Source organism: Sinohyriopsis cumingii, chromosome 8 (assembly GCF_028554795.1).
Source record: "Sinohyriopsis cumingii isolate HCF-2022 chromosome 8, ASM2855479v2, whole genome shotgun sequence".
In the NCBI taxonomy this organism is placed as follows: Eukaryota; Metazoa; Mollusca; class Bivalvia; order Unionida; family Unionidae; genus Sinohyriopsis; species Sinohyriopsis cumingii.
The window spans coordinates 113,132,514-113,237,633 of NC_142968.1; the positions used below are offsets into that span (position 1 = coordinate 113,132,514).

At 36.0% G+C, this 105,120-nt stretch overlaps 2 protein-coding genes across 2 annotated transcripts; one reads left to right on the top strand and one right to left on the bottom strand.

Annotated features, from left to right (window-relative positions):
- Positions 1-23,493: 23,493 nt before the first annotated feature.
- On the top strand, positions 23,494-53,307 carry LOC149794398 (platelet-activating factor acetylhydrolase IB subunit alpha2-like). Its single transcript, XM_089968583.1, has 5 exons — positions 23,494-23,650; positions 28,062-28,151; positions 31,938-32,054; positions 33,739-33,861; positions 46,137-53,307. The coding sequence occupies exons 1-5, from the start codon at positions 23,564-23,566 to the stop codon at positions 46,455-46,457; spliced, it is 738 nt and encodes a 245-aa protein (XP_089824709.1). The 5' UTR covers positions 23,494-23,563; the 3' UTR covers positions 46,458-53,307.
- A 3,772-nt stretch (positions 53,308-57,079) lies between these two features.
- LOC149794399 (large ribosomal subunit protein mL39-like) lies at positions 57,080-86,063 on the bottom strand. Its single transcript, XM_089968582.1, has 9 exons — positions 85,913-86,063; positions 78,151-78,354; positions 74,034-74,173; positions 71,711-71,810; positions 69,919-69,980; positions 65,788-66,048; positions 61,728-61,802; positions 58,837-58,884; positions 57,080-57,297 (listed from the first exon to the last, which is right to left on the bottom strand). Exons 1-9 carry the CDS (start codon positions 85,995-85,997, stop codon positions 57,214-57,216), a joined length of 1,059 nt encoding a protein of 352 aa, XP_089824708.1. The 5' UTR covers positions 85,998-86,063; the 3' UTR covers positions 57,080-57,213.
- Between the last annotated feature and the right edge of the window lie 19,057 nt (positions 86,064-105,120).

Sequence of the window (105,120 nt, forward strand, 5' to 3'; positions counted from 1 at the left end):
AAGCACAACCCGAATTACCAGTCATTTACGACAACGAGACTTTTGCCCAGTATTTTCGTACCCCGGAACTGAATCAAGGACTGAATTTGATCTTTGTGTATTCCAATGTGGTGGAGTACAACGTGGTGGGACACACCTCCGTACCGTTACTGCGTGTCATTCCTTTCAAAGTGGATTCTGCCACGAACGCTGACGAGGAAGGTGGAAACACTTACCACGTCCACCGCGAATTTGTCCATCCTCACTATTTGCCGGTCAGCAAGTCGTATTTGGACACGGTCAACATTACTATAAAAGGAGATTTGGGACAAAATATTCCATTCACCAAAGGAAAAGTTACGGTGAAACTCCATTTTCGAAAACGGTTCTCTCACGACTCGTAAGTCATGTATCCAGTGTACCGAGGGGTTGCACGACAGCGAGGACACGGTTTAGGAGACATGTTAAAATCGGCCTTTCGTACGGTGGCCCCAGTGTTGAAACCGATGGTGACACGCGGATTGCACGCCTTGAAAGATGCGGCACTGACGCAAGGCAAAGAATTTCTCCAAAATGTCATCATTAAGAAACAAAACCCTAAAGAAGCCTTCATGAGGGCTGGCAAAAATGTCTTGCTGAAAACGGGCAAAGACATTTTAGGCCGACGAGACACACCTATAAATGCCCTGCACGCTACCGAGTCAGGCATTCAGCAAGGACAAGGTAGAAAGAGACGACGACGAAGAAAACACCCTTTCACCAGACTTCAAGCGAGAAAGGCCAAGAAAAGAAGAACCGTTCGAGACTTAGACGTTTTCGATTATTGAGACACAGCAACAAAAATGATGCACCGAGAGTCATGTGCTTGTTCCAAGACGGAACTGGATCTGTTTGCCATGCCCCCCACCATGATGACGATGCAAGAATCTCAGTGGGTGGAATTTCATCCCGTCTCCTCATTGACCGATTCCGCTCCCATCGAGTTTGAAATCAAAGGACAGCCCGAAGATTACATCGATCTGAATAGCAGTTACTTGTACTTGAAAGTCAAAGTTCTAGATAAGGATGATGGTCCAGTAGAAGACACTGAGAATATAGCTCCCGTCAACAATTTCATGCATTCCTTGTTCAGCTCAGTGGATTTGTACTTGAATAACAAACTAGTCAGCAGCAGCATGGATACTTACCCTTACCGTGCCTACCTGGAAAATCTCTTGACGTACGGAATAGATGCCAAGGATACTCATCTCAATGCCTGTGTGCTGTGGGAACCTGACGAAGCGGGCAAGTTCGACCTTGTAGATGGAACCAATAGCGGCTTTGAGCAAAGAGAAATCAAAATCTTAGATAAGAAGAGTTTAGAACTGATGGATCGTTTGCATTTGGACATGTGGTTGCAAGAGAAATATTTGCTGAACGGAGTCAATGTCCGCTTGAGACTGAATCGTAGCAGTACCGCTTTCCATTTGTTGGCTGATCCTGCTAAGGCTCCTAAAAGCAAAATCGAAGAGGCCAAACTCTACGTACGACGCGGGGAAGTGTTACCCAAAGTAGGTAACGACATCAGTCAAACGTTGAGCAGAACGACCGCCAAGTATCCCATACGACGCGTGGAAGTGAAAATGTTCACCATTCCCGCTAGCCATCATTCCATGATCGAAGATCATCTGTTTCAAGGACAGTTACCCAAACGTTTAATCCTTGGTATGGTCCTGAATTCAGCCTTCAACGGAGCCTTCGGTGAAAATCCTTTCAACTTTCAACACTTCGACGTAAAGAAAATCGAAGTCAGTCGCGATGGCAAGACCTTGTGTACCCGACCTTTCGAACCTGACTTTGATCCCAAAAACATGAATTACTTGAGATCGTACTTGTCCCTGTACGAAGCCACCGGCCAGTTAGGAACCAACACCAGTCACGGCATTATGTACGACGATTACGCAGGAGGCTATGCTTTGTGGGCTTTCGATTTCACTCCAGATCAAGGCAGCGACGATGGACATTTCCACCCTATAAAATCAGGCCAGATTCGTGTGGAACTTCAGTTTGCAAAGCCACTGGACAAGACAGTGAACGTCATCCTGTATGCAGAATTCGATAATACCATAGAAATCAACAGTTTGAGAGAAGTCATCCTAGATTACTAGAAACCATGGAAGACTGTTATCCCTCTTTACCTAGTGGAGAAACTTTGGACATGAAATGTGAGGAGACCGTGGAAAAAGAAGAAGTGATTATGATGAAATCGAGATGGCCAGAACAAGAAGCCCATTTAGTCTCCTGTTTTGCCAAACACATGGTCGAAAAAATGACGGAATTGATCAAGAAAAATTGTTATGGATGTCAAAACGATCATCCCAGTCAAATTCAACACGATAAATGCCTGATGTTGAGTCAAGAAGAAAAATTGGACGAGTATCTGGACGAAGCTTGGAGTCTCATCTCGAACAAAGACGTGTTGCACCAGTGGTATGAAGACTTGCGTGAACATTCTTGTCCACCATTAACCACTCAAGAGATCCATCGTATCGAAGCTCTCCTGAATCAGAGTGAGGAAACAGAACGAATAACCGTTTATTCGTCAGACATTTTCAAGCAAAAAGTCAGGATCGAATTGACGACTTATTATTACCTGTGAAGAAGAAGAAAAAAAAAACACAAAACAATGGATACCTGGGAACTTTATTACCTTTTGAACCACAGTTCGTATACGGCTTCTTGGAATCCTGTCGTCTGTGCTAAAGATGAACTCCCTCATCGCAAACCTAAAGACCATCAAGCTTACGTGATCAACACGGACGACAGTTATCTCCCAGGAACCCACTGGGTAGCCGTCTACTTTCCTCAAGAAGGATGTGTGGAATATTTCGATTCGTACGGATTGCCTCCTTTGGAAGACGATATCATCGACTTTATGAGAAGAAATGCTCAAACCACCCGATTCAATAATGTGAAATTACAAGGCACAGATTCCTTGGTGTGTGGACAGTACTGTGTGTATTTTCTGCATCATCGCAGCCTGGACTATTCCTAAGAACATTTAGTGACTCATTTTGATCCTCGTTCTTCTGCTAGAAACGATGTGAAAGTAGATCGATGGTTTTGTGACCATTATGCTTATCTTTTGTCTCAAGCTAGGAAACGTAGTGTCCATCAATGGCCTAATGATTTCCAACAGTGGAAATCACAATTTCATTCACAACGTTGTCAGCCCTGTTTAAAGTAGATTGTCAATTGAGAAAAAATGTTTGTGATTTAAAAAAAATTGTTTGATGTTATAGTGTTGGATTATTGTTAAAAATGTTAGAGCTGTTGTTCAGTGTTAAGTGATTTTTGAATAAAAAATATTGTGTTTTGAAAAAAATGCCTTTGTCTTTTGTTTAGCCATAAGATTGTTGGATTGATGCTCTTTCATTTCTTACTATCCCTCTCATGACACTCACTGAACGTTGCGGCTCGAAAACCGTGTGAGGGGATGTTTTCCTTCACGTCCGCGCTTTGACTTTAAGAACCGGGGTTGTTTCCAGTCTAACCATCCATTGTCGACTCATCCTCCTAAGAAGATGTGCTCCAAACTAGCTAAGCTCAACGAAGCCTACGTGAATTTGCATAGGGTCAGACACAGTCTGATACCGAAGCCAGAAGAAATAGAGAATGTGAGAATGTTAAAAATCACTGAAGACCTGATAGAAGAGCTCTTCAGAGAAGAAATGAACAGAGAAGTACAGACTTCAGAGACAGCAGCAACAGCAGCAACAGCAACAACAACAACAGCAGCAACAACCTGAAGCTGACAGAGGCTTTGTCGATTGTCGTATCGACACCAAAGAGTTCTTCTTCTCTTTCCGAAGAAGCAGACCTATCGCCAGAAAGTCTATCCTCAGAGGACATCGCATTCTTAGAAACTAAAAAAAGAATGCCATAGCAAACAAAAAGAAACCAGCCCTTTTCAGGGCTACCCAATACTCTAGAAAAGAAATAACGATCCATTTGCCAATGTGTGTAGGTAGAGTAGTGTGAAACTAAACACTAACTCTTTTTAAAAAAATGTGAGGGTATGTGTTTGTGTGTTTGTGTGTTTGTGTTCGTAAGTGTTTAAGTAAGTTGGTGTGGATAGTAGATTAAAATAATGTTTTTTGGTGTTTGACGTGTATATTTGGGGGTTAGATTGGATTGCTTTGCGCATGTGGATAGTCTATTGAAGTGATTTATAAAAAATTTTAAAATAGTGATGGGTAGCATAAAAAGTGAGTGAGTGTTTCTTTTAGGTCCGCGCGTTGTTGTTTCTTTGGTCATGATCTAGGTAAGATCAATTTTATGTTTTTAGGGGGATGTTTTCCATCACGTCCGCGCTTTCAGTATAAATTGAAACTCACTCGGCAGTCTAGCTACCCTTGTTGATTGATCAACACCACCAGAAGAATGAACACCAGAATTGTGAAACTGTTAGAACTCCAGATGCACCTGGAATATGCCAGGCGCATACTAAATGAACTGGCCGCGGAGGCCATTGTCGAAGAAGCAAGAATGAAAGAGGAGGAGGAGGAAAGAAGAAGAAAAGAAGAGGAGGAGAGAAGAAACAAAGAAGAGGAGGAGGAGGAAAAGGAGAGAAGAAGAAATTTCAGAATCCCAGAAACCGAAAATTGGGATTCTGAAGCCACATATCCTGCCTCTGCACTCCCAAGAAGAAAGGTGAAAGAAGACTGGGGAAGAAGATGCGTGTGTGGCGCCAGGCCAGGAAGGTGCAACCATTAGATAGGTGCATCTGGAGTTCAAAAAACAGCCCTTTTCAGGGCTACCCAATACTCTAGAAAAGAAATAACTATTAATTTGCCAATGTGTGTAGGTAGAGTAGTGTGAATATAAACACTAACTCTTTTTTCATTGTGTGAGGGTATGTGTTGGTGTGTTAGTGTTTATAAGAGCTAAGGTATGTTTGTGTGAATAGTAGATTATGGGTTTATTTATTGTTTCTTAGCGTATGTGGAGAGTATAGTTTGGGTTTTATTATATGAAATGAGAAAGTAAGGGATGTTTTCCTTCATGTCCGCGCGTTGTTGGGTCATGATCTAGGTAAGATCAATTTTATGTTTTAGGGGGGATGTTTTCCTTCACGTACGCGCTTTAAGTATAAGAACCCACAGTATTCGTCGTTCAAACCATTCTACAGAGAAGATGGCTTCGAACCACCTCGATAAATTTCAAACATTGCAAGACGTCCTTGACAATTTGGGAATGATAGAACAAATGCTAGTACGACTCAATGAAGACCATTATTCTTATAGTCCGCATAGAGTAAAAATGGAAATTAACAATTTAAGAAAAGCAAAGGATATGATAAGTGGTGTGATGAAGGAAATAAAGGAGGAGAAGGAGGATGAAGAGGAAAGGATAAGAATAAGAAAATGGAATGAAAAAATTGAAAAAGAAGAAGAAAATGAGAAGAGGAAGAAAGAAGAGGAGGAGGAAGAGAAGGAAGAAGAGGAGGAAGAGAAGAAAGAAGAGGAGGAGAAAAAAAAGAAGAAAAAGAGTGTAGGAGAGAAAATAAGAAGTTGGTTGAGAAAAAGAAGAAATTAGAAGCAGAAGAAGAAGAAGAAGAAAAACCAAAGGCCCTTTTCAAGGCCAGCCATATTTCTCGAAAAGAGATAGCCTTTCAATTGCCTACCCCTTTTTTATTTTATATTTTTTTTATAAAAAAAAAATATAAAAAAGAATCCCATGTTCAATTTCCCTTGACGCTATAAAGTCCCACCCTGTTTAATTTCCTTTGACGCTAAACCGTCCCACAATTTTTCTCCATGTTAATTTCCCTTGACGCTAATCTGACCCACGATTTTTCTCCATGTTAATTTTCCCTTGACGCTAATCTGACCCAGGGGTCTCTGTAATGCTAATTCCCATTGACGCTAATGTGCCCCACTTCACTACTCTCGTAGAAGAGGGTTGATATTTCCGTCTTAATCTTTGTAACACCTCTCATACATCGCCTCATATCAATGTCGACATAAAATCAACGAATCAGTTGCGGAGTGCATCTTTGAGATAACGCAGTGGGAAATGTGCAATATGAACAAAGTATCTTTGTGTCCACTAGCAGCAAAGAGGGTGAACAGACCATAGAATTCCGACAAAACAAATAAAACAAACAAATAAAATCATCTCGTAGAAGGTCAAGATTTTACAAATGAACTTTTCCTTGAGATGTTTTATTTCTGTAATGACCGATTATACTAATAAAACCTCAGTTCGAAATAGTATCTGAAAAAATAAAGTACTCTACGTGTTTATTTATTTTTGTTTATTTTTTTGACGACCAACGTTGGTAGGTACCCTCTCTGCTGCTATTAATTTACCACCATACCAAGTTTGATGAATATTTTTCAACGCGTTCTCGCTGTCGTTTTTCCTCATCTGTTTCATCTTCATCTGTTTCATCTTTATTTGTTCTATGTTTCAAGTAATATTCAAGTTCTGATGGTGGTTTTTCTATTTTTGAATTTATGTTCTTTCTTTTTCTGTAATAGTTCATCAAACTTCGATATCGATCTCCACCGCAATTTTTGCAAATCTGATATAATCCTCTAACGCCGTTGTTACATCCAACACAACTTCGTGGACCAGCATGAAGGTTTTTCTTTATAAGATAATTATGTTTCTTGCAATATTCTCCACGGCATTTTTTATTACATTTATCTGTTCTTCCTTGACGCAGCCACGCACAGTTGTTCATTATATTAATGATATCTTTTTAATTAAATTTAATTTTGTCATCACCCCTGCTACCCAAATATTTTATCAATACCCACACGATATCTTGTTCTTGGATCATGTAAATTTATTGTTATAAATCCATGCGGAGTAGCTTGCGCTCGTGAGAAGAAATTTTTGAATTTAATTATATCCATGTCACCACCACACCAAGTTTGATGAATATTTCGCAACGTGTGTGTGTCTACGCCATTAAACACAACTAAAATGTTGCAGTTGTCTCTGATCACCTTCGGAATTTGTGTATATCGTTGAGTAACATAGATCACGTCTGTATTTTTGTGTCTACCTCGGGAAAATATTCTGGCTGGATTTGATTGTTTATCTAGCATCACATCGTCGTATACAACTAAATTATTAATAAATCCGTCTATGGAATCTACGGATGGTGCTTCATCAATATCGGTTATAAACTCTATAACATCATTATCCTCATCCAGTAATCGTGCGTTTTCATTGAAATCTTTAAGTACATCATAACATCGTTGATCATCAACGGATGGTGCTACTAAATATAATTTATCCCATTTCAACCATCTCATTATCAGATTAAGTAATAATTGCGTCTTACCCGATCCAGATGGTCCTATGATAATCATTCTGATGGAGTTCGGTAGCGCAGGATGATGCTTAACTGGCTCTCGTTGCCGAGTTGCTGAGAAATCAATTATATCCATATATATTATAACATGAATTTATATTGTTTACGCTGTAAAGTTAAAACTCCAACCACTGATTTAGCTACGGTTATAACAAAAAATAAAAAAATAGCGTACGGTGGAAAATGTTCTATATGCGGTAGAAAGAAATTTTCGTTTTTACCTAATAAACGCGGTGGTGATATTGCTAATTTGATGTCAAAGTTTCCAGGTGCTCCATGGGCTAAATACAGTGGGGAAAAACATCTACCAGGATATAATTATTGCGGTCCTGGTACTCGACTCGATATCAGGCTCGATAATCAAGATCAACCAAAACCAGGCGAGGAACCAATAAACGCTATTGATCGAGCTTGTCATGTTCATGATGTAGCTTATAAGAGTAAAAATCTACAAGATAGGCATATTGCAGATGTAAAATTAATTCATTCATTAAATTCTATAAAAAATAAAAATATTAGAGAATCATTAGCTAATTGGTTAGTAAGATCCTCGATGAAAGGTAAATTAGAGCTTGGAGCTGGTAATCAATAATGGAATTAATTTATTATTCACCAGTTGGATACTGGAGAGGCAAAGCAGCAATTGGTAAACTCGCTGATGCAGCAGCGGTTAAACATTCTACTGCTAAAGCGTGGTTATCCAAACAAGCAATATGGCAAATTTATCTACCACGTCCTAAACAAATTCAGTACGCGTATTTCGATGTCAGTGTTCCTAATGAAGTTCATCAAGCTGATATTCTGTTTTTACCGCATGATACTGTGCGTGGAAAAACGTGCAAATACGCGTTAACCGTAGTTGATGTTGCAAGTAGATATAAAGAAGCAGAGCCGCTATCAGCGAAAACATCATCTGAAGTAGTCGATGCGTTTGAACGAATTTATCAACGAGGTGGTCTGCGATGGCCACAGCTACTACAGGTTGATCCTGGTAAGGAATTTCTTGGTCCAGTATCATCGTTGATGAAACAACATAATACCAAAATACGACGAGGTCATACTGCAATTCATCGTGATCAAGCAATTGTTGAACGATTTAATCGAACACTTGCTGAGCGGTTATTTGGATATCAATACGCGAGGGAATTTATTCAGGATAAAAGATCTCGCGAATGGGTTGCAAGATTACCAGGAAGGATAGCTGCATTAATTAATGAGATCACACGAACAACCAACATGAAACCCATTAGCGCGGTCACAAAAAAAATATACCAACACAACGAAAAGATGTTGGAAAACAAAAAATATTAGGTGATGTTACAGTCAGATATTTATATGAGCCTGGTGAACTTGAAGGTGGTAAAGCGAGAGCAACTGATCCTATTTGGAGTGTTACCACACACAAAATATCTACCGTGACAAGATCCACTGGGAGAAACGTAGGCGTTTCCAGACCTGCAATCTACAGATTAGATTCAGCTGCTCCTCAGCGTGGATTTACACGTGAACAACTACAAATAATTCCCGCGGATACACAACTACCACCGCGATCACTTCTGTGATTTCGATCACTTAACTAGTACTAGCGCTAAGGGTGCCAGCGCCTCTACGTCGATTACACTCAAGACAGGTTAACATGGTATTTTCTCGTGTATGACCGCGACTATTATCTTTTCTATCTACGGTAAATTGTCTTGAATCATTACTCGAATACCGCCATAACATTATACAATTACAACTGGCGCAATGATTATTCTGCTGCTGTTTTAACTCAATAATAAATTCAACATCAAGATCAAAGTCACGTTTATTTTTTTATCAGATTGTTTGTATCCGATTAATTTTTTTCTTATTATATCATCATCGATGATGTTAAATTTATCAACGATTTCAGGAATTATAATTCTACGTAATTGAGATATATTTCTGACCCTCGATACCGCTAAATAAACTAAATTTGACTACTCGATGCGATCGTCTACAATCCAGACTCGTGTATCAGAAATAGTTAATCCCTGCGACGAGTGGATTGTCATAGCGTATCCCAACACCCATGGAGATTTGTCAGCGTTTATTGCATCTTCGACCACACTGATATCAACAGCGACAATATCATTTAATACGAGATTTTGCTTCTCAGTCTGTCCTGGAATATCAACATTAATATTCTGTTTTCGTGTATCTGATGGTCTATAACACAACGGTACGGGCAATTCTGAGTATTTTTCTTTATGCAGCTGAAATAACTGTTGTTGTAAAGCGTCTCTGATTATTTTTCTACTTGCTACGATCAAATCGGTGGGTCTCCATAAATTCAAAAAATCACTCATTGATGTCTCTGAGATCACTCCACGTATTATTTCACACTGAATTTTGTTTGATTGTAATCTGATTAATTTTTTAAATTCCTTCAAATTTGCATCAAGAGCTCTATGATCATCATCTATTTCTTCGTAATAATCAACGAAATTTTTTAACCAATCATGTGGAGATGGTCCAACAAAAGGCGGCGGTTGACCATGATCGCCACACATTATTATGGCGGTATTTTTTCTCAACAACCAATCAAGAAACATTTTTAATGTATCCAATGACACCGTGCATATCTCATCCCAAATAATTATTTTAGGTATATATTTTTCTCCCATCCGTTCAGGAGTCCATGTATCTCCGCGCCACCGAAAGAAACTATGATACGTACACGATTGTACTTGCCGCTGTTTCATCTCACGTGCAAGTCTATGTGTGGGTGTCAGCACGATTACATCTGAATTTCTAAAAACATTAATCGTTCGAGTTGTTTTGCCGCATCCACCAGGTCCATTGAGATATACTGTCTTATATCTAGTTATTGGATCACTCAACGATGGTGCTTTCGACATTTCTGATATTTTATTACCCTTACGATAAAAATCTCTCATTGGAACATCTGCTGATTCTGCATAATTGTATAATAGTTCCTCTTTTATTCTCCACGAACCCCATCGTTCATCATTACTTGTAAATTTCATAACAAGTTCTAAATATTTACTCGAAATATAAAACGAATCTGTTGCGACTCTGACTGCGGTCTCAGGAAATCTATTAATCATCGATAATAAATTTATAGAAACATAAGCCAACATGGAAGATCTTAGATGAGTATATTGCGGGGATACGTCATTTATGTAACTAACGATCGTACCGAATTTTGTTCCGTCGGATAAATAAACACTTTCTCGATTTACAAATATATTTTTTGCCGTTCTATCAGCGATTATAAAATCGTACTCGGCATCATCTAAAATTAATCGTGCGTGATGTCTTTTATAATCATATGCACCACCTTGAGTAAATTTACCTATAATTTTTCTACCGAGATCTTTTGTGGTTTTGAGTTTATTAGGAATATCATCTTCGGAAACATCCTTGAACTCGCTGATAACTTCAGAATCTGACATGGGCAACCAAACTTTGGTCTGTGCATGATATGATATAATTGCCTCACTGACCACCAACGATGTCAGTATCATACAATCTAGCATATATCGCAACAAAACTATAGGTGCCCAACGTTTTTCACAAAAATGTCTGCCAAACCAAACATAACAAATCTTGTGAAGATTTTCGTTAAACTCGAATGACTCAATACAGGCGAATCCAGTCAGATCAAAATCAGGTAATGGTCCATTAATTGCCACTCGCGTCATCTCGTTTGTTGGGTGACCAAATCTTTCAAAGTACGTAGAACAATCTCCGTATCCCAGAAAACTTCCTGGATAACATGCAACCATATCAACCGAAATAACATCATTGTAATTGTATTTGGTATTCCATAATCCGCCATGTCCATATTCGACGCAACTTGCGCGTACGTCCTCGAGTAAATCAAATCGTGTTGGTTTCCATGAATTTCGTTCTCTGGCGAAATGAGCCGCAACAGATGGAACGGTAAAACAATTAGTTAGTAATTTGTCAGTATTTTCCGCGTGCTTGCACTGTAAAAACGTCGCAAGATTTTTCATCTCGTCATGGAGGGATTCTGTTCGATATATTTCACCGTTTGGTTTGACAAACTGATCAAATTCACCTTCTTCATTACTTTTAAATAACCATACCGATACAGGATCGGTTTTACTTATTTCGTTGATAAAATCAAACATATCTGCCCCAGAATTATCTGGGGAGTAAAATCTAACAGTTCGATCACGTGGAAATATTGTTACCGCGTTAGTCCATGCGTGCGCGTTATGATCGATAATATTTATTGGAGCTCCTTTCGATTTATATTTCGATTGGTACAGTACTTCTCCCGTTATTGTCGCTACGGTTATTGGAAATTTTAATATTTTTCCTAACTCAGCAACATCTTTTATTGTAGCACCGGTATCCTTAACTGAATCAGCCCACGAGTTTATTTTTTCACGCCTTAAATCAGTTAATCCATTTCCACGCATCGCGTTTGTAAAGTGTTCTATTACTCGTTCAGCTACACAATTTAACCTTGAAAATTTCATCGGCGCTAGTTTATCAACGTTGGGTTTTTTAATTATCTCATAGATTCCATAAATAACCGCTGTTACAGGATACGCTCGTTCATAATACGGTTTGTCAATACCCGTCAGTAGACCCGGTCTGGAATTTTTACTTAATATGATAGTTTTATTATTACCAAGGACATGATCATATTTGTCACGGATAATCCAACTACCTGTTTCTGTTAATACAATAAATTTTACTCTGAAGAAATATTTTTGATTGCCCTCGTATTCAGCGATGTAGTTAATGATAGTTGCCGCTCGCTTGTCGTTCATTGTGGCGTCCGTGACTTTGTCAGCTTTCTTGACTCCGTCAACGCGTATGATCTTGAACGTTGACCATGTATGAGATGCACCATCCGTGTAAAACTCTTTCTTGGCGTCGTGAATTTTCGAGATCAGACTTTTATTTTTCGGATCAACCAAATCTCGTACTGGCAAGTCAGAAGATAATCTGTCAAGGTTGAATTTATATTTAACAGGCCTAGTTTGGGATAATCTCTCAAACTCGTTCATATAATTAAAACAAATATTTAAATAAAGAAAATTATATATATATATACAATGTCTCAATGCAGATGGTTGATGATCGGCTCGGTAAATCGATGCAACAAATCCTGCAGAAAGGAATTTTGTTGGATGCACTCACAAAACATACGACGAGGAAGTCTAGGACCAATACCATGTCTGCGGTGTGGTATTGGAGTGCGAGGAAAAACAAAATTATGTGGAAAGTGCGGCGGAAAACGGTTCAGAGAACTTAAAAGATATTATGACAAAAAAATAATAGCGGTGAAAACGCTATAAAATCCGTGGGGGATTATATATCAAGATTTCAGACAAACAATGATTTAAACGAATAATATTATTATAATGGAGCAAAATATATTTGTCCCACATCCTGTCATAACAAACTATGAATCAAATATTAATGGCATCATCAGACACTGCAAGTTGAAGAGACAAGTTGGTGTTGTTTCTAATACTGGCTATCTTAGATTTACAGTTGGAAAGAAAAGATATCATTGTCATCGTTTCATCTACGAATGTTTCTTCGGAGTGATCAAAGACGGTCTTGTTATTGATCATATTGACGGGGACACTCAAAATAACTCTCTACACAACCTTCGAGTTGTCACTCGAAGCGTGAACTCTGCATGTGGTAATACAGGAAGATGTAAGACAGTTTCTAGAAGGGTAGTAAAGTCCACAAACATAGAAACCGGTGAAGAAATTATATTTCAGTCTATGAACGCGGCTGCTAAATATTTTGAAATTGACCCGCGTGTGGTAAAATACGTCGCAGAAAATATAACCAGATCTACTTTCTCGAAAAAATATAAACAGAAAATTGCCTTTCAGTATCAATAACTATCATCACCACATTATTAACTATCATCACCACATTGAATTAATTTTTTTAATTTATGTCACAGTAGGTCCTCCATACACTACTGAATTTTGATTATAAAAAAGGGAGATTACTTTGTAATATATAGTTTTCTTCGTAGATTTTTGATTTTTTATGATCGTAATTAATTACTCGTAGAAGTATTATTTATGTTTTTTAAATATTTCCCATCATACAACATTACGAGAGATCATGATAATGTTATTGATCCGCAGGAAGCTGTGTAGGTACAGAACAGAAACCGTTGTCATGGTAATCGATCTGCAGGTGTGTTCATGCCACCGTTATTATTGATTCGCAGTCTGCTTAGGAAAAATGTTGTTTTATATTCAGAAACTGTTATTATTCAGAAACTGTTGTTATTCAGAAACTGTTGTTACTCAGAAACTGTTGTTTTATATTCAGAAACTGTTATTATTCAGAAACTGTTATTATTCAGAAACTGTTGTTTTAGTGTAAATATTGGTTCCTTAGCTATATAGTTTAACTATATATTAACTTCCGAAACATATGTTCGTAACAAGGTTTGATAGCTCAATCAGTATGGTATTGGACTGTGACGCTCGCGGTCCAGGATCGAATCCCCATGGCTGACAATTTGTCGGTGGTGCGCATAATTGCGATTTTTATAATAGTGGGGGAACCGCAAAACCCCCGCTCAGCAAAATTCAACCACAATATTGACTTGTGGTTGATACATATTTTCGTATCACCCACTGGATTAATTATTGTGGGTGGGATTTTGCTGAGCGTACATGTTTGTACTGTCCTTAGTTAGTTATATGTTTGTGCCGTCCAATGCATAATCTGAGCTCGCTAATACACTCGATAGGGGCTCTTCATTCATTGTATATAACCATTTCATTGTATATATGTTATGTGTATATCCTCTAAACTTGGTAGATTGCGGTGGCAAGCTACGAGTTTAATGAGGATTGTGCCGTCCTTAGTTAGTTATATGTTATGTGTATATCCTCTAAACTTGGTAGATTGCGGTGGCAAGCTACGAGTTTAATGAGGATTGTGCCGTCCTTAGTTAGTTATATGTTATGTGTATATCCTCTAAACTTGGTAGATTGCGGTGGCAAGCTACGAGTTTAATGAGGATTGTGCTGTCCTTGTGCCGTCCTTAGTTAGTTATATGTTATGTGTATATCCTCTAAACTTGGTAGATTGCGGTGGCAAGCTACGAGTTTAATGAGGATTGTGCCGTCCTCCCTCTTGGGCCTCTAGACCGTTGTTTGGCGGGTTAGGGGCTCTCGTAGAGGGAACATTTGCCTAATGAACTTGGTAGATTGCGGTGGCAAGCTATGAGTTCTTGGTTGTGCTGTCCTTGAAACATCCCGACGAACTCGCTAAACACTCGATAGGGGTTCTAGGGATATTTTTTTTTATTTTAAAGATTTATATATTATATAATGAACCATGAAAATATCAATGATGTAATTGTTGCTATTAAAAAATTGAAAAAAGATGGAATTAATATATCTGATGAACTAAATCCTGAAAAAATAGTTTCTGACTTTGAGATTTTACAAGAACGTAAAACCCAGGGGACACATACACTATCATCTGAATACAGGCTCATGAAACGGATTCAGGCGGCAATGTTTCAGTCGCTAGCTACCGTAGAAGATGATCATGTGAAGGAGTTCGTTCCTCTCTCTGCCGCCGTAGAAAGAATTAAGTCGTTATTATCCCACGAGTATGAGGCAAAGAAAACGATTAGTACCCGTATAAGACTATTAAGAAAAATTATGTTAGATCGTGAAACGATCCAGAGTAACCCCGTCCAAAGTAGTAATTTTGAAGATGACTGAGATCTTTGATCAGAAATATTATTTCTGAATTTGATGGGTTAGTTGGTACTTAGATTCATGCAATTTGCAATTTTGATGGGCTACTTGGTACTTAGAATCAAAGATTCTTATTTATTATTTATTTCTGAATTAATTTATTTATTTACTGAATTAATTTGTTTTTCTTTTACTGAAATTTAACAAAATTGTACAAATTTCTTAATTTTGACTACCATTTACCCCATCAAAAACATAAAATTGTACAAATTTCTTAATTTGAGTACCATTTACCCCATCAAAAACATAAAATTGTACAAATTTCTTAATTTTGACTACCATTTACCCCATCAAAAGCATAAAATTGTACAAATTTCTTAATTTTACAAATTATTTATTTCTGAATTATTATTTTATTTCTGAATTAATTTATTTATTTACTGAATTAATTTGGTTTTTTTACTGAAATTTAACAAAATTGTACAAATTTCTTAATTTTGACTACCATTTACCCCATCAAAGGCATAAAATTGTACAAATTTCTTAATTTGACTACCATTTACCCCATCAAATTTACAAAATTGTACAAATTTCTTAATTTGAGTACCATTTACCCCATCAAAAACATAAAATTGTACAAATTTCTTAATTTTACAAATTATTTATTTCTGAATTATTATTTTATTTCTGAATTATTATTTATTCATTTATAACTCTGATGGGTGAGTTGGTAAACCCTCCATTACATAAAGAGCTACGATAAAGTCTTACGACTTTACATACAGATTTATTACAAGTTCTTCTCCACGTATGTCAATTAAGCGATTAAGGTGGTCTGTGAGTTTAAAATTGATTCGCGTTAACATATTATTGTGACACCGCAAATACACAGGATTAGTTGGTTCTTGCACGATTAAACTTCCAGGGGGAACTTGTGGTGTGAACGTGTACAGGATGTATCCTTGTTGAGCCTGATTTGATCTTCCGAGATCTATTTGATAGCTGCCATCGATTACGTCACAAACCAGATTGACCGCGACCGTCGGTGTTATATTAACGATCCCCGGAGATACGTGTCTTCCGCCGCCATGTGGATCATTATCATATCTGAGAACGGTTGAAGGTGGTGGCAGTTTTCTCCATGCATGGAGTATTTTAGGAACGTTTTCGTTGATAAGATCATTGAGAGATTTTTTTAACTCAGTTGTGTCAAATTCTGGTAATGTAAATTGTAATGCTTCCTCGGAAGTTTTTTTGTAATGATTGGTAAATAAATCATCAAAAGAATCATCTAACATTGAACCTGTTTTTTTACCATTAAATACAATTGTTATGACCGATCTACTAATAATTGTTGTATTAACATCATGAAAATCTGATATAACTTTATTTAAATGTTGTATTGACTCAATGATTTGTTGTTTTACATCATCGCTGTAAAATTGTGTAATACTAGAAAATAAATTCTGTAAAATTTTAAATCGAGCCTGATATTCATCCTTAAATTTTTTTTCTTATTGATTCAATTACTTCTTTGGTAATTATTTTTCTACTAAATAAATAATCAAAAATAATTGTATCAGCGTAATCATGAGCGTTGATTCCATCAAGATAATTTAATCCGCTTGCATAATTACTCACGTTCGTAAGAAATTCATCTAACTTCGGTTCTGGTAGTCCTTCATACACCCGGGGAATTTCAGGCCATCCTAGCACGGATCTTATCGTGGATTGATAAATATCAACTACGTAATCAGACGAGTTTATTTCAATCGTCGAGGACAGGGTGGGTTCATGAACATTAATTGATATTTTTGATTCTTTTCCTGTTATTGATTTTATTCTACGTTGAAATTCCTCACTGATTTGTTCGACCTCATAACTGCCAGTTGGTATTCCAACAACAACCCAGTCAGGTGTTCCATCGGGTTTGTTGTTGTTAGCAAATACGAGCGAATTATTTGCTGGTGTACCATTAAATGATTTTGATCTGATATTTGGCCAGCTGTAATATACTCGTAATTGTGCTAGTGCTATTTCTTTTACTGGAATTGCAGTGGGAAAATTAACACTAAATTCAGGATTAATTGAACTTACCGAGATCATCGTTATCTTTGGCGGAGTTGTGTTGGTCACGATCTGCTGGAGTAATTCTGTCATTATTGATACTTGTATCTTTAATACCGATACCTTCGTCGTATATTTTGGTTATCATTGAAAATTCGAAATCAGATATAATTCCATCACTGAGACTTGCTGATAACAACGAGGATAATTTCGAGTATGCTACCGTCGTTGTATGTAATTTTTTTTTGTAATCGGATAACTTTTCGTTCGTGCAAGTACATATTTTTTTGTGATGATATTAAGCACACCTGCAATAGTTGTTGCTGCTGAAATACAAATAGTTACAGCTACTGGTGCCATCGTTGTCAACGCTGATAATATGACACCGGTTCCAGCAACAACAGCGGATACTGAATAAACAATCACATCAACGATAACCAATCGTCGTCGATATTTTTTTACTTTTACTGTATATTGATCGACTTGATCTTTTAGCGCAGCCTGCCATTCACGCGCTTGATTGTATCTGTATTGTGCACCGTCCATATATATTTTTATGCAGTAACCAATTGATGTGCTTCAGCTACAAATTCCAAACACCACCAGTAAGATGTTGCGGTTAATGTCTTATCAGCTGCTTCCAGAATAAATATTTCCTCGGTTCCGATATTTAATATAACAGATACAACCCCGGAAAACCTGTCGGTGGAATGACGCCATGGAAACGTTGTAAATATTTCAAATTTTGCAGCACTAAACACAGACAGCCTGTACACGCCAGTGACTGTTGCGGTATATTTGATGGTATTATTTTGTTTTGATCATGTTGCAAATCCCGATGATACCGTGCATACGATGTTTGTGATATGCCCGGGAGTTATTTCAGCTGGAATTTTAATCAGACTGGTTTTATTGATAATCTCAGGAATTCCCGCTACGATGTCTAGCTGTGTTCGTTTGATCGTGTCTAGGTTACTTTTGATATCAACGAGTTTCATGTCAATGACGGGAGGAGTTCCAAAGAACTTATTTATGGCATCATCGATTTTCTGAAAATTTCTTCGAAGCCTTGTAAAACCGGTTACGTGAACATCATATTCGGCCCGCAGCGTGGATCGTTTTCCATCCACGTCGTCGACGTATAGTTTGTTTGCGACGTCGTTGTCAGATTTTGGAGCTGTTACAGCTACTATTTTGTTCCCGTTCATGCTAAGTTCACCTGTCATTGTGTCACCGGTGTTTCTCACGCGATTAGCAACACTTTTTGCAATTTCATCTCTGATGGTTTTAAGTGACATACTTGAATCTCTGATTCTACCACCGTCAGTAAACACGGGAATATTATCCGTAACTGCACCGAGTACTCGCCGGACTATATCATTCCATTTGATATTACTGGTTTTTAGTTTACCATATCGATCTTGAAAAATAACAACTTCATCTGGGTCAACTCCAGCAAGGTTCATAATATCAGCAAGGTCATCTTTAGTCGCATACTTTGACAGATCAACGTCGGATTTTATTTTCTTACTAGTAGAAGATCTTCCGTAAATATCAACCATTATAATAAGACCCGTTGTTTAAAACGCCTTACGCGCAACAAATCGGTTGCTTGTATAATCGTGCACGACTTTATGTGGCGGCCTGGATGATTTTGATATAGCGTCGAGTACATTAATTACTTCACGGCCGCATATTGGCGGATCTGTCATTGTTTGTGTGGGTAGCGTTGAATACCAAACTTTGGAACCAGAGGTTCCTGCGTGGAGTGGTGCGACATACTTGATAAATTCAACAGGTGGAGCTAACCCGTATGAATCAAAATAAACAATTCCACGTGGATCAACCGCGTATGATACCCAATGAGTACCGGGTCCGGAACGTTTGTCAAGATTAATAATACCTGTTTCAAGTTTGTTTGGTTGTTTCGGTAATTGATCTCGCATAAAAACACCTCTAAAGGCGGATATTTTTAATTTTTTAGCAGCATCAAGTAAAAAAAATTTGATGCTGGAACGTCTAACGAAGTGACCCTGGAAGCCTTAGGCCTCTCCCCCAACGAGATCCTGGCAATCTTAAGCGGCGTCCCTTTTTTTTGTTATATCGTCCACCAGTAATTTTTTCGAAAACTTTTTTACCCGCCGCTCCAGCAGCCCTAACGCAACTGATTTGCTACGGCTGGAGCAGCTGCAGCTATTAATGCCGGAATGGCCGCGAGAAATGGGAATATACCACCTGTTTTAACCATGTCTTTGATGGCGCTCGGGGAGAGATGGAATTGAACTCCAGTTTTTGATTCTAGGGCTTTATTGAAATGTTTAATCTGATTATTTGTCAACGATAATTTGTTTGGACCACCACTAATCTGATCTCGTTTTAGTGATATTTTAGTTCCGCATTTGTTGGCGGTTTTTGATTGAAGCTTTTTTACCTGACCGGGAGTCAGAGTAACATTAACATGACCATACGACATTTTTTATATAAATAATATTTTTCTAAATAACACGATTAAATATTTTCCACCGGTGCATCAACGACCCTCATTCGACCACTACCACCTTCAAGTAACATGGCTTTGTCGCTAAGTATGACCGCGATCGCTCTGTAAAAGGCACCAGCACCTGGTGGGTTAGTAACATGAGCTCGAAAGTGTATATCAACAACAGATTGTTTGGATAAATCAAGATGTTCTAGTGAAAAATAATAAATCGGATATAGACCTGTAAAATCTAATCGTGATATTTGCAAACCGGTATCTATATTTTGATCACGTCCCATGAATGACATTAAACGATGATATGCGCGCGCTACATGATTTTGATCAAAATTTAACAATATATCCTCAGCCGGTTCTTGATGTCCATTTATCCGTAAGGAAACTTCACTAACTCCAAGGTTATCAAATATCATATGTGAACGTTCTTGATCATTTATCCGGTCAATATTTTGCAGTGCAATAAAAATATGTCGTGGTGCAGAAACACCCTGTTGTGATGCTATATGCCATGTAAATAAACCATTAATATTGCTTTGAGCAGCATCTGTGGTTACTGTTAACCATGATAGCAATGATTTACCGCCTTGATCCATAAAAGATAGTAATTTTTGTTCCTCAGTAATAGATGGAGTCATTACTGGCATCCATAGTGAAAGTTTTGATATATTTACTTTACCTTCACCAACACCAGCACCTCGCCAGATTGCATCATTATCATCACCTTTTCTTACGAGCACAATTGTGTGTTTAGCTCCAAAGATGACTTTTCTAACATTTCTGCAAAATCCAAAGATGTGAGATAATGGAATTGCACACGAAAAATTTCTATTATCTCCCGACAGCGCCGCTCGGCGTGTTGCAAATCCCAGGTTGTAAGTCGCATTAACGCCTCCAATAATATCAAAAGCAGCACCTGGTCTGTCTGCGTGTTCAAAATCAATTGGTTGTGGATTAACTGCAGAATCTACTGGTGTCCTTATTTTGGTATACTGAACATGATCAGCGTGGTTAGTAATATCCTTAGCAAACATCATTGTTGGACCGGCTGATCTTGTAAAGTCGTCAGAATATCTCGCCAGACCAATTATTGTTGTGGCAACATCAACATCCTTCTGAATTGATTCAATATTTTTTCCATCAATCATGTATGTGGCGCTATCAAACAACGCCATAATCCCGTTGTTGACAAAACCAACACGTAAATTAGCAGCATATGGCGTATTAGCTACAACATTCGTTACAAGTCTACCTTCTACTTCAATAAATGCCTCAGCGGGCAAGAAATATCTACTTGTATCATGAACCTGTAATTCGATTCTCCCCCGCTGATTTGGTAGTCTTGCGTCATAAGAATAAAATTGATAATCACGTATAGATTCATACTTAAGGACAGGTGCCTCCATATCAAATGCTGGGTCCGATTCGCGCCTGAACATTTTTATTATAGTTACCATTTTTCAAATGATGATCATCGTCGACGAAGACCGCTTCCTGCTATTAAATTTGCTGTTATATTTTTTTCTGCTTCTTCAGATATCGCCGCTAGTTTTTGATTTGCAGCCTGATTTATTATTTTACTAACATCTGCAGGCATCACCTCAGTACTTGCCAGTTTCACCGGTGGTTGTTGTTTTCGTCGCAATAATCGTGCTAGTCTTTCCTTGATCGCCGAGAACGCCTTACCAGCAACATTGACAATTGCACCAGGAGCTTTATCACGAACAATATCAATAGCCTTCATCGATAATTGTTTTGCAACAGGTGCTACTTTTGGAGCTATCCTTGTAAATAATCCCTGAATGACATCACCAAGTCCATTTCCGTAAATAACACTATAGATTGGTAATCGTGAGTTTACCGCTCTAACCTGTGTGGGTTTACGATGATTATCATGCACAGTCATCTTATTTTATTTACCATTTATCTAATCGCGGTGACTAATCATCAACGAGCTCATCAATAAGTTCTCGGTAAACGCCAATATCCATGATACCACCTTGAAATAGTCGCCGACAAATATCAGCTGCTTCATTAATTATTTCTGGTGAATTATTTCCAGCTCGTTTTCCTCCTATGAGAACTTCTAACCGTGACACGTCATTGATGATATTATCAGGACATAAACCAGATCCTGTTTTAGGTTCATCTTGAGGTGTTTTAAATACTGGTGGTTGCATTACCGGAGTAAGTACTTCAGTGGTGGCCGGGGGTGAGTCACCTTCTCGAAATCCATGTGGTGAATCTATCGGTGCAAATGTTATATCCGGTGCAGAAATTTTACGTAAAGGTGAAGGAATTTTCTTCGAGGAGGGTGATTTAAGTGACTCTTTAGTCCTTTTAATTTCCGACTTCAACCTTTGCTGCGGCGAAGAAGATTGCTGTTGTTCTATTTGTTGCAGAGGTGGAGGAAGCTGATACTGGGAGGACTCTCCTTGTCCTAGTTGTTCCCGTCTCCCTCTAAGTCTATTTACTTCTTCATTAAATCTTTTAAATTCTTGACCTCTAGCTTGTTTTTTATTGTAATATACGCGATATATCCATTTAATGAAATCATCATCACCTGTTTTTCCATAAAAGGGTTTTAAAAAATTAGATTTATCAGATATATTATCTAATATCATCTTAGGTAATTTCTCTCTTTCAGTTTTTCTAATTTCCTCAACAACTCCTTCGTTAAATCTTGCAATTAATTTTAAGCTTTCTCCTGCTGATTTGGATTTAGATGCAAGTTTTTTTCTCACATCGGCGACTTCAGTACGAAGTTCTCCAATACCTTCAAGTATTTCCTCACCAACAGGTGGAGGTTGAGCTGCAGCTATGTCAGTTGGAAGGTCTCGTAAAATCTTCTTTGCCTGTTTAGTTCTTCTTGCTATTTTTTCTGATACCGGAAGAAGATCTTCTTTGATGACAGTTGTAACTTTCTCAGTAGCTGCAGTGACGGGCTTAAACAGTTTTTTAGTGTCCTCTTCGTACTCAACTTTTGCTTCTTGCTGCGCTTGTAGATTTTTTCTAAATGAGTCTCTGACAGGAAGAAATTTTTTAATTGTTTCTAATCGTTCTCGAGCTGTTCTTGCAGTATGAGATTCTGGATGTATCATTTTATTATAACATAATAATTTAATTAATATCAGCAGAAGAGGAGCAGCAGAGAGGGTACCTACCAACGTTGGTCGTCAAAAAAATAAACAAAAATAAATAAACACGTAGAGTACTTTATTTTTTCAGATACTATTTCGAACTGAGGTTTTATTAGTATAATCGGTCATTACAGAAATAAAACATCTCAAGGAAAAGTTCATTTGTAAAATCTTGACCTTCTACGAGATGATTTTATTTGTTTGTTTTATTTGTTTTGTCGGAATTCTATGGTCTGTTCACCCTCTCTGCTGCTCCACTTCTTTCTTTTATCTTCTACTAGTAAAAGGTTTTGTAAAAAATAATTATATGACCGAATTGCTGATTGAGCTTGAACAAAGATAATGACTGTTATAGAACAAACCGAGTAAAGTTTGTATAGTGTCATTAGCAAAAAGAACATTAAAAGAATACATTTTCCACGGTTTGATTACCGAGCTTTACCCTTATACTCCATTTCTTTTATCACCAATTTTTGTCCATCAAGTGCCACGCTATATGACTGATACGCATTACGACTGATTTTCTGAATGGTGTCTCTGTCAATCTCATTAGAAACTGACTTTTTTGAGCGAAAAAATGTTATATGTATCTCGTTGATTCAATACAGAGATTAGCACCGTTTATTCACACACGGTCGGTGAGAATCCGGCGATGTGTTTTTGTTCATACGTATGTTGCTGACTTTTGGCAAAACCGGACACTCGCGCAGTCCCGCCACCTGTCGCTTCCGGTTTGCAAATGAGATGAAAATTGAAGCTGACAGAAGCTAAAATTTGAATCTGTCTGTGCATGAGAATAAATACTGCCCCTATGAACCCCGCCGCAGTGCCCCAGCCAGTAGAAGATGTTCAGGGAGACGATCGATGGATGAGTCAGGTATCCTTTAGCTTTTTTGAAGGAAAATGCTGTAGCTAATAGGGGTTCGACATTATTAAATAGTAGCCAATACACACACACACACACACACACACACACACACACACACAAAAGAAGAATAAAATAAAAATGATTGATTATGCACACTCTTACATAGTTCATAACTACCATTTCATCCTCAGACTGAAGTGGCTTTCTGCCTCCAAAGTAGCAGTACCATCTTCTGGAAAAAAACATCAATGGTCAAAATAAATTTTGATTGCAAGACATTCATCAAATGAATGTCTTGTTTTTGGTTTCCTACATATCTGTATGCATATCGATTTGAGGTGCATGTCGCATTGAGGTTTACAGATTGGACTGAGTTAAATTTACAAAAGTGTGGACTGCTACCTGGATGCCAAAACCAGTTGGAAAATATGGTAATTTTGACTGTGAGTCAGAACTTTGGTATGGCCCCATATGTTATGCCTCTCCTTCAGTCAGTCTGTTACCAATTAGATTACCACTCCATTGGCCTAGTGGTTATAGTGTCCACCTCGGATGCAGGAGGTCTCGGGTTCGAACCCCAACTGAGTCATACCAAAGATTTATACAAATGGCTAACAGCTGCCTCGCTAGGTGCTCAGCATTAAGAAGGTAGAGTTAAGACTGGTCTGCCTGGTGACTGGGTGGGACATCATGCTACATGTCAATGGCATAATGCCACAGTGCTAGACATCACTATAAACTGACTCAGGTTTCCACTGTCAGCAATTACCAACCTTTGTGGATGGGTTATACTTTGGATAGGGACGAACCTTATAAATTTGAGTCTAAGATCAAGTAACTGAACCAAAAAAGAAAAAATATTTCTGCAAATTAACCCTATCAATTTTATCTAAGATCAAGTAACTGAATCAAAGAAGAATGATTTCTGCAAATTAACCTTATCAATTTGAGTCTAAGATCATGTTACTGAATCAAAGATCAAGTTATTGAATCAGAAAGGAAAAATTATTTCCACAAATTAACTCAGCTTGCCCACCATGTACAGTTAAAAAAAACATTGTAGATGGTATGTACTTTTGGCAAGGAAGAACCATCAGTTTTGAAGTCCAGAGGTCAAGGTCACTGTGACTGAAAGAGGGAAAATGGATTTCCACATAATAATTCTAATTCACATCATCAGTTACCAAACTTGAACTTGGTGTAAAGAGAAATCTGTTTGTTTGGGGTCTAAATTAATGTGAGACAGTGTGACTAAAGAAGAACACAAATGGATTCTGCACCATAACATTAATTTTACATTACATTCATGGACCAGACTCTCTGGATGATTTGCATCTGGGTTATGGAAGAAAACTTTGATTTTACGGTCAGAAGGTCATTGGTTAATGTCTTTGTTGCTGCAAAAAATTGGTTTTGTAGAATAACTTTGGTGCTATATTAAATTATTTGTGTAAATGTTGAGGATGGCTTGCTTTTACAGTTTAAAGAAAAAGTCTTTAAGATTCTGAGATTGAAAGGTTAGGGATGTGATGTGGTCATGATATGTCTGTATGGAGTGCATAACATGCAGACCACTCCCCAGCAGACTGATTGTTTTTATATGCCAATGCTCAACATTTCTTGCCAGCATAGGTGGGAGTCAGACAGACCGATCCTCCTTAAGTATAGAATTGGTGCCAGATCTCATGTATATACTTCATTATACTCTAGATACATTTATAGCCTCAGATTGAAGTAGGCAAGCAGGCCACCATATTTACTGTATATATTGGGACACCATAAATTAATTTTTAAAGTAATTTTTTTGTGTACTGGATGTTCTGGGACACATCATTATTTTGAGTTTTAAGTTATGGACACCTTTTAAATCATTTGAAAATTACATGTCAGAAAATGAATTCAGGCTTAAAATTGATTTTTAACAATTCTGAAAGTGTTTACTTGAGATAAAACACTTTAATCCACTGCAGCATGTTCTAATCAACACAACCCTTCTTCTGCACATGTATGATCCATACTTTCAGTGCATGAATATATTTTTGCTTCCTCGTGCCGTGAAAAATAATCATTGGAGACAAAACACATCACCTGAAGCAGAAACTGCAAGGACTAAAGTAAGTTTTTTGTATGTGCTCCGGTCATGCAGATTCTCACACTTTTAAGGTCCCTTCTTATTGACAGTTCATCAAGGAATGAGATCAGAGTACACCAGAGTTTCATCCATGTTAATGATCATATTGTCAGCAAAACCATCTTATCTTCTGCCCTTCACAAATTCATTGAATGATTTTATTTTTATTTTCTCCCCCAAATCTTCTGGGAAATGCTGGGTCATCGATATCCATGCGTGAAGCCTTATATTGTGTTGCTTTAAAAACTATTCCATTGCTTCAATTTATTTTCAAAATTTCCGTTAATACTGGTAAGAGGAAGCAAAGTTGGTTTTCCTATCTCTGCCAGCTTGGTATTTAAAAAAAAAAAATAATTGACACACTTTAAAGAATCCAAACTTGTTTTCCAAGGTCGGCTTGCTTTGTAATAAAATAACATTCTATTTCATATCCTGTTGGTAAGTTGAAACAGTGAGTTTATTCACCACCCTGGCTTCTATTTGCTTGCCATCTGTAGGTCATAGTTGATACAAACAGGCATTGATATTTGTAGGGTAAATAGTGTACACAGCAGTAACTTACTTTAATAATACTATTTGTAACACATGTTAGCAAAAAGATTGTAATTTGTGCTCACAGTGAATATTTTCAAATAATATTTTTTATTTGCGAGTTACTGTCATATAGTTAACCTGGATATAATGCAATCTTGGTTATTTTGCATTTACGTTTTGCCGTGTGTGAATGGTATGTGCCTTAAGTAGTCAGTTGATATTTCTCCAGCCCTCTCTCTTTCTATCTCTTTCTCTGTCTCATTTCCAATTTTCCTGGATCCAGTTTTCAATTTGATAACATATTCAGACCTTGGAGTACGACCAAACACAATTCATTTCTCCATATTTATGTCAATTAACAATGTTTGTTGTTGTTCTTGTATGGTTTAATGCCATTTTTCAGCACTAGATAGTCTATACATGGTGGCCAATATTAATGGTGGAGGAAGAACCCAGAAAGAACCACCAACCCACGAAAAACTACTGGCAAGCTTTCTCACATACCCACATTGGCTGAGCCAGTGACTTGAACCGATGCAGACAGGTGAGATGGCAGTGATCTGTAACAGTGACTGCTTTAGACCACTCAGCCACTTGGGGCCCCCCCAGCGTTGTTTGTTATCTGACATAATACACAATGCAGTATGGATGCATACTCGACATATACAGAGTTTTTGGATATATTTTTTTCTTTATAAATTGTTCATGATGAACAAAGAGAAATATATGATAACAGTATAAAGTTAGTGTCTTTCGTTTTATTATCAAATAAGTGCTTTGTTTATCAATGTTAGTGCCAGGCGTGTGTGTGCAAATTGAACACAAATTTATTTCTTTTCTCAAGTCTTGGGACTTGTGACCTAGGTGAAAAGAAGTTTCACCATAAGTTCTGGGACAGGAAATATTAATTATTTTATCATATCCCAATCTATGCAGTAAATACGGTACCAAAATAGGGAAATCTACCTCAGGCCCAGACACAGACTTCTATTATCAAATGTGGACAAGAATTAAACAGAGAAGGTCATTTTTGGCTCATTTTCTTTCCTTGCCCTATCCTACTTCCATAAAGAAATGACACCATTGACATGCCACCATTGTCAAGTATCCAGGTGGGTGATGGTGGACTCAGTCACTTTGCTGTTGAATGGGAAGAACTTTGCTCCAGTGACATATCGGATGCTGCAAGTCATTTCAGATCATATTCAGTGTCCCTCCCCCACATTATTAGGGGTTTCTTCAAGTAACTGACCCAAAGGATCCATTTAGATCCAGTGTTCTACAGCAAGAAGTAAATAAAATACATGCTGGCACATTATATGATGGCTCTGTGAAGTTTGCAGTTGAATCTAAATTGTAAGTAAATAGTATGTTTGGATTGTCATCATATTAACAAATGGGGTTTTGTTTCGACAGCATGGGGATTGCAGTAATACCAACTGTTCAGCATCACGACCAGCAGTGCTTTTTCTTTTATTCTATCCATAGCTATTGAACATGATAGTGCTAAAATATATGTAAACACTAGTGGCATAAAATACAAGACTAACTAGCACAAAATTAAGGTGTTGCATTGTTTGAAATTTGTCACATTTGTTTTGTCCCCAAAGGTCTAAATTTACATAGAGAATAAAGCTGTCAAAGTGGGCAGATGGGCAAATGCATAGTTGCTTAGTTAGGTTCTAAAATTTAGTTTTGTCTTTGGATTTTATCATACAGTCTGTAGTTTAATCATTCTATTTTATTTCTTTGCAGCACCACAGGTTTCTGGCTGAGATAAAAGAGAAAGAGCCAGAGGTTGTGTTCATTGGAGACTCCCTCATCAGGAACCTGAGTCTGACACAGGTACTTTCATAATAGGGAACCTGGATGGTGCAACAATAATAATACTTTAGCCCTCCCTGTCATAGGTTTGATTCTTGTTTGAAGCAGAGGAGAGGGTAAGAAGTCACCCTTCCAGAGTTGGTGGTTTTCTCTGAGCTCACCAGTTTTATAATTTAAAGACCACCTGACAACACCCAAGTCATTAACTAACTGGGATTTCTATTTGTTTGCCTGGGCAAGCTGACTGGAAAATTGAACTTGCGCTTGGTAAATTTGAGCTTGGCCCAAACATAATATCCCAACATGAGTAAAACAATAAGATAAAATATGGTATATTTTAAGGAAATCACATTATATTTATTGAAGCTTTTGTTTCCCTTTTATCTCAGGTGGCACCTTAAAAACATATGCCGCTAGTTGAAGTTACCGGTATATGTAAGATGTATATGTGTGTGTGTGTGTGTGTATAACTCATGTAGATAGTTATGTAGATTAGAGATAGAATGCAGATATAGATGGAAGAGCAAAAGCTTTTGTTGTTGTTATGGGGTTTAACACCATTTTTCAGCACACGATAGGCTATACATGGCGGCCAGTATTAATGGTGAAGGAAGAACCACTAACCCATGAGAAGCTACTGGCAAGCTTTCTCACATACCCACATTGGCCGAATCCTAGACTTGAACCCACGCAGACAGAGGTGAGATGGCAGTGATCCATAATGGAGAGCGCTTTAGACCACTCGGGGGCCCAAAGAGCAGAAGCATTCATGTACATGTATATAGACAGATAAAGGGATAGTTAGTGTTATGACTCAGTGGTCATAAACAAAATAACAGAAGTAAACCCTACAAGTTTTGTACAATTCTACAAATAATTTAATCATCAAATAATTTCTGTTCAAGCTGAAATGAATTGAATATACTGAATAAATTTCAGATCCATGTATATATTGGTCCACCAACAGTCCTGGGATGTCAAAATGGCATTGTCCAGAACTCCTTTGAATAATTCACAATAGTCCCAGAATGATATTATTTTCTTGCAGATAATATCAAACTGCAACATAAAACACATTGACAGACTTGATGTTACAACAAGAACACAAGAAATGGGAGAAATTGTATGATTGTTTGGTACTTATATACGGGCATAAAAGATACAACACATATCTTGTGACAAATTGCAAATCTCCCACATCATACAATAACTAGCATGATCTAACCCTTCCAATGAGAAATAACATAATTCATCTAAGAATCCACCTGACTGACCTGTCCAGTGGGAAACAGACTGAAACTTGTTAACATATTTATCAATTATGTTATTATTTGTAACTGGAAACATGTACGTACACGTCAATTTATAGATCCTATGCAATTGTACATTCTTAATATGTTAAAATAGAACCTATGCATGTACAAAATTTCAACTCAAGATAATCACACCAACTTACAATCATGAATAAACCTTACAGAAACTATAGATATACATAACAGTAGAATTTTTTTGGGAAATAGCTACATTTTTAAGCATGCGAGATTGAGACTTAATGGTTTATTTGTACTCATAACTTAAGGATTTGTGTACACTTTCTTTGTCTATTTACTTAACAATTATCACAGTATTTGAGTATCCGACTTTTGATAATGATTTGAGAACATTTTTGTCCATTTAATTGTTGGCTAAGCAGTATGTACAGAGTATCCTGTCATTATGAATAAATAACATATCATAAACACCGCATGTGATGCTACATTTTCCTAACATCAGTCATGCTTTAAATGAAATCCTCCCGGTAGTTAATCATTAGAGAAGAGTGTCTTTTATTTCCATACACGACACCTGTCAAAAAAATCACAGAAGTTGTATTTAAGGTAGTTAACACCTACTTGCCATACAAACAGCAACATGCATCAATACAATCAGAAAAGCCAATTGTTTAGAGTCTGCAATCAGACAAATAGCCCAAGGCTAACTAAGGATCGGAAAGTCCATGAATCCTTGATAGGTACAAATAAAATATTACGATTACAATTTAACTGATGAGCTAAAATATAAATATTTATTCCTTCTTTATTAAAACTTGGTTTAAATAGTAAATGTTCTTATGATAACATCTGCACGAGAAAATTAAAGATTGACATTGAGTATAAGATGGAACTGACACACACATAGATGAAAGAAACCATAGCCAGATATGCAGAAGAAGAATGCTGTTCATGTAAGTGCTTAAAAAAGATGTTAACATATTAAAGCGGTGATATCGCAGGGTATAAAACTTGCGGAACATAAAGCAATAGGAACTGAACACGACCCATTGTCAGTAAATTAGTTTGCACTGAGTTACTGTATTTTACTTGGATTGACATTCAATAAAATTTCTTGTATACCCTTTCAATTTTGTGTTCTTGCCTGCAATCTAAATTATTGCAAATTTGAGCTTGGCCCAAACCAAATTTGAGCTTGGTTTGGGATTGGGCAAGTGGATTGGATTTGTAAATCCCTGAATGATAGCTTATCATCCATCACTCTTGCCTGTCATTCATATACAAGTAATTTCAGTGATTATTGTAAAGCCTGTTTTTAAAGGACAGTCAAGGGATATGGTAAAATTGTCCTTTACAGACTATATATAAAGCACAGTCAAGACCTTACAGACATCTTCTTTATGTGTAGGTCATTACTCTTGATATCCTCATTAGCTCGTAAAGTTATATGGCTGTTAACTAAAAATGTGAGGGAAGGGGTTCTTTTGGATTCCTTCGTACAACTTTTACTGCACTGTTACATTTATTAGGAATGATGTTGTTCTTGTTGATTTTAATGGCACTTACGACACATTATTCACTATGTTATGCTGAGGAAATAGGAGTTACCGGTAATCGCCTTTCCCATGGACACAAAGAGGCAGTCAACCCTGGTTGGCCTGGGCAGGTAATGAATCCATGACTGTTAGATTGTAAGTCTGGTGCTCTACCAAGCAAGCTACTGTAGCTCCTTTATAAGAATTAAATAAAGGTGTTATTTTATGTACATTTTTACATTTTACATAGCTTTAACAGTTTTACATTTTAAGTTTTGTTGCTCAAAGTTTACATTTATTTGGAAGAATTGATCTGCCAAAATGTGTGTGCAGTTCATTTAGAATTTTACCTATAGTTGGTACTACACAGTCACTTTTGTGCTGATGTGCCATATTGACTAGTACGTACATCTGTTTCACACGCTTTTCCTTATTTGCAAAATCAAACAAAAAGTGGAGCACTGAAAATGTGTTCCATTGCTTAGAATAAACCATAGTTAACAACCCCCAGTTGAAAAAATTATAGTTGCCAGTCACGTATCTTTAGACGTATGTAATTCAGAGTATGCTGATCAGTCTGTTTCTTTACTTAGTGGAAAATGGGGACCTGTCAGTTTTTCAGTTCTGTTTGTTTGATATGGAGGTAGCAGATGGGCTTTTGTACATTTATATTTTTGCTATTTATATGTTATTTTTGTAAGGCCCTTTCCACAACTCACTCTAAACCTTTCAAAAGCAAATAAATTCTTAGAATTTGCCAAGCAATTATTGTTGTCCCCATGCTTTTCATTTGTCATTTACATTTAAAATCATCATTTAAATCACCAATTATTTGCATCAAACTTTTACATGGATATTGCCTCATTTACTTGGACTTTAGTAACAAATGACAGATCTGTTTGCATTCCAGTTCTAATATAATTTTGTTTCAAGGTGGAAAGATTTATAACTGAAAACCTTTATTACTTGTCTTCTATTGACTTTTCTTTTTGTATTTTCAGTTATGGAAGCAGATGTTTGAACCTCTTCATTGCCTCAACCTAGGAATTGGAGGTGACCAAACTCAGAATGTACTGTGGAGGGTTCTTAATGGAGAGCTAGAAGAGATTTCACCCAAGGTTAAGTCCAGCATAATGTACAAGAAATATAGGTTATAGTCCAGTAACAATACCATTATTGGGGTATGGTTAAATCTAAATAGAAGACTGGAATTCATAGTCCTCTGGGTGTCATATGATGTCTGTGTGCAGGGACAAGGACTGGTTTCAGTAGCTTGTCTGAAATGACTTTGCATTTCTTGTTTGAGAGAGTTATTGTTAGTGATGGTATGTTCTGAATGACATTTGAAGCTATAATTTGATCTGTGAATCATTAATCAGTCAACAGAACATGGCTCAGTACCCATCATATAGACCTGTTATAAGTAGATCTTAATGTTAAACCAGTTGTAAAAGAACATGATACAGCAGCCAGACCTGTGTATACATAATTTTAGTACATTAAATATCATATGTAAAGATTACCAATGACTTAGCAATTTGCAGAAAGTAAAGAAAAAAATATAGAATGTAGAATTTCATGATTCACAAAATCATTGGAATCCATTATAGTTGGATATTTTTCTGCATTATTTTATCTTAAATGATCTTTAGATACTTAAGTAGAACAGTGTTTGTGATTTTTGAAACAACTAAATATTTAATAGTAAGTTGGATTACATTCATTAAATAAAATTATGTATTATTAGTATTAAATCACTAATTTATACAGTAATTGATTGTGTATAATTTATGACCATCAATATAATTTGCCAGCAAATCAGATTCAGTGTGGTTTTTATATATTCATTTCATTTGAATGACGTGTCATATTACATTAAAGCAGATCTTGGTTGATGATTTTCACTGTTTTACATTATATCTGGGTAAACTTGGTAAAGTCAGGCCCAAGTTTCACTAAAATTTGTCATCTTTTTCTATTTGAGGTTTTGCAGTATCATGTTTATGAAACATTGAACAAACGCTGTTATTTAGGCAGAGGTAAAGATGGAAGAAAGGAGGGAAAATAACACTTTATTTAAATGTGTTCCTCCAGGAATCTTTAGATTTTTCAAAATCGAAGTTTTAAGTGTTCCTTAGAGCTGACGAAATCATATTTTCCAGAGAGAATGAAACCAGACTATTTTTAGTTGAACTGAAGATACTATGACTGAATTTTATATTTTGATGCTAATGTTCATTAAAAATTCACTGTTGCAAACTTTATATTAAGAAAGATTCTAAAATATCTCAGGAGAGAGAAATTAAGAAGTTAGTAAAACTGGGGCCAGGCATTTTTGTTGTGAAACAGCACAAAACTTGATTGGTTTTGTATTTTATGGCAATGGAAGTAGGTAATATTTAGTGCCTAGGCAGTTTGAGTAAATTGCCTTGCCTAAAGACACACCACATTAAGCCAACTCTGACTGATCCCGTGGTAGGATTCAAACCTGCACCCTTTCTCTTATGTGCTATTGACTGAGCAACTGTGGTTTAAAAATTAAACCTAGCTTGTAACTCAGAATCCTACCTATAGTTGTAAGCTCTCTTTGAAATGTTGCATGTATGTAAATATACAAGGAATTAGATAGTCATGAAATGTTTGATGATCCTAGACTGTTGGAGAAAAAATAAAGCAGATCAGAACTGCTGAAATCTGAACATAGGAGTTCATATTTTGTGCTTATTTTCTGATATTCATGGCCAGCTGATATCACTAACTTGCAACATATAAATAACAAAAGCACCTTATATGCAATTTCAGGTCATTGTTTTACTGGTGGGGACAAATAATTATGATCACACAGCAGAACAAGTAACAGATGGAATACTGGAAATTGTACGTGTAATCCAGTCCAAGCAGCCCCAGGCCCAGGTGATTGTTACAGTAAGTGTATATTTCATGTTGAAATGCCCAGAATAATAGATTATTGGTTACAGGAGAACCTGAGTTGAAAGGCCACTTTCTTGGATGGCCATATTTGACCTTTGAATACATTACCCAATCACATTAACACAAGGAATCAAGGCCTGCTACCTACTGATCCAGCTTTGCTGGAATGAAGAAGAAAAAAAATCTTTACCTTTCCCCAGCTCTATTGTTAATAGAGACTAACAATATAGTATCTATGGGAAGTTACTCTTTGAACGTACACTCCTCCAGGGTACAGTAAAGATGTCCTCCCCTTGTCACAACTAGTTCATTACTAGTATACCACATTTTCTTCATTTTAAACTTTCACTCGATACAGTGAGATCATATTGATATACCTCTATACTTCATTAGAATTTCTATGGTAATATCAGCCATCCATTTGCAAAGTCAGTATTGTTTAGTTGAACGATCTTTGCTTCAGACAGTGGTAATTTCATTTTGTGTGTTTGAGCATTAATTGTGTATATATTTCCATCTTTGTGAGCTTGGTCACTGACCTTACCATTTTTAAATCTTTGCTGTTTATATATAATGATAAAACTGATGTATTGTGGGCACTGCTAAATTTTGTAATGTCTGGTAAGTTACAGCTTTGGTTCTTAATTATGTGTATAGTTTGCTCCCTTTGTTTGTTAGTTACATGATTGGGGGGGGGGTATTGTTGTTAAAGGCAAATAATTGCTCTAATTGTAAAAAGTTTTCTGAAGAGTCATTTGTACCAAATGTACTTCCCAATAACCTTGTAATGCTTGTGAAAGTTATCAGAATGAACTTGGTTGATCATTCTGCAGAACAATGCAAGGCACAGGGAAGTCCAATGCTTTTATCCCATCACTGAGTCAGTTGCAGAATAGTAGGGGATGTCCACCATGGACCTCCCCCACCAAAAAAATTTCATGGACTTTGCAGCTAGTGACCATCACTTTTAGACAACTGGAGCAGAAAAAACAGGATTCTGTAGCTTTGAACATTTTCCGACTACTCAGTCACTGTTAATATTCAGATAAGCATACTGATCCAAGAGATTATTTGCAGATGATGCCTTCAAGAGATTTTCTTCCTCTTCTTTTTGCCGACTAACATGGATATGATGGGAGATTTTGTTCCCTCTTTCTGGCAGATATTTGGATGTCTGCATACAAGAACAAAGCCAGAGTACCTCTAAGTTCATGGTGTTTTCATCTGTAATTGGCTGACTGCTGCTTTTCCAGTTTCTGATGGTCTTGCCAGCTGGTCAACTGGCCATTCATTCATACTTTTGATAAAATTTTGTTGTAATGAGTTGGGCCACAAACCATCCAACTGTTGAATCATATAAGGCCTGTTATGGAGATCTGTCTGGTTGGTCTGCTTATATGACCACCACACTGCTGACTAAAGCTGTAAACGGTATCTGGGTACTCTGGTACCCACCAGTTGACAAAAACCCTGGTAATAAAATAGGCAGCCATGTACCCATTTTTTTTTAAAAGTTCAGATTAAAGCCATCAGGAGCAAGTGAGACATAGAATAACGATTATGGTTTTAGGATTGTTTCATGTGACTATTGACTGCTGTGCATTTATCCATTGTTAGATCTCCATCCAATTTCCTTTTTTTCTATTTATAGTAACTGTACATGAAACTGTTCCAAGAAAAAAGATGGGTTTCTGGAATGTGAAACCATGTGTCACAGATTCATTATATCTTGATATATATGTAATAGGCCAGTCTAAATTGAAAAAGAAAGTGGTGCCAGATATTAAAATAAATAGGCTTTATCAATGTAACTCATGGATGTTATATGACTGAAAAATGTTAGAAGATAGGGATTTTGTTAAACTTTATTTTGCATCAGGAAAAGGACAACTCAATAACACTTTATGAATTATGGAAGAAGAATTTGACAGTGATTTAATACAGCATTCATCATGTGTAGACTTCAAAACCATTCTGCGAAAGTGAGACATGCAGACTAGTTAAAGTGAGTGTTATGCATAAATAATTTAACAATTTGTTTTGTGTCTATACTTGTACTAACTACTAATCAACATGGATCTAATCAGTTTGTGACAAGAATTTCAACTTCAGATCCAGATAAGTAGCAGAAATAAATGGACGTTCTTCGCAAAGTTTTCTGTAACTATGGCATGTAATATACAGGTTATTCTTTATGCTCAGATTTCACTTCTTTGCCACTTATATTAGTAATATTATCTATATAGTTATGCAAGGCTTGCATGATAAAGACAACCCATCCAGTAAATGTGAAGACACCCTCAGTGAATTTAAGAACCTGGATCCTGCTATGAAGAAGACTATGTTGGTTTTAAAGCTGCAATCTATAAAGGATCTTGTCTACACCTTTCTTCTAATCGAGTTTACTGGAACCATGCCTCTGTTGGTGGAGATTATGAGGTTGACCATTCTTCTGCATTCTTATTAGATTAAGGAATGTCTCATCATTGGTCCAACAAAATTATGGATCCATTCCAAGGTCTTTTTAGAAAGTCAATTACCAGCACCATTCACTGGCTGGTACACATTGCACTTGGATACTTACTGTGTAAAAGTTGAGTTAAGACAAAGATATAGTATAATATGTCTGTCCTGCTTTTCTGTAAGAGAGACCATCTAGTGTTTTAGGTAAAGCTGGTGGGAAATAATGTAGTGACCTCATCTTTGCCCAACTTAACTTGCTAATTGCAAAAGTTGTTAACAGGTCAGCTCATTACGCTATGGTAAATGTCCTCCTACAACCTTTATTTAGTTAAACAGGAATCTTAACTTCACTCATTTCTCTCCAGCCTCACCACTTTGTTCCACTCCAATTATTACCTTTCAGTTCTTGTCTGTTGTTTGGAGGCTGTGTCAAAGACAGGAGGAAGCAGTTGGCACAAGAATGACCTCATCAGTTCACTTTCTTCCCCACCAACATAAGTCACAATCCTAGTGGTAAGGTGACTGTTGGCAGAATAACAAACATGAAATATGATCAGCAGCTGTAATTTTGTCCACAGCAATATTTTAGATGAAGGGGAGAGGAAGCCTGTTTTGTTCTTACCAATGCTCAGAATCAATGACAATGGCTCTATGATCTTGCCAATATTATCCCAGTAGGCTTCATTTTTTTTCTCCAGATGATGAATGGGTTGTTTTTGATACAGCTCCCTAATGTCCTTCTTTTCTATGATGAAGGTCACAGTTGATCACAAGAAGACATTAATTTTACAGGAGACCCAGATTTTAATCAGCAATTGGTTTCAGAAATGAAGAGAAAGCTATGTCCAGCTTTTGCCCAAAAGCTGGCTCAACAAGATTGTAGCCATGCCCAGGTTCAAGATGGATGCTGCAGTCAGTACTGCTTTTTGTAAAGAGGGAAGAGTTCACAAGCAATGTACATTTGACAGACTTTTATGTTGCAATTCATCCATCTTCATACAACTCTGATTCCAACTCCATACAAGTCCAGGAACTTTCGCCACAACAATAAACTATGTCATCATTCACATTAGGTCACTGATTCCAACACCACACAAGTCCAGGAACTTTCGCCACAGCAGTAAACTATGTCATCATTCACATCAGGTCACTCTGATTCCAACTCCACACAAGTCCAGGAACTTTCGCCACAACAGTAAACTATGTCATCATTCACATCAGGTCACTCTGATTCCAACTCCACACAAGTCCAGGAACATTCACCACAACAGTAAACTATGTCATCATTCACATCAGGTCAGCTTGGAAACAGCATCTCTGGGATATCTGGACAACATCTTAAAGAACACATTATAAGTTGGATTGTGATTTGAGATGTGAACAGCTTTCTCAGCCACTGGCTGGGTTTTCTATGACTGGATAAAAGTCAGTTCTCTTCCTTTCCCCCCGTTTTATTCATGTTGGTATCAAGTTTCTGACTCTTCTCAATTTAGTTCCTCTTCCTCCTAAGACCATTACTTGGATATTTAATACACTGACTAAATTCCATGAATTTCTGCAAGTTTCTACAACTCATTGAACTCATTAATGTGGTTGCAGATTCTCGTTTTCTTAGCTGACTTTTTATGCACTCTTTACAAATAGCCTTTTTATGTCAGTGGCATCCATTTCCATTTCCATTTTTATGTCAGTGGCACCCGTTTCCATTTTCCTGGATCACTTTCCAGATCCTGACTCAGATAAAATACTTATTGAACTAATAGCAGAGCAGAGAGTGGCTGTTGGCAGGAATCTGTCTGGAGCCCCCCCCCCCAAAACCCCTGGAAATTACAATGTCTAGTCTTCAGCATGTACAGTTGAGATACCCACCTTGTGAGGCCATATTCAGTACCATTCATTCCTTGCACAGTCTCTGTGGTGAGGTTGCCCTCATTATACCAGACAGTTCCATGGTAGCTAGTTACCTTTCCAGACGGGGCCCCGAGTGGCCGAGTGGTCTAAAGCGCTCTCCGTTACGGATCACTGCCATCTCACCTCTGTCTGCGTGGGTTCGAGTCTAGGATTCGGCTAACGTGGGTATGTGAGAAAGCTTGCCAGTAGCTTCTCGTGGGTCGGTGGTTCTTCCCGGAGTTTTCCCGGGTTCTTCCTCCACCATTAATACTGGCCGCCATGCATAGCCTATCGTGTGCTGAAATATGGCGTTAAACCCAACAACAACAACAACAACAACCTTTCCAGACATGGGACCAAATTACCAGATCTCTACATCCTTGGCTGGGATTATCTTCACTAGTACTCCCTGCATTGTATTGCTGCACACGTAGGACATATTCTGATCAGGCTTAATATATTTGCTCATTGGTAGGAGAGGCTGGGCTCAGCACTTAGAGTGGTCTCACTCCAGGTCAGTCTTTCATCTGATGTGGACATTTTTGACTCATGTGATGATCCATCGTGTTACATCCAGTTTGAACCACATGTTGCCTACTGTTGTATCACTCTAAAAAGTGTGAGCAGTTGATGCACTTTATTTCCGCTGGGATGGGATCTGAGGATATTCCTGCCATCCAGCTGATTTCAAGAATGATCTAGAAAATAAGGGATCAGGCACACGTTTTTGATTGCCTCTCTCTTATATGACAAATCTTGGGTCAACAGTCTACTTGATCCAGTTATAGACATTCCTAAGGGAATCCTGATGACTTAAAACCTGATCAAACTCTATTGCAGGTCTTCATTTACTCCTGGTTTTTATCAAGAATGACCCAGAAAGGAATTAAGTACTTCAGTTGTAGGGATGATCTTGTGTGCTACAATGAAAGCATACAGATGTAAGCGACATGATTTAATAAGCTGGTTGGCTTGTGGGCTTCGATTCTGCAAATGGCCTGTGTCTCTCTGGGACTTTGAGGAGAAGAAATTTGCATAAATTACCTGTCATCACTCCATGATTTTTGACAGCTTCATAAATCATGGGCAAATGGATGTAGGTCATATCAAAGATTTCTTAACTTGTTGGCCACCTTTGATATGAATCAGCCTGATCATTCATGTTATTCCGCAAATGCAATGGGTAGTGTTACATGTATTTAATTTGTATTGTGTGTTGGCTTTTCTCCATGATTATATGTTATGTATAACTATATTGTGTGACTAACCTTAGTCAGTAATGGAGTTTAGGACCTACCTGACTATTTTGATCATTTTGTTTTTGTAAGCAATATATTCCATAGCTAATATTTCTCAATGATTCTATTTTAAGATCCCTATTAATTGGAGGTAAACATGTTTACAGAGGTTGAGTTCAAGGTCTAGCTTTATTTAGAAATTAACAATGTTCTAGAAGCAAGTTGTTTATGAATTGATGGGGAAATGAACCTTATCTTGGTTCTGTTACTGTGTCTTAGCTTTTTATATGAATATTGTTTACTTCAGAATTACTCGTTCCTATCTTAACATCAATCTTTAGAGTTAATTCTAGTTGTGTTTCAGTTAAGAGGATTTGATTTATTTATTTACAAGATTGTCATTGTCATTCAGCTGCAGGACAAAATGGCCAATAACAGGAATAAAAATTGAGAGCAAAGAGATTTGCTGATATTTGCATGATAAAGTGCTGACCATAGTATTTTCCAACATGCATGGCAATCCATAAAATACCAAGTATGAACTATAAAGGGCAATAACTCTAATAGACATTGCAGGAGCAGAGTGATTTGTTGATATGTGCATCTTAGGTGATGACTATAATACTTTTTGTTTGATGACATTCCATGAGAAATTGGAATCATTTTTGTGTATGAGATTTTCATACATTGTTGAGCTACAACACAAAAGGCAGTAACTTTCTAACATAAACTGAAAGAGCAAAAAAGAGATTTGTTGGCATATGCTTCTTAAGTTGAAAATTCTATTTGCCCGCTTTCATGGCAGTCCATGATAAACTTAAGGATTGGTTGTGCTAACAAAATTTTTTCATACACTGCATTAAACTTCAAGACAAAATGGACGGTAACTCCAAAACAAGGTGTGGGAACAGAGTGCTTCATCAATATGCCCATTTTCAGGTGATCATGATAATATTTTCTAAGTTTCATGTCAGTCTATCAAAAACTGGTACTGTTCCACAAGGGAATTATATCAAACTATGCATTAAACTACAAGACAGAAAGGGCAATAAATGTATACAAAAAATTCAGCAGCAAAGGGATTTATTGATGGGTACTTCTTAGGTGATGATGACAATATTTGCCAGGTTTCATGGCCTTCCTTCATAGTCTGTGGGTATCCCTGAGCTAATGAGATTGTCACATGCTGCATTAAACCACAAGAAAAAGATGTCGTGGGCAAAACCAAAATGAATATCTTATGTTGATGACAATATTACTCACCAGTTTTCATGACAAGTGACTTTAAACTGGGAATGGCTTTACCAATGAGATTGTGTCATGCTGAAGGACAAAAGAGGGCAATAGGGAATGCTCACCAGTTATTATGTACTTTGGAGAAAGTGACATATGTAAGGTGAAGTTGTTTGCATTTGCAGCATGCATATTGGAGAGAATGTTGGCATACCTTTGTGCTGCTTTCATGTACTGTAGCTGACATTTCTTTGGATATTGTATTTGTGGAAATTTTAAGTTATCTAAGAAGACAATAGACCAAAATGGTTGATCCCATGTGCTTGAAAAATTGGCCTGAATTATTCAAAAGTACAGTAACTTTAGCAGTTACTAAATGGGGAAAATGAATTTTGCCAAAGTAGGCAGTAGCAGTTTCTAAAAGTGTAATGAATTAGTTACAAAATATTTGAAAAGTAAAAAAATTACACGCCCTATTTTTTTTACAATTTACCTCTGAAGTCCAGGAAGTGAAAATGACCAAGTGGAGCTAGAAGTTTTCTTATACAAAAACATCTTAAGTGTGCCCTAGCTGTACACTTTAGAACCCATATTACACCCATCAGTCATACACTAAAATAAAGGGAACTAAAGATCCTTGGAACAATACCTAAGATAGGTCTTTACTAAATAGCCAGTACAGCCAGTGAGGAAATCCTGGGAAATTCTTTTCTTTAAAGTCTAACCCTATGCAAAATTTGAAACTGTAGAGTGCCTCCATAGCTGGTATTTAATTCACAATACTGGAAGTTCTTTTTAAATTTTTACATTGTATTCTTGGGAAATAAATTATTTGTTGAATTTTACAAAACTTTTGGTTTTCACTCTATTCTGTTACTTAGTGTGAGACTAGAGTTGTAACGTTACTATATCATGATTTTTTTATAATGCTCTTCTCACTATACCTCCGGGGCCCTGAGTGGCCGAGTGGTCTAAAGCGCTTACCGTTACGGATCACTGCCATCTCACCTCTGTCTGCATCGGTTCGAGTCTCGGATTTGGCTGCTGTGGTTATGTGAGAAAGCTTGCCAGTAGCTTCTCGTGGGTCGGTGGTTCTTTCCGGGGTTTTTCCGGGTTCTTCCTCCACCGTTAATACTGGCCGCCATGTATGGCCTATCTTGTGCTGAAAAGTGGCATTAAACCCTACAACAACAACAACAACAACAACAACAATTCACTATACCTCCATTTGGTACTTACGTGTAAGATGAGTCCAGTTGCAAACTGCACAAACCCGGATCTTCTGTCGCATAATTCACTGGCAGATCTGGGTCTGTGCAGTTTGGTAGGATTAATCAGTGGAATAAACAACATAGACCCTGATCGACAGGCACATTAAGCTATGGCAGATCGGAATCTTTGTTGTTTGCAGTTTGACTCAACTTATAAGTAAGTACATACGGTATCTCAGCAGTTATGGACAGCAAGTACCATGCTATGAGGAAGAGCTGCATCTTGCACCTTTCTTTATTGAATTTAGATGTAATCACATAGAAATGTGCTTTTCTGGACCATGATACTATACATATTAATATTTTCACAAAGGGAAAATTTCATCCTTTGACAGATGCCTCAATTCTTCTCCCAAAAATGAAATAAATTCTAGGTATATAATGATGAAACTAAAGCTTAATTGCATAGGTACTGCTCAAAATATTTATTTTAACTGGCGACACATTATTAAGTCAACATGCAAGGAATAGCTAATTATTATTCATGCAGTACAAGTGAATGCTAACTATAGGTAACCATTGAAATATGGAGAACAGCAAATAGTACCATTTCTTATTCACAGGTCAAATTCTTCACTTTTACAAAGAAAGTTCATCTCTCTCTTGTTAACTTGTGCACATCGGGGTCCAAAAACAGACCGCACTAGAGTAGTCCCCCTCTTATAAGGCCACCCCTAATGCAGCAGGGAAGTGGCCTTATAATGAAGGTGGCCTTTCTAGAGGGGGATGATAAATGTGAATAGTAAATACATATGAAGAAAGTCACAAGTACATTTAATTCTAAAACATTTAATATTTTCATTAAAAAATCACATGCATGTTGTGAAATAAATGTAAAACAAACTGTGTCATCATTTTCAAAAGAATGCCATGAATAACCATTGATATAATTTTAAAACTGTCTTTATAATTGTGTTACAGATCACATCATCTGTCACTTTGTTGGTACCAGTCTAAAAAAACAAACCAGTCTCCTCACAATTAAAAAATATCCTTGCTGTCATATCCCCTGCATATATAGTTTAGACTTTTGTTCCAATCTTCGACAACTTCATTATTAACATCAGCTGATTCTCCACTAAGGACAGAACACTTAATATTGTGTCGCACTTGAAATCTTTGCAACTATCCATTACTTGCGGTAAAGTCGTCTTATCCCAATTCAACTGACAAAATTGTTGCTTTTTCTTGTCATTCAAATCAGGATACAAACGTCTCCTGGCTCAGACAATCTTCTTTTCTCCGTCCATTTCACCTTCCCACTTCTGCAGAAATGTTTCATTATCTTTCACGATATTGTTTATCTGAGTCTTCCCGACATTAGTTTTCAGCAAGAATCCTCGACACCCACTCCCCGTCAGTTGAATTACTTTCACTTTCTCTTCTAAACTGAGAATTTTTCTTTTCCTCGATGACATGTTGATTTTTTTGCAGTAAGTTATTCATGTTGCCAACTACAATACTGATAAAACAATTTTGTTTGCATCAAAACAAATTGCAGTGTGTTTTTAAAGGAAGTGATCTTGTCACGTGATTCGTTAGTTGCAGTCTGGTACCCTGTTGTTTTTATACATTTCTTTACACTAAGTGAGAGAAGCCAAAACGGCTTTGATATGTACCATTAACATCACGCAGATTTGACCTTGCGGCTGTTAGGATTTGTAATTTTGACACTTACTGTCAGTAGTAATAGCCACTGATTATCAAAGTGAACAAGCTCAGCATCTTACTAAGGGAAGCCATAAAGGCTATCAAATCATTTTCCTGCTGACTTGGGTATTGTACATCGATACTGCCACTTCTCAGCTGTTACTGCTGTTCAATAATTGTAATCTTAACAATTATCAGTGACTAAACCGGACATCTTATGATAACACAGCAGTAAGGCTAATTGGATTACATGTACTTACCCTTTTGTATGGATTAAAATTTGAGTCTTTCTCAGTTTTTATGGAATAAATTTGGCTTCTCATGAGGCGTAAATGATGTAATATTAACCTTAGTGGTACATGTACTTTACTCAACACTTCTTTCAGTAACAAAAACCTGACATCGGGAAACAGAAATCGGATTACTTAACACACGTTATGAATAAAATACTGGTTCTGGATACATATTCAAATAAAATGCGGCCACTTGTGAGGGGTAAATTTTATATTATTGCATTAATATGCTGGTCGCGTTAGCCAGGTGGCCTTTCGCGAGGGATACTTTTGAACACAAACTCGCCGGTGCCAGTGGATTCTGGCCGTAAGGAGCGGGTGGCCGCTGGTCAGGGGGGCCATTCAAGAGGGGGACTACTGTATAAGCAAGGGCATGAGTTACTGAGGGACCTCCCAAAAATCAGCTAGACAAAAGACATCCAGAGAACTGCTTGGTTGAGGGGGGAACTGGGCTGTTTACTGACTGAATCCTCATTTTATAATCGCGTCAAGAATAATTGTCAATAAAGCACTTTTTCTGATGAAGTTCTTTGTTATTCTGTATAAATCACATTTATTTTCAAAATGTCGAACATCTGAAAGATTGATAACATGTTTCCAAATGGTTTCAACAAACAACATGGTACGCGAAAACATTTATGTATTATGTCACATCTTTTTGTTTTTGTTGATTACTCTGGTTCCCAGGATGGTGTGTAATAAGTCTTTCAAAACAAGGAGTCTTTGAAGCCAGGATCCAGACTAAACTGTTGATACACTACCAAACAAGATTCCTTTTTATAAATTAAAAAAAACTATCACCTACATCAAAGCTGAATTTTTTAATTGTTCATTTAGTAAAATATTGATTCTGTGATTTCATTGCAAGTAACAATGAAACTTCTTATCATCCTTGAGAATATCTCTATGTGCGAAATCAGGAATTCTCTGAAACTCGTTTTCCCCACAATGGTCTTTATCTGTGAAAGAAAGCACTTTATTTTACGAAGTACTCATTTCGCTTGGTTGCCTTGCTATCTTTAATCACAGTTATGATTGAGTAGGTTAATTTAAGTTAGTTTAATTAGATTAGGTACACAATAACATTTATAACAGTGTTTGATTGATCAACTGAAATGAGTTACCCGACATACGACCAGAGGCACTGGTTCTTAAGCATGTAGGATTTGTATACTTTTTAAATTTTTTGTTTATTCCACCTCCTTTATTAGATTCAAAAGACATAATTAATGTGATAATAGAAAATGAGTTCCACTTTTTATTTAGTGCAACAATACAACAAATGTTTCCGCTAGTCCAATATCAAAACACAGTTGGCATTTAATTAGGTTCTCAGAGAAACATTCGTGGACAGAGCTGTTATGGTAGATTGACACATTTTACATTTAATTACAACAGGACACATTGTATTCATGATGATTATACTTAAAAGAAACTAAAAGATGGAACTAGAACACAAATTTCAGTTGATACAAAAATTATCTAATTGGTATTTATTTATCAAAGCACTGCCTCAAAGTTTCCTTGAGTATCATTAATAACGATGTACTAAGAATATCGTTTATAAAGAAAATGTAACAAAGTTGATGACTTCTTTTTAAAGTTCATATTTGATAATTTTGATTAAAATTTCTGGGTGCTATATACCGTTTTCGATGATAAAACGAGCAATATATCAGTTTCTGTTACCAATTTTTGATTGCCATTTTCTTCAAATTCAACAAAAAGGAATTTTTATGTTTTATTTTCTGGTTTAAAAAATGGGATCCACACCTAACCCTGTGCTATAAGCAGGTTTGTGAGTTATCGAGGTAGTGGTGTTTATGGTTTTTAAACAGTTAAGTAGGTGATACTCATAATGTGGGGTGGGTGGGTTTACAGATGGTACCCAGCAAGGGAGCTGAGTATTAATAAGTTACCAATGTATTTCAGGAACTCGAAAATGAAAATGCCAGATTTCAGTAGAAGGCTTAAGGTTTCCTTCAGGCAGATTATAGCAAACACTCTTTTTGTATGGGCTGATGGGCAACTTCCTTAAAATACAAGAGGGATCTGACTAAGATTTAGAGTGACCTAGTTCATTGGGCTACTGGATATCTTGAACTCTGGATAATTTCATATTTTGCCAACCATTTCAATGAAAGCTTCTTTATCCAGGTTTTGTGTTCTAATCTTCATTCACACAAATCCATAGCATGCAGTATAAAATAGGCTATATTTTCTTTTTTCAGGGAATCCCACCTAGAGGGGAGAAACCCAACCCACTCAGAGAGAAAATACTGAAGATAAATGGAAGCCTAGCTGATGAGTGTGAAAACTTACAAAATGTAACATTCCTTAATGTGGATGCCAGCCTCTTTGTTAACCAAAGTACAGGACTCATCAGTGCCACAGATATGTATGATTACTTACACCTCACTCAGGCAGGCTACCAGAAACTGAGTGAACCACTGCTAGAAGAAATTCAGAATCTGCTACACGAATTCATCAAAGTGGAGAATACTTCAGTCATAACAGAATCAGTTGAAGGAGAGTTGCCAAATGATAAATGAGAAAAACTTGAAATGGGCAAAAGTTGTTGACTGATTTCTTTTGAAAATCAGCTTTGATGCATTTTTTGATGGATTGAAGCTTTCTGGTTGCATTTATTGGTTATTGTCACAAATATGGGATTGCCATTTTGCCAGTAATTTGAAGCTTCAGTTTTGTGCACTGAATTCAGGGTCACTGTTTTTGTCTGCTTTGCTTAAAATGGTTCATGAACATTGTGGTTTGCCTGAGCTTTCCTAAAATAAAAATATCAGCACTCTTTATCTACATGTAGCTTGAGAAGCATAGATTTTTTTTCTCGACATATTTTCTTATAAATCATGAAAAAATTCATACTTTGTATGTCGAGTTAGAGGATTAGTACTACTGTCTATTATACAATAATTCTTTAATCATTTTCTAGCATTTTAAAAATTATTCTAATGAAATGTCATGGTGTTGTACAAATCTTCTACCAAAAAACCATGATCTACATAATTGTTTGACTGGGCTGTTGGGTACTTAATTCATGATACATATGCTGTAACTGGGTTACTGTATGTTGAACCCATTACACTGGTACATGGTACATAATGGGCTACTGTATGTTAAACCCATTACATTGCTACATGGTACATAATGGGCTACTGTATGTTAAACCCATTACATTGCTACATGGTACATAATGGGCTACTGTATGTTAAACCCATTACATTCCTACATGGTATATAATGTTGTGACTGAGCTACCATACTGTATATTAAACCCATTACATTGCTACATGGTACATAATGCTGTGACTGAGCTACCATACTGTATGTTAAACCCATTACATTGCTACATGGTACATAATGGGCTACTGTATGTTGAACCCATTACATTGCTACATGGTACATAATCCTGTGACTGAGCGACCATACTGTATGTTAAACCCATTACATTGCTACGTGGTATATAATGCTGTGACTGAGCTACCATATGTTGAATTCAGATAGCTAAGTGTGCTACTACATGGTAAATAAATACTTGGATTATCACATGTTGGATTTGGGTAGTCTGGTTGTACTACTTCACGGTACATGCTACAGCTAAGCTACCATTGGTTGAATTCAAGTATGCCGTTTGTAACCCACCCACCCCCCACTACATGGTATACATATCTTGACTCGCTCCAAATAATATTAAAAGTATTCACAACATTGATTTTATTGTAACACCAAAACAGAAATTCCCTGGAGCTGATTATTTGAGTATGATATTATAATGCCTTCCCTGGGCTAATTCATTTTTGCTGGGCTACAAAATTCTGTTTCTAATTGGCTTAATCCATTTTTAAACTTTTTAAATAATTTCTGTACTTTCATATTGAAACTGCATGTGTTGAATGAGATTTTAAACTGATTGGCATTATGCAAATTTTGTTAAGGATCCTTCAGCAACATTGTTTCAAACTTTATGGCTGGAGTTCTTCGAGATCTTAGTAGCCCAGCATGAGAGCTTAACTAGTTTTACTAAAGAGGTTTGGGAAATATAGGAGAGATATTAAATTCACTTGCATAATTTTGTCTAAATAATTCTTTGTTTACATATATAGTACTTTACATTTTCATAAGGATACAACAATTGTCATTATAATACAGAAAATCTTAGCTTCTGTGAAATTTATAATTTTACCTCATCTGACTGAATGGCAGGAAGTGTGCACAAGACTGGTTGTCAAGTATACTTGCAGGAAGTGTGCACAAGACTGGTTGTCAAGTGTGCTTGCAGAGATGTGCACAAGACTGGTTGTCAAGTGTGCTTGCAGAGATGCCAATCATTCCTTATTTTGTTAAAATTATGACTAACTATGTAGCAGATTTTGCATTCCAAATTATGTTGAGAATTTTGAGAGGCAGACTTTTCAACAGTTTTCAGTATGGAAGTAAATGAGGAGAAAGGTACATTGGTACCAGTATGATAGACAGAGGCATAACAAAATTCTTAAATTTGATAAAAGAATGTTGATCACAAGAAGGCAGTAAATAAATTTTGAAAAATGCCACAGAGATGAAGCAGACTAAAAGAAAATGCAAATAATTTGTGTTGAAAATTAATGTTGATGATTATAGTTTAGTCTGTAAAAGTAGAGGAAAGATTCTGGACTTTGATGAATGGTTGTACAATTTATTCGCATTGGACCTTAGTTGTTACTGTGTACATGTATCTATAGGCTTGTAGAAAGATAGAGGTTTGCCACTTTTCATATCTTATCTTTTTCTGATGGTCTATCTAGGTTTTGAAACTTTACACTTGGATTCCTAATAAACATGTTTTATGGGTGGGCATTGCACACATATGCATTTGGTGCCTACACGATAAATATATCTACATTGATTCTTTTGAGCCTTTGTTTTCTATATTAACTGAATCAGTTTTATTTTACAATATATTACCTTGGAACTTTCTTTCATGAGTGTCAAAAGTATGTCAGTAGAATTATAAAAACAAAAAAGGTAAGAAAAGAAATAAAATGTTTCCTTATTATAGAAGCTTTTTACAAAACAGATGAAGATATTCTGCCATTTTTTGAACTTTCATATTAGATGTGAACACACAAGGATTTAATGATCGAGTCATGGCATAAGGGGCTTGTTTGATGATGCCAGTTTTCAATCAAATATGGCTGCTGTTACTAAAAATAACAAACTTATGTATATTCTCATGAATCAGTAAAGTCGGATTTGTGTATTGATCATTGTATATGTGATTTTGCACAGATTTTATTCATATATTCCACTTAAATCTTCATCAGTGTAACACCATCACTGTGAAGCTGAATATAAGAAAAATTTAATGTTTTCTTTTTCTGAAATCCTCAATTGTTTAGATTGATTGCCAGTACAAGCTGTTTTTTTAAGCACTTTTTTGGTGACTTGCAATTCCTCTCATACCTCAAGACCTCATGGTTCTTATGAGTGTGTTCAATCCATTTTAATTTTAAACCAATGGGCATTGCTAATTAGCAATTTTCTATGCACCAGTATTCTTTTATGTCAGTTTGTAAAACTTGTTTTGTTTTCTTTTCAGTGTAAGAATTATATATTCATGCCATGTAAAATATCTCTTAGAAAAAAATTGTTTCTCATAAAGTGTACGAGAAAATTTCTGCTTTATTATTTTTTTAAAAAAAGTTTTCTAATGTTTAATTGTTTTTAAATTTAAATTTTTTATTTGATTTCTACAAAAAAAAATTGCAATTTTCAACTAGGTTTTAAATGATAAAATCATTACCAGAAATATAGATATGGTGATATTGTATAGATTAAATATGCCCTTCCAGCCAGTTTGAATCCATGTCCAAAAATTTTTAAGTTGGTAATATTGTATAGATTTGATATGTACTCCCAGTCAGTTTAAATCCATTTCCAATTCACTGCAATACAGAACATTCATTTTGAATAACATGTTTACCATCATCAGCTTTATCCTTGGCATTAGTATATTTCATTTATTACTAGTCAGTTATTAATAGCAATAATATGCAGACAGTGGTCAGTAAAAATATCTTTAAAACTGTGTGCCACTCATGGATGAAATAAATTATGTGATATTACTGCATTAGTACCATCAAAAAGTGGCAATATCATAATTCTGCTTTAATAATTTAATTACTAAATAGTGCAGGTTACAATGACTGATCCCATTACATGTATGCTGTACTGATTATGTATTGTAATGAACTCAGTTTCTTTGAAAATTTTGCTTGAACAGTCCCTTCCAATAAAACTTGTGGGTTTTGTTTTAACTAATCATGTCTGAAAAAATAGGTTATAGGGAGCTACTTTTTTGGATAAATACAAGTTTAGGAGCTGTCAAGATGCAGACATGAAAAGTAAAAGATAGATGAATATTTTTAAAAAGAGATTTAGGTGTATAAATGAAAGTAGCTTTCTTACTGGTACTTACAAGAAAGATATCTTTAAATTAAAGTTGCTTATATGTTATCCACGATTTCCTGTACACATCCCGTGTCTACTTTTACATGTTATTGTTGGTACAACAAGCTTTTTGATTCATCTAAAATTTTAATTTATCTTTCATGGCATTGGGGCTGTTCCATTTAAACATACATGGGACCCAGGGAAGGCAGTGTTTAAGAAGTATATGCCGTGGTACTTTGATTTCATAGAGTTTATGTTGAAATGAAAAGAAAATTCTAAATTGGATCTATGGGTGAGTACCCCACTTTGAAAGTGCCTTCCCTGGGTCCCATGTATGTTTTAATGGAACAGCCCTTAGAATATTTATTCATTTATATTCATTTGCAAGCATGTGAGTATATTAGGGAAAGATCATTGATAAATGCATACAAGACAGTATTGCGTCCATTTATATTGCTTTCTCCAGAACACACACAGTTGCAAAAATCCCCCTATAATATAGTAAATTCCGTATTTAAAATTGAGCAAGAAAAAAATAGACCACAGTCAATTTTCCATGAAACGCAGTGAAACAGTAATCCATAATAAGAATAATCAATCTTATTATGTCGGTACTCAGCCAGCTCAATCATCAAAATCAAGCACTTGCAAATTGACATTTTCATTAATAATCTAATTATTAAAAGCATATTGCAAACTGTAATTGGCAAGTTTATACAATGGCAGAAAATCAGTTTTTGATATTCAGTTGTAATGTCCGTGCTGTTACATAAGTTCTAATGCGTACATTGGAGTGCTGTCATCATAACCCATGCTAATTACTGAGGGCTGTTCCAGTAAAACATACCTGGGACCCAGAGAAGGCACTTTTAATGTAGGGTACTCAACCATTGATGCAATTTAAACTTTTCTTATCATTTTAATATTAACTTTGTGAAATCAAAGTACCCTGGCAACTATTTGTTTTAATGCCTTCCCTACCATGTATTTTTAAATGGAACAGCACTCATCTTTTAAAATAAAGAAGATAAATAATGGAGTTTAATTTTATCTTCAAGTTATTTATCACACACATTTGTCCATAGATACTGTATTCAAATGCACCACCAGTGGGGCCCCGAGTGGTCTAAAAGACCCATGGTACTAATTCAGTTCCCTTAGTAAACCTATGCAAACACCATGATATTAAAAATTCAGTAACTTACAATTTCTGAGTGCTCATGATCAAACCTATATTTATCAGTATAGATGAAACCTGGATGTCATCTTCTTTGTAGAGGAAAGGATATGAGCTGCAGCTTTTTCTGGACCTGCATGTGCTTAAAACGTGCTTTCAATTCCACACCGAAGAGTCAGGTGCTAATTTTAGTAATGAGTGTTCCAAATTCAAGACTGTTAAAAGACTGAAATTCCATTAATAAAACAATGTCTCTATTTTTTTCTCACTTAAACTACGATAAGCTCTCAAAAGATTCTTTTCCCTAAAACATAACTTACATTATTAACCAATTCTGGTCAGCCAAACCCATACATACTTTATTTTATGTTCACCCATTCCCAGGCTGGTTCCCATTTTTCCATATAATTAGTACCATGTGTCCTAAAGTGCTCACCATTCTGGATCACTGGCATCTCACCCCTGTCTGCATGGGTTCGAGTCTCAGGCTCAGCTAACGTAGGTACTTGAGAAAGTCGGCCAGTAGCTTCTCGTGGGTCGGTGGTTCTTCCCTGGGTTTTCCAGGGTTCTTCCTCCACCAGTTATACTAGCTGCCATGTATAGCCTATCTTGTGCTGAAAATGGTGTTAAACCCTACAACAACAACAACTACACCACCACCAATACTGCTGTAAATTGGAAGAAAAAAACCACATGAAAATATGAGAGGGGTGGGGATCCTCACAGCTGTGGAAATTCTGGAGAAATAATTGCATACTTTCCATAATACCGTTCTGATTTGCATGTGGTCTTGTGTGGTTGCAATATATAAAATTGTGTCAAGATATTCTATCTAAAAGAAAAGTTTTTGTCAGCTGTCTGCATATTTGTTGCAGTTTTGTGAATCCTGTTTGCTTTTTAATTGATGTCGATTCCATTGCTAGTTGTCTCAAAGCCTAGAACATAAAATGAGGGAATCACTAAATTCATTATTAACATCCTATTCCAAAGTCTTCTGCTCAGTCATCAAAGATGTAAGATTTGTACCTTCAGCTTGAGTCACTGGTATGGCATTGGTGTTTATAAAAGTAAAATGGTTTAGATCACTTAAAAAGCAACCCATAGTTTTCCATCAAATTCCACAAAGGTAAACTTTGTTAAAACTAACTAAACATTTTGAAATATTTCATGAACTATATTAAATGATAATGTAATGACAGCGGCAAGAATGTTTATGCACCATCATCTACACGTGAATAAACAATAATATCTATGATATGATAATTTCAAACATATTTATATAATTGTTCTCGAATCTGATAATTACATATATACGGATTGGAGAACTTGACAGTCCAATTGAAAGCCCTCAAGTTAAGTAATAAGTCGGCATTTGAATCAGTATTTCTCATTTTCACAGTATTATCAGATCTACTGAATTTGATAACACATACATTAAGTGACTTGTGTTCTCACACATTATTTTTTCTAATTAAACATTTGATTACTGTTAATCAGATTCTTTACAGATCAGTTTGTAACTAATCAAGCAAAAACAAACCAACATCTGCAATAGAAAGCTAAGGAATTAGTTCTTGATTTAATCAAAGGAAAGTAGCAAAGATTGGTTTTGTAAGACTCCGTGATTTAATAGAATTCTGTCCATGTGTATATCCTAATATCCAAATGCAAGATGTGTATTTATGTATGTGTGTGTGTATATATATATATATGTATATGTATGCATATAATCTGTTACACATAAAATGATGCAATAAAGCTCATTTATGATGATCCATGTTTCATTCCACTCGGTTTCTGAGATTTATTTTACCATGGAGAGATTTCTTTGCCTCCATGTCTGGGTGTATGATCTTAGAAACATTTGCATAGCTGCCAAGTGTCCCATTTTTCCTGTATTTGCCCCATATTTTGGACCTGAATACAGGTGTACATTTTTCTGGCTAAAGATACGTTTTTTAATTTTTTTAATAAATAATTCAAATTTTCCTTGCAATTTTTTGTTTCGAAGGGGCATTTGGTTCCATTCTTATAGAAATGTATCACATGTATATAGGAATAGAGTGCTAAAATATGATTGGTTCATTCAAAATTGAGGCTACCATGCCTGTCTTTATCTGCCATGTTGGATTTTGCAAATAGTTGCCGCTGTCACTATCTCATCTTCATAATATTCTACTTCTAATCATGTAGAAAAGAAAAGCAGAATATTCAGAATTTTCTCCCGGAAAGACAAGGAAGCAGAACTGGAATGACATTTGTGCCAGCTTGTTTAGATTTGTGAAACCATCTAGTAAAAGAGAAAACTTTGTTTTGCAAATTGTGTAATATGATTTTGCAGTTGGGCATGGAGGCGTCCAATGACATGTAAGAGCATTAGAAAGCTAATAAACACCAGCTTGCTGCTTCATCATCAACAACTCAGCCTGAACTTAAATGTATATAAATACCAGAGAAAACCTTGATGTAATTTAATCTAAATTCAGTTTATTAAATTTCTTTTAGAAATGAACCTTCCTCTTTTAGTTTCTAGTATAGCTGGTGATTTATTTTGCACAAGTTTTCCAGACAATAAAATTGCAAAGGCTTATTTGTGTGCTAGAACAAAAACAATTAAGTAACAAAATCACAGAATTCAGATCATCAGTGAAAGATGGTACATTGGAATCGATAATGATTGAGGAGAAAAAAACAAGGTGTGAAAAAGGCTTATATAAACCGTATAAATATGCATCTTAGACATTAAATAATTATATAAGTTACTGTCTTACTTTACTGATGGTTGTAGTTGTTGTAAATAGTTACATATGCATTAAAATCAGTATTTGTTTTTGAAAATCGGTATTTTTGTCATAAGCAGTGAATATTTTTGTACTCGTGGGTTGGCAGCTATACATTTGTAACAAGGTATAGATCCATTGACCTTTCAGTTGGTTTTATGTCATGGGAGATAAATTTGTGCCAATTATAAGACCTATAATGGTTATCTCAGTTAGATGTTGCTACACTGATGGCAATACTTTAAACAGTTGAAATGTTTTCAAAAGGCTATCACCACATTAATTTTTCAAATGTTTCAAATTTAATATAAATTTTGTTATGAATGTAATGAAAGGAAAATTTAGAATAATATAAATATTTAGGTTAGTCTCTTTAAAAAGACTGTGAATATCAGTATCTCTGGAATTGTTTTTTTCCATCTGTTTAAATTAGTATAACTCTTAAAGCCATCAGCACTATAAATGTATAAAGTTGTTATTGTTGTTCTAGAGTTTAACGCCATTTTTCAGCACAAGATAGGCTATACATGGCAGCCAGTATAACTGGTGGAGGAAGAACCCTGGAAAACCCAGGGAAGAACCACTGACCCATGAGAAGCTACTGGCAGGCTTTCCCACATACCCACGCTAGCCGAGCCTTGGACTAGAACCCACGCAGACAGAGGTGAGATGGCAGTGATCCGGAATGGTGAGCGCTTTAGACCACTCAGGGCCCCAGTGTATAAAGTATCCACCAGTGAATCTGAAGGACTTGAAATGTTAATTGTATGAGCGTGTGTAAACATTATCTATAACTCTGCCACATTCTGTGTGTCAAATCATGTCATGAATTTCCTTTCCTATAGAATATTTTGAAGAACTTCGTGGAATGAAAAAAAAAATTGTACATAGTGCTGACCTTGGTTTAGTCTTAGAGAGTTATGTCCCCTATTTGCCTTAAAATACAGTACCCTTGCATACAGAACAAGTTTTGTTCAATTCCACTATGGCTGCATGGTCATCCATATGATATGGTCACATTTCAAATTCAACTTATAATTTTAACAAAATTTAAATATTTATATCAAACTTTTCATCTGGGCATCAGTTAACATTTTTTTAACACTTGTGTAAATTGTGCTTTTAGGTAATTCACATTCAAAATATAAAAATAAGCCCAAGTGGACTAGATAGTACTCATCTTTTAACTGACCTAGATAAGCTCGTGAAAGTAAATTCATAAGTGTATTGAAACTGGATTGGAAAGCGAGGATTGGAGCATTGAGCTGCCACATTGTCTATCAGGCCTAAAAAAAGAATGCTGCATGCTTCCAGATTCATGCATTAAAAAAATGGGTTGATCAATTGCTCAGTTTTCATCCTTCATTTAACGAAAGTGAACCACTGCATGGTATAATTTTATTCCTTCCAGAAAAGACCTTGTCAGTAATATTTGAGAACACAATGTTATAATATAGCTAGATATTCACTCTATAATCAGGTAAGTAATTTGCATTGGATAAAATCCATTGTAAATATGAACAGACTATAATCAGCAAACAGCATGCAGAGATAGCCACTATCAAATCATGCTTTATAATTTATGTGTGTGATTTGGATTTTTAATGTAGCTTTAACAATTTTTTCAGTCATATTGCTACGATGTCTGCAGTGTGGCAGTTTATAGTGAAGTCTAGCACTGGGGCATCATGCCGCAGACATGTAGCTTGATTTCCCACCCAGTTACATTATCTTGACACCAGGCTGACCAGCCCTAACACTAACTTCTTAATGCTGAGTGCCTAGTGAGGCAGCTGTTAGTGCCATTTTTATGTCTTTGGAATGACTTGGCTTGGGTTTGAACCTGCAACCTCCCACATACGAGGCGGACTCTCTAACCACAAGACCACTGGGGCAGTCTATATTTTATGTACAGGTTAATTAAATATAGAAAGCAACAGTAAATGTTTTAACAAGTGTGATATCTAATAGTTATCTAAGAAAATTTAAACATAATCTGGTCATGGCATTCACAAAATCTGTACCTCATTTGTTAGTTTTTTAAAATCTTAATTCTGTAAGGATGGGAAATTTCTAGGGCCAATGTCCAGAAAATTGGAGGGTCTGGTTATTTGGTTTAATAATGGTAATTAAACTTGTGATTCAGGAGAAAAAAAATATCTGGGTTATTATTTTTGTCTTATTTTTTTTTAAATTAAAAACTACAAAATAAAATTTAAAACAAGCAAATTCAGTGAAAATGTATTCCCTGAGATCAAATGATAAGTTATCTTGATTATAAGTGAAGTGCTGGTCAACAGATTTCAATGCAACATGGTATACATGTGTTCCCTTTAACCCCAAGCAGCAATGATTTGGGGGTAAGTAGTTCCAAGAACAATGTCACTTGCTAAAAACGGATTTTCCTATTCATTTCAGTTTGGATGAAAAAGTTCTAGTGAACAGATTTTCAGAAAATGTTCTTTCTATATCTACATCCAGACCATTGAAAAATCCACCACTGTTTTCAGATCCAAAATGAGAGAAAAATAAATCCATCACATGCATTGGTGTGCGACAGAAAATAAGATCAAAATTTGTATGCAGGAAAAAACTGCACATATAATGTATTCTATTAAATTCTACTCACACTGGAGAGCAAATTTTAACTCCATTTACAAGCAGGACAAAAACTACAAACAAATGTGATACACAGTAACTCATTAAACCTGTTAAAATGTGCACAAGTTCTCCCTGAATGTAAAAATAAAAAGCAAAAGAAAGTGTCTAATTAAGAGTTTTATTTATGTGAATGTTCAGTGATAACATACATAGGACTTGCGCACCAGCTGTTATTTGTTATTTAGAACTGCTAACATAGTTGCAGTTGACAAAAATGTTTTTGTAATTCACAAATCTCTTAATTGGCTTTTTCTTCTCCTTGGTTGTCTTCTGTCTCATTTTTGGACTTTGCCTGGAATACTGTTGGGATTGGAGCTGGGTTCTGCAAATAGTGAATAATAACAAATTACAAAAAGACAATGATGATAACAATGATGATGATAATAAACAAAAGTCCCTCAAAGGCACTGGCACTCTACTGTCCCAAAGAATTTCCAGGAATTTAAGATAAGACATTTTCTTCCTTGTAACAGATGAGCGTTGAAACTATCTCTGATATTCTTCAGCTATAATAGCATTGTCAAATTAGCTGCTGTGAGTGTCAGATTGGCACCATTTTTATTTAGGGCCAACATGATATCATGGTATTCTGGTGTAAACACCATGCTGATATGTCTTTATGTTTTGAGAAGGAAACAATAGTAAGATTTTTAAGATGGAGGCCATACTGGATATCAGATTGGCACCATTTCCATCTAGGACCAACCTGACCGCATAAGAAGTCTTTTGGTGAAAGCACAATATTGATATGACCAGTATGAGAAGTAGCCAAAATGATTTTCAAGATGGCTGTTGTGGCAGCCATATTGGAAGTCATATTGGCACCATCTTTGTTTATGACCAACTTGGCAACACAAAAAGCCATTTTAGTCTTTCATTCAAGAGTAGTGATAAGATTTTCAAGATGGCCACTGTGGTGACCATATTAAATGTCAAATCAGCACCAATTTCATTTTGGACCAATCAGTCAATAAGAAGTCTTGCAGAGAAGACCCGATGTTGATAATGAACATCCATTCCTTTCCTGAGTGGTAACAATAGAATTTCCAAAAGGGCCACTGTGGCAGTCATATTTGATAGAACAACTGTTCATTTTGGACCAAATGGACATCACAAATCTTTTGGTGAAAATATTTCAATACGACATTCCACTTAGGAGTAGTAATAATGAGTTTCAAGATGTCTGCCACATTGGACATCAGATGAGCACCATTTCTCATTTAGGATCAACTAGATATCATAAGATTATCAGAGAAAACCTCATTGTCAATGTAACCATCCATTTAGAAGAAGCAATTAGATTTGCAAGATAGCCAATATCGCAGCTATATTGGTTGTTTGAAAGGCACCATTTTCATTTAGGACCAACTAGACTATGGGATAAATGCATGTATAAAGTTTTGGGGCAATCCTTTGAGTTAGTTTAGGAGGAGCAGCAATAATAAATTTGTGCTAACAGATCGACAATGGACAACAGACAATCGTTAACACATAAAATGATTTGCATAAAGTCCAATTAAAAGTGATCACTGAATCTATCTTCATAATAACATTTCTCTGGATGGTAACAATGTATCTGAAACAATGGTTTCTGGATTGTCAACTGTAACTGATCTTATCCTTCTTTATACAAAGTTGTTCAAAAAGCATCAAAATTAATCTGCATCAAAAGATCTCTACTCTGTCTTAAAGTTTTTATAAGTATTCACTGGAATTTCACAGTCAACATAATAAGACCTCAATTATTTAAATCCCATTTATTCCAATTATTTATTCAAACTTATCTCTTAATATGAATCAGAAACACATGCCAATCCCTACCCTCCACCCCTGTAAGCATTATACCTGGAAATAAACTTACTAATTTTGTTGCCCTCTTCATTAGGAATTCGTATGTCCAATAATGCAGCTGAAACGAGAATCAAATCATCAAATTTGACATACATGGCAAAAGAGGTATGTTGTATCACCATTTCACCATTGTACTTACCTTGGCACTTTTTCACTTGTTATGACTCTAAGGGCTTAAATTAATTAACAGAAAAAAGCAAAAATGAACAAGTTTTGTAAAATTTGATAATTTGTTTCCCAAGAATACAAAGTGAAAATTAATTAAAAATTGAAAATTAATTAAATAAAAAACTTACAGTATTGTGACTTAAATACCAAACAGTCCTAAAAGTTATATCACAAATCCCAAAGTATAGAGTATTCTGAATGAATTCAAGTGGTATTCTGAATGAATTCCAATCTAGAATGTGTTGATGTACCAATAACCTGAAAAAATATTGATGTGCTAAGTCTTGACATATCACAAGAATAAAATAGAAAATGTCTCTAAATGAATTCACAATAATCCTAGAATAGTGATTTAAACTGAATGTATTAATGAGTACTCTGTAATTCCAATGAATCATTCAAATAAAGCCAATCAAATTAAACTGAACCAACATAAAGAGTGATGCACTTCAGAGGTTAAGATATGAAAGAATAATTATGATGTAAACAATCTTAGCATAAAAACTTTTGACACAATAAGAGGAACTGGAAGGGGAATTTGTACAACATTCTAAGTTGTAAATATGATCAGTCTTTTACTTAAATTTTAATAAAGAACATGACAAATATCAGGTAGACCAGCAATTCCCCAATGGGAAGCCAATATTCTGAACTCAAGTGTAAGTAAACATGTTTACCTACAAGAAGTGATTATCCTAAAATATAATTTACAATCATAAATAAAAATTAGCCATGTAATTTATTGTTTATAAAATAAACAACATTAGTCAGGAAGCCTAAAATCCTACCCTCAATCATGGACAAAAGTCAATCCTTCAATTATGGACAAAAGTCAATCACACAATAAAAGTTAAATATATATAAAATACTGTACTGATATGTTGGTAATTTGCGTCAGTAAAGATTGTCCAGAAAATCCTGATACATTTTTTGTTACGAATTTAATGATGTTAAAAGCATATTTTCATTTTTTCATGACAGAAAAATTCTTTTTTTACAGTTAGTTCTACAATGGTACCAATAATGTAGACTTTCTACTTGAATTACAAATACAGTGGGAGAAACCTAAGTTTTTTGACCAGATTTTTTTTTACGACAAAATTTACCCATTTTGGAACTGGAGTTTGTGTCTGGATTTTAGACTTTTTGGTCTGAGATATAAAGCAGACCGGTCAGAATTGTGCCTGGACAGGTGAACCTTTATAAAAAGCAGGATAAGATTGAGATTTTGAGTAAGAAATGGCCAGGACATAAAAATCATAGGTCAATTTATACCCTTCTGCACATTTGCGAGCAAAATAGCCAATCATAAACAGCATCTTTTATACACCTAGGCATCAGGCTAAATGAAAATCTCTCAGGAGTAGATGTGTTTGGTTGCATTTAAAAATGTGTTTCCTACCCTCATTTCAGGTGAAAATGAAAAGAATCTCCATGGTTAATGAATTTCCATATGTAACAGGGGGTGGCCAAATGGACCATTAGGACCAACTAAATATGCAAAGTCTCTTGATGTAAACATCATGCTCGTCTGACCATCCATTAAGGTGGTGTTTCTAGTGTTTAATGGCACAACAACATAAGTAATTTTTCAGATTCAAGGCAATTGGAATAAAATGCTACGGAATTGCAATAATGAGATTTTAAAGGTTATGATCTGCATCAATCAGCATAATTTTCATTCAACACCTACCTGACATTTGGATGAATGTGTGTGCAAAGTTTCTTAGCAATCCTCCAAGTATCTTAGAAGGAGTAGCAATAACAAGTATATACAAATGATTTGATTTGAGATGGAAAACAGACAACAGAATAGTTCACAAATTCTTCTGGTCTATAATCAGTAGAGTTAAAAATAAGCCATTCAATGGAATTTTAACGATGTCCCATACAATCCCTACCTTTCCCTGGCAATATTAAGGAAACAAGCCATTTGATGCATGCTGACTGCTTTCTACCTTAAAATGTAAATGCAACTGGCATTCTAAGTTATAAATTATCCACTGGTGCAATGAGAGACACCGTAACTTCAAATATATTAAAGCACTAGAAATGTAGCTGTATGACCAAGATCTCTGCAACAAAGACACATAACTGAAGAGCAATGCTCCAAGTTGAACAAGGGGACATGATTCTTTCAAATTAACATAGCCTATAAATGAATTATATTGCATCAGATAATGGTGAAAGTTAATGACAATGTAGGTCAACATAATGTAAAGCCTCTTGTCAAATTTGATTTCATTATACTAGGTCCTTCAAAATTACAGTTATTGAGGAGAAACAAAATTAATGACAGACAGGATGTGATGTGATGTGATGGAACAGATGGACATGGATACCAATGTTTGTTTCATCCACGGATATTAAGTCACATAAAAACATCTACTGGATTGTATGTCACATAAAAACATCGACTGGATTGTATGTCACATAAAAACATCAACTGGATTGTATCTCACATAAAAACATTGACTGGATTGTATCTGACAGAAGTATAACAACAAGCTGACTGCTTTATAACACATTAACAACAGAAAAGACTAAAAAAAAAACTACGCAATGAGACATCAATTGAATAAATCATGGATGAAGTATCCAGTTTGTGTGTATTATTTCTTTACTTGTAACCTTAATTTAGCTGCAACTCTGGCACTTCTCAACACCCAACTGTCTTGTGTATCTTAGACTAGAAAAGTTCTTTCATGCTTGAGTAACTTGAGTAAAACTTACCTGTAAGCTCATTGGTATTGCAGTTCCTTGCACTCTGCTGAGTGGACCATACTGAGGACTCTCTATTTTGTGCACCTGCAACAGAAAGAAATACACACAACTGTACTTCTCTAATGTATTATTTGTCATAATGGGCTGTTCCAGTTGCAAATTCAATAGTTCTTGTTTACCATGAATGTTGGGGCAGAAGTACTGACAACACTGCATAGTGTAAGTGATAACATACTCCAAGTACAGGCCTTCAAGTAGCTCAACTCTTCCCTTACTTTTCATTGGGCTCCCTACTTCCCAATACTTTCTCCCTTTTTCAATGGGTTACATACTTTTCCATACTTTTTCACTGGGTTCTGTACTTTCCAATACTTTCTCCCTTTTTCAATGGGTTCCATAATTTTCCCTACTTCAAATCAGACATACTACAACTATTTAAAAAAAAACATTTTTAAAAGGGAACAGCTGGTTCTCTATAGTATGCTATCTTTTTGCCTATACCGCCTGATCCATGTATTCTCTACAGTATGCTATCTTTTTGCCTATACAGCCTTATCCATGTATTCTCTATAGTATGCTATCTTTTTGCCTATACAGCCTTATCCATGTATTCTCTATAGTATGCTATCATTTTGCCTATACAGCCTAATCCATGTATTCTCTATAGTGTGCTATCTTTTTGCCTATACAGCCTTATCCATGTATTCTCTATAGTATGCTATCATTTTGCCTATACAGCCTAATCCATGTATTCTCTATAGTATGCTATCATTTTGCCTATACAGCCTTATCCATGTTTTCTCTATAGTATGCTATCTTTTTGCCTATACAGCCTTATCCATGTATTCTCTATAGTATGCTATCATTTTGCCTATACAGCCTAATCCATGTATTCTCTATAGTATGCTATCATTTTGCCTATACAGCCTGATCCATGTATTCTCTATAGTATGCTATCATTTTGCCTATACAGCCTGATCCATGTATTCTCTATAGTATGCTATCTTTTTGCCTATACAGCCTGATCCATGTATTCTCTATAGTATGCTATCTTTTTACCTATACAGCCTGATCCATGTATTTGCTGTGCTTCACAAATCATTCTGGCAACATGTCAACCTTGTCTGAACTTGAGTTTCACGAAAAGGTTGGCTGCTTCAGTGTGGAGCTTATTTATTTATTGGCAAAGCTTTCTGGATGGGAAGAACACGTATGTGAGTAAAAATATTGTACATTAGACTACAAATAGCAAGTCTATTTTGTGATTCTGCCCTGTTTTCTGTCTGATTTTACACATTTTTTCACTCTACTTTAAAAAATACTATTTCGCAAATGGATGCTTGAAAGACTGTATGCACTTGAAACTGAGTATACAATATTAGAATTGATATCCAACCTTCTAACATGAAGTGTATGCTTTAGACTGTTAGTCTGTGTGCATGTTTGCTAACCTTTTTGTCTGTGTGTGTGTTTGCTTGCTTGTGTTTGTGTGTTTGCTTGCTTGTGTTTGTGTTTGCTTGCTTGTGTTTGTGTGTTTGCTTACTTGTTTGTTCATGTTTACTTGTTTGTTAGCATGTGGGTGACCACTTGTTTGCATACATGTTTGTGTACTTGCTTGTTTGTTAGGATGTATGTGTTTGCTTGGTTGTGTTAGCATGTGCATATTTGCTTGCTTGTTTGTATGCATGTGTTTGCTTGCTTGTTTTTCAGTCTATTGTGTTTGCTTGCGTGTTAGTCTGTGTGTGTTTGCTTACTCGTTTGTTTGTGTGTTTAAATGTTTGTTTGTTAGTAAGTGGGTGTTCACTTGTGTGTGTATATGTGTGTTGGCTTGCTTGTTTATTAGTTTGTCGATAGCAAAATATGCTTATGTCAACTTTATTTGACACCAAACTTGAAAATTATAGCAGACCAATTAAGATATGTGTATGTATATTTTGTGTTCAATTGCCTGTCCACATATTCATGTATCTAAATTATATGAATTAAGTTCTTTAAAAGTATACACATGAAAATTTCCCTATCGATTTGTACGGGATTCAATGTTTATGGATCTCATGGTTGCAACAAACTATGAATTTAGGAGCAAGCTAACAATAATCTTTCTCTAGAAACAATAGCACTCCCATCCAATCCATGAATTTAAACACATAACAATAATCTTTCTCTAGAAACAATAGCACTCCCATCCAATCCATGAATTTAGGAGCAAGCCAATGATAATCTTTATCTAGAAACCACAGCACTCCCAGCCAATCCATGAATTTAAACACATAACAATAATCTTTCTCTAGAAACAATAGCACTCCCATCCAATCCATGAATTTAGGAGCAAGCCAATGATAATGTTTCTCTAGAAACAACAGCACTCCCAGCCAATCCATGAATTTAAACACAGAGGTAACAATGACTTTTCTCTATAAACAACAGAACTTTCTTCTAATCTATGAATTAAGGAGCAAGCCAACAATAATCTTTCTCTAGAAACAATAGGTCTCTCCTAAAATCCACAAATTTAAGGACCAAGCCAACAATGATCTTTCTCTAGCAGCAACAATCCATGAATTTAAAGACCAAGCCAACAATGATCTTTCTCTAGAAACAATAGGTCTCTCCTAAAATCCACGAATACAAAGAACAAACCAACAAGGATTTTTCTCAAGAAACCATAGGTCTCTCCTGATATCCACGAACATAAAGACCAAGCCAACAATGATCTTTCTCTAGAAACAATAGGTGTCTCCGAAAATCCACGAATATAAAGAACAAACCAACAATTACTTTTCTCGAGAAACAATGTCTCTCCTAAAATCCATGAATATAAAGACCATGCCAATAATGATCTTTCTCAAGAAACAATAGGTCTCTCCTAAAATCCACGAATATAAAGACCAAGCCAACAATGATCTTTCTCTAGCAACAACAATCCATGAATTTAAAGACCAAGCCAACAATGATCTTTCTCTAGAAACAATAGGTGTCTCCTAAAATCCACGAATATAAAGACCAAGCCAACAATGATCTTCTCTAGAAACAATAGCACTCTTATTCAATCCATGAATTTAAAGACCAAGCCAACAATGATCTTTCTCTAGAAACAATAGTTCTCTCCTAAAATCCACAAATATAAAGACCAAGCCAACCATGATCTTTCTCTAGAAAAAATAGCACTCTTATTCAATCCATGAATTTATGAGCAAGCTAAAAATGAACTTTATCTGGAAACAATAGGACTCACATCCAATCAGTGAATATAAACAAAGAGCTAACAAAGATTTTTCTCTTCAATCAATAGGACTCTTGTTCAATCCATAAATGTAAAGCCAATCTAACAATAATCTTTCTCTAGAAAGTATGGGACTCTCATCCGATCTATGAATTTAGGAGCAAGCCAACAATAATCTTTCTCTGGAAATAATAGGACTCTCCTCCAGTCCATGAATTTAAGAACCAACCAAAATATCATTCTTCACAAAGCCATGAAAACAGATACCCCCAAAATACCAGAATTATTTTAATATAGTGTATGCCACATCTATCTACTGATTCTGATCAGTGGGTAAAAAAACAAAATAACATTGTAATGTTACATAATGAAATATCAAGTAATTATAAGCTGTCATACTTGTATGTAATGTATTCACAAGTCTTGTAACAGTACAAAATGAAAGCAAACTGATGATAAGAGACACACCTGATCTGTGTTATGTGTACCCATGTCCTGTAACAATACATAATTAAATATCAAGTGATTATAAGGTGAGACATGTCATGGGTTTCCATGTCTTGTAACAGTACATAAAAAAATGTCAACTAATTACCAACTTTATATATGCAATTCCATATCTCATAACATTACATCATGATACCTCAACACATTATAAGTTAAATAAACTAAGACAATTTTCTCAATGATAATAATAAGGTCTCTAATATTATTACAACAAATGTATACATCAGGAAACATACTGACAGACTAACAGAACAATGAAAATATAATTGAGGTGCTTACTGAGCTGGACAATAAGTAAATGCAGGCTAATAATATTCACTTAATATCTGGGCAACTTACTGCTGTGACATTGAACCTTGACAACATTCCAGTACTTCCCATCAATGGACCACGAGTGATATCGATATGGTCTCCCATCCGATAAACTGTTACTGAAGACCCTGTCTCAGACTTGCCAGCTATTTGAGGTATTTGTTCTGATTTAAATCGATTATCTTCAAACATTTTTAAGGCCACTGAGGCGTCGATGTCTAATCGTTCAAATTTGAAGTCTGAAAACCTCAGGCTTTGTCCAACACGACTCAGACAGTTCAGCTCCATCTGAATTAAAGAAGAGAACTGCAAGATTTTCAAGTGAACTTAATTTATTAAAACAGAGGATGTGTGTGTGTGTGTGTGTGATTTGGATTTTTAATGTAGCTTTAACAATTTTTCAATCATATTACTTCAATGTCTGCAGTGTGGCAGTTTAGTGATGTCTAGCACTTGGGTATCATGCTGCAGACATTCAGCATCATGTCCCACCCAGTCACATTATCCTGATACCAGTCTGCCCAGTCCTAACACTAACCTCTTAATGCTGAGTGCCAGGTGAGGCAGCTGCAAGAACTATTTTTTTTACAAGTCTTTGGTATGACTTGGCCAGGGTTCAAAACCACCTGCATTAAAACAGAGGGAAAATAAGTATAATACTCATGGTATTGCCTTTTATTTACAATACAGCAAATATTATCATGACAATAATCTGTCATGACAGAATGACTTTGATTTAGAAGATTTAAATTCTATGAATCAATTAATTATTGATATTTGAGTTATAAAAGATTAAACATATTAAAAGTCCTCAAAAATATAAATGTTTTGCTGACTTGTTCCATAAATGTTTTTAAATTTTTACTTTAAACACTTCAAAACGCTAGTCTTAGGCTTCATTGTGGATTTGGTCTGAGAAGAGACTGAAAACAATATTTCCCCTTCTTCAAATGCAAAAAAAATAAAATATATGAAATCATCATCTTGGGTATTTGATCTCTGACAATTTTAGCAATATAAAACTTTGTCTCCTCAATGAGCTATATTAAAGTATTACTGAAATTAAATGAAGCAAACTGAAGATGTAGCCAATGTTAAATATCTGTCTCCTCGCTGAGCTATAATTAAAAGTACAGTGAAATTCCACAAAACTGAAATCTCAGCATACCAGCATCCTCCAAAGACATTTATTTCAAGTCCCCAATTTTTTTCGTTCTTTAATTTCATCATTTTTATACCAGTAAACTGAAACCCCTCAACTCCAAAGACTGGAACAAATTTTGATCCCAAATTTCAATTTTACATTTTCAAAAAAAAACTTAAGACAAAACTTGGAAATAGCCATTTTTTCAGGAAATTCTGTTTCTTCTAGAATACCTACCAAATCATAATAACATTACAAATATAAGCCCTACTACCTCACAAATCAAGCCCTTCCAAAGATAAAAATGTGTCTTTCTGTCTATAAAATATAGATAAAGGGTAATAACTCTTGTCCATTACCTCCCCTGGCTGCCTAAAGACGGTGTTAGTTTGAAGCCAAATGGAACAGCATGTAACATGTAACAGGATGCTTGCATTGTGGGGAATTCGAAAGGGTATTAAAGTAATGTGACCAGGTGAGTATTGTAGGAAAAACAATTTACTAAACAAATTTGCAGTTTTTGTCTAATGCCAGGAGATCTGAAGAAATGGTGTCAGAATGAGTTCTACACCAGCAAGATATAAAGAACACTGGTACTTGAGTCTCATAAAACAAAGACTTCGGAGCTGCCTGAATCAATGTTCCTGGCAGAAAGACTCTCAGCAAAATTTCCCTGATTTACCCCCGACTGCAGTAGAGGAGGAAAGGAGAGGCTGACTTCCTCAACGACAACATAAACTGAGGTCTTGACCCTTCTTGTCAGTGTAGAAAAGGAGGCAGTGAACATTCTAAGTTCGACAACACCTGACATACTTCCTCTATAGCCACTTGAAAACTATACTCAGTCTTCTGCAGCATGTGGGCCATCCTGTTCGTGATCAAGATCTACATCTGTATAATACATACCCAAAGGTATACATCAGGTGTGGCAGTCATATCCAAAGCTGTCATGGTACTGTTCCAGAGGATAAGCCATGAGTAAATGGCTACCCATATCTGTATGACATTGTTGTCAGACTGCTATGGACAGCCTGTCAAAACCAAAAGATATCAGTAATGAAGTTAGTCATACAGCCAGTGTGTGTGTGTGTGATTTGGACTTTTTAACGTAGCTTTAACAAACTTTCAGCCATATCACTACAATGTATGAAGTGTGGCAGTATATAGTGATGTCTAGCACTGTGGAATCATGCCACAGACATGAAGCATAATGTCCCACCCAATCACATTGTCCTGAAACCAGGCTGACCAGTCCTAACAATAACCTCTTAATGCTGAGTGCCTAGCGAGGCAGCTTAAGTACCATTTTTAGAAGTTTTTGGTATGACTCAGCCGGGGTTTGAACCTGCAACCTCCTGCATCAAAGGAAGATGCTCTAACCATTAGGCCACAGAGGGGTCTCATACAGCCAGTAGCGTAGTCAGTGGCATTAATGATGAAGTGGTAACAATAGCTGAACAGATTCATGACAAGTTCAACATTTTATGGCTCTACTTGATGAAGCGTGGTACATTGTACGACTGAATTCAAATGTTCCCTGAATGGTTGGATCATGAGCTAGACGGTTGGACTGAACAGCTGTTAATCAAAACAGCTTCAAACTGAGGTATGGTTAGATAGTACAGCTCATTCCATTCATTGATAAACCTCATGCGCCTGGAATTACAGGCACTAAGGCCATGCTCAGACATGCAGGGGAGACTTGTGCCGACTTCGCTGCCTAGAACTGGGTGGCAGTTCTTCCCCCAATAGTGTTGAAATTTTCTGCTAGGACAAAAGATGACGGAAGGACAAGAAAAGCTGGCCAGACTAATCAACTCAGTCATCATCTGTTGTACCAAATGCACACTTCATCTTCATTGTTATGTTCTAAAGAAATAAAGAATGAAAAATAATAATAATAATAGTTAATAACATTAACAATGTGAGACATCTGCTATGCTAGGGGATACTCAGTACTTCAGTACTTTCAGATTTGGATTTCCAGGTCACCATTATGTGCTGAAATGACAAAGGAATTAAGAAAGAACAGTAATAGTAATAATACTAATAATTAACAATGTTAACCATGTCAGAGACACCCACTATCAAGGGTTGTTAAATAAATTGTGTGTGTAGAAACAAACTACAAAAACTTTTTTCTTTCAATGCAGCCATGAGAACAATGCAGCCAGATAATGCAGAGACTAAGTCCATGTAGGCAAAGAAAATTCACATAAATATGGTCAAAATTTAAAAAATAAATTAAACCACCTTTCTGAAAGCAATGTAATCCTCAATTAATGAATAAATATAACACAAAAACTAACTGGTTTTCAGGAGGCAAAATGAAATGTGCCTGTCCAGATAACAGCAAAAGCTTTACACTAGTGTAACCTGTAGAAAGTTAGGGGATGTAATAGACAAGAGTTATTGTCCTTTTACTATAGTTTATAGACAAAAAGCTGTTCCTTTTCAGAGAAGTTTTCTTCTGAATATAGCTTCTAAACAGATCAGCTGATATCCTGACAATAGGAATATCGCCTCTTTATTAGATATTACAAAGCATCTTGAACTGAAACTGTCTATGTAGGCATATACATATACACATCTCTGACAAACACCACAAGATTTTAAGTTGCCCCATTGTATTACACTTACTTTTCCCACCCCACCCTCGCCAAAAATTCCAAAATTCATGTTTCTAATGCTTAAAAAATGAGAAAGAAAATAAATAAAAACAGTATCTAAGGCTATTGAAGCTGTATGCTAAACTGATTCTTTTCATTTATTTTCAAGGGTACATACAAAATTAATCCTAAATTAAACACACCCTCTACATTTGTTAAAAAGAGGAAGGATTAAGGACTGTGTTAAACAAAAATTATCAAAATTATAGAAAAGTCATGGACTGGGTTACCATCAAACAGGGGCTTATCTTCAGATAAATACCTATATCTTAGTGATTGTTACAGCTATTTCAAGCTAAATATATTCAAACAAAGACTATTCTGAACTAGTCTCCCTCAACTTACAGCACTTGGTGACCAGTCCAGTAGTTTGAGATCTGCATCATACACAAAACTTCCACTTGTGACTGAAGATGAAACAAAAAGTTGCTAAAAAGTAATACTTTTAAGAAATAAGCATTTCCAAAATATCTTTCTAAGTTATTTATTATAAGTATCCACATCTGCAAAAAGGAAAGATACAAATTCTTAAACTGTAAAAGTCAAACAAATGTCAATCATATGCAAATTGTAAAGTCTCAATCTGAATTGATGAGGGAGAAATGACACAACATATGCATGCACAGAACTAAAACATGTTCAGGCATATGTCTGCACACAGCTCAAACAGGTCTTTAACACTTTATTATAAGTTTAATTGCCCTTAGGAAACAAAATTCAACCAAATTCATCTCTTCACTTTCCCTGCATAAGTAGCTATATCAATTTTATATTTGTCTCATTACCATTAAGAACACATCACACCATACCATGATCCCTGGAGAACCATAAAATTATACCATGTATACTGGAAGTGAGGTTGCTTTATACTGAGGCACTTTATAATTGGAGGGAATCAATAAACTGTGACACTTGAAAGGGATCAATTGCTATACCAAGGACCTAAATCTAAGGGATATGTCTATACTAGGGCATTTATAGCAGGGATGACTATACTGTGGCACTTTATAGTGAGGTAACATTATACTGTTTAATGGGTTATTTCCAGAGACAATTTTTCAATTTTATATCATATAGGGTTTTTTATATGTTTATATTGTAGTGACTGCATATATTGGCTCGTTTTTATTGCAGCAAAAGAAAACCAGCAGTACTTTCAAAAAGAACTTTTAGCACATGCTGAATTACTCTCAACTATAAAAAACTTTTATGGCTTGCTGAAATACTCTTACATGTGGACAAAATTTGGAGAAATATATTATCCATATGATTATGTCTATCCCATTTGCCCAATGTAAAATTACACTGAGCTGTGACTTTGTGAGCCTCTTTATAGAAAAATAATGCTCACTGCCATTTATATGTTGAGCTTCACTGGCTACTGTTTGTTCATATATTGTTTGCTGCGATGCAAGGAATTAATATTACACCAAACTGTAAAGGTAATGGAAAGGCTGTAGTATAGTGAACTCTTTTTATATCAATCACAGCAATTAATGAATTTTACTGATTGATCATGAAGCAACTTAATTTACTTTATTATTCAGCTCCCCCTAACCATATCAAGTTTACTATTGTATATATATAAATCATCCAAGATGTATCTCTAACTGCTGTGCATTAATTAGGCTTGGCATCTTTTGTTATCTTTAATACTGATCTCCACGCTCTTGCAAATTGTCAGCAGGATAGGTGTTAGAGTCTACGACCACAATTTAATTGCTTGTAATATCCTTATTCCATATGGTTTTATCTTTTATCTTGGAGATCAAATAAATAAAAATTGTAGACATACAATGTGCAAAAAGCATGTAAAAATATGCTGATAATACAGAAAAAGCATGTAAAAATATGTGCTGATACTACACAACTGGTCCTTGACTGAGATGACACAGATTGGAAACAGTTCTCTCCCTTTGTTCTACTTTACAGATTGGTCTTATCTACTTGTGCATGGATATTGCTTATTTTGCTGATCATTGAACAGATGAGGATGATGGATAACTGACTAAAAGCATCTTGAAAGACAGCATGCTGCATAAAAAATGTCTTCAACCCACTAGAAAGTAAAACTGAGGTGGAGTGGCAATATTTCTTAATGCAAACTAAACTATGATTTTATGATCTAGTATTTTACCATTAGGAACTGGAAAACTGCACAATTCAACATAGTGTTCATTCTTGAAAGCTGTTTCAAGAATATAGCCAAGGATAAAAGAACAGCTCCGCCAAAATGCCTGGAAAGAAATAAAATAAAATTCATTGATGAACCTAGAACAGTGACTATACAAAATCTTGACTCGTCACATCAAACAATAGGAAGATATTTATTGACTAATTACTACAAATCATTTTTTGTGGGATACTAATTTTCATGGGGTGGGATTCTCTTCTGGATAAAAAAATGTGGAGCACTATTTGTGAGGAATCTATTTTTGTTTTGTGTTAATTTTATGGGGTTTTATTTTTGTGGGATACTAAGTTTTTGGGGTTCTAATACAAATCTTGAATTTTAAGACCAATAAACAATGATCCATCTATTAAATTATATAGGACTGTATCAATAAGGAATTTACATGCTTGCAAAAATACCAATTTTTGAAAAACCATGGCAATGGGTAGTTACCAAAATAAATGTATTCATTATGTCTCCTTATGACGGAATGTGGATTAGACATTAAACATGTCTATCCTTCTATTACACATGTATATCCATCTAATGGATTCACAAGATGATACTGTCTGTGCTTTGACAAAAAGAAAGGTTTTAAAAAATTTAATTTTGCACTCACAACATCTTTACATCAGAGTTGCATGCAGGACCCCAAGAACAGGGTACAATGTGTCCCCCACCCTCCAAATCTTGGGGACATGCAACATTTTAGCAGAAAATAATAATATGCAATGCACTAATAGTGTTTGAAAATGAGATACAGTAATCTTATTGCTTGGACAGCTGTGCCACTTTGTGATCCACACAGTACTATCATATTTTCCTTGGACACTTACATTACTGTAATAAAAGTTTTATCATGTGCTGAAGTATCTCATGAAAAAGAATTAACATGTTTTAATATCTGGTTAACCTGAAATGCATCGCACTATGGAATCTTCCATTCTGGATCTTGGTCTCCTTTAACTTCAGTGCACAGTCCTTATTGACCAGTATTTACAAATACTTATGTTTTTTAATTACTTTTCTTTCCAAACCAACAAATAATTAATAAATGACAAATTGTTTATTTGCATCAATTTAGTCTCCTTTGTCATTCTTTCAACTTCAAATAAATTAAATCTTTTTCCCCATACTGGTGACTTTAACATCAGAAATACCTCACACTAACAAATGTCAAACACTTCACACTGTCACTTGACCAACTACAACACACCATGAATATTTTCATTGCCAGATTCATTGTACTAAAACAAATATTCATTGCCATCTTACAGTTTTTATCAGCCTTTGTGACTTTTGGCCATTATGAGCACCAACAGAGACATGGATGGATATCCAATATGAAATGAAAAGTTGCAGACATATTTTTCAATTTTTTCTGATGAAAAAGCATGCCCAGTGGGGCAAACAGTCAAGATTTGGTGGGACAAAGGACAAAAAAGTTGTGGAAAACCTGTGAGTCCATGCTCAATGTGCAACAGTGTTACAAAGAAGTAAAAAAACATCTTGGATCTAACACAGATATTGCCTAAATGCAACAACTTGGACTACAGGACTAGAACATGGCTGCCTCATTAAGAAGAAATGCAGAACTGATGAAAATGGTGGGAAAATCTCAGGAAGTTATGACTGCAAATGCATGAATGAATGGCTGCACTTCTGGTAAATGTTAGAATTTTTGACAATATGGCATCACTTCTCAAACTGACCTCTCCAACATAATACCAATTCCTTGATCTGCTGAATATTATTGTTAAAATACTTATGCCTTTTCTATTTGTAATTTCTTTAGCATTTCTGTGAGTAGACCCAGTCAAAATGTGCATTCATTTTTGTAATTCAGCAAGTGAAATTACTAAAATTTACAATATTATTTCCCAGTCAAATTTGCCTTGTGTGTATAATAAATAATGCACAAATAAATTATGATTCAAAGATACAGGGACAGTATATACTTGCTTGTAAGTCCAGTCATGGTGAGATGTGAGTAATCTGCAAAGGCTAGCACCTCAGAACACTGGGACACACAGGGTCCTTGTTTCCAAATTAGATTCATTTTTCATTGCATCTATAAATTCACTGTCTACAGCAACCATGAAATCCAAGAGAATTGATACCCTGATGAAGTCCAAGACAAAACTAATACCTCCATAAAATCCAAGACAACTGATATCCCAATAAACTCGAAGAGAACTGAAACAACCATGAAATCCACGAGAATTGATACCCCCATGAAATTCAACAGAACTGATACCCCACATGAAAAATAATGAATTCATGCTACCTGATTTGACAGAATTGGATTCTCATCTTTCATGTGTAAGAATTGCAGCTCACAGTCCTCAACCAGCGGCCTATGCATGTCCCATGGCTTCCCATTCACCAATGCCAACACAGATCTGTTCATAAGCAATTCCCCAATGTCTGAAATACAGGTTATTTAAAGCATGGCTACTGAAGTTAAGATAATTTTTGCTCAAAGTTGTCTATAATATGGTGCTATCCCATAGCAAGGAATTTCAGCATTAGCAAAGCATCTGAATCAGATAATAATACGGATGATGTAATCATACACTGCCAAAGAAAATGCTAAGGATATCAAAACCGTGACACATTGTTGTAGGAACATAAATATTTACTAACATTTATTTGATCTTTTCTGTTCTTTCCTTTCATCATGCTGATGCAAGTTGGAAGTAATAAACAAAAGTGGGTACAGTGTTAATGTATTTAATCAGCATTTGTTTTACATAAAAAAAATTTTGGTGTGAAGTAGGCTGCCATTTCAGGTTAATGAAAAAAATAAACTTTCTATGTTACAAAATGTTAGTATCTAAAAATTATTATCAGAACAAAGATCTATATAAGCTACATATTTTATGCAGTGTTAAAAGATGTCAGATAGCATGATGCCCATGGCCTCTCTAATTTCAGATCGGGGTCATCCTGTATTCTAAAGGAGTTGCCCATTGGGCTTGTAAAAAAATAATCAGATCTGTCAGAGAAAACTTTGATCATGTTGATGAAACGTGGAAATGTATTTTCAAGATCTTGACATGCCTGCCATAACACAGTGCAATCTGATAAAAACAACTGATCTCCACTTTCCTATGTGAAGTGGAGATATGATTTTAATGAAATTGTAACATGGAATGTCATGCTAAAAACACAATTTGCACTCCCAAACCCCCTGACATGGTCGTGTCTCAAGAAAACAATTTTCAGGAAATTCAAAAAGAGAAAAATAAACACTATTAGTATATTCCTGTTATATGTAGCATATATAAACAGGAAACAGACATAATCGGAGCTGGTATAAAACTATCTTTAGGGCAGTTTAAACTGCAGTAATTAAAAGGCAAAGAGGTCAGGTTATAAACCACCATTTCACATATTACTTAATTGGCTGACAATAGCTAGTGTGATGTGTTTCATGACTGTAGTGGGTAAGCCCACTGTGCTAATTTGCATAGGTACACTAACGATGTGGAACAACCCAATAGGTAAATCAAAGCAATGCTAGATGTGTGTAGGAGAACAAAGATATCATGTACCATTTCTCTGAATGAAAATATTTAAGCAATATGTATTAGAGTGTTGACAAGTTTGTGAACAGCAGCAATGTTTCTTTGAAGTCGCATTTTACTGCACATATAAAATACAAAGCATGACCATTTCATTTGTCAGAATAGTGTTCAAGTGTGATTCATTTTTGAAGCTGATTTAGGAAGCAAAGCCCAAGAAAAATAAGTTTCAGAACTGGTTAACGGGGTTTTACTTTGTAAAACACTCCAGCACAAAAAGGTGGGGGAGAGGCAATGAATTGTCTGCACATACTGCAACAACATATTGACATACATCAACTTGGTTCTGACCATGACAGTCTCTGAGAAACCAGGAGAGAAATTTGAATACCAGGACAAACCAGTCTTTAGTGAGTGTAGTGATGAACACTAATAACACCTGCATTACCTTCAAACCCCCTACTGAATTTATATTTGAATTGAAGCAAATAAAATGTTGTGTAACAAATAATATTTTGATAGGGGAAATTTTGGGCATACGGTAATTAAGAGTTGGGGCTTGTGGAATTTCAGTCAGGGCTTGTGACTTTTTTTAAGTCACCAGCCCTGGGTCTGTATCCAAAAACAATTTCCTTTGAGCACTGTTTTATGCAAACAAATCAACTATAAAGACAAAGAAACTTTTTATTAATTCAAATTATGTAAATTAATTCAATTTCCAGCATATATTCCTAAGCTGTCAACACACTGCTGATGTTGTAAGTACTACCAATGTTTTATGACAGTGTGTTTAATCAGTATAAACTATAATAATGGTTCAAGTTCTAGATCTTCCATTCACATCTGAAATCATAGTACTTAATCCTTCAGAGAATAATCAAACAAATAAAGCCCTACAACCAAATGCACCTTGAATTAGTTTTGGTCACAAAGCTGAACAATGTATTCAAAATGATTAACATGACTGTGATTCTGACAGTGCAATTTTTTTTGCATTTTGTAGTTTGTACAAACACAACACATAACATTTTGTAAACAAAGCAATCTGTTTCAAAACAAGGAGTGAAATAGCTCCATCAGAATAAATACAAGATGCTTCAAAGCCATTCTTCACCACAAAATCTTAAAAAACTAAAAATTGTCTCATGAAAGCACCTTTTACCAACACAAAACAAGTGGTCTCTCAATGGAATTCATCACATTATAATGTGATGTCTTAGCATTTCTTCAAATTTGGAAATACCCATACAACAGAACAATACTGAAGGGCACAATAAAACATCAATTATCCCAACAAATGAAATACATGGACCAATGGTTCTACAATGGCCTGTCTCCTGATCTACAATAATTCTTTTGCATTAATTAGGTATGAAAGTCATGAATGAGTTCAATATCAGCAGCTAAGGACATATAATATTTCTCAACTCATCTCAGAAAATGATTCAAATTCAATTCAATATCAGCAGCTAAGGGCATATAATATTTCTCAACTCATCTCAGAAAATGATTCAAATTCAATTCAATATCAGCAGCTAAAAGCATACCATATTTCTCAAATCATCTCAGAAAATGGTTCAAATTCAATTCAATCATAAATTTTATATTTCATTATGAAGTGAGTGAAATAATATGATATGCCAGAACCATATAATATTACATATTTTCAAAAAAATTTATTAATCTAATTGGGATCCTAATCGTCACAGGACTTTCAATTATCATTGAGAAACCCAATCATGATGTGATTTCACATGAATAAAGTATCTGCTTGTTAGAACATAACACAATATAAGGATCTCTCACTTAAACATGGGTCATTGGCTCCCACAAATAATGTAATAAACAGGTCGTATTAACCGTGTTACAAAGTGGTCCCATAAACAGTGTTACAAAGAGCTCCCATAAACAGTGTTATAAAGAGGTCCCATAAACAGTGTTATAAAGAGCTCCCACAAACAGTGTTACAAAGAGCTCCCATAATGAGTGTAATAAAGAGGTCCCATAAACAGTGTTACAAAGAGCTCCCATAAAGAGTGTTATAGAGGTCCCATAAACAGTGTTATAAAGAGCTCACACACACAGTGTTACAAAGAGCTCCCATAAAGAGTGTTATAAACAGGTCTCATAAACAGTGTTATAAAGACCTCCCATAAAGAGTGTTACAAAGAGCTCCCATAAACAGTGTTATAAAGAGCTCCCATAAACAGTGTTATAAAGGGCCCCCATAAACAGTGTTACAATGAGGGAGCACAGTATTCTATGTGTATTCTACTCTAACACAATATACTGTTCCTGACTCAACATACCTTTAATGCAACAAGCAATCTTCATAAGCTATTACAGATAAGAATCTTCAACTATTATGGCTATATCATTCAAACTATAATAGGTTAAAAATAAATGGTTTGGTTGGTGTTGGCAGATTTGGGTTCTTGTTTTCCTGCAGTTGGACATAAGCTACTGCAGCTCAAAATCTTGAAATATTACAACAACTGTATACAATTTTAATAGGTTTGAAACAAATGATTTGGTTGGGTGATGGCACATTTGGTTCTGTGCAGTTTGTTCGGGGGTAATAAGCAGAACAACACAGACCATGATCTGCTGGCACATTATGCGATGATAAATCAGTGTCTATGTTGTTTGCAGTTTGATACGACTTAGAAGCAAGTATGTATGATATGTTGTTTAGCACTGAAGCAAACTGGATTAAAGTGCCTTTCCAATGACATACCACAGTAGCTGACATGGCTTAATCAACTGGTAGGATTCAAAATTACACTTTTTTGGTAACCAATGAGCTAGCATTGCTCCTTTAAAATCAAGTGCAAAACATTATACCAAATATTTGATGATAAATGTGGTAATACTTACGCATGGCACAATTAAAAGGAGTTGACAGACCCTTATTCATTATAAGTGTACAGTCTTCTGGTGGTCCCTTATGCTCTACTTGTATTTTCTCAATTCTTGTAATGAAGGCTAATTGTCTAGCACTCTCTTCATTGAAAATCTCATTTCTTTTATGCCTTGCTTCCTCATTAGTAAGTTTTCTGGCTGCTTTTGTGTTGAGTAGTCCTGTAGGATAGAATATTCTGTATTGTTATTGGATATTATTTATTTCATCAACAATAATAAACTGAACTTGCCTGCTACTTAATTACTGAGTTCACTTAATAACAAGCAGTGAAAACAAAAACTAATCATTAAAACTCAAAAAGGAACATTAATTTTTAAATAATTTTTTTTATGTTTTACTTCAAAATTCAAACTTCCATTAGATATCAAATAAGAATGTTCAAAAACTTCCGTTCCAATCTTCAATTAATTTCTTTTTTAAACTAAACAAGATGCCCTATATGGCCTGTGTTTACTCAGCTGGCTCACATCTAACAGTTAACTGCACGAGCCACTGGCCAAATAATCTGGATAAGTACCATATTTTATTTCATTCTTCATACATGAATAAATTGTTAATAAATCCCAACACCAAAAATAATTTGTACAAAAGTTTTCATTTTTTTGTGTGGTGATCATGTACACATTGATAAGAACTGCAGATGATTTACGTGATCATCAATATCCAAATGTGTCTCTGATGTAAAATATGTTCTCTGAATTTACTTATATCGCAATACAAAAAATTTGCAAGCCAATAATTAAAAATACACCACGTATATTGTAATTCAATGCCTTTCTTAGTTAGCTACGTTCAACAACAGATAACTATGACTTGGATTGGATGATGGCATTCCCTTATCATAGCAATTTTCTGTTAAGGAAATCATGTTTGAAAAAAACTTAAATCCCACAAAGTAAATGTAGTTTTGGTGATTTTGTATTTTAATAAAAGTGACAGATTGGGGAAAAGAGTGATTCCAGCCCTATTTCTGGACATTGTGCACAATATACTTTAATTTGTAATGTCCCTGTCTAAATGAAGTTTCTGTCAAAGACAATTTTTTTTTATAAATTACAACAAAGGAAAATATCAAGCATACATATATCAGTAAGCAGTATCAAAATTCTATTTTATTAACACAGATATTCAAGATATTTATATCTATATTTATTCCATTCAGTTTAAATCCGAAATCAAAATGTTTACATTCCTGCCAAAGGAGGATAACCAATATCATTTCAGAGGAAGCACAATATACACTTCCTGTTTAAGACTTTATTAGATGGCACCAGGCCTCTCATTTCTACCGATGCCCAGCTACTGTTGTTACTTCCAACGATTTGATATTTCTGTTGGTGAGTATAGTTTAGCCTAGTAAGAATAGGGCAGAATGAAGCCACATGAAGAGATGATTTTAAAGCTGGAATCTTGTAGTGTGAATATGAATGAACTGGCATCATAATGTACTCACACCTATACATATTTACAATACATAAGTGCCATTCAAACAAAACAGAGCCAAGAAGAAGATAATTCATTTATAATTGTTTCTCTGATTATTTTAATTTAAATAGGGCCTTGGATTTCTGTAACACAGGTACACTGAATCACTTTATATACAGTGGAACCCCGCTATAACGCGCCCCGCCATAACACGAATTCGGATATAACGCGGTCGTAGCATGGCTCCCGGAATTTCGTATATTCATTCACACATGGAGAAAAAAAATTTGGAGAAAAGTAAAAAAAACAAAACAAGAAATTAACTTCATTTTGGGCATGAGATTAGTTGTGACTTTTAAAATAATATGATCGTGGCATGGTTCCTGAAATTTGAAATTCATTTACGTGTATTTTTATCGGACCGTGAAAATATTTGTTTAACGTACGAGAAATAGTGTGTATAACATTTATTATAATTTGGTGGAAGAATTCGCGTATGACTTTTAACAATAAACGATCGGAACTTAACAATTTATCCAGGTTCTTTAAGTGATTTTGGAGAAGTGATCGTGTATGAATTCTAAAATAATACGATATATATAACGTACGAGAAATAGTGTGTACAACGCTTGGCTTCTGAAATTTATCAATTTGAACAGGTTGTGGTGAAGCTCCGTATTCTACTCTAGAAGAGAAAACTGGTTTCATTAGGTTTTTGAATTGTTAAGCCGAAGTAAACATTATCGGAAGTGTTACTTATTACGGATCCACGAGTAAAGCCAGTAAATCGTCTTTGTGATTGTCTTCCATGAAATCTGTATACAGTCGTTGCTCAAACAATAGCCGACATGGGCTTCTTATTTAACTGCGATCACAGCCAAGCAGCAGACAAAGCTGTGGTTGATACAAGAGTCGCACAATTTAATAAACATCAAAGGACGAAAGCCGCCAACATGTATGCTGTGCTTGGCAGTGTGATCAAACAACAAACAGTTGAAAGTAAATAATATCCACTTTATTATCTGTAAATTAAAAGGGTATGAAATTGTACATCCGTTCAGCTTAATTTTGTTTTATATAAAAAGTGATTCGTAACCATTGCAGGCCTTCATTACTTAGTTATCGAGCTTTATCTGTGTACGTTGTTTGCTTATATAAAAAAATATTTTACTGTTATGGAAAAGCAAGTTCAAAAACGCAAGTCGTTTTCTGCTAAAGAGAAACTGTATGCCCTAGATCAACTAAAGAAGGGCAAACAACAAACTCAGCTTGCCAGAGATCTAGGAATCAGTGAGTCCACTTTGCGAGGGTGGAAAACAGATGAAGGAAAGCTCCGTAGTCTACCCAACATTCTTGAAGAGGAAACTGGTTTACAGCGTAAAAGGGTTAAGTTAGCTAATGACAATGTCCTAGATTCAGCTTTGTACCAATGGTTTGTACAAGCTCGCTCAGAAGGTGTTCCAATTTCTGGCCCAATTCTGAAAGCCCAAGCAGAGAAATTTGATCGCCGTATCAATGGAGATGATTCCAAATTTAAGGCGAGTAATGGCTGGCTAGACAGATTCAAGAAAAGGCACGCTATCAGCCAAGTTCTTGTGTCTGGGGAAATCCGCTCCGCTGACAAAGAGGCTGCCAATTCCTACCCGATTGGGCTTAAAAAGTTGCTGGAGGACGGCTGCTACACAGCCGACCAAGTTTACAACTGCGATGAGACTGGTTTATGTTATAAAATGTTACCCGATCGCACCCTTGCAACCAAGACTGACAGTCACAAACGAGAAGGTTTCAAGAAGAGGAAGGACAGAGTGACTCTCTTATTTTGTGTTAACAAGTCTGGCAGCCACAAAGTCAGACCTCTGATGATTGGAAAATCGAAAGCTCCCAGATGTTTTCATCATGTAAATATGAAGGTACTTCCATTTCAGTACACTAATAGCAAGAATGCTTGGATGAATAGCTCCATATTTGACGACTGGTTTCACAAAACATTCGTTCCAGATGTTCGGGCTCATTTACGAAAACTCAAGCTGGAGGAAAAAGCTCTCCTCCTGCTGGATAATTGCCCTGCCCACCCCCCAGCGGAAAATCTTGTCAGCAGTGATGGCAAGATCAAAGTTTCGTACCTCCCGAAAAACACTACGTCAGAAATCCAGCCACTTGACCAAGGCATAATTTCCGTATTTAAACAAAATTATCGCCGTGAAATGATAAAGGGAATGGTAGCAGATAATAACGCATCCGTCGACACATCATTGGCATTACTCAAGAAGTATGTCACCTTGGAGGTAAAGCCTGGGATGCTATCACTGCACGCTGCATTGAACGATGCTGGATAAAGGGTCTTGGGCCAGCTTTTACGCCCTCGACACAAAATGATAGTGACGATGAGCTTGAATTTACAGGATTCACTGAAGACGACGTACGTTTAGCAGAAGAAGCACTCAAAAAATACGAGCACAGTCATCATGATATCTTTAACTGGTATTCAGTAGATGACATCTGCCCCATATACGAACACATATCAGATAACGAAATTGTTACAAATGTCAGCAGGAAGAATGAAGCTGCACAATCAGAACCTGAAACCAGTGACGATAATGATAACGATGACGATGGCACCCCAACTCCCCCACCAAAAGTGTCTGAAGCAGTAGTACATTTAGAAGCAAGTTTAAGGTGGCTGGAAACACAAGATGTTGACAGCGTCAAAGTCCTTCAATTAAGAAACATTCTTGACTTTGCTAGAACCCAACAGTTCGCGGCAAAGAAGCAAACGTCATTGGATATATTTTTCAAGAAATGATGAAATTTAAATTTGGAACCACACTGACTTTGCACTTTGCGCAACGATTAATTTAGCAGTTTTCACATGTTTCTTTTGATGTTCACAAAATCTGAAATAAAAGTTATTTGCACGCTGAAATCATGCGTTGATTGTTAATTATTCTTGCAGTTGTCACATATGATAAAATTTTAGCGGTATGAAATTTGTACAGACACCGTATGTAGACCCAGGAATAGCTGCATGCAATGACCGTACGATATCAGACGGCAAGTAAATGGTTTCAATATTTTGTTCATCCTATATTTTACACGACGAATTCAGACTATTACAAAATTATTGAATATTTTAAATCTGTACGATTTTCAATGAAATTACATCCATTATGGATGAACTGCATGCCACGACGGCACGGTAGCATACGGTGTTGATACACTTTTCATGATATAGCGATAGTCTGGTATTATCGGTCAATCTGTATTATCGTTCAAACAAATAAAAATTAGTAAATGTTTTTAATGCACAGTAATAACCTATAAATATATTAGCCATCGATTATTTTGAATATATCTTAATTAATGCATTCCAGTTAATATTCATCTGATGATAAGCCGACTTTTGATCATTGTACATGTATACACGTATATGTTCTCGGAAAAAAAGTTAAATATTGTAAAACCCCGCATTAACGCGACCCCGCTTTTAACGCGATCTGATTTTATGGACCCCGATCATTGCGTTATAGCGGGGTTCCACTGTATATTGACCTTGAACAATACATTATGGTGGAAATATAATTACAATCTGACAACAATAATGGAGGCAGATTGACTGTTAAATAAGATTTAATGAATGAAATAACATCTTGGCTCACCATGATGGATGCTGGTATATATAGTTTTAATATGGTCAGAATCACTGACAGCTGATGATTAAGATGCATAAATAGGCTATGCTCTTGTACCGCAATGTTCCTGTAGTAATTTCAGTTCAATATACATTCTACTGAAAGTGACTGAAAATTTCTTTACATTAAATAAATTTTTGTTTTGGGTTTACAGCAGCTATATCTGATTGAGACATAAACTCACTTGGGCTTAAGACCATTGTGGGTTAAAAACATGCAACATCATAAATATTAAATTCTAGATGATACATTACATGTATCAAATGTGGTTTCATAGACAACATAAAAGAGTAAAATCAACAAACATATGGCATACTCATCAGTTTACAATGTCTAATTGTCACCCTGCAATCTTTCATCACATGACTTTTATTTTAGGGGCACAAACCATGGATAGACATTCAGAAGTAGGCAAACTTAGGTACACTCAGAAAAATGGTAGCTGATTTAGAGAGTTTAAAGTGATTTTAATAGTAAGACAATATGGCCATGCAGATTCATTTACTGACCTGAAATAAAATATTTACTTTTCTTCTAAAATTTAATGCTAATAGAGGTTTACTAAAGACAATCCAATCAGGATGGAGTACAGCACCACCTCAAGGTAAGAGTAATGGCATAACTTAACCACAGCTCTGTCATAAGCATTAGTCAGTTCCTATGATATAGTCCTTGCTAGACAGTCTCTACTCATTACTGTTACTTAAGGGTAATGCTGCCTTCTACGCATGCATCAACAATTTAAAATTTCAGGTAAAAAACTGATGGTTACACAGGTGTTCTGTTCTGACAGGGATTAGTTACACAGGTGTTCTGTTCTGACAGGGATTAATACTAAAAAAGTTAGTGTTCTAAAGGATTTAATGCCAAGTGTCAAGAGGGATTTACTTACAAATAAATGTGTCAATTACTAGCTAGTGGCTGACAGTCCAACCTGAAAGGTTGAAAACTTCAGCATAAATGGTGTCAAGCACCATTGGTCTCTGCCACCAATAATGTCAGAAAAAAAAGGTAGAGAACTACCGTTACTTGTTGGTCTACCGGGGAATATTGATCAATGCTGACTGAAATAAAGTGATATTCACTATGTAGAGGCATGTGTAATCAAAGTCTCAATAGTGATTCAAATAGCTGAAATGGTCAGTACAGAACCACATGACCTGTATTTTAAAGTAAAGGTAAGGTCATATAGGTCAGGTACGCATATTTACTCTCCTTAAAATTATAATTAAATGTTGTTTTAAAATTTAATACTAATTTTGTAAAGTCAAAGTCAATTCAATCCTGATTATTTAACGCTCTGCACCATAACTGTCATCAAGTAACTTCCAGATGAAAATTATCAATCGCTATGGACTTTTACAACGGTGTCCAGGTAATAAAATGGATGAGAAAAAAAAAACACATCAAGTCTAATCATCACAATACAGGACAGTACTTATTTGTTTGTCAACATTCGTTGCATTCATTGTGACATCACTACGTGTGACATTCAGTCCGGATTATACTAGATCACACCTTTAGGTAGATCTCATCCAAAAATATCTACATACTTTAACATTGATTTTGCCATATGTACTTCTCAGAATGCGTAAATAACAACCTTCCAAAGGAATATGATAGAAAGATAATCCAGATAAGGTTAATAATTGTCATTTAAAGATATGTATAATCAAATTCTATAGTGCAAGTCACATGGGTCATGTATGCATTCAACACCACCTATTTCAGTAATGGGTGTCATTTTTTAGAATTTGGTTCCACATACCTTTAAGTGGCAAGTATTCACCTCATTTGGATTTGTATACATCCATATTCCTTTGGAGGGTCATTATTTAGACACCCTGAGCAGTGTTTAAGGCAAAATCAATGTTAAAGTACATAGACATTTTTGGATGAAATTAACCTAAAGGTGTAAATCCAGTGCAATCCGGACTTAATGTCATGCACTGTGATGTCACAGAAAGCTATGCATAATAATAAACAAATTCATACAACCACTGATTTGTGACGATTCCACTCAATGCATTCATATTTTGACCCAAGTTAATACATGGCCACCATTGTAAAAGACCGTAGAAATCGATAATTTATTTCGGGATGTTTCCTGATGACAATTAAGGTGCAGATCATTCAAAAATCAGGATTGAATAGACTTTGGTTAAAGAAAATTAGTGTTAAATTTTAATAGAACAATTTACATTTAATTCAAAATGAGTAAATGTGCATACATGACCCAACTGACTTGTACTATAAAAAATTACACCCATTATTGAAATAATCGGTGTTGAACGCATACATGACCTAAATGAATTTTACAATAGCATGCATATACAATTAGATCCATGATTTTCTCAGATAAATTCTTAAGTTTTGGGCTGTAAGTATCAACGGTGGTTATATTTATTAATATACTGAAATGTAACATGGCGTAAATTTAGAAAAGAAGGTGCAGACTGAAAAAGAAAGGCTTTACAATTATAAGAACAACAATTCCGAAAACTTGTATCAAACGAAAATGCATTCCGATTATATGTCATATCAAACAAAAAGGTAGTAATGTACTGATTATGTATGTTCGTAATACGATGTTTGACATTACTTTTTATGAAATATGAAAATGCACTGCTCCTTGCGGAACTCTTTAAGCAGACTCTGCAACAATTATGCATAGACCTAACGAACATTTTGAGTACAATTTAGCAAGGCACCTAACAGCTGGGAACTAATACATCCGCTTCCAGCCAAGACTCGCGGTACTAAAATACGCAATGGAAAAATGGAGCGCAATGAAAGTAAAATACGCAATGGAAATCAACGCATTGTTTATTAACACTGTTTCCTCACTATTTAAATATTTTTTCAGGGGATAAACTGCCATCAAAGCATAAAAATTAATACTTATTTTAACTTTAAATTTACTCAAACAATGTTTCACTTAAATATGACCGACCTGCTGCGCAATGGAAATCATTATATGCAATGGAGATGTCAGAAGTTAGTAAATTTTATTTCGTGGTCATTATCTCGAAATATGGATCATTATTTTATTGGTTATTTTTTATATTAATCACTTAGTTGAATTATGTGTTTTGAATGATAGTAACCAACCTGATGCGCAATGGAAATCAGCAAATGCATTTAACTATCGTATTGTATGACCCCGCTTCGAATTAAATCAAGAAATACTAGTTTAAGTTAAGTAGAGTTTGAATATATATATAGATATATGTGTGTTTGTGTGTGTTACAGTTTCTTGGGGGAAAAATTCTGCAAATGGAAATGATCACTCATGAAATAATCTTCAATATACTCATCACCGAATTTTTTATAGCATAAAGCTTTAAAGTAATAGAAACAAAGTAAACAATGAAAATTATTTGTTTTGATTTTAAGTGTGGAAGGTTAGTGAAGGATCTTACCATTAGATGCATATTATAAGTGTTATGCATAATGTAGAACATAATCATGAATGAAAGTTCATAACTGACTTAATTAAATAAAATTCTACTTTCAACATTCAGTTTAACTTTAATATCTTTTAATTCTTCTACTTGTTTTTAAAATTTCAGTTACAAATATTTGGACAGGTCGACTTAGCAGCTTTAATTATTGATTTTCATTAAGACTCTGCTTTCTTCAGATCTATTATGTAATGGCTTATTGAGTACATTTTTTATTATAAAAAAAACAATTTAAAAAAAACAATTACATCAGTAAGTATGAAATATTTATCAGTAACCATCCTACTTGTTCATAGAAATCATGGGCGAAAAAATAAGTGTTATGTGTGTAATGTAAACTGAAGGACGGGTTGTATCTGTTTATTAGGTACGTGTTCTTCTATACATTCACTCATATTTATTTCCGATAGAATTTCTATTGAGTAATTAATTTCTTTTAATAGAATTGGCTAGAGTCAATGTTTGATTCCAAAACAGGAGCTAAATAAGTTAGCATTAGAAAGTAATTTTTCATATTGACGTCGTTATCACAAACCTGTGTCTGCTTCGACCTTCAGGGCAATGGGAAAAAAGTCGATAATATTATGTAAAACAAAATCGGGGGTCCTGTCCTTTACACAGTGCTTAGACAGACCTGAAAACACCGTCAACCGAGAGAGATGCTTTATTTTATTTTCGGCTGCGTTTCAGGACATATGAGTGACAGGATGTCCGTTGACTGATCAAATTTAGAACACTTATTAACATAGAAATATTGTCTGTTTACAGAATAATGCGTGAAAAACGACACTTTATAAATTTTAAGGTGTTTTCCAGCAGCATTTTTCGGCAATGTTTCTCTGCAGCTTAGGAACAAAATGTTACGTGACTCAAACTTTAAAATTTCATATTCATCGAAATAATGGCTGTTTACAGAATCATGCAGCAGTATGACACTTACTAAAATGTAAAGTACTTTCAGGGAGTTATTATGTGTTTTCTGGCAGCCTTAGCAGCAGAGAGGGTGAACAGACCATAGAATTCCGACAAAACAAATAAAACAAACAAATAAATCATCTCGTAGAAAGGTCAAGATTTTACAAATGAACTTTTCCTTGAGATGTTTTATTTCTGTAATGGACGATTGTACTAATGAAACCTCAGTTCGAAATAGTATCTGAAAAAATAAAGTACTCTACGTGTTTATTTATTTCTTGTTTATTTTTTTGACGACCAACGTTGGTAGGTACCCACTCTGCTGCTATTAATTTACCACCATACCAAGTTTGATGAATATTTTTCAACTCGTTCTCGCTGTCGTTTTTCCTCATCTGTTTCATCTTCATCTGAATCTTCGGAATTTGTTCTATGTTTCAAGTAATATTCAAGTTCTGATGGTGGTTTTTCTATTTTTGGATTTATGTTCTTTCTTTTTCTGTAATAGTTCATCAAACTTCGATATCGATCTCCACCGCAATTTTTACAAATCTGATATAATCCTCTAACGCCGTTGTTACAACCAACACAACTTCGTGGACCAGCATGAGGATTTTTCTTTATAAGATAATTATGTTTCTTGCAATATTCTCCACGGCATTTTTATTACAATTGTTAGTGGTTCCTTGATGTAACCACGCACAGTTGTTCATTATATTAATGATATCTGTTTAATTTAATTTAATTTTATCATCACCCCTGTTACCCAAATATTTTATCAATACCCACACGATATCTTGTTCTTGGATCATGTAAATTTATTGTTATAAATCCATGTGGGGTAGCTTGCGCTCGTGAGAAGAAATTTTTGAATTTAATTATATCCATGTCACCACCACACCAGGTTTGATGAATATTTCGCAACGTGTGTGTGTCTACGCCATTAAACACAACTAAAATGTTGCAGTTGTCTCTGATCACCTTTGGAATTTGTGTATATCGTTGAGTAACATAGATCACGTCTGTATTTTTGTGTCTACCTCGGGAAAATATTCTGGCTGGATTTGATTGTTTATCTAGCATCACATCGTCGTATACAACTAAATTATTAATAAATCCGTCTATGGAAACTACGGATGGTGCTTCATCAATATCGGTTATAAACTCTATAACATCATTATCCTCATCCAGTAATCGCGCGTTTTCATTGAAATCTTTAAGTACATCATAACATCGCTGATCATCAACGGATGGTGCTACTAAATACAACTTATCCCATTTCAACCATCTCATTATCAGATTAAGTAATAATTGCGTCTTACCCGATCCAGATGGTCCTATGATAATCATTCTGATGGAGTTCGGTAGCGCAGGATGATGCTTAACTGGCTCTCGTTGCCGAGTTGCTGAGAAATCAATTATATCCATATATATTATAACATGAATTTATATTGTTTACGCTGTAGAGTTAAAACTCCAACTACTGATTTAGCCACAGTTATAACAAAAAATAAAAAAATAGCGTACGGTGGAAAATGTTCTATATGCGGTAGAAAGAAATTTTCGTTTTTACCTAATAAGCGCGGTGGTGATATTGCTAATTTGATGTCAAAGTTTCCAGGTGCTCCATGGGCTAAATACAGTGGAGAAAAACATCTACCGGGATATAATTATTGCGGTCCTGGTACTCGACTCGATATCAGGCTCGATAATCAAGATCAACCAAAACCAGGCGAGGAACCAATAAACGCTATTGATCGAGCTTGTCATGCTCATGATGTAGCTTATAAAAGTCAAAATCTACAAGATAGGCATATTGCAGATGTAAAATTAATTCATTCATTAAATTCTATAAAAAAATAAAAATATTAGAGAATCATTAGCTAATTGGTTAGTAAGATCCTCGATGAAAGGTAAATTAGCAATTGGGGCTGGTAATTAATAATGGAATCAATTTATTATTCACCGAGAGGATACTGGAGAGGCAAAGCAGCAATTGGTAAACTCGCTGATGCAGCGGCGGTTAAACATTCTACTGCTAAAACGTGGTTATCTAAACAAGCAATATGGCAAATTTATCTACCACGTCCTAAACAAATTCAGTACGCGTATTTCGATGTCAGTGTTCCTAATGAAGTTCATCAAGCTGATATTCTGTTTTTACCGCATGATACTGTGCGTGGAAAAACGTACAAATACGCGCTAACCGTAGTTGATGTTGCAAGTAGATATAAAGAAGCAGAGCCGCTATCAGCGAAAACATCATCTGAAGTAGCCGATGCGTTTGAACGAATTTATCAACGAGGACTCGGACCACAAGGTGGTCTGCGATGGCCACAGCTACTACAGGTTGATCCTGGTAAGGAATTTCTTGGTCCAGTATCATCGCTGATGAAACAACATAATGCCAAAATACGACGAGGTCATACTGCAATTCACCGTGATCAAGCAATTGTTGAGCGATTTAATCGAACACTTGCTGAGCGGTTATTTGGATATCAATACGCGAAGGAATTTATTCAGGATAAAAGATCTCGTGAATGGGTTGCAAGATTACCAGCTGCATTAAATAATGAGATCACACGAACAACCAACATGAAAGCCATTAGCGCGGTCACAAAAATAAATATACCAACACAACGAAAAGATGCTGGAAAACAAAAAATATTAGGTGATGTTAGAGTCAGATATTTATATGAGCCTGGTGAACTTGAAGGTGGTAAAGCGAGAGCGACTGATCCTATTTGGAGTGTTACCACACACAAAATATCTACCGTGACAAGATCCACTGGAAGAAATGTAGGCGTTTCCAGACCTGCAATCTACAGATTAGATTCAGCTGCTCCTCAACGTGGATTTACACGTGAACAACTACAAATAATTCCCGCGGATACACAACTACCACCAAAATCACTCCGGTGATTTCGATCACTTAACTAGCACTAGCGCCAAGGGTGCCAGCGCCAAGGGTACCTGCACCCCGACGTCGATTACACTCAAGACAGGTTAACATGGTATTTTCTCGTGTATGACCGCGACTATTATCTTTTCTATCTACGGTAAATTGTCTTGAATCATTACTCGAATACCGCCATAACATTATACAATTACAACTGGTGCAATGATTATTCTGCTGCTGTTTTAACTCAATAATAAATTCAACATCAAGATCAAAGTCACGTTTATTTTTTTTATCAGATTGTTTGTATCCGATTAATTTTTTTCTTATTATATCATCATCGATGATGTTAAATTTATCAACGATTTCAGGAATTATGATTCTATGTAATTGAGATATATTTCTGACCCTCGATACCGCCAAATAAACTAAATTTGACCACTCGATGCGATCGTCTACAATCCAAACTCGTGTATCAGAAATAGTTAATCCCTGAGACGAGTGGATTGTCATAGCGTATCCCAACACCCATGGAGATTTGTCAGCGTGTAATGCATCTTCGACTACACTGATATCAACAGCGACAATATCATTTAATACGAGATTCTGTTTCCTTGACTCTGTCAAGGGTCCTGGAATATCAACATTAATATTCTGTTTTCGTGTATCTGATGGTCTATAACACAACGGTACGGGTAGTTCTGAATATTTTTCTTTATGTAGTTGAAATAACTGTTGTTGTAAAGCGTCTCTGATTATTTTTCTACTTGCTACGATCAAATCGGTGGGTCTCCATAATTTCAAAAAATCACTCATTGATGTCTCTGAGATCACTCCACGTATTATTTCACACTGAATTTTGTCTGATTGTAATCTGATTAATTTTTTAAACTCCTTCAAATTTGCATCAAGAGCTCTATGATCATCATCTATTTCTTCGTAATAATCAACGAAATTTTTTAACCAATCATGTGGAGATGGTCCAACAAAGGGCGGCGGTTGACCATGATCGCCACACATTATTATGGCGGTATTTTTCGTCAACAACCAATCAAGAAACATTTTTAATGTATCCAATGACACCGTGCATATCTCATCCCAAATAATTATTTTAGGTATATATTTTTCTCCCATCCATTCAGGAGTCCATGTATCTCCGCGCCACCGAAAGAAACTATGATACGTACACGATTGTACTTGCCGCTGTTTCATCTCACGTGCGAGTCTATGTGTGGGTGTCAGCACGATTATATCTGAATTTCTAAAAACATTAATCATTCGAGTTGTTTTGCCGCATCCACCAGGTCCATTGAGATATACTGTCTTATATCTGGTTATTGGATCACTCAACGATGGTGCCTTCGACATTTCTGATATTTTATTACCCTCACGATAAAAATCTCTCATTGGAACATCTGCTGATTCTACATAATTGTGTAATAGTTCCTTTTTTATTCTCCACGAACCCCATCGTTCATCATTACTTGTAAATTTCATAACAGGTTCTAAATATTTACTTGAAATATAAAACGAATCTGTTGCGACTCTGACTGCGGTCTTGGGAAATCTATTAATCATCGATAATAAATTTATAGAAACATAAGCCAACATGGAAGATCTTAGATGAGTTTATTGCGGGGATACGTCATTTATGTAACTAACGATCGTACCTAATTTTGTTCCGTCGGATAAATAAACACTCTCTCGATTTACAAATATATTTTTCGCTGTTGTGTCAGCGATTATAAAATCGTACTCGGCATCATCTAAAATTAATCGTGCGTGATGCCTTTTATAATCATATGCACCACCTTGAGTAAATTTACCTATAATTTTTCTACCGAGATCTTTTGCGGTTTTGAGTTTATTAGGAATATCATCCTTAAACTCGCTAATAACTTCAGAATCTGACATGGGCAACCAAACTTTGGTCTGTGCATGATATGATATAATTGCCTCACTGACCACCAACGATGTCAGTATCATACAATCTAGCATATATCGCAACAAAACTATAGGTGCCCAACGTTTTTCACAAAAATGTCTACCAAACCAAACATAACAAATCTTGTGAAGATTTTCGTTAAACTCGAATGACTCAATATAGGCGAATCCAGTCAGATCAAAATCAGGTAATGGTCCATTAATTGCCACTCGCGTCATCTCGTTTGTAGGGTGACCAAATCTTTCAAAGTACACAGAACAATCTCCGTATCCCAGAAAACTTCCTGGATAACATGCAACCATATCAACCGAAATAACATCATTGTAATTATATTTGGTATTCCATAATCCGCCATGTCCATATTCGACGCAACTTGCGCGTACGTCCTCGAGTAAATCAAATCGTGTTGGTTTCCATGAATTTCTCTCTCTGGCGAAATGAGCCGCAACAGATGGAACGGTAAAACAATTAGTTAGTAATTTTTCAGTATTTTCCGCGTGCTTGCACTGTAAAAACGTCGCAAGATTTTTCATCTCGTCATGGAGGGATTCTGTGCGATATATTTCACCGTTCGGTTTGACAAACTGATCAAATTCACCCTCCTCATTACTTTTAAATAACCATACCGATACAGGATCGGTTTTACTTATTTCGTTGATAAAATCAAACATATCTGCCCCCATATATGTGGGATAAAATCTAACAGTTCGATCACGTGGAAATATTGTTACTGCGTTAGTCCATGCGTGCGCGTTATGATCGATAATATTTATTGGAGCTCCCTTCGATTTATATTTCGACTGGTACAGTACTTCTCCCGTTATTGTCGCCACAGTTATTGGAAATTTTAATATTTTTCCTAACTCAGCAACATCTTTTATTGTAGCACCGGTATCCTTAACTGAATCAGCCCACGAGTTTATTTTTTCACGCCTTAAATCAGTTAATCCATTTCCACGCATCGCGTTTGTAAAGTGTTCTATTACTCGCTCGGCTACACAATTTAACCTTGAAAATTTCATTGGCGCTAGTTTATCAACGTTGGGTTTTTTATTTATCTCATAGATTCCATAAATAACCGCTGTTACAGGATACGCTCGTTCATAATACGGTTTGTCAATACCCGTCAGTAGACCCGGTCTGGAATTTTTACTTAATATGATAGTTTTATTATTACCAAGGACAGGATCATATTTGTCACGGATAATCCAACTACCTGTTTCTGTTAATACAATAAATTTTACTCTGAAGAAATATTTTTGATTGCCCTCGTATTCAGCGATGTAGTTAATGATAGTTGCCGCTCGCTTGTCGTTCATTGTAGCGTCCGTGACAGCGTCCTTGACTCCGTCAGTGCGTATGATCTTGAACGTTGACCATGTATGAGATGCACCATCCGTGTAAAATTCTTTCTTGGCGTCGTGAATTTTCGAGATCAAACTTTTATTTTTCGGATCAACCAGATCTCGTACTGGCAAGTCAGAAGATAATCTGTCAAGGTTGAATTTATATTTAACAGGCCTAGTTTGGGATAATCTCTCAAACTCGTTCATATAATTAAAACAAATATTTAAATAAAGAAAATTATATATATATATACAATGTCTCAATGTAGATGGTTGATGATCGGCTCAGTAAATCGATGCAACAAATCCTGTAGAAAGGAATTTTGTTGGATACACTCACAAAACATACGACGAGGAAGTCTAGGACCAATACCATGTCTACGGTGTGGTATTGGAGTGCGAGGAAAAACAGAATTATGTGGAAAGTGCGGCGGGAAACGGTTCAGAGAACTTAAAAGATATTATGACAAAAAAAATAATAGCGGTGAAAACGCTATAAAATCCGTGAGGGATTATTTATCAAGATTTCAGACAAACAATGATTTAAACGTATAATATTATTATAATGGAGCAAAATATATTTGTCCCACATCCTGTCATAACAAACTATGAATCAAATATTAATGGTATCATCAGACACTGTAGGTTAAAAAAAACCAGTTGGTTGTATTAATAATCATGGTTATCTAAGGTTCACATGCGAGGGGGGAAAGAAACATTATCTATGTCATAGATTTACGTATGAATGTCATAATGGGATGATCAATGACGGTCTTGTTATTGATCATATTGACGGGGATACTCAAAACAATAATTTATCCAACCTTCGTGTTGTCACATACAGCGAGAATAATACACGTGGTAATACAGGAAGATGTAAGACAATCGGAAAGAGGGCGGTAATTTCCACAAACATAGAAACTGGCAAAGAAATTATATTTCAGTCTATGAACGCGGCTGCGACATATTTTGATATTAACTCGCGTGTAGTAAAATACGTCGCAGAAAATATAACCAGATCTACTTTCTCGAAAAAATATAAGCAGAAAATCATCTTTCAGTATCAATAACTATCATCACCACATTATTAACTATCATCACCACATTGAATTAATTTTTTTAATTTATGTCACAGTAGGTCCTCCATACACTACTGAATTTTTGATTATATAAAAGGGAGATTACTTTGTAATATATAGTTTTCTTCGTAGATTTTGATTTTTTATGATCGTAATTAGTCAGTTTAATTAATTACATCGTAATTAATTACATCGTAATTAATTACTCGTAGAAGTATTATTTATGTTTTTTAAATATTTCCCCATCATACAACATTACGAGAGATCATGATAATGTTATTGATCCGTAGGAAGCTGTGTGTAGAACAGAAACCGTTGTCATGGTAATCGACCTGCAGGCGTGTGTTCATGCCACTGTTATTATTGATTCGCAGTGTGCTTAGGAAAACCGCTGTTATAAATACAGAAACTGTTGTTATTGATTCTCAGTCTGCTTAGGAAAAACGCTGTTATAAATACAGAAACTGTTATTATTCAGAAACTGTTATTATTCAGAAACTGTTATTATTCAGAAACTGTTATAAATACAGAAACTGTTATTATTCAGAAACTGTTATAAATACAGAAACTGTTATTATTCAGAAACCGCTGTTTACTGTAAATATTGGTTCCTTAGCTATATATTAACTTCCAAAACATATGTTCGTAACAAGGTTTGATAGCTCAATCAGTATGGTATTGGACTGTGACGCTCGCGGTCCAGGATCAAACCCCCATGGCTGACAATTTGTCGGTGGTGTACGCATAATTGCGATTTTTATAATAGTGGGGGGAACCGCAAACCCCCCCCCCCCGCTCAGCAAAATCCCAACCACAATATTGACTTGTGGTTGATACATATTTTCGTATCACCCACTGGATTAATTATTGTGGGTGGGTTTTTGCTGAGCGTACATGTTTGTACTGTCCTTAGTTAAGTTATATGTTTGTGCTGTCCTTGAAACATCCCGACGAACTCGCTAAACACTCGATAGGTGTTCTAGGGATATTTTTTTTTATTTTAAAGATTCATATTTTATATAATGAACCATGAAAATATCAATGATGTAATTGTTGCTATTAAAAAATTGAAAAAAGATGGAATTAATATATCTGATGAACTAAATCCTGAAAAAATAGTTTCTGAATTTGAGATTTTACAAGAACGTAAAACCCAGGGAACACACACACTATCATCTGAATACAGGCTCATGAAACGGATTCAGGCGGCAATGTTTCAGTCGCTAGCTACCGTAGAAGATGATCATGTGAAGGAGTTCGTTCCTCTCTCTGCCGCCGTAGAAAGAATTAAGTCGTTATTATCCCACGAGTATGAGGCAAAGAAAACGATTAGTACCCGTATAAGACTATTAAGAAAAATTATGTCAGATCGTGAAACGATCCAGAGTAACTTCGTTACTGGTGAAACGATCCAAAGTAACTTCGTTACTGGTGAAACGGTCCAGAGTAACCTCGTTACTGGTGAAACGATCCAGGGTAACTTCGTTACTGGTGATAATGAAAATGAAAGTTTTGGTAACTGGGGTCCATGCCAACGCTGACCACGTGTATTGGTAGTCAAAATCAAGAAAGTTCTAACTTTGTCAAATTGTTCCTAATAAATTTTATTTATTATAAATTAATTTTATTTATTAATAATATTATTTTTACTGAGGATTTATTTGTTTTTTTTTACTGAAATTTAACAAAATTGTACAAATTTCTTAATTTTGAGTACCATTTACCCCATCAAAAACATAAAATTGTACAAATTTCTTAATTTTGACTACCATTTACCCCATCAAAAACATAAAATTGTACAAATTTCTTAATTTTATAAATTATTTATTCACCGAATTAATTTATTTATTTCTGAATTAATTTATTTATTTACTGAATTAATTTGTTTTTTTTTACTGAAATTTAACAAAATTGTACAAATTTCTTAATTTTGACTACCATTTACCCCATCAAAAACATAAAATTGTACAAATTTCTTAATTTGACTACCATTTACCCCATCAAAAACATAAAATTGTACAAATTTCTTAATTTTGACTACCATTTACCCCATCAAAAACATAAAATTGTACAAATTTCTTAATTTTACAAATTATTTATTTCTGAATTATTATTTTATTTCTGAATTAATTTATTTATTTACTGAATTAATTTGTTTTTTTTTACTGAAATTTAACAAAATTGTACAAATTTCTTAATTTTGACTACCATTTACCCCATCAAAAGCATAAAATTGTACAAATTTCTTAATTTGAGTACCATTTACCCCATCAAATTTACAAAATTGTACAAATTTCTTAATTTGAGTACCATTTACCCCATCAAAAACATAAAATTGTACAAATTTCTTAATCTTACAAATTATTTATTTCTGAATTATTATTTTATTTCTGAATTATTATTTATTTATAACTCTGATGGGTGAGTTGGTAAACCCTCCATTACATAAAGATCTACGATAAAGTCTTACGACAAAAGTCTTACGACTTTACATACAGATTTATTACAAGCTCTTCTTCACGTATGTCAATTAAGCGATTAAGGTGGTCTGTGAGTTTAAAATTGATTCGTGTTAACATATTATTGTGACACCGTAAATACACAGGATTAGTTGGTTCTTGCACGATTAAACTTCCAGGGGGAACTTGTGGTGTGAACGTGTATAGGATGTATCCTTGTTGAGCCTGATTTGATCTTCCGAGATCTATTTGATAGCTGCCATCGATTACGTCACAAACCAGATTGACCGCGACCGTCGGTGTTATATTAACGATCCCCGGAGATACGTGTCTTCCGCCGCCGTGTGGATCATTATCATGTCTAAGAACAGCTGCTGGTGGAATTAATTTTCTCCATGCATGGAGTATTTTAGGAAAAAACTCATCAATGACATCACTGACAGATTTTCTTAACTCGGTTACACTATACCCGGGAAATTTATAATTTGGTACATCGGCTTCTGTTAATTTATATTTTTCTAACCATCTTTTTGCATCATATCCTTCAAATGATTCTAAACTAACCATCGCTTGAACTATTCGGTTATTAAAATATTCCATGTCTGATATAAGCTGATTTAATATTTCCACACGCGTGATGATTTTTTCACGCGATGACGCTGATATGTCAAAAATATTGATTTAGTTGATCTAGTTGTTTTTTACATTCTTGATTGATTTCCTGAAAATATTTAATAATATCACTCCGATGAAGACTAAAACTATTTGCTTTTTCCCCGGAATTGTTAAAAGCCCATAACTCATCATAACTGAAAACGAAAAACCTGCTGAGCATCGATTTATTTTTTAAAATACGTAGTTCTTCCCCGTATGATGGATTAATTTCATGATATGATTGTCTATCCGTGACATAATCAGACTTTTTCGGTTCTGGTGGTATCGGTGTTATCGGTATAGATATTTCAGGCCATCCTAGCACGGATCTTATCGTGGATTGATAAATATCAACGGCATAATCAGGCGAGTTTATTTCAACCGTCGAGGACAGGGTGGGTTCATGAACATTAATTGATATTTTTGATTCTTTTCCCGTTATTGATTTTATTCTACGCGCAAATTCCTCACTGATAGCAGCAGGGGGGGCGAATCGGACATTTTGTCCAATCGTCATTTGGCTTAATTAATACTTTCTGCGACTCAACGATCGTGTCGTCGGCGCCTGGTAAAAAAAAACGACGACGTCGTTGGGGGATCGTCCAATCGTCATTTGGTTTAATTAACACCTTCTGCGCGTCGATCCCCAGCGTCGTCAGCGTCCGGTAAGCACATCGACGACCGCGTCGATGTCATCGCCCCCCCTGCTGCTAAGTGGTTATTTACAATGAAAATTATTTACAACTAACCGAATATTTGGTCAAGTCCGATACGATATCGTGTCCGAGGATCATGTAAATTTATCGTTACGAATCCATGTGGGGTCGACTGAGCATGACTAAAAAAGTTTCGAAAAACATTAAAGTCCATGTCACCGCCGCACCATGTCTGCCAAATATTTCGTAGCGTGTGTGTATCAACGCCGTTGAATACGGCAAGAATATTACAGTTGTCTCTGATTACTTTTGGAATCTGAGTGTATCGTTGAGTAACATATATCACGTCGGTGTTTTTATGCCTGCCTCTGGAAAATATCCTAGCTGGGTTTTTTTGATTGTCTAACATAACATCATCGTACACGACTAGATTGTTAACGTCGCCATCAATATCATCAATACCTGGTGCATCATTGATATCTGTAATAAACTCGATGACATTTTTTTTAGCGATCGCTGATGCATTCTCGTTAAAATCTTTCAACACCTCGTAGCATCGTTGATCATCTACGCTAGGAGCAACCAAATACAACTTATCCCACTTCATCCATCTCATTATTAAATTGAGTAACAATTGCGTCTTGCCGGATCCAGATGGTCCGATGATAATCATCCGGATCGAGTTTGGTAACGCTGCAACATGCTTAACTGGTTCTCTTGTTTTAGTCGCCGAAAAATCAATTATATTCATATCTCTATACATAAATTATGGATCTATATTGTGTGAAGTGTAGAGTACGTACTGGCACAAATGATATGACAACCGCTACAACAAGAAATAACAGATCGGCCCTTACTGGTAAGTGTGCACAATGCGGTACAAAGAAATTTAGATTTATTTCTATTAAACCCGGGGATGTTTTAAAAAAAAGCGAGGAGGTGATATTGCAGCCAGGTTATCAAAACTCCCCGGAACACCGTGGGCAAAGTATCCAGGAGAAAAGCACCTCCCAGGATATAGCTACTGTGGCCCCGGAACACGATTAGATATCAGACTCGATGATCAAAATCAACCCAAACCCGGTGAGTATCCAATAAACGCTATCGATAAGGCGTGTCATGCTCATGATGTTGCTTACAAAAGTAGCGATCTGCAACAGCGTCATATCGCGGACGTAAAATTAATTCACGCGTTAAATGCTATTCCTGATAAATCCGTCAAAGAAAAATTGGCCTCATGGTTGGTAAAATCGGCTATGAAAGGTAAATTAATGATTGGAAGCGGAGCTTCTCGCGCTGGTAATTGAATACGCTAGCGTTTATAATAACAACATGGAATCCATCTATTATTCTCCGAGAGGATACTGGAAGGGGAAGGCCGCAATTGGTAAGCTTGCAAGCGCTGCAAAGGTAACAAAGGCCACTGCGGCTAATTGGTTATCCAAACAGGCTATATGGCAAATCTATCTACCACCGCCTAAACAAATCAACTTCTCGCGCTTTGATGTCAGCGTACCTAATGAGGTTCATCAGGCTGATATACTATTTTTGCCGCATGACAACGGTTACAAATACGCGCTAACCGTAGTTGATGTTGCGAGTCGATACAAACAAGCGGAGCCGTTAAAAACAAAGTCAGCAACTGAAGTAGCCGCTGCGTTTGAAAGAATTTATCGAAGAGGCCCTCTGCGCTGGCCAAATCTATTACAAGTTGATCCTGGTAGTGAATTTCGCGGCGCTGTTTTATCAACGCTGAAACATTATAGTGTCGCGATACGACGAGGTCATACTGCGCTACATCGTGATCAGGCAATTGTTGAACGATTCAATCGGACTCTTGCTGAACGGTTATTTGGATATCAATACGCGAAGGAATTCATCCAAGAAAAACGATCTCATGAATGGGTCAAAAGGTTGCCAGGCGTAATTGCAGCGTTAAATAACGAGATTACCCGAGTAATTAACATGAAGCCCAGCGACGCGATTAAATACGAGTATATACCCGGAAGATCAAAAATAGATAGCGTTTCCAAGCCGATTTTCGGCGATGTTACCGTGAGATATCTGTATGAACCAGGAGAGCTTGAAGGCGGTAAAAAAAGGGCTACCGATCCTATTTGGAGTGTTACCACACATAACATATCAACGATAACACGATCAACTGGTAGACCACCGATCTACAGACTGGATTCAACTGCTCCTCAGCGCGGATTTACACGCGAGCAACTACAAGTGATACCTGACGATACTCAATTACCCCCGCGTGGTCTTAACTAGCGCCGTTGCGTCTATTGCACTCAAGACAGGTCAACCTCACATTGTTTTTAACATGACCGAGACTGTTATCGATTCTGTCCACGGTAAATTGGCGAGCGTCTTTATCCGAATAACGCCAGCGCATTACACAATTACAACTTGCGCAGTGATTATTCTGTTGTTGTCGTAACGCAATTATTAATTCGGCATCAATATCAAAACGCCGCTGTTTTTTTTTATCCTGTTGGCGGTAACCCGAGAGTTTTCTATCAATGACGCTTGCATCGATGATGTCGTTGTCATTGGTGACTCCGTCACTGACTTCGTCAATAACAGTTCTTCGAAGCTGATTTATCCTTCGTACTCTGGACACTGCAAGATAGACTAGATTTGACCATTCGATGCGATTATCAACTATCCAAACAATTGTGTCCGTGATAGTCAGTCCCTGCGAGGAATGTATTGTTGTTGCGTATCCTAGCGTCCACGGGGATTTATCAGCACGTAGCGCGTCCTCGACGACGCTGATATCAACGAGCACGATATCATTCAGCACGAGAATTTGTTTTTTTTGTCCCTGACGCTGTCGGGGCCGGGATTTCAACTTCAATGTTCTGCCGCCGTGTGTCCGCGGGTCTATAACATAACGGCACTGGGCGCGTTGGAAACTTTTCCTTATGCAACGTAAACAACCTCCGCTGAAGTGTGTCTCTGACTATCTTTCTACTCGCTACAATCAAATTATTTGGTCTCCATGTTTCCCAAAATTCATTTAACTGCGTTTCCGGAATCACCTCGCGGATTATTTCACACTGAATTCTATCCGGCTGTAATCTGATTAATTTTTTAACCTCGCGCAGTTGTTCATCAAGTGCCCGGTAATCAGTATCGGTTTCTTCATAATAGTCCACAAAACCCCTTAACCAATCATGTGGACCCTCGCCGACAAATGGTGGCGGTTGACCATGGTCGCCACACATGATCACCGCTGTATTCGCGCGCAGCAACCAATCAAGAAACATTTGTAAAACATCTAACGAAACAGTACATATTTCGTCCCAGATGATAACCTCAGGAATAAATTTTTCACCCATTCGATCAGGAGTCCACTCACCGCCGCTGTATCGAAAAAAGCTGTGATAAGTAATGGCGTCAACATTTCGTTGTTTTATCTCTCGCGCTAGTCTATGGGTCGGTGTAAGCACGATTATACTTGCCCGCGTTCGAAATAATTCAATTGCCCGAGTCGTCTTTCCTGACCCGCCACAGCCGCTTAAATAAACTGTTTTATGTCTACAAATTGGATCAGAACACGGTGGTGCATTAGACCATTCTGACAATTTATCACCGCGTAAGTAGTCGTTCTCAACGGTGACATCTGCTGACGGGGAATAATCGCGTCGTATTTCATTTTTAATTCTCCATGTACCCCAACTCTCGTCCGGACTAATAAACCCGGCTACGTTTTCCTTATACGCTACGTCAACATAAAACGAATCAACGGCTACTCTAACCGCGGTGTCGGGAAATTTATTTATCATCGAGAATAAATTGATAGCGGCGTAACCCAGCATAGACGCCCTCAAATGTGGATACGCCGGGCTGTCTCCATCGCTGTAGGTAACAACTGTACCCAACCTTGTTCCATTGGACAAGAAAGCTGTTTTGCAGTTCACGTATCTATTTTTTGCCACTGCGTCCTTGATTACGAAATCATATTCTGCGTCATCTATAATCAGCCGTGAGCAATATCGTTTGTAGTCGTGGTTTTTTCCACCTTGTGTGAACTTACCAATTATTCTTCTACCGAGATCTTTTGCCTCGCGGTTTCGTTGGTTAAATATCCTCCTGGACCATTCGATGATATATTCCTCGTCGGCATCAATGTTTTTTCTGGACTCGTCAATTATGCTATCTAGACGCTCCGGTTCTGGTAACCAGACTTCAGTCTGCGCCAGGTATGATATAATCGCGTCACTGACAATCAACGAAACTAGCATGCTACAATCAATCATATACCGTAGCAGCGCTATTGGCAGCCACTTCTTTTCATTCATGTGTCTACCGATCCAAATATAGCAACAGCGATGGAGTCCTGCCGCGAATTCAAATGATACTATGCGAGCGAATCCGGTTAAATCAAAATCAGGCAGTGGTCCATTAATAGCAACACGAGTCATTTCATGACTGGGGTGTCCAAATCGTTTGAAATACTCAGCTGCGGATCCATACCCGAGAAAACTCGCTGGATAACAGGCAACCATATCAACCGAGATCATAGCGTCGCGGCTGTATTCAGTGTTCCATAGTCCACCGTGATAGTATTCCAAACAACTGGATTGTACATCCGGTAGAAATTCCCTGCGCGTTGGTCTCCACGCATTTTTCCTTGCTGCAACATGAGCTACAACCGATGGAATCGTAAAACAATTTGTTAGCAGTTGTTCATCATGCTCCTCAAATTCTGTGGCGGTTTTTTTCATCCTGTTGTGAAATGCTTCAGTACGATATAATTCGCCGTTTGGTCTTACAAACTGATCAAAGGTATCCGCATCGTTTTCAGCGCTGCGAAGTAACCACACTGATACAGGGTCGTTTTTACACAAGTAGGCAATAGCATCAAATAGTTTCCTCTCCGCGAGAAAACCATCCCGGGAGAATTCTTCGGGTATATACTTTACTGTTCTATCCCGTGGAAATATTGTGATCGCGGGTGTCCATGCGTGTTCGTTATGATCAATAATTTTGATTGGGGCTCCCTTCGATTTATACTTCGATTCGTATAATACTTCACCGGTTATCGTTGTAACGGTTATTGGAAATCTCAACGACGTTTCTAATCTCGCTATGTCGCTGATGGTTGCTCCACGCTCTTTTACGGTTAGTTCCCACTGGTTGATTTTGCTACGTCGTAAATCAGTCAATTTGTTTCCTCGACATGCATTTGTAAAATGCTCTATTATTCGTTCTGCTACACAATTTATCCCAGTTGACTGTTTCATTGGTTTCAGTTTTCCGATATCAGGTTTCTTATTTAACGGGTATATTCCATAAACAACTGCTGTTTCAGGATACGCTCGTTCATAGTATGGTCTATCAATTCCGGTTAACAACCCCGGCTTGGAGTCGCGGCTGACAGTGACTGTTTTCTTGTCGCTGAGAACTGGTTCAAATTTATCACGTATGATCCAATCGCCTGATTCCACCCGGACAATGAATTTTACTCTGAAGAAATACCTTTTACCGTCAAGTTGTGACATTATCGTTGCTGCGCGGTTGTCGTTCATGGTAGCATCAACAACACCATCAATTCGAAATGTTGACCAACTATGAGATGCACCATCACGTTTGAATTCATTGATACAATCGCGTATTTTACTCAACAGGGTTCTATCGTTTATTAACGCTTTTGGTGTGTCCTTGAGGACTCTATCGAGATTGAACTTAATATTTTTCCAGGGCTTAATTACTGCTAATCTCTCAAACTCATCCATATAATTAAAACAAGTATTTAAATAAAAGAATATAGTATAATGAATAAATGCAAATGGTTGATGATTGGGTCGATAACCCCGTGCAATAAATCATGTAGAGGTGAATTCTGCGGGTATCATTTACAAAGCGTTCGTAATGGTTCTCTTGGCCCCCTCCCGTGCTTGGTTTGCCACGTTGGTGTAAGAGGAAAATCGCAGTTGTGTATCAATTGTGGCGGAAAGCGATACAGGGAACTAAAACGCTATTATGACAAACGAATAAAAAACGCCGTCATCGACCCCACCGCCGACTCCGTCAAAGACAAAATCATCAAAACTCCTCAAGACTACATTGAAACGTTTATAATTAAACCAAATAATGAATTAGACAAGTAGTATTATTATACAAATGGACCAAGAGTTCAGACCTCACCCTGTGTTTGTTAATTACGAGGCATCTCGCGACGGCGTTGTTAGAAATTGTAGACTGAAGAAGCCGGTTGGTACCGTAAATAATCACGGATACTTGCGATTTAATGCTGGGATGGTGTATGAAGCGTTTAACGGACTGATCAACGACGGTCTCGTTATTGATCACATTGATGGATGTCCTCAAAATAACAGACTGTGTAATCTAAGAGCTGTTACACCGAGTCAAAATTCC

Excerpts from the sequence above, each read along its gene's own strand:
- LOC149794398 (XM_089968583.1), top strand. The coding sequence starts at position 23,564 with ATGAGAATAAATACTGCCCCTATGAACCCCGCCGCAGTGCCCCAGCCA. Across the intron at positions 23,651-28,061 it reads ACGATCGATGGATGAGTCAG|CACCACAGGTTTCTGGCTGA; the intron begins GTATCCTTTAGC and ends ATTTCTTTGCAG. Across the intron at positions 28,152-31,937 it reads GGAACCTGAGTCTGACACAG|TTATGGAAGCAGATGTTTGA; the intron begins GTACTTTCATAA and ends TTGTATTTTCAG.
- LOC149794399 (XM_089968582.1), bottom strand. The coding sequence starts at position 85,997 with ATGTTCGTTAGGTCTATGCATAATTGTTGCAGAGTCTGCTTAAAGAGT. Across the intron at positions 78,355-85,912 it reads ATTTTCATATTTCATAAAAA|GACTACTCAACACAAAAGCA; the intron begins GTAATGTCAAAC and ends TCTATCCTACAG. Across the intron at positions 61,803-65,787 it reads CAAGGTTCAATGTCACAGCA|GTGCACAAAATAGAGAGTCC; the intron begins GTAAGTTGCCCA and ends TTTCTGTTGCAG.